The sequence below is a fragment of the Ornithodoros turicata genome, unplaced genomic scaffold, assembly GCF_037126465.1.
Source record: "Ornithodoros turicata isolate Travis unplaced genomic scaffold, ASM3712646v1 Chromosome15, whole genome shotgun sequence".
In the NCBI taxonomy this organism is placed as follows: domain Eukaryota; kingdom Metazoa; phylum Arthropoda; class Arachnida; order Ixodida; family Argasidae; genus Ornithodoros; species Ornithodoros turicata.
The window spans coordinates 3,119,131-3,258,808 of NW_026999318.1; the positions used below are offsets into that span (position 1 = coordinate 3,119,131).

Sequence of the window (139,678 nt, forward strand, 5' to 3'; positions counted from 1 at the left end):
TCTTAGGCACTTGATGCTTTGTATGTATTTGCCTTTTCTATGTGTTCCAGTCTCAGAACATCAACGGCCATGTTCAAAAGAACTGGAATATGCCTCTGCAATCTGGCACCCATCCCAACATCTCTTAATCGACAAAGTAGAATTTGTACAGAACCGCACGGTTTGTTGCTCATGATTATCATCCTTTTTCCAGCGTCTCAGCCATTAAAGCCAAACTCTTTCTTACTCCTTTGATTACCAGATGAAAGGTATCAGGCCTGGCATTCTTTCGTAAGTTATATTACAGTCACACTCCTCCCCTCCCCACTTACTGTCAATCCCCTCACAAGTTACTTCCAAGACTTGATGACTCGCACAAAAGTACTTGCTCCACCTACACAAACAAAAAAATTCCTCTACTCTCTGCAACAGCTGATGGTGTCAAACTGGAATGACCTTTCTGCCCACATAGCATCAGAACAAAATGTATCGTCATTTATTTCCAAGTGCTATGATCGTTTTCAGATCGAATGAATTTCTTTGTGGTGAGTGAACGAATTTTGTGTACATCATTTTGGTATTTGTCTTTTTTGGATAAAAAACCTCCCGCATTTATGTAAATCCCTTCACAAGGGTCTTTAAGTAAACAAATGAAATGAAGAACTTCGTGATACTTTCATAATTGGAGCATTTTTAATGCATATTTTAAAACAGTGGCTGCTAAAAATGTGTCAGACACCGTTACAAAGGCTGCCGTCTGTATCAGGTGAATCATGATTTTTCCCGGATGCCCAATAATGTAGAACGCTGCATCGCATATGCTATTTTGGAGCAGTCTCTGCAGACATATTATGAAGATATGATCTGAGTGCCACAATAAACTATATGAACCACATTTCATGTTACATCATCTTTGACTAAAACATGCCTATTTGAGTATTCGAGCAGCCCAAGATACAAAGCTTGGTTCCTCAAGGTCTACATCCTACTCAAACTGGGTGTGCACTTTGCACACAAAAGGAAGATTGAGAATGAAAAAATGGCTAGGAAGCAAGCGAACTCGGGTTTTACATCATGCATGGAAGATTGAGGTTTTAGATAGTCAACTTGTGTAGTGAGCACTTCTGGAGGACTGAGAGCAGGAACCGAGGTCACACACAGGGTAACCTGCATAACAGTCTGATTTACTTCCACATAATGATCATTAAAATACTTCAGGTGCCTAAACAATACTATTTGGGTGCTATCAGACAGTAAGAGTTTGAACAACACTTACGACATTGACTGAATGGGTGGACAAAAGGATGCATCAGAACAGGATTGGATTTGTGTCTGTGGTGGAATTGAGAGCCCAATGTAATTCTTACCAGGCAGAGCAGGCTGATGAGATGGTGCTTTGTGTCAGGGGTCAGCAGAGTGGTTTATCCAGAATCCCAAGCATGGAGTAGTGTTGAAAAAAGTGTGGGGGGAGGGGGATCATTATTATAGTTGCATCATTAGTCTACAGCTGAAATTGCAAGGGCACCCCCTGTAGCGGGTACTTCCACCTAGTATCTTGGGTATTTAAAGCATGTAGTAGTTACTATGGGAAAGGCTTTGCGTATCCTGTTCAACGCGCAGACTGGTATAACGATTCTCTTGTTTTTTTCAAGTTCGTGCAACATCCATCTCACGAATTGTTCGTATGTAGTGTACGTATCTATTTCCTGTATGAGACACGCAAGCTTTGAACAAAGCTAAAGCTAGTAGGTCGCCGAGTATTAATTCAGCTGCACTCTTTCTCAATAAGCGACGAGCAATAACGAAAAGTTCAGAAAAACTATTTTGTATTGAAACCAACCAGCATGGTTGTGCAGGAGACACGTACGCTTCTTACTTGTGAATATGAGCGCTAGGTTCGTGCTGCCCTCGAAGTTCGAAATATGTTACTTTAAGAGCAGCTCCTTGCAACATAAGCACTCGACTTCTTTCGGCATTATTATGCAATGAACCACTCCGGCCCCTTTACACGGCGCCGTCAAACATGAAATTTACACAAACTGTTCATGTGCTTCATCGTGATGGATGCTGAAAGCTCATCTAACAGTCTGTCGTTGGAACTTCCTCTTCATGCTGAAGTCGATTCGCGGCTCAACATTTCAAAAGCAAGGCTTCCGAACTCTGCTGCACGTAGCAGGTGCCTCTCAGCTGCTGAAAGGTAGCTGAAAAGCTGACTTGTCGACTCCGCTGTGCTTCCGCGTCCATATTGAAAAAGCACCCAGCAATACGGAAGTTGCGGAAACCGCCCGAACTTCCGGTGTGGACTTTCCACCAATAAACGTCGCGGGCGTTTGACGTCATACACATGGGAAAACCACTGCATAATAGCTAGAGTTTTGCGCTGATCGCACGAGTTGAGGGCAGAAATCGAAACCGCTTTTCGGCTTCTTCTTTGAAATAGTTGGCGGCTCCGCAGAGACGAAACGTTTCAGTTGCAACTTGGAGGCACCATGTAGGTTCGTTATCCATACAAACAAAGACATTGACCAGGTTCTGGTCAGAGACCCTTTAAAGCTCAGCTACGCCGATTTTCGAGTGTCACAAAATGGAATGGTACTCACACGATGTGTTCATAAGGGAACACTGATTATGTATGCAAAATAGTTATCCCAAACTCCTCGCGGTTTTTCGAAAAAGTGAATTTTTAGTTTCACTGACATCCCGTCTTGTGGCCCGCAAACCCTGTGTCGACGACACATTCGTGGTCTGCCCGCGCTCCGGCTTGGCATGACTTTTGGCTTGGTTTCTTCCGCCAAGCCGGCCAGTTTCTTCTGCCGAGCCGTCTGCTGCTGCGCAGATTCACATTCGGGAAGTGATGAACAGTTCGCTATTAGGGAGCCAGTATATTTCTGGACTTCACTAAACCCACGAGGAACGTGAGTTTTGTTTCCTTCGACTGCAAAGCATTTGCTAGGCCAGTACAGACTTCCTGGTGTGATTCGTGTTCTGTGCTGCGTGCCGAGAATGTGTGAGCGTTTTGCTCCCGTCTGCGAGAACACTTCAGCATGCAGTTCCAATGTTTCTAACCACAATTTTCCGAAAGGCGAAAGAGAAATCTATTGACTGCAACAATCGGTTACAACTCCGACTGGGTGCCACCTTCGAAAGGAGCGATTTGATCTGTTCATCTGGCTCATATACGAATGTTACGGAAGCAATGCGCAACTTGTTTCACAAGAAGCCGAAGATGTCTCGTCCGGGATCCTGTGCCAACCTTATCTGCAGCAGGAGATTGCAGGGGCAGGACTAGGCAGCAGATAAAGGTAAGACGCGTAATATGTTAGACAAGTCAGTCATGCGGTGCAAATTGCATCACGTAGAAGAGAAAAATACGCTATCTGTCGGTTACTGCTTCATCCTTTAGAGATTACGCCCCAGCGGGTGTATTCTCAGTACAGATTTGGAATTGCCTTATTTGTTAAATGATTTCGCAGGCATGCTGGCACCACTGAAAAGCTTGCACTCCACGTCTCAACTATCACCGTCTGGGTTTCAAGCTGAAGGCTGTCACCAGTGCCAACCAGACGCCCCTTCAAAGTTCATCTGTTTTTGTTGACGGAACAGTGACACCCGGTGCTGAGACATTTCATTTTCTGATTAATCAAGTGCATTCCATCACTTGTGCTCGACTTCTTGTGTTCGTATACCCTTGCTGTTGCTCGCTAGCTTAGAGCAACCATGCCTGAGGTGGCAGCGCTTTCAGAGTACATTTAAGCAGTATCATCGTATCATATGCACGGCAGCAAATCTTGTGTATTTTGAGTAAGGTATAAATTCAATGTTGGCTCAGCTGTTGTATTTTGGTCATAAGGTGTTTTTCCAGAGCGCTCGAGGGCAGTTCAAGCAGTTTCATGTGTGCAACAGCACATACTTTTTCTCAGTTTTGACTAAGGTAAATCGAAATCTTCCAGTTGATGTCTTTTGGTCATAAATTATGTTTTTCGAGACATTCAAACAGCATCATGTGTGCAACAGTGCATACTTTTTCTGAGGTGAAGTAAGGTAAATCTGTCCGCCGTGGTGTTCTGGCAGTGCAGCAGAACCTTGTGTAGCATTCAAGTGGTATCATGTATACAAAAACTTGTTTTATGCCTTTCTGTAGCTGCTGTACTAATATTGTGAGTACAGAGACATTCCTGCAGAACATATCGGAGCATCATGTGTGCTATTGTTTGTATCATCTGCAGCAGTATATTGATAATGTTAATTATTCAATGACTTCAGCTAACATTTACTTTCTTACTTCCAGGTAAACCTGTCACGCAGATGCCCTACCCCTTGGTATGCATAGTTCAAGATTGTACCGAAACAATCCACCTGGAGCATTATTCTTCAATTGGCAGTGGCATTACTATCACAACACACCACATACTGCATGTGTATGGTGCGTGTACAATGCATCAAACCTATTCTCAGGTACAGGCCAGCTGCTACGCAATTACAACATGAAACAACTGACACAGGGATAGTAAAGTCAAGTAAAGACCGTAAAGTGAAACCTTCCTATTTTGTACACCCGCGGTGCAGCCGAAGCGTGTCCGAGTTACAGAATATGACGGCAACAAAAAATGGAAGAGATCACAGCTGTGAGAAATGTCCCCCTTCTTCAATTTAAGGTCCTTAGTGGTACCTGGTGGTGGTGCCTGGTAGTGGTACCTCTACCCACTCTTCACTGATAATTATTACTGATTTTAGTATATTCAATTCCGTTCAGATTCTACTCAATGGCATTACCTCTGGAGCTTTTCGAGCAGCAAGGACTTGTCTCTGAAGCGTCAGCCCACTTCTGATAGCTTTGGTGCAGTGCTCGTTCAAAGGCTCTAGACAAACTGAAGACAAGTGCTCACATAAAGAATTACAATGTAGACTGACAGCACTTGTTTTTGGACTCTAAAAACTAAAGCAACAAAATGCTGTGACCAGTATAGGGAAAAAACGGGCAAAAGTCAAGGCCACTGGCTCATTTTGGGTCTTTTTGGTGCAAAGATGGGCCTATATTGAGGTAATTTGGCCAGGGTTTTGTCCGACTTTGCAGGGAAAACCCTATCCTACTTCCAAGATAGGGAGGTGTCCGACATAGAGAATTTTGTCCCCATGTAGTTTCAATGGGAGCCTGCCCGTGCAATGAAATCGTGGGGAGTTGTCCGAGGTAGGGAGGTGTCAGACTTTGGAGGTTTTACTGTACTATAGAGCATTCTACATCATGTAATCTAACAGTTGTTCACGTTTGGATATTTTAACCATGGAATTTACCCTGCATGCACCATACCATGTCCAAACACGAACAACTGCTAGAGAGCAGCATGTACTGTTTCCGTATAGCATTTATGGCTTGCGTCCTGTGATCGAGAACAGTGACGTCTTTTTTCTGCTACAACCAGTAAACTACAGTAAAGATTTAGAAATACTGTGTCATACCATAAAGCACTATGGGAAATGGCAGTTTGAAAAACTGGAGAAGACTGTCATTAGAATGGGGGACATGTTCTACGGTGAAATTTTTAACAGTGTGTGCTGTACCACGTAATGCACTGCAGGCCTACCACAGTATGGTAACGCTCTGAATACTAATTTGCTGAAAAAAGGAATGTGTGCGTTTCTTACTAACTTCCCCTTATGCAAGGTTGTAGAAAAATGTTTTCAGCTAATGGGGAGGGAGAGGACATTATTCTGGAGTCTCGTTGACCTACAGTGTGTCGTGTGTGAAGGTCATTTTGAAGAGTGTAGGTGGTAAAAGACTGTGTTCCCACATTCTTGGCAGTGTTGACTAAAAACCATAATGAACTAGAGAGTACATTTGTTGCTTCATATATTTGTGTCATGGCAAAGTATGTAGAGATACATCTGTCTCAACATGCAGGTGCCAAAACTGCTTTTTGTGCCTAAAATATGACAAATAGTTGTCTGTTCAACACCACTAATCATGTGCCGGCCTCCATGACCTGTCTGTGACATTCCAAAGTGATTAACATGTCCCATAGATGTGTGCAATGCTGAAGATGATTGTGTACCTTCTATGGATTCTTGTTTCAAGAAAAGTACTGTGTGATTTGCTAACAGCACCTAGCTGTACCTTCACAATTCTACATAAAAATATGTCAAGTTTCCGGAAGGAAACATCATGAAGGTCCATCGTGAAAAACCCTGAGACGAGGGATAGGAAGGGACATACACAATGTCTCAACATAGCGTGTTTATGTCCCTTCTTGTATCTCCTCTTCAGGTTTCGCCATCATGGACACTATCACCAGCTCGCTTGCTGTTGAACCGTTCTTTCAACGATAAGGGTCACTTTCATGGACTGGATGGCAGCCAACATGCTGTCAATAAAAAGAATAATGGAAGGAGCTAAATATGATCCTTAGGCTGTGCGTGGTCATTGCTTTCTGACAAATGGTGACTTAGAATTTCAGGACAGTGCCTGCAGTGGTAGTATTCTTGTGTTCTCACCCTTGACGCCCATTGTGTGTCATCGGTCACCTGTAATCTGCTAGTATGCACATAGCTAAAACAAAGTATATTTGTATTTCTTTGAATACAGTTGGTACAGCACATTGTTTTTTACATGTTCTATGGAAAATATAAATAAAAAATTCTCTACTCTGCAAGTCTCCTGTCAGCCCTACAAAGCAGCTTCGAACTTCACTAGAAGCCACGTGTGAAACCTGGACCAAACTAGTGGTGAGGGTCCATATAGGTCATAGATAGATACTATTATTATTATTATTAGATCATAGGTCAGGCTTAGGTCCTGGTTGGTAGCAACGTATTTGAATCTTATTAAAAATTGGTGCAGGAGGTGACCAACATAACTAAATACACCAACTGACTCTCACAAATTTTGTGGTGTTATACTTTTGAAACAACATTAATACGCCGCAGTGGTCTTTTCTCTTTTGTTCCTTTTAACGTAGAAATATTAGGTCTTCGGCATCACCAGCCTTAGTTGCTGAGCATGCAGTTATTTACGTTGAGCACTGCGGTTTCATATTTGTTTCTCTGGACAAGCAAGCCCGCTTCCCCATTTTGATAAGAGTCTTTCAGCTTTGACAGGGCATTTGTGGACAAGGAAAACATTTGGACTATTGTGTATTTTGCTATTAAGTGCACCGTACAAGGCAGAGGACACCATCAACCATTTCCACCAAGGTTATTAAATTTGTGATAAAGTACATATACCTTTTGTCAGTGACTAATTTGGTGGCAAAGTTACTTGAGTGGCAGTTGTGGAATTTTAAGCACATGTTTAAAAAAAAATAGGATATGGGAAGTGCTGACTGGTTGAACATGTGGAGTACCCAATATAATAATTGGGGGTTTACGTCGCGAGACACCTGAGTGTGGAATACACAGCACAGTGTAATGTTCCTTATCCTGGCAATGTTAGCATGGTTCAAGAAGTGGGAAATGTTGCACTACCCTTAATAACATCTGTTGGGCCCAGCAAACAGGATACACATACCCTGATCTGAAGACACTATGCCTAACTCAAAAGCAATATAAGATCGACCCGTACGTGTTTATTTGCGAAACTATTATGAATGAAATATGGCCTGTGTGGTATAGAACAATGCGCACACTCAAGTAAACATGCAAAAAATACGTATAAGGGCTCTCGACCTACATGCCGCGATGCGCTCTACGAGATAAACAACACACTACAAAACTACATCCAACACTATTTGTGCGGGGCAACTCTATTGAGCACTTTCATATAACCCACGAATGGTTCAACGAGTGCAGTTCGAGTGGTCACGATACATTCCTACGTCGTTCATTGCAGTCGCGCTATGATGCTGCACAATATATGTATCTCGTATAACAAGCCTGGCAATAGCACGATGTGCATGGGCAGAAATACGGCCTTCTTTCTTTGAAGACCAGTCCTCTGCAGGTATATGCTCAAACGATCACCAAGTCTCACATTGTTGCTCAATCGCTGCCATTCCTGCACTTGTAGTAAAAGCAGCGAACGGGTTGACGTGAATGGCACGCCGAAAATGATGTTGAGGTGAGTTCGCTGTTGTTGTTTCCATCGTTCAATAGTTCTCGGGATTACCTCGGACGAAACGCTCATCGTAGCCGGCGGCCATAACTGGATTTCCTCGCAAACGGGAGAAGACGCCAGGGAAGTCAGAGAAAGCCTCAGCTTTCATCCAATCAGACGCACGATTCTCTATCCACGTAGATGGAGCAGGTTTATCCCATCTACGTCACAAAAATGGCTGCGCCCATGGCTTGTTTTGGTTTCTTTGATGAATTAATCTTCGTAATAGGAAGACAAAATTGAGAAACGAAGGTGCGTTTCGGGGGCAGTTGGATGTGCTCGTTCTGAATATCACAACCGTTTCAACACATCGGGAAATCGGCGTAGCTGACCTTTAAGCGTTTTTGATTGGGTGCTGTATTTGCTCGCCGTAGCTTTCCTCGCCGTATGAATTATTTTGAGTGACAGACACCCAGCGCTGTCACCGGTCGGCTTTCCTATTTTGCCCGGGGAAGCGGTGAAACTTCAGACGCTTCCCCGTTTCGCTCGAGAGGAAGAACCACCTGAATGCACTCAGTGTAGCGAACCTCTGTCGGTTTTACACAAACTCATCTCATGTCCATCCAGCAAGGCTATGCAGTAGTGCGCGTAAAACACATTTACCTTATAAAACTACGAGCACATGTCTACATTCCACGGGAGTAATGGATGTGCGCAAAATTGTTTTGTTATTCGCTATGAACTTCGTCTTTCCCTGAAATGTGAGTTGCATCTGCGCAAATTTCTAGAGAACGAGAAATGGAAACACGTTCCGGAAAGGGTAACAGGGCGTTTAAAGCTCGCGATTTGCATCTGCACAACGTTCGTTCATATTAAGTGGAGGAAAAAATACTGTGTCCAATAGGCTCCGTGCGCGACCTATTGGGGGCGCTATAACTTTACCGGTGGCGCCCTCTGCGACGGCGACTGTGTTCGTTCGGGGGAGCGTCTAGCACCGTCTCGCAATGGATCGTGCGGGAAATCACATTATAAAACATGCGGGATTTGGCAGCATCGACGCGAGGGGCCATTTCAGACTGAAGACGGAAAAGAAAGGAGAATTGTTGTGCAGAAGCAACCATGTCCAGAAAGTCCGTGAGGAGGAGACGGCGACCTCGTGCTCGGTCATCGCAAAGTGCGTGTGACAAACAAGCATGCGGAAGAAGCCGTACGATGTGAAAATACAGGTGATCAAATAAATTTCTCATCTTCTAGAAACTCCTTCGTGTCAACTTTATCCTAGTCGATAATGTGCTGCTAGCTTCACGTCCAAGCGATGAGATTCAAGTGATTATTTGTTATCCGCTCCAATGAGCGTTCCCGCGATATTTTCTGAACTGGGGGCTTCTAGGAAGGACAAAGCGTGCAACCCCCCTCTCGTCCTGAAGACGGACGCTGCGCGGGTGTTCAGAGGTTCATATTATGATACTTGAAAATAATCATGCCAACCTAGCTATGACCCCTCCAAATTTGCGTTCCGTATTCTGTAGCGAGCAGGGAAAATGGTTGGCGCGTACGACAGAGATGACGGATCTTTCGACTGGACACCACCGTAAAAATGTTCACTACAAATACGCGAGTTCTTCGTTGGTACCCAGCTTGATTTGTCAGAGCTAGAAGATAACAAACGACCTGTTAAATTGTGTACATAAGACTGATCTACATACGTAGTGACATATCTACATACTTGCAACGGCGAACAGCACGAATCCACTCCTGCCTCTGGTGCAAGCTAAAGAAGCGTGTTCCTGGTGGACATCTGCTGTACGTATTCGAACAATCCACAAGGCAACAATTCTTGTTGTTTGTCATCGCGAAAGGCAACTACAAAGCAAGCGAACGGTAGACGCAATCTCTCGGCGTCTCCCCCGAGCGATAGCCGCTCTTTCCGCGAGGAGGCGCCACAAGCGCAATGTACAGAGCCTATAAGTGGTACATAAGACTACACTGACACTGTCATATAATTTATCTAATACTTGCTGCTGTTATGGTCTACGTATTTAAAGGGATTGTGACATTCTGATAGACCTGATTCATTACACATGCACACGATGTACTACATGTCACAGTATTGAGGAAAAAAGAATTGTAATGTCGTAGTCTGTGATTTATACAACCGTCGCACGATCTATTTTGTGTAATTTTCAACGAGTTACACTTGCACTTGGTGTCATTCGTGTGCTGTGACACGGGACCTTTCGTGACACTTGGCAGAAAGTGCACTAAGGATAGTGTCAGTTTTCCAAACTCCCTTCACTTCTCTTTGGCGAACCGAGTGCGTAGCTTCGACGGCATGCTTTGTGGCACAGGTAAAAATGTTGAGGAAAAAAGGGGACCCCACACCACAATATTTTTAAACAAGTACTTTTGACAGCGTATTTATTTGCTTTTAGTATACAGTTATCAGTCTGTGAACACATGTCTGAGGCACATGTTTCAGGCGAATTTGTTTTATTATCAGGAAGGTATTGTGGCGTGCATGTAAAAATTTTGAGGCACTTTAATCTTGCCTATCGTAATTGCCATCATACTGCTACTCGTGACACTTAAGCCATGTAGCAACGACTTAGTGAACGTGACATTCGCTTGGGAGTGCACTTCACGCCCATGTTTCACTAAATTAGCCTGTGTGACAGCTGTGTTAGAATTATTTCGGAATAAACGTCCGCATCTCGGGAGGTGCGAAAGCCTCAGTTATTCCCATTGGTTCCCGAAAGCATGTGACCTCTCCTGTGGCCGGCTCACTTGCTTGTGGGGATATCACAGCCCGATGAGTTTGGGTGTTCGACGTATAGCTTTTTTACGCGTGCGACTCCCTTTGCTGTAAAACTTCGAATCCAGCTTCACGTCGACATCTGCCTCTGGATTTATGCGGTGTAACTTGGTACAAAATGTCACAACACCACTCACGCACAGGCGTGAAGAACCTAAACCGAAATTTTACTTACTTAAATTCATTGTTAAAGTTTGCCCGCGTATGCCACGTGCACAAGTAATCCGAAAGCCGTTCGGGATACAGAGCTAGAGTACATATTTCCAAGAGTTCTTCTTAGAGATACATCTTCCATGTATATCGTGTGGAACACGCTTGCCGGAAAATACTTCTAAGGAACTATGCTGGGTTCGAAACTGCAGCCTTGCAGTGCTTTCTTGTTTACTAATTTGATGTATACTGTTGCCTGCAACGGTCCCTCTGATAAGATAACAGCATGTGAAGCAAATAAGCGATGACCTTTAATATATGTTTCCTTATGACGTGCACATCCTTTCTAATATATGTTCTGAATGATACTACACTGATGAGAATTGCAGTACACTGAAGATTGACTAAACTTTATTAAAGCGAAAGCGACGAAACACGAAGGACGTAGTATCATATGTCTCTTGGTAGAGCGTAGCTTGCTATGCTGCGGACGAACTCGGTTCGACCGATGGATCCCTGACGATAGTACGGTATTTTACCTTTGAGCTCAAAATTCTTTGTCGGTTCGCTGTGTCAGCGTCTCGGATACAGGTGCCACTTTCCGAACTACGTATTTTCAGGTATGTCTCCACCTGAAAGTCCAACAGAACACTCAAGAATCGAAAGACATCTGGATGTGGACTGTAGAAGCACCCATTGAACCGACTGTGGAACGACTCACAGGCGTTGGTGGTTTTCTGCATGTTGTCAGTCATCTCGACCCACATTTCCGGAGGAAAGCGAGAGCCGTCTTTGATGTACTCATCGACAAGATAGTCCATAAATAGCCGGAGCTTTTCTTCCCGCGGAGCTTCCGAGCACATATCAAACACAAAACAGTCTGCAACTTCTGATGGTGGAAGGTATGGCAAACCATACACCTCTTTAAGCCATAAACCCACTTCGGAATTCTCACGTTTGAAAGACGGTGACACACCCAGTTTCTGTATTTTGCGCGACCATGCCTGGCCTAGGTGAAATCGGCATCCTACAATGTTAGCGTTTGGCCAGGAAAGTCTTACGGCATTGTGTAATGGCTGTCTCAAAGTCGACAGCAACTGTTGTTGGTTCAAAAGTTTTGGTGGTGGTGGTGGTGATAGGCAAAAGTTTTGCCTGTCTCCGCTGCCGCCTGCTTGACCAACTGCATCACCTTCAAGTAGCATGTTTCTTCTTTCGATGGCAGCAAGCTGAACACGAGCGGGACGTAAATACCATTCCGGAGGTCATGGATTGTGAAGAGTTGTTTGAAGTACTTCGTGCACGATCTGAATGTTCCGTCCATGAAAATCTTGTCCAGGGTGCAAAGAAACGAAACATTTGATGCGCAAGGACAACCACTCCCATGCTGCTGTCGTTCGTCAGTACGAAGCTTTCTCCCTGTTTGTTGTTGTTAAAGATGCAGACGATGCCAACATTTTGTGTACGTCTTCTCTGGACTTTGGCAGACGAGGGAGAATACATCGCCACGCACGGTATGCCGCTTCTCGAAGTCGCTGCAAGGAGTAGCAGCGTAATTTCGTATCAGCGTGATCGAGAGTTGCTTAAAGTGCAGCTCCGCTGCTGTTCCGAAAGTATGAAGACGTTGTGATATTCAGAACCGTGGTCCCAACTTCATTCATAAACGCACATTGCTTTCCAAATTTCCATACTCCTTCGTGAGAAATTTGAGAAAAACTACCGGGCGGCGGTTCCACTTGTGACGTCATACTTGGAACTGCGCGGATTGGATAGCCACACCTAGCCGGCTCTGCCTGGCAACCAGTTTGTGTTTACACTCCGTCATGGCCGCTGTATCGTCCTGAAATAGCTGTCACGAGCTATCGGGGACCACCGCACCGTTTTATCATGTTTCTTATAAGGAATACTTCGTCTTCGAGCACGTTCTCGTTCTCAATAGCTTTGGTGGTGCTTTCTGCACGCGCAGCAAATCTGCGCATAGTGCGCTGCCAAAGCTATTGAGAATGCGTAAGTGTACGTCACACGTTAGGTGTTAGGTCTTGTTGGTAGCATGAAGCACAGTGCGGGCACAGAATGTCCGCTCACGACGGCCGTCGTTGCACAACGAGGCCATCCTGTAAAGCTTGTTAAAGAAGACCGGCAAAACTATCTTTGAGGCTATTAACGACAGCATTTATCACGGAACACACCCAAAACATTCACCTTCGCCCATAGATCCCCGCCATCGCATCGACGACTTGGCGTTAGCCAAGCCACGAGCGCGGCTAAGCCAGGACGAAGCCGGGATTCGTCAGGGTTTGCCGACTACTCGACCGCCGTGCCAGGGAAATTAAAAAAAAATGTTTTCTTAAAAACTACAAACAAATGGGTGAAAATTTTTCACAGGTATGCTCCCTGTGCGGAAACGAACGCACAGCCCAAGCATGGCTCCATTCTGTCGCAGTCGAAAATCGGCGGAGCTGAGCTTTAATGTGTTTCTGCCTTTCGTATCTCCGCGCAGATTAGTCGCGACGGTTTTTCTGTGCAGTTAGTCGCAGCTTTTTGTTTCACTACAGCTCGTACCACTTGTCTGTCTAACTTGTGGCGCGATGCCTCGTGGTTGTGAGAGAGACGCTGTAGGTGATCTTGCACCATGGTTTCTTGACCGGTAGTGGAAAAGCCAGCACCACAAGTTTTCACAGTGCATCGCCATCTTACAGATTCATCTTTCCTTGTGTAGCCACGGCGAAACTTAAATCCACTACCTAGAACAATTATATCCTTGGATTTGTCGCTACCGCACTTAACCAAATCCGTGGTGATAATAAGTGAAACTAGCGCGAATGCGTCCAAGTGCACGAGCAACAGGGCACGCGCATTTTGCGCTAATGCATTACGCCCGCTGCATTGTGTTAATAGACTGAATCGTATTAGCTCATTCCTAATTTGAGAACTCTCGCCCAAATAAAGCATCTTCCTTTTTGCGCAGATCCATGGTAGTATTTTGCGCAGATGCATGACTCGAGCGCGTGCTCATGCAGACTGCAATGACATTTTGCGCAGATACAATTCTCCCCATTCCACATCTCTCCGCAGCTAGAAGAATCCCCAGCGGTCAGCGCGCGGGCAGAAGCGACCTTCTCACGTGACATATGACGTTCGCCGAGAGGCGGAGCCCGTGTGACTCGAACAACAGCCGAAACGACCCAGCAACGGAGCCCCACGCTGAGTTTTCGTCACTTCCATGCTCTCCGTGCCCTTAGCAAAGACGTGAAATTTGTACGGTCAGCGGTCTTCGGAATCCGGGTTCGTGGAAGTGCGGGTCGGGCACTGGACTAATCCCTTTGGTAAAACACGGTGAAACGCATTCCCTTTGGAACGGGGTCAACCTTGCAACCAGTGTTCCGGTGACGAACCGCCCCCCTTGACAAGTGTTCCGGTGACAAAAGGACCTCGTACCAGAGGGCCGGTGACCAATTATCCTGTGACGAGTCTTGCGGTGACGAGTGGGATTGTGACGAGTGGACCGGTTCCCGCAAAGAACCACACTAAAGAAAGAGGGGAGAGGGTGCAGGCAAGCTGGTATAGACTCATGGCAGGGGACCGAGAGACACGGAACAAGAAGGACTCAAGGACTCACTTTTTTTTTTCAGACTGAACAAAATGTTTATTACAGAGATCCAACTATATACCCAAGAGGCGACATAGAGGAGGGAGAAGACAAAACGACGTTTTACTAATCACATTGCCACATGTGGCTATCTCAACAGACTCTCGCAGTAACCTCCGTCTTTTATCCCTTTCAACCGCAAGTACACTGGTCTCACGAAACAGCGGGACACACCCACTGCATTCTTTGAGATGAACGGCCAGCTCCGAGAACATATTCTTCTTTTGACATTACAAGAGTGTTCTCGGAGACGGTCGTTCAAGCAACGGCCACTCTGACTGACGTATGGAAATCCGCACAAAAGGGGAATGGCATAGACAACGTTTGCCTCACAATCCACAACAGGAATCCGGTGCGTCACTGGGCATTGAACAAAAGTATCAGAAAAAGGTGTTAATCTGTTTAATCGGAAAGCATTTGAAAAGACTACATTTATATCATAGTCCCTGGCTACAGCAAAAATATGTGCGAAATGCCGTGAAAGTACGGAATGACCGAAATCCTTGTGGGATTATCAACATTCTGTCGCAAATGACACTTTGAACTAGGTAGCAGAGCCTTTAAAGCACGAAAAGAAATGACATTGTGAAGATAGCCTGCTTTACGAAGTCTAACATACTGCAAATTTAAACTCTTTCAAACGAAATGCATGCAGCTCTTTCTCGTGGCTGCTTTGAGGAGAGATGATACAACACAAAATTTAACAAGTTTAGAACGAGAACTATAAGCGTGCAGCACCAGTTTTGGATTCTCCTTTCCATAAAACCAGCATAATACAGGATTCAGAAGAAGTGTTAGACTTCTTCACAACTTCACCCCTGGCTTCAAAACCGCTTCTTTAGGTTGTTCTGAGGAGAAAGTTAGCTCAGGTGCAACTTCAGCAACAGATTTTAAAATGAACTCAAGGCAACACGAACTCGATTGGGAAATGAAAATGACATCATCAACAAAACGTCGCACAATAACCTTGCCTTGGCATATACTGTTAACCACATCTTGTATTCCAACATCAAATACATTCAAATAAATTTCAGAAAGAACTGGAGCAACAGCGGAACCTATACAAATCCTAGTTTTTGAACACAAGGCAGATCATTGATCTTTATTACAGTAGACTGTAAGTACAGTTCAAGTACCCTCGTAAACTCAGTGCTAGCCAATCCAACTTCATTTTGAAAAGAAACAGGCGAACGTTGGATCATATCCCTAACCCTAGTTAGCAAAAGGGGATATTCAGGGAGTGTACAGGTGCCTCATATCCAAAGAAAACATATTTACAGGGGAAGCGTGCACAGCTCCCAGGCTTTCCATGAGTTTGAAAGAACTGATGTTCTGAGGCTGGAACAACATAGAAGGGACAAATACATACAAAGCCTCAATTTGCCTAAGAAATTAACGATGAAAGATGTCATCTTTCATCTTTCAATGAGTTCTTCTGAATTACGGAGTGATACGGAGCCAACGATATTCAAAGTACAGAGGCCACGTTGAAGAAAATTCGAGCATTTATCGTCAGTCCTTGTTGTTCCGTGTCTCTCGGTCCCCTACCGTGAGAGAGAACCCCACTCCACGGAGAACTAGTTTCAGACGCGGAAGCCAAAAGCCTTCACTGCTCTGGGGCTGTCGTGCCTTTCGACCAATCAGAGACGATTTATTGTCAAAGTTTCAATCTGAAGCGTTTATATCGCAAAAGTTGGTTTTTACGGCTCTATCTTTACCCCGTAGATTTTTTCGTGATTCATTTTGCGAATGATTATTCTCGAAGTTTATTGTGCGAAGTGTAAACCAGAGTGACCCTGTCACACTGGCAGTCCAGACCATCAAACTGCGGACGCATGAAAACAGAGAGACGCTCCCGTGGAAATTGAATAAAAGCACATTGAGAGAAGAAAAATGCAACAGGGAAGTTGGCGAAATGATCAGCGCACTAATGAGGCCTCCCATAGCCTCCTATAGGCAGGCGCCGATCAGTCCAACACCTGTCTATGGGAGGCTTTTAAGCAGCGACTAAAAGAGTATTTATTCTTTTTCTAAAAGTGCCAGTATGCCAGAGCATGCCAGAGGCAGACGGGAGGAGAAGAAGGCCCTCGCTGAGACGCTGAAGACATTAATAAAAGAGGAGGGAAGAAGTCCCGGCCTCTTTGGAGAAGATATAAAGGAGTGCGAGAGGGAACTTCTAAAGGTCATGGAAACTGATTTTCGTGCTTCGATGATAATAAGCAGGCAGACCATCGTTGATAAAGAAGAAGAGCCCGTCAAGCTATTCCTCAGTTTGGAAAGGAAGCGCTCGAAGGATAGGAGAGTAACACCACAGGCAGCACAGCGCGACGACCCAAAGTCGGTGCGCCGGCGGTGACCGACCCGACCGGGTCGGTTACCGACCATGGCCCGGCATGCGGTTTGCTACACGGGGATGTTAATGGTCCGTTGTCGGCAGCCTGTATCGTACCCCAATTTCCCAAGGTGCAGCCAATGCACACTTACGAGTACCTCCTTCCCCCACACGAGAGTTCATTTGCACGATTTTTAACAACAAAATCAACATGTCATTGTAGAAAACTCTTTATTGCATCATAGTCACCAGCTACATGGGTTCTTTATGACATCACTTCACCAGCAATGAAAAAAATGAGTGTTGCATTGAAAGTGTACAATCACCATCCGCATATGTACTATTTACTTCACAAATATTCACTTAACAGAGGTTATATGGAACGAAGATAGAAGTTTGAACTCGTTGCTAGTTAAGTTAGACTGTTGAGAGATGGAAGTCACTGAAAAAGGTTAGCCAGAACGTAATTGTCTCAAGTTATACAATGCAAGAATTCCAGGCCGGTTTCACGTCAGCTCAGAAAGGGAGGTCCCATGGACCTCCTGGGTTTTCCTTATGTTCCTTTTTATTATTATTATTGAGAAGCTCATCGTACATGATGATCAACATGGGCAAAATTAATCATTTCTACGGAATACTTTCCGCGCAAAAGAATCTAGAAATCCAGCCCTGAATTCGAGTGTTGCAGTTTTGCCGTGTTTGAACGTGTATACCTCCTGAGTTTTAAAAAATATCGTAGTGAAATTTTTTTATGCTTTAGTATACCTACACGCCAGCAGTGCGAGCGCAAATTTTGGCGCACAGGTGCAACACTGTGTTGTATAAAAAGCGGCGATCATGCTCTCTCGCTCAGTTTTGTTCCAACTTCGACGCTTCTTGCTCTGGCTGTAGATGTTTCCGACACGTTCGTACGCAGAGTAGGGCCGCGTTTCAACGCGCTAATCGCCAGTATACGCCTTTTGAAGGAGAATTGTTTGCGTTAGATGAAAGGCCTAACATCGGGCGATGTCCTGGCAAAATATAAATGAAATCAAGAGGGGCCTTTTTGAGAAATACACGTTTTTACGAAATTACGTTACGAAACGTACAAACGTTACGAAATACACATGTTTTTTCGAAATATGCCTAAACATTTGCCTATTTCCGCACATACCGCTACGAGGTGTATGCAGGATAGATATATCAGATGAAAGAGCAATAAAAGCTGAGTGAGCTGATACACAGTATGGCAATCAGGGACATCTATAGCCAGAGAAATCACGCGTCGAAATTGGGACAAAACTGCGCGAGAGGGCATATTAGCCATTTTTTGTAGCACACAGCGTTGCACCTGCGCGCCAGAATTTGCGCTGTGACAGCTGGCCTGTAGGCATAATAAAGCGTCAAAAAATTTCACTGCAATATATTTTAACACCCGGGAGATATACGCGTGGAAACACGGCAAAACTGAAACATTCGAATTCAGTGCCGGATTTCCTCGATTTTTTTTGCACGAAAGCTACTCGGTAGAAATTATTCATTTTACTGCTGTTGATCATAATATACGATGAGCTTATAAATATAACAAATACTGAAAACCCAGGAGGTCGATGGGGCCTCCCTGCCTGAACTGACGTGAAACCGGCCTGTAACTAAATTTCAAACGCAGTTACACGGAGTAAAACGTAATGAAAATTGACGTGAAGTTCCTAAGCTACCTTAGAAATGTAACAAGTTACCTTCAAGTTACTTTCTACTCAATATATATACTTTTTAGTTCTTGACCTGTCTGTATGATTAATTCAGACCTTGCTGTCACAATGGCCGATTCAAGACGTTTCAAAATAGCCTTGATATACAAAAACGATATCAATATTTGCTACGACGAAAGAAGCCTACATTTATAGGCTTCTTTAGGGAGGGATTTGATGATTTTGATCTTGTAATAAGGTACATGAAAGGAGCACAAAGCAAGTTCATGCTCTATGAGTTGTCCTCTACGCACATATCGTAGAACCGTGCCAAGTTTTAACCCTACTACACAATGCCCTCTAACATTATGAATACACTGCTTATCGTTAAGATGCGCTACACCTGAGCTTCCTAATGCACGGCTAAAATATAACTTGTAACGTTCACCGTGTAACAACAAGCGAGTTCGACGCGCCGTGCGCGTGTCATCTTTCATCTCAAGTCATGGGGGGAAGGACTCAGCCTGCGATGTTTGTAGACGAGAATCGAACAAAAGGAACTTGGAACTTTCTCCAAGTTACTCTGACAAACTTACCTCCCGCCCCCCCCCCCAAAAAAAAAACGCGAAATGAACAAACTCCTCAAGAAGTTACTGGAGCTCAAAAGCAAAGAGGTAAGCAAAAAGTTACTGAAAATAGGGTGGTTCCATAAGTTTCCGGCCCGACCAACTTTTAATAGTCATAGAGACGAAACAAGTGTATCATTTTTCGACATAGTCACCTTTAACTTCGATGCACTTTTGACACCTTTCAACCAGCATTCTTACACCCTTGAAAAAATAGTCCGAAGTTTTGTCAAGAAAATGCTGGAAAACTGCCTCCTGCACCCCACTATTGTTTTGAAATGTCCGTCCTCTGAGATCCCTCTTCAAGTTTGAGACCAGGAAGTAGTCACTCGATGTCAAGTCTGGACTGTAGGGTGGGTGGTGGATTTCTTCGAAGCCGCACTCCTTCAGTGCAGCCTTGGCAACAGAAGCCGTGTGGACAAGGGCATTGTCCTGGAGCAACCGGACACCTCACTCAACCTGCCGCGCCTCTTTTCCTTGACGGCGTCTCGCAGTCGGGGCAGGAGTGAAGCATAATAAGTCACATTCCCTGTTGTGTTCCTCTCTTTGAAGTCGATGAGGAGGATCCAGTGACAATCCCAAAATATTGTTGCCATGATCTTCTTTGTGGATTGTGTGACCTTGGCTATTCTTGGAGGAGCTTCTCCTGGTTTGCGCCATTCCATCGACTCCTTTTTCGAAAGGGGATCATAGTAGAGCACCATAGTCTCATCCCCTGTGACAATTGACTTCAATATTTCTTCTTCGTTCTCTTGACAGAGCTCTAAAAACTCTTTGGCACAGACGACGCGCTGTTGCTTTTGAACTGACGAGAGAAGTCGTGGCACCCATCTCGCACTGACCTTTTTCATGTGAAGGCCGACGCCGATGATGCGAAAAACGGTTGTTTTGGAAAGCCCCAGCCTTTCTGAGATTTCCTTCACCTTCAGACGCCTGTCGCTCAGCACTTCCTCCTCGACAAGAGACAAATTTTCTTGTGTCACCACTTCCACTGGACGACCATCGCGTGGATCATCTTCAATTGACTCTCGCCCCTGTCCAACTGCATAGCCCAGTCTTTTACCGTTGTGTATGACGAAGAGGCTTCCCTGTACACGTTGTCCAGTCGCGCTTTAATTTCTGTAGGCGAAAGTCCCTCTTTTATCAAGATTTTTTCACAGCGCGGTACTCGATCTTTTCCATTTTAAATGAAGAGTGCACCCTGGCTGTTTGAAATGCCGCTCTCCAAACGACAAAAGCATGGAGAGGGTTGAGGGTGGTGCTACGGCCCTCCAACAGATGGCGCCACGCGTCCTTAATCGCATTTTCAAAGTCGTGCGCATTTTCTACCTCGGGCCTGAAACTTATGGAACCACCCTCGTAGCTTGATACTGAAAGACTGGAGAATATTCTTTCTCGGTGCATCACCAGCCGCTTCATTCTCTGCGGCTAATTCCAGCGAATTTCGACCAAGCAAGGAACCTGACCATCTTCAATTTTTTTTTTAAATATATTCCTCAGGGGACGGGAAATGATGAAAAATGCGCCTATATTTAAGCCCCAACCTTCAGCCATTTTCGATTCAGCCATTTTCAGGTTTGAAGCCAGGTACTTATATCCGCGTTGTCTCCTTTAGATTATGTCGTCTGAACTGGATAAGGATTCCCCGTGCATGAGGAGTGGCGTACTACATTCAGTACACGGTACACGCATTGCAGAAGCGTGCGCGACTGGAAGACTTCTACTTCATGGTAGCTGCTACGCCTTTTGACATTTTTCTCTTGATAACCTTAAATTAGCAGTGAGAGGTAGCGTGGCCGAGTGGTCTAAGGCGCTGGTTTTAGGCACCAGTCCGAAAGGGCGTGGGTTCGAATCCCACCGCTGCCATGGGTTTTTGGGGGAGATGCAACACACACAGAGGTTGACAGGTTTGAAGCCAGCTACTTATATCTGCGTTGTCTCCTTTAGATTATGTCGGCTGAACTGGATAAGGATTCCCCGTGCATGAGGAGTGGCGTACTACATTCAGTACACGGTACACGCATTGCAGAAGTGTGCGCGACTGGAAGAATTCTACTTCATGGTAGCTGCTACGCCTTTTGACATTTTTCTCTTGATAACCTTAAAGTAGCAGTGAGAGGTAGCGTGGCCGAGTGGTCTAAGGCGCTGGTTTTAGGCACCAGTCCGAAAGGGCGTGGGTTCGAATCCCACCGCTGCCATGGGTGTTTGGGAGAGATGCAACACACACAGAGGTTGACAGGTTTGAAGCCAGCTACTTATATCTGCGTTGTCTCCTTTAGATTATGTCGGCTGAACTGGATAAGGATTCCCCGTGCATGAGGAGTGGCGTACTACATTCAGTACACGGTACACGCATTGCAGAAGTGTGCGCGACTGGAAGAATTCTACTTCATGGTAGCTGCTACGCCTTTTGACATTTTTCTCTTGATAACCTTAAAGTAGCAGTGTGAGGTAGCGTGGCCGAGTGGTCTAAGGCGCTGGTTTTAGGCACCAGTCCGAAAGGGCGTGGGTTCGAATCCCACCGCTGCCATGGGTGTTTGGGAGAGATGCAACACACACAGAGGTTGACAGGTTTGAAGCCAGCTACTTATATCTGCGTTGTCTCCTTTAGATTATGTCGGCTGAACTGGATAAGGATTCCCCGTGCATGAGGAGTGGCGTACTACATTCAGTACACGGTACACGCATTGCAGAAGTGTGCGCGACTGGAAGAATTCTACTTCATGGTAGCTGCTACGCCTTTTGACATTTTTCTCTTGATAACCTTAAAGTAGCAGTGAGAGGTAGCGTGGCCGAGTGGTCTAAGGCGCTGGTTTTAGGCACCAGTCCCAAAGGGCGTGGGTTCGAATCCCACCGCTGCCATGGGTTTTTTGGGGGGGATGCAACACACACAGAGGTTGACAGGTTTGAAGCCAGCTACTTATATCCGCGTTGTCTCCTTTAGATTATATCGGCTGAACTGGATAAGGATTCCCCGTGCATGGCGGTAGCGCTGGCGTACTACATTCAGTACACGGTACACGCATTGCAGAAGCGTGCGCGACTGGAAGACTTCTACTTCATGGTAGCTGCTACGCCTTTGACATTGTTCTCTTGAAAACCTTGAAGTAGCAGTGAGAAGTAGCGTGGCCGAGTGGTCTAAGCAGGGATCGGAACCGATATTTTTTTCGGTCCGGTTCGGGTTCGGGTTCAGGCATATTGGTTCGGTTCGGGTTTAGCTCCGCTGAACCGAAATTATCAGCTTGAACCGGTTCAGGTATATCGGTTCGGTTCGGTTCGGGTTCGGCTTAGGGAGAACACCCCCCCCCCCCCGCACATACACAGACACAAAAAAATCTGTCAGCGGTCGGGGCATTTACAGGGATTGGAACAGTTACTTTTTTCGGCCTCGGTTTAACCGGTCCACGGGCAGTAATTTTGCTATATGCAAGCAAGCTTACGCTCACCGTACACGATTGTAAGAGAAAGGTGTGAGATAACCGTTTCAGGTGAGCAAAAAAAAAAAAGTCGGTCAGTAGTACAATTAATTTACCTCTGAACCGATTCCCGAACCGGTAACCGTATCAATTTTTTTCGGTTCAGTTCCGGTTCGGCTCAGGACAAGCAAAAAAATTGTTCGGGTTCGGTTCGGTTCCGGTTCGTCAGAAAATAACGGTTTTTTCCGGTTTTCGGTTCGGGTTCAGTTCCGGTTCCGATCCCTGGGTCTAAGGCGCTGGTTTTAGGCACCAGTCCGAAAGGGCGTGGGTTCGAATCCCACCGCTGCCATGGGTTTTTCGGGGGGGATGCAACACACATAGAGGTTGACAGGTTTGAAGCCAGCTACTTATATCCGCGTTGTCTTCTTTAGATTATATCGGCTGAACTGGATAAGGATTCCCCGTGCATGAGGAGTGGCGTACTACATTCAGTACACGCATTGCAGACGTGCGCGACTGGAAGACTTCTACTTCATGGTAGCTGCTACGCCTTTGACATTTTTCTCTTGATAACCTTAAAGTAGCAGTGAGAGGTAGCGTGGCCTTGTGGTCTAAGGCGCTGATTTTAGGCACCAGTCCGAAAGGGCGTGGGTTCGAATCCCACCGCTGCCATGGGTTTTTCGGGGGGGATGCAACACACATAGAGGTTGACAGGTTTGAAGCCAGCTACTTATATCGGCGTTGTCTCCTTTAGATTATATCGGCTTAACTGGATAAGGATTCCCCGTGCATGGCGGTAGCGCTGGCGTACTACATTCAGTACACGGTACACGCATTGCAGAAGCGTGCGCGACTGGAAGACTTCTACTTCATGGTAGCTGCTACGCCTTTGACATTTTTCTCTTGATAACCTTAAAGTAGCAGTGAGAGGTAGCGTGGCCGAGTGGTCTAAGGCGCTGGTTTTAGGCACCAGTCCGAAAGGGCGTGGGTTCGAATCCCACCGCTGCCATGGGTTTTTTGGGGGGATGCAACACACACAGAGGTTGACAGGTTTGAAGCCAGCTACTTATATCGGCGTTGTCTCCTTTAGATTATATCGGCTTAACTGGATAAGGATTCCCCGTGCATGGCGGTAGCGCTGGCGTACTACATTCAGTACACGGTACACGCATTGCAGAAGCGTGCGCGACTGGAAGACCTCTACTTCATGGTAGCTATTACGCCTTTGACATTTTTCTCTTGATAACCTTAAAGTAGCAGTGAGAGGTAGCGTGGCCTTGTGGTCTAAGGCGCTGATTTTAGGCACCAGTCCGAAAGGGCGTGGGTTCGAATCCCACCGCTGCCATGGGTTTTTCGGGGGGGATGCAACACACATAGAGGTTGACAGGTTTGAAGCCAGCTACTTATATCGGCGTTGTCTCCTTTAGATTATATCGGCTTAACTGGATAAGGATTCCCGTGCATGGCGGTAGCGCTGGCGTACTACATTCAGTACACGGTACACGCATTGCAGAAGCGTGCGCGACTGGAAGACTTCTACTTCATGGTAGCTGCTACGCCTTTGACATTTTTCTCTTGATAACCTTAAAGTAGCAGTGAGAGGTAGCGTGGCCTTGTGGTCTAAGGCGCTGATTTTAGGCACCAGTCCGAAAGGGCGTGGGTTCGAATCCCACCGCTGCCATGGGTTTTTCGGGGGGGATGCAACACACATAGAGGTTGACAGGTTTGAAGCCAGCTACTTATATCCGCGTTGTCTTCTTTAGATTATATCGGCTGAACTGGATAAGGATTCCCCGTGCATGAGGAGTGGCGTACTACATTCAGTACACGCATTGCAGACGTGCGCGACTGGAAGACTTCTACTTCATGGTAGCTGCTACGCCTTTGACATTTTTCTCTTGATAACCTTAAAGTAGCAGTGAGAGGTAGCGTGGCCGAGTGGTCTAAGGCGCTGGTTTTAGGCACCAGTCCGAAAGGGCGTGGGTTCGAATCCCACCGCTGCCATGGGTTTTTTGGGGGGATGCAACACACACAGAGGTTGACAGGTTTGAAGCCAGCTACTTATATCGGCGTTGTCTCCTTTAGATTATATCGGCTTAACTGGATAAGGATTCCCCGTGCATGGCGGTAGCGCTGGCGTACTACATTCAGTACACGGTACACGCATTGCAGAAGCGTGCGCGACTGGAAGACCTCTACTTCATGGTAGCTATTACGCCTTTGACATTTTTCTCTTGATAACCTTAAAGTAGCAGTGAGAGGTAGCGTGGCCTTGTGGTCTAAGGCGCTGATTTTAGGCACCAGTCCGAAAGGGCGTGGGTTCGAATCCCACCGCTGCCATGGGTTTTTCGGGGGGGATGCAACACACATAGAGGTTGACAGGTTTGAAGCCAGCTACTTATATCCGCGTTGTCTTCTTTAGATTATATCGGCTGAACTGGATAAGGATTCCCCGTGCATGAGGAGTGGCGTACTACATTCAGTACACGCATTGCAGACGTGCGCGACTGGAAGACTTCTACTTCATGGTAGCTGCTACGCCTTTGACATTTTTCTCTTGATAACCTTAAAGTAGCAGTGAGAGGTAGCGTGGCCTTGTGGTCTAAGGCGCTGATTTTAGGCACCAGTCCGAAAGGGCGTGGGTTCGAATCCCACCGCTGCCATGGGTTTTTCGGGGGGGATGCAACACACATAGAGGTTGACAGGTTTGAAGCCAGCTACTTATATCCGCGTTGTCTTCTTTAGATTATATCGGCTGAACTGGATAAGGATTCCCCGTGCATGAGGAGTGGCGTACTACATTCAGTACACGCATTGCAGACGTGCGCGACTGGAAGACTTCTACTTCATGGTAGCTGCTACGCCTTTGACATTTTTCTCTTGATAACCTTAAAGTAGCAGTGAGAGGTAGCGTGGCCGAGTGGTCTAAGGCGCTGGTTTTAGGCACCAGTCCGAAAGGGCGTGGGTTCGAATCCCACCGCTGCCATGGGTTTTTTGGGGGGATGCAACACACACAGAGGTTGACAGGTTTGAAGCCAGCTACTTATATCGGCGTTGTCTCCTTTAGATTATATCGGCTTAACTGGATAAGGATTCCCCGTGCATGGCGGTAGCGCTGGCGTACTACATTCAGTACACGGTACACGCATTGCAGAAGCGTGCGCGACTGGAAGACTTCTACTTCATGGTAGCTGCTACGCCTTTGACATTTTTCTCTTGATAACCTTAAAGTAGCAGTGAGAGGTAGCGTGGCCTTGTGGTCTAAGGCGCTGATTTTAGGCACCAGTCCGAAAGGGCGTGGGTTCGAATCCCACCGCTGCCATGGGTTTTTGGGGGGTATGCAACACACACACAGGTTGACAGGTTTGAAGCCAGCTACTTATATCCGCGTTGTCTCCTTTAGATTATATCGGCTTAACTGGATAAGGATTCCCTGTGCATGGCGGTAGCGCTGGCGTACTACATTCAGTACACGGTACACGCATTGCAGAAGCGTGCGCGACTGGAAGACTTCTACTTCATGGTAGCTGCTACGCCTTTGACATTTTTCTCTTGATAACCTTAAAGTAGCAGTGAGAGGTAGCGTGGCCGAGTGGTCTAAGGCGCTGGTTTTAGGCACCAGTCCGAAAGGGCGTGGGTTCGAATCCCACCGCTGCCATGGGTTTTTTGGGGGGATGCAACACACACAGAGGTTGACAGGTTTGAAGCCAGCTACTTATATCCGCGTTGTCTCCTTTAGATTATATCGGCTGAACTGGATAAGGATTCCCCGTGCATGGCGGTAGCGCTGGCGTACTACATTCAGTACACGGTACACGCATTGCAGAAGCGTGCGCGACTGGAAGACTTCTACTTCATGGTAGCTGCTACGCCTTTGACATTTTTCTCTTGATAACCTTAAAGTAGCAGTGAGAGGTAGCGTGGCCGAGTGGTCTAAGGCGCTGGTTTTAGGCACCAGTCCGAAAGGGCGTGGGTTCGAATCCCACCGCTGCCATGGGTTTTTTGGGGGGATGCAACACACACAGAGGTTGACAGGTTTGAAGCCAGCTACTTATATCCGCGTTGTCTCCTTTAGATTATATCGGCTGAACTGGATAAGGATTCCCCGTGCATGGCGGTAGCGCTGGCGTACTACATTCAGTACACGGTACACGCATTGCAGAAGCGTGCGCGACTGGAAGACTTCTACTTCATGGTAGCTGCTACGCCTTTGACATTTTTCTCTTGATAACCTTAAAGTAGCAGTGAGAGGTAGCGTGGCCGAGTGGTCTAAGGCGCTGGTTTTAGGCACCAGTCCGAAAGGGCGTGGGTTCGAATCCCACCGCTGCCATTGGTTTTTTGGGGGGATGCAACACACACAGAGGTTGACAGGTTTGAAGCCAGCTACTTATATCCGCGTTGTCTCCTTTAGATTATATCGGCTGAACTGGATAAGGATTCCCCGTGCATGGCGGTAGCGCTGGCGTACTACATTCAGTACACGGTACACGCATTGCAGAAGCGTGCGCGACTGGAAGACTTCTACTTCATGGTAGCTGCTACGCCTTTGACATTTTTCTCTTGATAACCTTAAAGTAGCAGTGAGAGGTAGCGTGGCCGAGTGGTCTAAGGCGCTGGTTTTAGGCACCAGTCCGAAAGGGCGTGGGTTCGAATCCCACCGCTGCCATTGGTTTTTTGGGGGGATGCAACACACACAGAGGTTGACAGGTTTGAAGCCAGCTACTTATATCCGCGTTGTCTCCTTTAGATTATATCGGCTGAACTGGATAAGGATTCCCCGTGCATGGCGGTAGCGCTGGCGTACTACATTCAGTACACGGTACACGCATTGCAGAAGCGTGCGCGACTGGAAGACTTCTACTTCATGGTAGCTGCTACGCCTTTGACATTTTCTCTTGATAACCTTAAAGTAGCAGTGAGAGGTAGCGTGGCCGAGTGGTCTAAGGCGCTGGTTTTAGGCACCAGTCCGAAAGGGCGTGGGTTCGAATACCACCGCTGCCATGGGTTTTTGGGGGGGATGCAACACACACAGAGGTTGACAGGTTTGAAGCCAGCTACTTATATCCGCGTTGTCTCCTTTAGATTATATCGGCTTAACTGGATAAGGATTCCCTGTGCATGGCGGTAGCGCTGGCGTACTACATTCAGTACACGGTACACGCATTGCAGAAGCGTGCGCGACTGGAAGACTTCTACTTCATGGTAGCTGCTACGCCTTTGACATTTTTCTCTTGAGAACCTTAAAGTAGCAGTGAGAGGTAGCGTGGCCGAGTGGTCTAAGGCGCTGGTTTTAGGCACCAGTCCGAAAGGGCGTGGGTTCGAATACCACCGCTGCCATGGGTTTTTGGGGGGGATGCAACACACACAGAGGTTGACAGGTTTGAAGCCAGCTACTTATATCCGCGTTGTCTCCTTTAGATTATATCGGCTTAACTGGATAAGGATTCCCCGTGCATGGCGGTAGCGCTGGCGTACTACATTCAGTACACGCATTGCAGAAGCGTGCGCGACTGGAAGACTTCTACTTCATGGTAGCTGCTACGCCTTTGACATTTTTCTCTTGAGAACCTTAAAGTAGCAGTGAGAGGTAGCGTGGCCGAGTGGTCTAAGGCGCTGGTTTTAGGCACCAGTCCGAAAGGGCGTGGGTTCGAATACCACCGCTGCCATGGGTTTTTGGGGGGGATGCAACACACACAGAGGTTGACAGGTTTGAAGCCAGCTACTTATATCCGCGTTGTCTCCTTTAGATTATATCGGCTTAACTGGATAAGGATTCCCCGTGCATGGCGGTAGCGCTGGCGTACTACATTCAGTACAGCGTACTACATTCAGTACACGGTACACGCATTGCAGAACCGTGCGCGAGTGGAAGACTTCTACTTCATGGTAGCTGCTACGCCTTTGACATTTTTCTCTTGATAACCTTAAAGTAGCAGTGAGAGGTAGCGTGGCTGAGTGGTCTAAGGTGGATTCTGGTTCCGGGCACCGAGAGGTACGGACGCAGGATGAGCTCGCTCCGGGCGGTGACAACGGCTTCGAGCCGGGATGAACTTAGGCCTAGTGGTACCGAAAAAGACTACAGGATAATCATGCCCACCATAAACGCAGGTAATTTTTCTGCTACAACTCTTCTATTGCACGCAGACCCGTCTGCTAAGCCTTACAAGATATTGGATTTTGACGCACCGTTGAAGGAAGTGGTTCAACGGAAGACGATCCGTGCTATAGGAGCTTACAGATATAATCATGTGTGGGCTATCACGTTTGACAACGAGGCAGAGAAACAACGTCTTCTCAGAAAGAAAGAAATAACGGTAAAAGAGAAAAGGTGTATCGTCGTGGACCCACATTCGAAGGACGTATCAATAAAACTACATTGGATATCCACTCAGATACCGAACGAGGAAATCAACGTGGCTTTGTCGGACTACGGCGAGGTTATGGATATAGTTCGGGAGAAGTGGAAATGCGAGGAGTTTGCAGGAATAGAAACCATGACCAGAACTGTAAAGCTGCGCTTGAATGAAAACTACAGTGTTGACCGCATACCATACATGATCTATATACGAGGCGACCCTATTCTGCTAGCAGTGCCTGGAAAACCGCCACTCTGCCTGCGGTGCAAAGAAATCGGGCACATTCGCAGTCAGTGCAGGGCCACGTGGTGCAGAAAATGTAGGACTTTCGGACACGACGCAGATGACTGCGTGCAATCTTACGCAAGCAAGACAAAACCGAAGGTGAATGAAATCAATGTGGAACATTTGATGGACCATGAAGAAACAGGAAATAGCGAAGAGATTAATGCACAAGACAAGGAAGGGAAAAAGGACGTCACACAAGATAACACCCCAATCAGCACAGACACAGCGATAGTTCGCAAAGATGATGATAGCAGCCAGAAGGATGACAGCGATATGGATATAGTCGAAGTGGAGGGAAAAGTGGTGAAGCGTAAAAGACGCGACAAACAGAACACGATAGGAAAAGACTATTTAAAAGAACAGAGGCGAGACGCGAGATCAGAAAGCCGCTGGAAGAAGGCTGATGCTATGAGACCGCAATTTGCGCTGGAAGAGATCGGGGCATCCCAGCTTGACGATGTGCACTTTGCCGACACATAACAGAACGCTTGCTGTCCTTTTGAAAGCCTTCAATGATGAAAAAAAAGCTTAAAGTAGGAACTTTAAACACATACAGCTTAATCCGGCGAAACAGGAAACAATGGCTGATGGAAACAGTAGATGAGCATAGGCTCGATATTGTATGCATTCAAGAAACAAAGATTTCGACAGTGGACCAGGAGAACGAACTTGTCAATTTTTTCAAGCAGAAGTTCTGGTGCTACCACTCTGCAGGCTGCGGGCGCAGTGCTGGAACGGCGATTTTAATAAGGAAGCGGCGAAGCTTTACCGTAGTTGATCTTGTTTTAGACCAAGGAGGACGGTTCACGTGTGTCGACCTTCTCATACACAGAAACCTAATTAGACTTCTATGCATCTACGCTTCAAATAGTAGCGAGGACCGTAAAATGTTCTTCCGTGACCTGAGAAGTTTTGTGGACATTCCAGCAAAGGTTATTCTTTGTGGGGACTTCAATGTCGTGACGGGCAAAAAGGACTGCAGCTATACTTTCCGGAGCGATCCCAGTGTGGCAGAGTTGAAGGGAATGTTGAGAGACTTCAGCCTTGTTGACGTAGCGGAAGAACAGTCCGACAATACTCTTCGTTATACTCATTGGCAAGGTGCATCATACGCGAGACTGGATAGGATCTACATGTCGGCAGATTGGATAGCAATGGCTGAAAACTATCTCGTCACCCCAGTTGCCTTTTCTGATCACGGACTGGTAAGCGTGGAGGTGAATTTCAACAGACGAAGAACCCCCTCAAAAGTTACAGGGTCAAGCACTTGGAAACTCAATGAGAGCATTTTAGAAGACGAAGACTTCACGCAACAACTAGACCAACTTATAGAAGAATATGGGACCACCAATGAAGTTAATGCTGTTACGTGGGAAGTGTTTAAAGGAACCCTCAAGAAGAAGGCTATATCTTTCAGTGAAGTGAAAAAGCACAAAGAGCGGGCAGAAATCAGGTGCTTAATGCAGGATCTTCTCACACTTGTTTCAGAGGAGAGCATCAATCCTGGTGGTCACAAAGAAGATATACAGCTGGTGAAGAAAGATATACTTTGCATCATGGAAAGACGCTTCAAAGGAGCAGAGATTAGAAGCAGGCTGAATGCATTGTCGAGAGAGGAACAGCCTAGCAAGCTGTTCCTGTTGCGAGAAAAGGAAAGGGCATGCGAAAACCAGATAACGTCCGTGAAAGTGGGGGAGACAACCGTAGAAACCCAACAGGAAATCCAAGAATCGTTCCACAAGACGTACACCCAGCTCTTCACTTCCCAAACCCCAGCAGACTCGCCGGAAACGCTACGATACTTGGAAAACTTGCCTGCGGTCAAAGAGGACTTATCAGAGGCAATGAACTCACCAATATCGGTGGAAGAAATAGAAAAGGCAATCAAGAAACTGGGCCGGAACAAATCACCGGGGCCCGATGGTATTGGATCTCTCTTTTACAAGAAGTTCTCAACGCAGCTATCACCTATCCTGAAAAGAGTGTTCGACGATATTTCAGCCCGCAAGCTCTTGCCACCATCTATGCGACAAAGTTACACCGTGCTCATTCCGAAGAGGACTGTCAAGAAGGGTGAAGCGCCCACGGTGAATGACTTCCGTCCGATCAGTCTGGTATGTACAGATTACAAAATCTTGGCGAAAACCCTAACGAATCGACTGGAAGCCTGCTTAACCACGGTTGTAGGATTACACCAAGCATACGGAATGAAAAGGAGATCAATTGCAAGAAACTTGCACATCATGAGGACAGCATGTGAAGCAGCGGAAGCTCTGGCTGTGAAACTTGGCATCCTCCAAGTGGACCTGAAACAGGCTTTCGATCGCGTCAATCATCAATTCCTCTGGGAAGTTTTAAAGAAGCTAAGGGTGGGATAGTACCTAGGAAACTGGATAAGAGTGTGCTACACGGACATTTGCACCAGACTTGTCATAAATGGAAAGGTCAGCGCTCCGATAAACATTCATACTTCAGTACGTCAGGGTTGCCCACTCTCTCCCCTTCTATTTGCAGCGTACCTGGAGCCGCTGTGCCGGAATATTTTGGCTAACAATCGCATCACAGGATTGCAGATTGGAGCAGAGACCGTCAAGCTGTTGGCTTATGCTGATGACGTTGCGGTGGTGTGCACATCGAGAGAGGGAATAGATGAGACTATGGAATCCATCAAGGAGTTCGCAACGTTATCCGGTGCAGAGGTAAACCTCAAGAAGACCATTGGAGCATGGCTGGGGCCGTGGAATGAAACACCCTCCGTGTTCCTCGGTATTCAGTGGACTACAAGATTAGACAAATACTTGGGTATCCCATTCGACCTACGAACGCCAACGGATCAGCTTTGGAGAACAAAAGTTAGCAGCCTCAGGGGAGCGTTGATACCTTGGCATGGCCGTTATCTCTCCTTATTCAACAGAGCTTACATCTGCAATTCAAGTTTGTATCCGGTTGTACTGTACACAGCACAATGCAGTAGATATAACAACGGGATGATAAACAAGTTTCACAGAACCTGCGCCACCTTCGTCTGGAATTCCCCCATGGAGAAGATGCGAAGAACCAACCTCTTCTGGAGTTTGAAGAGAGGGGGACTTGGGCTAGTCAATCTGGAGATTAAGATGAAGGTCCAACGCTTCCTCTACTTTAGAGACAACTCCGACCCATTCTTAAGAAGTGGCTTACAAGCGCTCGGCGGAGATCACCTATCTAGGTGGACGGTGCTAGCGGGATGCTACCTAGGAAAGAAACATGTAAGAGCTTTCTACCGAGAGGTTGCTGCTGCAGTCAGATTCTTCGAGCAGCGATTTTCCTGGGAGTATCTCTGTACAGTGAAAAAGAAGAATCTCTACTGGGACACTATAGAGACTGTCCTACCAGACCCCCTGTACCGGCACCCCGGCCTTTCGCCACTGGCTGAGAACGTCCTTCGCAGGCTTCGAAGGTTCCCCGTTCCAACGGGCACCAAGGATATGTTCATCAGATTCCATTGCGAGGTACTGCCAGTCAAAGTGTGGCTTCGGAAAAAAGGGTTCTTCGTGCCGTGGTCTTTGAATTGCGACCTGTGCGGAGCAGAGGAGACTCTCTTCCATGTATTCGTAACGTGCAAAAGAGCCAGGGACTTCTGGGATGATTTTCGACTGCATACGAAGCTCGATGTAAACATCGACTGGATGTCCCTGAAGTACTTGGTGTTCGACGCCTATTCTGAGAACGACGCTGCAGCTACCCTAGTGGTAAGTGGACTCCATGGAATATGGCGCTTTCGTATGGCCATCGCAGACTGCAAAGTGAATCCAAAAACGCCATGGAACTGCTTCATGGGTACCCTTGCTTGGATAGAGGCTACTTTGGTCGCTCGCACAGATGCTGCAGACACTCTCACAGACGCTTTGAAGTTACTCTTCGAAACAATGAAGAAAGAGAAGACAACCCCAAGGAAAGCTGAGTGATGCGGATCCGCGCTCAGCGAACTAAAGGGTCACGAATAGCACAGCGGGGAAATACCGCCACCGGACAAACAACGCTGCACAAGTCTGAAGGCTTCGGCCAAAGTGGACGGCGGGGTGCCTCCACGCTCTTAGTGCTTTTATTACAAAACTGTAAAAATACTAATAAAAAAAAGCTCAGTTGGTAGAGCGGTGGACTGTAAAAAAAAAAAATAAATAAAAAAGCTGAGTGGTCTAAGGCGCTGGTTTTAGGCACCAGTCCGAAAGGGCGTGGGTTCGAATCCCACCGCTGCCATGGGTTTTTGGGGGGGATGCAACACACACAGAGGTTGACAGGTTTGAAGCCAGCTACTTATATCCGCGTTGTCTCCTTTAGATTATATCGGCTTAACTGGATAAGGATTCCCCGTGCATGGCGGTAGCGCTGGCGTACTACATTCAGTACACGGTACACGCATTGCAGAAGCGTGCGCGACTGGAAGACTTCTACTTCATGGTAGCTGCTACGCCTTTGACATTTTTCTCTTGATAACCTTAAAGTAGCAGTGACAGGTAGCGTGGCCGAGTGGTCTAAGGCGCTGGTTTTAGGCACCAGTCCGAAAGGGCGTGGGTTCGAATACCACCGCTGCCATGGGTTTTTGGGGGGGATGCAACACACACAGAGGTTGACAGGTTTGAAGCCAGCTACTTATATCCGCGTTGTCTCCTTTAGATTATATCGGATTAACTGGATAAGGATTCCCCGTGCATGGCGGTAGCGCTGGCGTACTACATTCAGTACACGGTACACGCATTGCAGAAGCGTGCGCGACTGGAAGACCTCTACTTCATGGTAGCTGCTACGCCTTTGACATTTTTCTCTTGATAACCTTAAAGTAGCAGTGAGAGGTAGCGTGGCCGAGTGGTCTAAGGCGCTGGTTTTAGGCACCAGTCCGAAAGGGCGTGGGTTCGAATCCCACCGCTGCTATGGGTTTTTGGGGGGGATGCAACACACACAGAGGTTGACAGGTTTGAAGCCAGCTACTTATATCCGCGTTTTCTCCTTTAGATTATATCGGCTGAACTGGATAAGGATTCCCCGTGCATGGCGGTAGCGCTGGCGTACTACATTCAGTACACGGTACACGCATTGCAGAAGCGTGCGCGACTGGAAGACCTCTACTTCATGGTAGCTGCTACACCTTTGACATTTTTCTCTTGATAACCTTAAAGTAGCAGTGAGAGGTAGCGTGGCCGAGTGGTCTAAGGCGCTGGTTTTAGGCACCAGTCCGAAAGGGCGTGGGTTCGAATCCCACCGCTGCTATGGGTTTTTGGGGGGGATGCAACACACACAGAGGTTGACAGGTTTGAAGCCAGCTACTTATATCCGCGTTGTCTCCTTTAGATTATATCGGATTAACTGGATAAGGATTCCCCGTGCATGGCGGTAGCGCTGGCGTACTACATTCAGTACACGGTACACGCATTGCAGAAGCGTGCGCGACTGGAAGACTTCTAGTTCATGGTAGCTGCTACGCCTTTGACATTTTTCTCTTGATAACCTTAAAGTAGCAGTGACAGGTAGCGTGGCCGAGTGGTCTAAGGCGCTGGTTTTAGGCACCAGTCCGAAAGGGCGTGGGTTCGAATCCCACCGCTGCTATGGGTTTTTGGGGGGTATGCAACACACACAGAGGTTGACAGGTTTGAAGCCAGCTACTTATATCCGCGTTTTCTCCTTTAGATTATATCGGCTGAACTGGATAAGGATTCCCCGTGCATGGCGGTAGCGCTGGCGTACTACATTCAGTACACGGTACACGCATTGCAGAAGCGTGCGCGACTGGAAGACCTCTACTTCATGGTAGCTGCTACACCTTTGACATTTTTCTCTTGATAACCTTAAAGTAGCAGTGAGAGGTAGCGTGGCCGAGTGGTCTAAGGCGCTGGTTTTAGGCACCAGTCCGAAAGGGCGTGGGTTCGAATCCCACCGCTGCTATGGGTTTTTGGGGGGTATGCAACACACACAGAGGTTGACAGGTTTGAAGCCAGCTACTTATATCCGCGTTTTCTCCTTTAGATTATATCGGCTGAACTGGATAAGGATTCCCCGTGCATGGCGGTAGCGCTGGCGTACTACATTCAGTACACGGTACACGCATTGCAGAAGCGTGCGCGACTGGAAGACCTCTACTTCATGGTAGCTGCTACACCTTTGACATTTTTCTCTTGATAACCTTAAAGTAGCAGTGAGAGGTAGCGTGGCCGAGTGGTCTAAGGCGCTGGTTTTAGGCACCAGTCCGAAAGGGCGTGGGTTCGAATCCCACCGCTGCTATGGGTTTTTGGGGGGGATGCAACACACACAGAGGTTGACAGGTTTGAAGCCAGCTACTTATATCCGCGTTGTCTCCTTTAGATTATATCGGATTAACTGGATAAGGATTCCCCGTGCATGGCGGTAGCGCTGGCGTACTACATTCAGTACACGGTACACGCATTGCAGAAGCGTGCGCGACTGGAAGACTTCTAGTTCATGGTAGCTGCTACGCCTTTGACATTTTTCTCTTGATAACCTTAAAGTAGCAGTGACAGGTAGCGTGGCCGAGTGGTCTAAGGCGCTGGTTTTAGGCACCAGTCCGAAAGGGCGTGGGTTCGAATACCACCGCTGCTATGGGTTTTTGGGGGGTATGCAACACACACAGAGGTTGACAGGTTTGAAGCCAGCTACTTATATCCGCGTTTTCTCCTTTAGATTATATCGGCTGAACTGGATAAGGATTCCCCGTGCATGGCGGTAGCGCTGGCGTACTACATTCAGTACACGGTACACGCATTGCAGAAGCGTGCGCGACTGGAAGACCTCTACTTCATGGTAGCTGCTACGCCTTTGACATTTTTCTCTTGATAACCTTAAAGTAGCAGTGAGAGGTAGCGTGGCCGAGTGGTCTAAGGCGCTGGTTTTAGGCACCAGTCCGAAAGGGCGTGGGTTCGAATCCCACCGCTGCTATGGGTTTTTGGGGGGGATGCAACACACACAGAGGTTGACAGGTTTGAAGCCAGCTACTTATATCCGCGTTGTCTCCTTTAGATTATATCGGATTAACTGGATAAGGATTCCCCGTGCATGGCGGTAGCGCTGGCGTACTACATTCAGTACACGGTACACGCATTGCAGAAGCGTGCGCGACTGGAAGACTTCTACTTCATGGTAGCTGCTACGCCTTTGACATTTTTCTCTTGATAACCTTAAAGTAGCAGTGACAGGTAGCGTGGCCGAGTGGTCTAAGGCGCTGGTTTTAGGCACCAGTCCGAAAGGGCGTGGGTTCGAATACCACCGCTGCTATGGGTTTTTGGGGGGGATGCAACACACACAGAGGTTGACAGGTTTGAAGCCAGCTACTTATATCCGCGTTGTCTCCTTTAGATTATATCGGATTAACTGGATAAGGATTCCCCGTGCATGGCGGTAGCGCTGGCGTACTACATTCAGTACACGGTACACGCATTGCAGAAGCGTGCGCGACTGGAAGACTTCTACTTCATGGTAGCTGCTACGCCTTTGACATTTTTCTCTTGATAACCTTAAAGTAGCAGTGACAGGTAGCGTGGCCGAGTGGTCTAAGGCGCTGGTTTTAGGCACCAGTCCGAAAGGGCGTGGGTTCGAATCCCACCGCTGCTATGGGTTTTTGGGGGGGATGCAACACACACAGAGGTTGACAGGTTTGAAGCCAGCTACTTATATCCCCGTTGTCTCCTTTAGATTATATCGGATTAACTGGATAAGGATTCCCCGTGCATGGCGGTAGCGCTGGCGTACTACATTCAGTACACGGTACACGCATTGCAGAAGCGTGCGCGACTGGAAGACTTCTACTTCATGGTAGCTGCTACGCCTTTGACATTTTTCTCTTGATAACCTTAAAGTAGCAGTGACAGGTAGCGTGGCCGAGTGGTCTAAGGCGCTGGTTTTAGGCACCAGTCCGAAAGGGCGTGGGTTCGAATCCCACCGCTGCTATGGGTTTTTGGGGGGGATGCAACACACACAGAGGTTGACAGGTTTGAAGCCAGCTACTTATATCCGCGTTGTCTCCTTTAGATTATATCGGATTAACTGGATAAGGATTCCCCGTGCATGGCGGTAGCGCTGGCGTACTACATTCAGTACACGGTACACGCATTGCAGAAGCGTGCGCGACTGGAAGACTTCTACTTCATGGTAGCTGCTACGCCTTTGACATTTTTCTCTTGATAACCTTAAAGTAGCAGTGAGAGGTAGCGTGGCCGAGTGGTCTAAGGCGCTGGTTTTAGGCACCAGTCCGAAAGGGCGTGGGTTCGAATCCCACCGCTGCTATGGGTTTTTGGGGGGGATGCAACACACACAGAGGTTGACAGGTTTGAAGCCAGCTACTTATATCCGCGTTGTCTCCTTTAGATTATATCGGATTAACTGGATAAGGATTCCCCGTGCATGGCGGTAGCGCTGGCGTACTACATTCAGTACACGGTACACGCATTGCAGAAGCGTGCGCGACTGGAAGACTTCTACTTCATGGTAGCTGCTACGCCTTTGACATTTTTCTCTTGATAACCTTAAAGTAGCAGTGACAGGTAGCGTGGCCGAGTGGTCTAAGGCGCTGGTTTTAGGCACCAGTCCGAAAGGGCGTGGGTTCGAATCCCACCGCTGCTATGGGTTTTTGGGGGGGATGCAACACACACAGAGGTTGACAGGTTTGAAGCCAGCTACTTATATCCGCGTTGTCTCCTTTAGATTATATCGGATTAACTGGATAAGGATTCCCCGTGCATGGCGGTAGCGCTGGCGTACTACATTCAGTACACGGTACACGCATTGCAGAAGCGTGCGCGACTGGAAGACTTCTACTTCATGGTAGCTGCTACGCCTTTGACATTTTTCTCTTGATAACCTTAAAGTAGCAGTGACAGGTAGCGTGGCCGAGTGGTCTAAGGCGCTGGTTTTAGGCACCAGTCCGAAAGGGCGTGGGTTCGAATCCCACCGCTGCTATGGGTTTTTGGGGGGGATGCAACACACACAGAGGTTGACAGGTTTGAAGCCAGCTACTTATATCCGCGTTTTCTCCTTTAGATTATATCGGCTGAACTGGATAAGGATTCCCCGTGCATGGCGGTAGCGCTGGCGTACTACATTCAGTACACGGTACACGCATTGCAGAAGCGTGCGCGACTGGAAGACCTCTACTTCATGGTAGCTGCTACGCCTTTGACATTTTTCTCTTGATAACCTTAAAGTAGCAGTGAGAGGTAGCGTGGCCGAGTGGTCTAAGGCGCTGGTTTTAGGCACCAGTCCGAAAGGGCGTGGGTTCGAATCCCACCGCTGCTATGGGTTTTTGGGGGGGATGCAACACACACAGAGGTTGACAGGTTTGAAGCCAGCTACTTATATCCGCGTTGTCTCCTTTAGATTATATCGGATTAACTGGATAAGGATTCCCCGTGCATGGCGGTAGCGCTGGCGTACTACATTCAGTACACGGTACACGCATTGCAGAAGCGTGCGCGACTGGAAGACTTCTACTTCATGGTAGCTGCTACGCCTTTGACATTTTTCTCTTGATAACCTTAAAGTAGCAGTGACAGGTAGCGTGGCCGAGTGGTCTAAGGCGCTGGTTTTAGGCACCAGTCCGAAAGGGCGTGGGTTCGAATCCCACCGCTGCTATGGGTTTTTGGGGGGGATGCAACACACACAGAGGTTGACAGGTTTGAAGCCAGCTACTTATATCCGCGTTTTCTCCTTTAGATTATATCGGCTGAACTGGATAAGGATTCCCCGTGCATGGCGGTAGCGCTGGCGTACTACATTCAGTACACGGTACACGCATTGCAGAAGCGTGCGCGACTGGAAGACCTCTACTTCATGGTAGCTGCTACGCCTTTGACATTTTTCTCTTGATAACCTTAAAGTAGCAGTGCCGAGTTCTACAAGACGCTTTCCGCTTTTCTCGTGCCTATTTTGCTGGATGTATACGCCGAGGCTGAAGAAAACGGGATTTTTTCCGGCAGTTTCCGGCGATCGCACACCGTGCTGGTTCCTAAAAAAGTTGCAGAAGGTTCGACGGCAAAGGTTACTGATTACAGGCTATTACCTGTGCATTCCCCTATGTTATGAATTACCCTATGCAATGTCGATTACAAAATATACGCCAAAGTTATGGCTGCTCGACTACAACTTGTGTTACCTCAGTTGATAGGTGATCACCAAACGTGCGGAATAAGGGGTAGGACTATACTGACGAATATCCATGTGGTGCGTACCATTCTGGATTGGTGTCGGTACGAGGGGGACCATGTGGCCATGTTGCAGCTGGACCTTTCTAAGGCTTTTGACCGCGTATGTCACACATATTTGTTTGCGTTGCTGGAATACGTCAACGTGGGAGCTCGCTTTGTCGGCCGCATCAAGCTTTGTTACGAGCAAGTTGCCACGAGCCTCATCATTAACAACACTCTTGCCGCACCGATAATGCTGCGATTCTCGGTTCGACAGGGCTGTCCCCTGTCACCACTGCTCTTTGACTTGTACCTGGAGCCGCTGTGTCGGCGAGTCATCCGTCTGAATGATATCCACGGGTTCGAACTGGCCGGTACTGTGATCAAGGTGGCCGCATATGCTGATGATCTTGCATTCCTTGTCAAGGACAAACCTAGCGTAGTGAATGTCATGGAACAAGTTGAATTGTTTGGCCAAGCGTCTGGAGCGCGTGTAAACAAAGAGAAGTCCTTAGGCGTTTGGTGCGGCCACTGGGCGACAACACCTGGAGCTTTTTGCGGAATTCCGTGGCAGGAACAAAACCCTCGTTATCTTGGTGTCCCGTTGCAAGAAACCAGGAACCCGAGTAGAATGTGGTCCCAGAGGCTCGACAACATAAGGAAACACGCTTTCATCTGGAGGAAGAAAGACCTTTCAATTTTTCAGCGAGCGACAGTATGCAACGTGTTTCTAGCTGCTAAACTGGTTTACCTTTTGCAAGTCTTGCAATGCCCGCGCAAAGTAGTGCACGCCTGTCACAGGATTTTTGCCACCACAATCTGGTGCTCTACATTTGAGAGGATGCGTCGCGACTATCTTTTTCGAAAACTTCGTGATGGAGGCCTCGGCCTACAGCACCTCTTTGTCAAACAACTGGTCATGAGACTCTGGTTCATTCGTGAGGAGCTGCATCCAGTTCTCGAGGGAGTAAAACGCATCCTTACTTATAATTACATCCCGGAGTTACACGTCACGTTCACAGAGGGAACGATGCGGTTAACAGGCTTTTTCAAGGAGGTCGTTGAGTGCATGCAGTTTTTGAAAGCCAGGTTTACCCTTGAATACCTCTTGTCTGTCAACAAGAATACGCTGGCGGCCCACTTGATCGATACATTGTTCCCTGTGCCTGTCTATCGAGATATTCCACCCACTTGGCCAGGCAGGGATGTTTTGGTTCGAGTCCAAAGGATGCCAATCAAACCAAACATGAAGACATTCTTTTACAAACTTCATACGTCAACACTACCTGTCAAGGCATGGCTCGCGCAGAAGGGCATATACGTGCCCTGGTCGGCAGACTGCAGGTTCTGCAAAGTTCCTGAAACGCATGATCACCTTTTCTTAGACTGCACAGAAGCCCAGTTCTTCTGGGACGATCTCCAGTATAAAGTTTTCAAAACTCGACTTCGGCTTAACCCACACACCATACGGTTTCTCCCATTACACCCGAGGGAAACAGTCAGGTACGATATTGTCATGCTTATAGCCCTGTACTGTCTGTGGAAACTTCGTATGGCTGACAGGAACGAAGAACCGTTAATGCCTCCTATGAAATACTTTAAGATAGAAATATCCCAACTTAAGCTGCGCCTTATGCGATGTTTAGAGCTGCCAGATTGGTTAGAAACATTGTCTGATGCCCTTACGTACTTGTAAAATCGTATGTACAAATTCAAAAGGTCTTCAGTTTCCTCTTTAGACGTTTTGTAATAGCCCACGGCGTTGCGACCGTGTGACGTACCTGTAGTTGTGTGCACTTGTGTGTTTTGTTAATAAAAGGTGGAAAAGAAAAGAAAGAGGCAGCGTGGCCGAGTGGGCTAAGGCGCTGGTTTTAGGCACCAGTCCGAAAGGGCGTGGGTTCGAATCCCACCGCTGCCATGGGTTTTTCGGGGGGATGCAACACACACAGAGGTTGACAGGTTTGAAGCCAGCTACTTATATGCGCGTTGTCTCCTTTAGATTATATCGGCTGAACTGGATAAGGATTCCCCGTGCATGGCGGTAGCGCTGGCGTACTACATTCAGTACACGGTACACGCATTGCAGAAGCGTGCGCGACTGGAAGACTTCTACTTCATGGTAGCTGCTACGCCTTTGACATTTTTCTCTTGATAACCTTAAAGTAGCAGTGAGAGGTAGCGTGGCCGAGTGGTCTAAGGCGCTGGTTTTAGGCACCAGTCCGAAAGGGCGTGGGTTCGAATCCCACCGCTGCCATGGGTTTTTGGGGGGGATGCAACACACACAGAGGTTGACAGGTTTGAAGCCAGCTACTTATATCCGCGTTGTCTCCTTTAGATTATATCGGCTTAACTGGATAAGGATTCCCCGTGCATGGCGGTAGCGCTGGCGTACTACATTCAGTACACGGTACACGCATTGCAGAAGCGTGCGCGACTGGAAGACTTCTACTTCATGGTAGCTGCTACGCCTTTGACATTTTTCTCTTGATAACCTTAAAGTAGCAGTGAGAGGTAGCGTGGCCGAGTGGTCTAAGGCGCTGGTTTTAGGCACCAGTCCGAAAGGGCGTGGGTTCGAATCCCACCGCTGCCATGGGTTTTTGGGGGGGATGCAACACACACAGAGGTTGACAGGTTTGAAGCCAGCTACTTATATCCGCGTTGTCTCCTTTAGATTATATCGGCTTAACTGGATAAGGATTCCCCGTGCATGGCGGTAGCGCTGGCGTACTACATTCAGTACACGGTACACGCATTGCAGAAGCGTGCGCGACTGGAAGACTTCTACTTCATGGTAGCTGCTACGCCTTTGACATTTTTCTCTTGATAACCTTAAAGTAGCAGTGAGAGGTAGCGTGGCCGAGTGGTCTAAGGCGCTGGTTTTAGGCACCAGTCCGAAAGGGCGTGGGTTCGAATCCCACCGCTGCCATGGGTTTTTGGGGGGGATGCAACACACACAGAGGTTGACAGGTTTGAAGCCAGCTACTTATATCCGCGTTGTCTCCTTTAGATTATATCGGCTTAACTGGATAAGGATTCCCCGTGCATGGCGGTAGCGCTGGCGTACTACATTCAGTACACGGTACACGCATTGCAGAAGCGTGCGCGACTGGAAGACTTCTACTTCATGGTAGCTGCTACGCCTTTGACATTTTTCTCTTGATAACCTTAAAGTAGCAGTGAGAGGTAGCGTGGCCGAGTGGTCTAAGGCACTGGTTTTAGGCACCAGTCCGAAAGGGCGTGGGTTCGAATCCCACCGCTGCCATGGGTTTTTGGGGGGGATGCAACACACACAGAGGTTGACAGGTTTGAAGCCAGCTACTTATATCCGCGTTGTCTCCTTTAGATTATATCGGCTTAACTGGATAAGGATTCCCCGTGCATGGCGGTAGCGCTGGCGTACTACATTCAGTACACGGTACACGCATTGCAGAAGCGTGCGCGACTGGAAGACTTCTACTTCATGGTAGCTGCTACGCCTTTGACATTTTTCTCTTGATAACCTTAAAGTAGCAGTGAGAGGTAGCGTGGCCGAGTGGTCTAAGGCACTGGTTTTAGGCACCAGTCCGAAAGGGCGTGGGTTCGAATCCCACCGCTGCCATGGGTTTTTGGGGGGGATGCAACACACACAGAGGTTGACAGGTTTGAAGCCAGCTACTTATATCCGCGTTGTCTCCTTTAGATTATATCGGCTTAACTGGATAAGGATTCCCCGTGCATGGCGGTAGCGCTGGCGTACTACATTCAGTACACGGTACACGCATTGCAGAAGCGTGCGCGACTGGAAGACTTCTACTTCATGGTAGCTGCTACGCCTTTGACATTTTTCTCTTGATAACCTTAAAGTAGCAGTGAGAGGTAGCGTGGCCGAGTGGTCTAAGGCGCTGGTTTTAGGCACCAGTCCGAAAGGGCGTGGGTTCGAATCCCACCGCTGCCATGGGTTTTTGGGGGGGATGCAACACACACAGAGGTTGACAGGTTTGAAGCCAGCTACTTATATCCGCGTTGTCTCCTTTAGATTATATCGGCTTAACTGGATAAGGATTCCCCGTGCATGGCGGTAGCGCTGGCGTACTACATTCAGTACACGGTACACGCATTGCAGAAGCGTGCGCGACTGGAAGACTTCTACTTCATGGTAGCTGCTACGCCTTTGACATTTTTCTCTTGATAACCTTAAAGTAGCAGTGAGAGGTAGCGTGGCCGAGTGGTCTAAGGCACTGGTTTTAGGCACCAGTCCGAAAGGGCGTGGGTTCGAATACCACCGCTGCCATGGGTTTTTGGGGGGGATGCAACACACACAGAGGTTGACAGGTTTGAAGCCAGCTACTTATATCCGCGTTGTCTCCTTTAGATTATATCGGCTTAACTGGATAAGGATTCCCCGTGCATGGCGGTAGCGCTGGCGTACTACATTCAGTACACGGTACACGCATTGCAGAAGCGTGCGCGACTGGAAGACTTCTACTTCATGGTAGCTGCTACGCCTTTGACATTTTTCTCTTGATAACCTTAAAGTAGCAGTGAGAGATAGCGTGGCCGAGTGGTCTAAGGCGCTGGTTTTAGGCACCAGTCCGAAAGGGCGTGGGTTCGAATCCCACCGCTGCCATGGGTTTTTGGGGGGGATGCAACACACACAGAGGTTGACAGGTTTGAAGCCAGCTACTTATATCCGCGTTGTCTCCTTTAGATTATATCGGCTTAACTGGATAAGGATTCCCCGTGCATGGCGGTAGCGCTGGCGTACTACATTCAGTACACGGTACACGCATTGCAGAAGCGTGCGCGACTGGAAGACTTCTACTTCATGGTAGCTGCTACGCCTTTGACATTTTTCTCTTGATAACCTTAAAGTAGCAGTGAGAGGTAGCGTGGCCGAGTGGTCTAAGGCACTGGTTTTAGGCACCAGTCCGAAAGGGCGTGGGTTCGAATACCACCGCTGCCATGGGTTTTTGGGGGGGATGCAACACACACAGAGGTTGACAGGTTTGAAGCCAGCTACTTATATCCGCGTTGTCTCCTTTAGATTATATCGGCTTAACTGGATAAGGATTCCCCGTGCATGGCGGTAGCGCTGGCGTACTACATTCAGTACACGGTACACGCATTGCAGAAGCGTGCGCGACTGGAAGACTTCTACTTCATGGTAGCTGCTACGCCTTTGACATTTTTCTCTTGATAACCTTAAAGTAGCAGTGAGAGGTAGCGTGGCTCTGGTTTTATAGGCAGTCTGTGCACCCCCTATTAGACGCCGTGAAGAGAGCAGTAGCCTACAACTATATGCCTGATATATATGTTGGCTTCCACGAGCAAGACTTGCAGTTGACAGGGTTTTATCAGGAGGTCGTGGACTGCGTCAACTTTCTAAAAGTCAGGTTTACCCCAGATTACCTCTTTTCGGTTTCAAAGAAAGTGTTGGCAGCCCATTTGATAGATACCTTGTTTCCCGTGCCAATTTACAGGCAAATTCCGTCTGAGTGGCCTGGAGCGGACGTTTTACACAGGGTCAAACGCATGCACATAAAGCCGAATATGAAAACATTCTTTTTCAAGCTTCATACATCAACGCTCTCTGTGAAAGCATGGTTGGAACAGAAAGGCATATATGTCCCATGGTCTGCCAACTGCAGGTTTTGCAAAGTCCCTGAAACCGTTGACCACATCTTTCTTGATTGTACGGAAGCACAGTTTTTCTGGGACGACATACAGATTAAAGTACTGAATAAACGCCTCTCTCTGAATCCACATACAATCAGATTCCTACCATTACATCCGAATGAAGATATACGCTACGATATTATCATGCTGATAGCTATGTATTGCTTGTGGAAGCTGCGTATGGCAGACAGAAATGAAGAGCCATTGGCGTCGCCCATGCAGTATTTTAAAGTAGAAATAACGCAGCTGAAGCTATGCTGCATGCAGCATTTGGAAGCACCACCGTGGTTAGAGCATCTGTGTGAATCGCTGTCCACTACGTAAATTATTACTCTCTGTGTGGGACGTGTTTAACCTGTGCGTTGTGTACCATGTATTTTTTTCTATCCTGTGTATGTATGTAAATTTTTACTCTCTGTATGTGACCCGTGTAACCTGTGTGTTGTGTACCATGTATTTTTTTGTATCCTGTGTATTTGGATGCTACGGTGTGCATCATTCATTCATCATACATCACTCATTAACACTGTACAGTCATAGCTTATTTTAATGTTTGTAAATAAACGTTATTACCTGGTGGAAAAAAAAAAAAAAAGAGGTAGCGTGGCCGAGTGGTCTAAGGCGCTGGTTTTAGGCACCAGTCCGAAAGGGCGTGGGTTCGAATCCCACCGCTGCCATGGGTTTTTGGGGGGGATGCAACACACACAGAGGTTGACAGGTTTGAAGCCAGCTACTTATATCCGCGTTGTCTCCTTTAGATTATATCGGCTGAACTGGATAAGGATTCCCCGTGCATGGCGGTAGCGCTGGCGTACTACATTCGGTACACGGTACACGCATTGCAGAAGCGTGCGCGACTGGAAGACTTCTACTTCATGGTAGCTGCTACGCCTTTGACATTTTTCTCTTGATAACCTTAAAGTAGCAGTGAGAGGTAGCGTGGCTGAGTGGTCTAAGGCGCTGGTTTTAGGCACCAGTCCGAAAGGGCGTGGGTTCGAATCCCACCGCTGCCATGGGTTTTTGGGGGGGATGCAACACACACAGAGGTTGACAGGTTTGAAGCCAGCTACTTATATCCGCGTTGTCTCCTTTAGATTATATCGGCTGAACTGGATAAGGATTCCCCGTGCATGAGGAGTGGCGTACTACATTCAGTACACGGTACACGCATTGCAGAAGCGTGCGCGACTGGAAGACTTCTACTTCATGGTAGCTGCTACGCCTTTGACTTTTTTTCTCTTGATAACCTTAAAGTAGCAGTGAGAGGTAGCGTGGCCGAGTGACTCTGCTTCCGGCTGTTGTGCAGTACGGACGTGGTTGGTATGAGCTCCAGTGGAGCAGCGAGTACGGCTATGCCTAGCCGGGTTACGATGAACCAGCAGGAAGGAAACGTGTCTGAATACAGGATGATTCTACCGACACTACCAAGAGGAAGCGTTTCTTATAATACCGTGTTTCTTCATGCGGATCCCAGAGGTAGGCCTTACCGCGTATCTGATTTTGAAGAAGCTGTGAAAGAGGTGGTTAGGAAAGAAGACGTGTCTGCCTTTGGGGCGTTTCAATTTAATCACGTGTGGGCGTTGTCGGTCCACACGGGTCTGCCAAAAAGCAAAATTCTGGATAAAGGAGCACTAAAAGTTAAAGGCAGGAAATGTGTTGTGCTAGATCCGAACAAGAGAGAAGTGGAAATTCTCATGCATTGGATGCCGACTCACGTACCGGAGGAAGATGTGAAGAGGGCATTACAAGCTTTTGGCACCATAAAACAAATTCAAAGGGAAAAATGGAAAGGAACTTTCTTCAATGGAGCGGATACAACGACAAGAAAAGTAACTCTGGCACTAAATGATGGTTCGACAGTTGACAAGCTACCGCACATGTTGCAGATAATGGGCTGTCAAGTGTTATTGGCGGTTGAGGGCAGGGCACCACTTTGTCTGCGGTGTCGCAGAATTGGGCACGTACGGAAACAGTGCACAACGCCTTGGTGTAAAGACTGTCGCTCGTTTGGTCATGAAGCATCACAGTGTATGGAAACTTACGCATCGGAAACTAGGAGAACCTTGGGCGCAACGGACGAGGACAACCACATGGAATATAATGACGAAGTCCCTAACGTAGCCAATGTCGCTGAGGGGGACGCGCACAGTGCATACGATTTGAAGGTAGCTGAGAACAAGGATAGCCCGAATGCAGCAGAAGATCGACAAGGGAAGGAATTTCAGCCAGTGCATGGGGAAAGGTCAGTAAATGAAACAGATCAAGAAACACAGAATAATTCATACGGAAAGCCGAACAGCGAACTGGACGCGTTGGCAATACGCGAAACAGATGCAGCTAAGATAGGTTCAGTTTTGTTGCAAGGAGTGCATCAGTCAGCTGCGCCGTCCGAAAAGAGGGAGGGAGACCACCAAGAGATGGGTTGTCTCACAGGAGGGAAGCATGATGAAAGCGGGGACACAGACGGCGAAAGCGACCTTTCGTACACTGAAGTGGAGGTGCCTGAGCAGAACAAACCACGAGGGGATGATTTGCAGAACAAATGGAGGGAGGCCCGTCGTCGACGGAAGAGGTACACGCCCGCGCCGAGGATACCACCCCCCGATAAAGGAAGGTCGTCGCAGAAGTCATCTACACCAAAGTAAGACATGCGTGTGACACATAAAGTTAAGCTTGCTGCGCTAAACGTGAACAGTATGGTGTCAAGTAAGCGAAAGCAGTGGCTGAAAGAACTTCTGTTTTCAACGGGAATAGATGTTCTATGCGTGGAAGAAACAAAACTTTCTAGTGTTGAAGAAGAAAGAGACTTTGTCAGGATGTTTCAAGATTGGTTTTGGATAAGACATGCGGCTGGACTGGCCCGTAGTGCAGGTGTCGCAATCATGGTACTGAAAAGATCCGGCCTAAAGGTAATAGATTGTGAGCTTGATCAGAGCGGGAGGATTGTGGTTGTTGACATGATTTGGCAAAATGAGCTGATTTGAGTGGTAGCGGTATACGCCCCCAACGACACTGCGGAAAGGAAACATTTCTTTGAGAGCCTTAGGGATTTCCTTGATGTGCCGTGTACGGTTATACTAGGTGGTGATTTCAATTGTGTTATGAAGAGAGAAGAGTGTACATATAGTCAATACAGAAAAGATAGTAGTGTTGATACATTGAAGCGGCTGGTACGAGATTTTGATTTTCAAGACGCTGTGATGAGTAACACAGATAATTCGATGGCGTTCACTCATTGGCAAGGCTCTTCCCATGCCAGACTCGATAGGATTTACGTATCTGCAGAGCGCGGGAAAGAGGCATGCGGTTATACGATAACACCGGTCTGGTTTTCCGATCACGGAATGGTATCTTTAGAGCTCAAAGTCAAAAGAACAGTTAAAAGTAAACGAAAGCGCTCGGTCACCTGGAAGTTGAATGAACAGATCGTACACGATAGTCTCTTTGTTGGAAAAGTGAAAATGCTAATTGAGCACCTGAAGGCGAAAGATATAACTGCCAGAGATTGGGAATTTTTCAAAGGCGAGGTGAAGTTGCTTGCGATTGAAAGGGGCCAAGTCATGGCATGGGAAAAACGTGAAAAAGGGAAGGCTTTGTTCGCTACATTACGAACACTGATAATGGAGGACGAGAGGATTCCGGGTTCTTTTGATCGAGAGATAAAATATATGAAAATAAAAATTATGCGTGACCTGGAAGAGAAACTAACTGGTGCAATCATACGAAGTCGAGTAGATACGGTAGAAAGAGAGGAGGTGCCAACAAAGATTTTTCTTGGTTTGGAACGAGATAGAGGGAACATGAATCGCATAAACTCGGTCAGAGTGAATGATAAGGTGATACGCGACGAAATTGGGATAGCAGAGAGCTTCGAAAAGTATGATAGAGAGCTATTTACTGAAGAGGGAGTGCCTAGGCAAATTGAAAACACGTTCCTAAAACATATTAAAACACTCACAGAAGAAGAACTAGCTCCAAGCGAAGGAACGATAAACGTTACAGAGATACAAAAGGCCATTAAAAAGCTGATGCACAATAAAGCTCCAGGGTGTGATGGCCTGGGAAGTGGTTTTTATAAGATGTTCATAGAGGACCTCAGTGTGATTCTAGTCTCAGTGTACAGAGATATCTGGGAAAGAGGGCTATTAACACCTACCATGAGGAAAAGCATGACAGTTCTTATTCCCAAGAAGTTGGACAAACAAGAGGACCCAGTGGTAACGGATTTCAGACCTATAAGCCTTTTGTGTACTGATTACAAAATTCTAGCGAAAATTCTAGCCAAAAGGCTAGACGCGGTGTTGTGGAAGGTAATAGGGTCACACCAATCGTATGGGATTAAAAAGAGAAGTATACAAAAGAACCTCCATGTAATGCGTACCGTCTGTGAAGCTGCACAGGCAGAGGGAGGTCGTGCTGCAATCCTACAGGTGGATTTCAAGCAAGCGTTTGACAGAATATCGCATTCCTTCCTACTAGCCGTCCTCAGTAAAGTAGGTGCTAATGAACTGGGAAGGTGGGTAACAGTATGTTACAAAGACGTAAATACCAGCCTAAGCATTAATGGAACCCTCGGTAACGATCTAAAAGTTGGTAGAGGTGTGAGGCAAGGGTGCCCGATGTCTGCCGTGCTGTTTGCCCTCTATCTGGAACCACTCTGTCAGAATATAATAAAAGATAAAGACATCGTGGGAGTGAAAGTGGGCGAGGAAAGTATTAAATTATTGGCGTATGCGGATGACCTAACATTTGTATGTATGGAAGGTGAAGACATTGTGAAGTGTATGCACAAGGCAGAGGAATTTTGCCAGCTGTCTGGTGCTCAGGTTAATCCCAGAAAATCCCCTGGAGCCTGGATTGGTGAATGGTTAGCAGCACCTGAGGTTGTACATGTGACCAGGTGGGGAACACAGGTTGAGAGCTACCTAGGGGTACCCTTTTGTGAACAAACGGAAGCAACAGCAAATCTAAAAGCAACGGTTAATAAATTAAATGCCAAAGCCTTGGAGTACAGAGGCCGAAGGACGAACCTGCTCAGTAAGGCTTATATCGCAAATACCGCTTTGTACCCCGCAGTCTGGTATAAGGCCCAAGCGGTGCCATGTTCAAAAGAGGTTATTGCGAAGTACCACAGGGTTATAGCTATTTTTCTGTGGAACTCGAAGTTTGAGAGGATGAGACGCTCAAATATTTTCCTTCCTCTCAAAGCAGGGGGCCTAGGCGTCATCAACCTAGAAATTAAGCTTCTGGTGCACCGCTTTATGTACTTTCGTTGTCAATCGGATCCCCTACTCCGAAGTGCAATGCAGATACACGGGGCTCAAGTGCTAGACCGATGGGTTGTTCCAACTGGCGTCCCCGAATCTAACACAGGAAGCTTCGCGTTCCTCAAAGAAGTTAAAAGTGCGCTGGTTTTTTTTTAGGAGCAATTCTCCTGGGATTATTTGAGTACTGTGTCAAGGAAAAGACTATACTGGGATACCGTAGCGAAAACCTTCCCCCTTCCACTCTACCGAAACCGTTTTCCGTTACAGACAGACAATAATGTTCTCGTGAGGGTGCGTCAGCTACCCATCCCGCCGGAGTGGAAAGATTTTTTCACAAAGCTACACACTGAGGTCCTCCCTGTACAGACCTGGAGTGCTAACAAGAATTTTATGGTCGTACATATGAACTGTTGTACTTGTGGTGAGCCAGAAACACTGGAACATGTTTTTGTTACTTGTAGAGCTGCAGTGTTGTTCTGGCATGACTTGAGGACCACGTTACAGATTGACTTGAATGTATCCTGGGAAAACCTTAAGTTCCTTGTAACAGACTCTAACAAGGGCGCCCAGTTAAAAGAAATTGTAATGGTTTTGGCGATGAAAGCTCTGTGGCGTGCCCGGACCGCTAAGACGGAAAACCAGCCAAACATCAGGCCGAACTGGTATTACGTAAAGATAGGTCTCCTGTGGGTCTCCAGCTTGATTGGAAAAGAAAGACTGCATGATGAGTCTGAATGGGTCCGACTTCGTGAGTTAGCCACGTGCACCACCGCTGCCACGTTTGGGCGCAGGATGCAGGCCCGGGCCAGTTTTTTTTCATCGCCAACACCAGAAGCTCACCTTTTAAAGTAAAGGAGCAGAAGCTATGCTCCACCTGTCAAACTTTCCTGCAATGTTTATTTTTTCATCCCGTCATGACTTCCATTGTATGCACATAACGAACGGTGAATTGTGCTTTTATTAAAGGTTAAAAAAAAAGCGGTAGCGTGGCCGAGTGGTCTAAGGCGCTGGTTTTAGGCACCAGTCCGAAAGGGCGTGGGTTCGAATCCCACCGCTGCCATGGGTTTTTGTAGGGGATGCAACACACCCAGAGGTTGACAGGTTTCAAGCTAGGTACTTATATCCGCGTTGTTTCCTTAGATTATGTCGTCTGAACTGGATAAGGATGCCCCGTGCATGAGGAGTGGCGTACTACATTCAGTACACGGTACACGCATTACAGAAGCGTGTTCGACTGGGAGACTTCTATTTCATGGTAGCTGCTACGCGTTTTGACATTTTGCTCTGGATAAGCTTCGAGTAGCTGTGAGAGGTAGCGTGGCCGAGTGGTCTAAGGCGCTGGTTTTAGGCACCAGTCCGAAAGGGCGTGGGTTCGAATCCCACCGCTGCCATGGGTTTTTGTAGGGGATGCAACACACCCAGAGGTTGACAGGTTTCAAGTCAGGTACTTATATCCGCGTTGTCTCCTTTAGATTATATCGGCTGAACTGGATAAGGATTCCCCGTGCATGAGGAGTGGCGTACTACATTCAGTACATGGTACACGCATTGCAGAAGCGTGCGCGACTGGAAGACTTCTACTTCATGGTAGCTGCTACGCGTTTTGACATTTTGCTCTGGATAACCTTCGAGTAGCTGTGAGAGGTAGCGTGGCCGAGTGGTCTAAGGCGCTGGTTTTAGGCACCAGTCCGAAAGGGCGTGGGTTCGAATCCCACCGCTGCCATGGGTTTTTGTAGGGGATGCAACACACACAGAGGTTGACAGGTTTCAAGCCAGGTACTTATATCCGCGTTGTCTCCTTTAGATTATGTCGTCTGAACTGGATAAGGATGCCCCGTGCATGAGGAGTGGCGTACTACACTCAATACACGCATTGCAGAAGCGTGCGCGACTGGAAGACTTCTATTTCATGGTAGCTGCTGCGCGTTTTGACATTTTGCTCTGGATAACCTTCGAGTAGCTGTGAGAGGTAGCGTGGCCAAGTGGTCTAAGGCGCTGGTTTTAGGCACCAGGCCGAAAGGGCGTGGGTTCGAATCCCACCGCTGCCATGGGTTTTTGTAGGGGATGCAACACACCCAGACGTTGACAGGTTTCAAGCCAGGTACTTATATCCGCGTTGTCTCCTTTAGATTATATCGGCTGAACTGGATAAGGATTCCCCGTGCATGAGGAGTGGCGTACTACATTCAGTACATGGTACACGCATTGCAGAAGCGTGCGCGACTGGAAGACTTCTATTTCATGGTAGCTGCTGCGCGTTTTGACATTTTGCTCTGGATAACCTTCGAGTAGCTGTGAGATGTAGCGTGGCCGAGTGGTCTAAGGCGCTGGTTTTAGGCACCAGTCCGAAAGGGCGTGGGTTCGAATCCCACCGCTGCCATGGGTTTTTGTAGGGGATGCAACACACCCAGAGGTTGACAGGTTTCAAGCCAGGTACTTATATCCGCGTTGTCTCCTTTAGATTATATCGGCTGAACTGGATAAGGATTCCCCGTGCATGAGGAGTGGCGTACTACATTCAGTACATGGTACACGCATTGCAGAAGCGTGCGCGACTGGAAGACTTCTATTTCATGGTAGCTGCTGCGCGTTTTGACATTTTGCTCTGGATAACCTTCGAGTAGCTGTGAGATGTAGCGTAGCCGAGTGGTCTAAGGCGCTGGTTTTAGGCACCAGTCCGAAAGGGCGTGGGTTCGAATCCCACCACTGCCATGGGTTTTTGTAGGGGATGCAACACACCCAGAGTTTGACAGGTTTCAAGCCAGGTACTTATATCCGCGTTGTCTCCTTTAGATTATGTCGTCTGAACTGGATAAGGATGCCCCGTGCATGAGGAGTGGCGTACTACACTCAATACACGCATTGCAGAAGCGTGCGCGACTGGAAGACTTCTATTTCATGGTAGCTGCTACGCGTTTTGACATTTTGCTCTGGATAAGCTTCGAGTAGCTGTGAGAGGTAGCGTGGCCAAGTGGTCTAAGGCGCTGGTTTTAGGCACCAGTCCGAAAGGGCGTGGGTTCGAATCCCACCGCTGCCATGGGTTTTTGTAGGGGATGCAACACACCCAGAGGTTGACAGGTTTCAAGCCAGGTACTTATATCCGCGTTGTCTCCTTTAGATTATATCGGCTGAACTGGATAAGGATTCCCCGTGCATGAGGAGTGGCGTACTACATTCAGTACATGGTACACGCATTGCAGAAGCGTGCGCGACTGGAAGACTTCTACTTCATGGTAGCTGCTACGCGTTTTGACATTTTGCTCTGGATAAGGTTCGAGTAGCTGTGAGAGGTAGCGTGGCCGAGTGGTCTAAGGCGCTGGTTTTAGGCACCAGTCCGAAAGGGCGTGGGTTCGAATCCCACCGCTGCCATGGGTTTTTGTAGGGGATGCAACACACCCAGGGGTTGACAGGTTTCAAGCCAGGTACTTATATCCGCGTTGTCTCCTTTAGATTATGTCGTCTGAACTGGATAAGGATGCCCCGTGCATGAGGAGTGGCGTACTACACTCAATACACGCATTGCAGAAGCGTGCGCGACTGGAAGACTTCTATTTCATGGTAGCTGCTACGCGTTTTGACATTTTGCTCTGGATAAGCTTCGAGTAGCTGTGAGAGGTAGCGTGGCCAAGTGGTCTAAGGCGCTGGTTTTAGGCACCAGTCCGAAAGGGCGTGGGTTCGAATCCCACCGCTGCCATGGGTTTTTGTAGGGGATGCAACACACCCAGAGGTTGACAGGTTTCAAGCCAGGTACTTATATCCGCGTTGTCTCCTTTAGATTATATCGGCTGAACTGGATAAGGATTCCCCGTGCATGAGGAGTGGCGTACTACATTCAGTACATGGTACACGCATTGCAGAAGCGTGCGCGACTGGAAGACTTCTACTTCATGGTAGCTGCTACGCGTTTTGACATTTTGCTCTGGATAAGGTTCGAGTAGCTGTGAGAGGTAGCGTGGCCGAGTGGTCTAAGGCGCTGGTTTTAGGCACCAGTCCGAAAGGGCGTGGGTTCGAATCCCACCGCTGCCATGGGTTTTTGTAGGGGATGCAACACACCCAGGGGTTGACAGGTTTCAAGCCAGGTACTTATATCCGCGTTGTCTCCTTTAGATTATGTCGTCTGAACTGGATAAGGATGCCCCGTGCATGAGGAGTGGCGTACTACACTCAATACACGCATTGCAGAAGCGTGCGCGACTGGAAGACTTCTATTTCATGGTAGCTGCTACGCGTTTTGACATTTTGCTCTGGATAAGCTTCGAGTAGCTGTGAGAGGTAGCGTGGCCAAGTGGTCTAAGGCGCTGGTTTTAGGCACCAGTCCGAAAGGGCGTGGGTTCGAATCCCACCGCTGCCATGGGTTTTTGTAGGGGATGCAACACACCCAGAGGTTGACAGGTTTCAAGCCAGGTACTTATATCCGCGTTGTCTCCTTTAGATTATATCGGCTGAACTGGATAAGGATTCCCCGTGCATGAGGAGTGGCGTACTACATTCAGTACATGGTACACGCATTGCAGAAGCGTGCGCGACTGGAAGACTTCTACTTCATGGTAGCTGCTACGCGTTTTGACATTTTGCTCTGGATAAGGTTCGAGTAGCTGTGAGAGGTAGCGTGGCCGAGTGGTCTAAGGCGCTGGTTTTAGGCACCAGTCCGAAAGGGCGTGGGTTCGAATCCCACCGCTGCCATGGGTTTTTGTAGGGGATGCAACACACCCAGGGGTTGACAGGTTTCAAGCCAGGTACTTATATCCGCGTTGTCTCCTTTAGATTATGTCGTCTGAACTGGATAAGGATGCCCCGTGCATGAGGAGTGGCGTACTACACTCAATACACGCATTGCAGAAGCGTGCGCGACTGGAAGACTTCTATTTCATGGTAGCTGCTACGCGTTTTGACATTTTGCTCTGGATAAGCTTCGAGTAGCTGTGAGAGGTAGCGTGGCCGAGTGATCTAAGGCGCTGGTTTTAGGCACCAGTCCGAAAGGGCATGAAAAAAAAATGGCAAGTGGCACGAAAGATGGGTAAAGTATGATAATATAAAAATGTGGATTCCAAGCATTAAAAATAAACCTAAAAAAATAATGAACTCCTACGAATGCCAACTCCTAACCAACCACGGCAGCTTCCCCGGGTATCTGGAAAAGTTTAAGTTAATCAAGGATGGGAAATGCAAGTGCAACCTAGACGTAGGAAACGTCAAACACTACTTATTAAATTGCCCTGAAACAACAAAAAAATATAGAGAAAAAATCCAAGATATCATGAAGAAACAAGTGACCACTGAATGTTTTCCAAGCATCCTAAATAACCAGAACACGATGTCAGTGTTGCAGGAAATGATGATTCATCTTGGAGAAATATATAGGTGACCTTTCGACGCTGCGGCCTCAATCGGCTCCGACCTTTGGGGGAGGCCGAGGGCTCCGATTGATTACAAGGCCAGGGACTACTGCCTGCTCTGCCTGCTGGATGCCAGAAATCTGGCAAAAAAGTTAAAGACAGCTAAAGACAGAAACACAAATTATGTCTAAACTACCCCACCCTTCCCCCCAGGGAAGGTAGATATTCCAGCAATACGTCGAGGCAGAACACAGACTCTCAAGATACTCCGTCTTTAGCGAGCAGCCAAATAGGACACCTGAACTACAAACTAGGGCAGATAATAAAAAGGTTGAAATTTGAACAGAGATCTGGGGAAGTCTGCAATGGAAAACGAAAAGAAGGAAAAATAATTAGAGAAATGCATTGAAAAAACACATAACCAGATGGAAACTGTGTGGAAGTTATACATAGAAGAAGTAAAAAAAAAGAATGAAGATTTTTCAGGGAAATCAAAAGGATGAACAGATGTATAAACGGAAAATATATACATATAGAATAAACCTGACTCCATCCAACACACGCACAAAAAAAAAAAGAGAAATAAGACACCTATTCCCTATCAATACACAGAGCGACTCAAAAACAATTACGAGTAATAACAAATAATTGAGTTCCTACAGAAACATTAAATACCAAGCAGGACAGCAGATGGAGGACGGAAGACTGAAGCAGCGGAAACAACACTGAAATGACTAAAGTAGCAAGAGAAGAACAGCAATGAAGAACAAAGACCACAAAGAAGAAGAATGATGTCAAACAGCTAAAATATATAGTTAGCCAGAATGTTACAATACCGGAAAATGTAACAAACAATTTCGTAGCTAAGAATATATAGTAGCAAAAATGTCATAATCCTTTACTTGTTCAAATTCATGTCCTTGAAAGTCCCAAAAGACAAAATAAATCCGCTGACAGCCTTGCACGTTCTCTTGCTGTGGTTTTGGTGATGGTATATATAACACTCACCCTCCCCCTTTTCTTTTACAATTTGAATTCCCTGTAATGGATGTGGCCAGGGACCAAGCAATTTTATAAGAGAAAGGGGGCGAGAGTCCAGCTCGTTAAGGGATCCGGAAAGTACTGCATGTCCGTGTGAATGCACGTGCAGTACATAAAGAGGTGCCCTACACTCTAACGGAATACAGATTTACGACCTACGGAAGGGTTCTTTACCGATCACGCCCACTTTTATGTAAATGATTTGAGAAGATTGTACTTAGGTTCAAGGGCACGTTGTAGCTGACGCAGTCTTTCACTTGCGAGATGCATTTCCCCTTCATTAGCGTCACGTCGCCGTCAATTTCTTCTTCTAATCTGTAGACGTGCTTAATTAGCGCCTCTTCTTTCCGTAAGTTTGAGTTCCTAAGAAAATCACTCAGGGATTTTATTTCCAGAAACCCGCAGTACAGACGCAACATGTATCCGAAACAGATCGGTTTGCGCGGGTAATGGTACACGACGGAGTTGCACGCTTTCGGCCAAATGTGGCGCTGAGTAGAGACCGTGAATAATTTTCTGACTTCAGTGGTTCTGGGGTGAGCAATTGTCCGCACTCCCGCCACGTGGCGGTTGTCAGCTTCAGGAATTTTCCGTGGAATCCCGGGAGTGATGTCATCGTCAATGAGTCATTGTCCGGTTTGTCGGGAAATTCCAGAGCAGGGCGTGGGTGGCCTGGAAAGGGAACCGAAAGGAAAAAAGGGAAGTGCCGTAAACATGTCTAGATCACAAGGTTTCTTATTGTGGATAGTATACTAAAACCCTTGTTGATAGTTGATTTTCATTTGTAAATGAGGTAGGACTTGCATTGTTCCCTCAGCATATGTTTATAAATTGATCGTGCACTTCCAGCCGAGGACAGCTGTTTCGCTCTGCCTGGAACTCGTCAAGAGCAGGAAAGTCAGGGCCCCTCAGCAACGACGTTCAAGGGAATGTCCCCGGGGGCAAATAAGTCGTTATTTGACGGCAGCGACACCTAGTTCTAAACTAATCGAGTTTGGTACATGAAATAGTTTAATGACTTCGCCGCAACAAACATGTATTGAATAAACTGCGTTGCAGTTGCTGCTCGGGAAAAAACACCCGCTTATGTAAGGAATTTAACATCGTTCAAAGCCGGCTCTTCCGGAAACACGTCCGGGCTTCTGGTCTCCGGCTCGTCCGTGTGGTGCGTTTGTGTCTCGTTGGCGAAGTTTTTGTGATTTTTCGTGCGTTGTGCTGTTTGCTGCTTATTGAAATCTTTGCGGAGCATGGCGTGAAAGGCCATGGGCCGTTACCACGCCGCGAAGTGGTGCACCAACAGCAACAAAACTCCCGGAATTTCACTTTTCCACTTCCCAACCGACGATGACGAGAGGTGCGTGTGTTTCTCACACTGTCAAGCGCGTTTGTCTGGGCTGTTTGTGCACTTTTGAAATTGGCTCCGATATGAATCCAAGATGCTTCGTGGGGGAACGTACGCCAACTTGTCTGAAGCTGGCGAACACCGGCCAAATAACCGTTGGCTATGCTGCGTACACTTCACCGAAGACAGTTCGCCGGAGCATCAGAAAAGCGCGGAAGCGCTCGCCCATCTGTGCGAGTAATGAACCATCGGCTCCGTTCTTTGGTTCCACAAGCTAGGTATGCTGGTCCCTAAACTCAAATATAGCCAGTCGCTGATTTTCGGAACACAATCATTTCTATTTCTTTCGGCAGAATTATTTGATTCGTCACAGGAGCTCCGTCGCTCTAAACCCTCTCTGTGTCAGTGAGTTCCCCCTCACAGCTATATAATGAAGTGAAACTATGTGGACTTAAACAGCAACATGCCATAACCGAGAGACGAAGAAAGCCAAAAGCCGAAACACAGGCTGGATGCCTCCTCGACTATAGCATAACGAAAATATAACAGCTCCGCCACACAAAGCTATGACAGAGAGAAAATTCATATTCATACACCTGTTTCTGCAGACCACATGCATGACATCCTATATAGAGCCAAAGATTGGATCATTGTTGCTCTAGGTTGTCCACTTCACAGTTGTTTATTCACTGTGTGTAGTGGGTACAGTGCAGTAGGTTATGTCACATTACATTTAATGTTGCGATCACATTGTTTTATCGGCATACCTAGTGACGAACACGTGACATCCGTGTCGACCCTATCTACCTCAGGAGTTGTTGCCAAAGTCTTGCCTCCGGGTAACATGTTTTGAATTATATGTCATGCTATGTGCTATATTCACCTGTTTTACTCATCAATCATCATTCAGATAACTCAATAGGCCATTGTGGGAAACCCACTTTGGATCAGGCCACGAACAGTTTGGTGAGCTTCAGATAGGTAGATAGATAGATGTAGGGGGAGGGGGGACGTGGAAATGTAGATATCACTGGCGCGACCAGCTGTTGGAGTTGGACGGACTAAAACTAACACGGACCAGCTGTCCTTTTTGTTGGTGAGCTTCGATTTACTGCATTTTGCAGTTCCTCAGTGTAGTACGAGGAGCTGAATGCTAATTTGTGGCAATCAAAAACACATCTTACAAATATGATTTCCTGATGATTTGAGGAGACATTACACTCAGGACAAATATGAAACATGCCGTCCAATCTCCTAGCATCAAGTCCTATGCAACCGGACAGTGCCACTGACCTGTCGTCTGCTTCTGTGGCTGCTGTCCAGGGTTGCTTTTTGTTCGTCTCTGTCCCACATAATTTGTGACATGCCACAATGTAGATATACTGTGCATATAGTTGTACACCACACAAATGTTGTGCATGACATTGCTTACGTGAGTCAGCGCAAGGGGCAGTAATTACTATGGCTGCCGTTTAGGTTCCTGGTGTCCGCTGTACTGCATTTAAGGGCATTTTTTCTTGTAGGTGGCGCACAACTGTCGGAGCCTCAAAAGCTGCCGCATCACCCTGTGTCGTCAGTTGTGAGCTCTGAACACGAAGAATAGAGTAGGGACATGCTGAGTGATGTGGATTCAGGCACTAATGAGTATTTCACCGATGAACACAGACTCATACACGACAATGCTCACTACTACATAGCTGGCTGTCTTGTTCACTTTTTCCCTGAAGGAATCATCATGTACACCTGTTCACAAACACCGGTTTCCGAAGACCACAGCCTTGTTTCGCACAACAAGTTTCTTGCCTTGTTTGTTGCTGATGATGTACCTGGGGAACTATTTACAGGCGTCACGTTACCTACAGCAAACTGTCTCAAGTGTGTTTGAAGACTGGAGGTTCTGTTTCCGCAATCTGTGAAGGAAATGCTACACGAAAAGGGTGCTCTCAGGTTGCTTTCTGCACGTTAGTGTGATCAGAGCTTCAGCACCCCATTTTGCTGTGACACATGCAAAGACCAGTTTGTGCTGATGTTCTCCCGTCTTCGTTTATTGTTGCATCTACAGCTTCAAAACCGAGAACTTGTAAAGGTGTCCACTTGCAAGCGAACAGCCGCTGCAAGAAAGGCTCATAAACTTTGGATATACCACATGCAGCAGTGACACCAAGTGTGTGCTCCTTCGATACTTGTTGTGCTGCTCTGTGCTTCTATCACAGTCAACATTATGACGTGCTGCTTCCGTCTTATGATAGGGAGGATGATAACCAAATGTAGGGGAATAATAATGTAGGGGAAATAAATATGTAGGGGAATAATGAAAAGGTTCAAATTGGTACGAGATCCTTTGATATGTGACATCACGATACCACAAAATAAATTTGGAAGTGTTACGCATTACTTATGAAGCAACCAATATTTGCATATACACATTGTTTTTCGTTTACAAATTTGTAAAGTCGATGCTCGGCACACTTTATACTTTCCAGTGATACAGAGAATTGTTGCTGCTTGCCACTTCTACATTTTCGATTAATTTCATTGTTCTATTCCCTAGTAAACTCTTCTACGATGATAGTTTTTCATTCGCAATTTACATATGCGATATTATTTGCTATGTGTTCTTGTACATGAGAAAATATGCAAATCCTTTCGTGCAAGCAATTGTGATTGTGCTTTTGTTGTTGTATCTGATATGTGCGTTGGTAATGAAAAATGTTTGTGAATCTACAAATGCGTCTCGTATTTCTTACATTTCAGCGAGCAGGGAAGAGAAAATTATGAAATCGCGGCGCGTGCCATGGCACGAACTGGGAGAGGAGAAGGGAAAGGACGAAATGGATTGGATCGGAGATTGTGTTAGATACTCAACCTCGGGGCGAGTCGTATCTTGCGCCACCTAGCCTGTGATATCGCATGTTTTTCAGCGTCTTCGGTTGCGAGCAGGGTGCGAACCGACTGGTACATTTTCTTTCGACTTTTACAATCCTCCTTGACACGGAGCACGGTGCCATTGTGCCTGTGGGAGCTGTGGACGCCTGGGAAAGTGACACGATCTTGGGTCGACGTTAAGAGTGTGTCCCGGCGAGACATCAATCTTCCACGGCGACGGCGACACCTGTGGGTGCCGCAGTGGAAGCCAGCACGTACATATACAAGGAAAAATAGCCGAAGCTCTGTGGCTGCAGGTTGAGCACATGCTTATAATTTGATCGTGCTCTCCCAGCCGAGGACAGATGTTTTGCTGTACTTGGTGCCCGGCGCAGGGAAGTGACACGACCTTGGGTATGCGCTAACAGTGTGTCTCGGCGAGACGTAAATGTTCCACGGTTGTCACACACACACACACACACACACATATATATATATATATATACGCAGGGAAAATCAGAGGAAGACATACAGGAAAATACAAAAGTGAGTTTATTAACACATGTAGGGATAGTGGTCGAGGTTTCGGCAGTCAGTGCTGCCTTCGACGGGAAAACTGCCGCCCCGTCGAAGAGAGCGCTGGCTGCTGAAACGACGACCCCTATCCGTATTTGTGTTAATAAATTCCCATTTGTGTTTTCCTGTAAGCTCTTTGTCCTTTTCTGATTTTTCCTGCTTATTTCATTCTCGTGGTGAGCCGCCCTCCCATGCCTTTGAATATATATATATATATATAGGTTGAGGTAAAAGGATTATCAAACGGCCACGAAGTTTTACAGAAGTTCAAAAAAAGACGCGGAAACAGATTTTAGGGAAGTTACAAACACTAGGTTATTACATAGGGAGACATTAAAAAGTAAAATGGGCAAGGGGTCGACGTTTCGACAGTGGTACTGTCTCCGTCAGGACAAAAAAAAAAAAAAAAAGACAGTACCACTGTCGAAACGTCGACCCCTTGCCCATTTTACTTTTTAACGTCTCCCTGTGTAATAACCTAGTGTTTGTAACTTCCCTAAAATCTGTTTCCGCGTCTTATTTTGATCTTATATATATATATATATATATATTGAATAAAGATCAGAAGTGGAGACGGTGCTTCTACAGGACAAGGAATAAAAGGGGAACTTTATTAAAAACTAAGAGGGGGTATTCGACGTTTCGACAGCAGCGCTGTCTTCAAAGGAAAGATCCTGTTGAAGACAGCGCTGCTGTCGAAACGTCGAATACCCCCTCTTAGTTTTTAATAAAGTTCCCCTTTTATTCCTTGTCCTGTTGAAGCACCGTCTCCACTTCTGATCTTTACTGAATACCTTTATTTTTCGTGGTCAACCGCATTCGTTTATTTCAACTTATATACATATATGTATATAGTTTGTTGCAGCATTGGTCGGGAGCCGAACTCAATTCTCCACATATTATTTAATATCTAATGGAAGCTAGTTCAGTTATCAAGTTATAAAAAACATTGTGCGGTGAATTAGCACCGACGAATATTTCAACGGCCACAAAAAGACGCTCACCGCACTGAAATGAACAATTTGCGTACAATCTTCAGTGCGTCCTCGCTCGACCGCACTCAGCTGACGCTTGAATACGCACTGCAGGAGCCGTAACCGTCTTGATATTGTTTTTTTCTTCTCTCGCGCAGGGGGCGCATGAAAGAAAGCGCGTGAAAGCTGAACTGCTTTGTGTGCGAGATACGGCTTTTTTCGTTTTATTTGCTTCTTTTGTTTTAAATACCGCACCTTCCAACTTCAATGCAATAAAATACTACTCCTGTGGAGACCAGACAGCCGTGCGCTCGCTGCTGTCGATGACTGTTCCCTGTCTCGGCTGTTTCCTTTATTTGTTTTCCGAAAAGAAAAAAATAATAATGCAGTCGTACCGATCCCGCAGTGGCGTGAATCTTCGTCGGAGCGACACCCCTGGAGAAACGGGAGCAGACAAACTTACAGACAGGTGACTGCGTATTCCAATAAAAAATGATTTCACTATTCATTTCACCGTGTTCGCTGGAAAAGGGCGCTCCGGTCAAGGAATGCGTCGCTCTGGTGTTTTTTTGTCGGGACTTGTACGTACTAGCGTCACTAAATAGGGAGCAGAGTAGCGACATTGGGCGACGCCGCGAGCAAGCCCGCCATCTTAAGGCCGGCGAGGCTGCGTCGCCTAGTAATGGGACGCCCATCTCCCCTTTCTTCGCCGGACAACAGCGCAGTCGAGCCAGCTCGCCACCGAGGAAACCGGTTTTGGATGGAGGGGACTCAACATGGACGGCGCGTTCTTGGAAGGAGAAACCACGTGACACGATCGGCACAATCGCGGACAACGAACGGCAACTCCGGCCCGGAAAAGGAATGCGATACCCTGTACCCCTATTTAGTGACTCCAGTATGCACTCCCGAAGTTAATGTGGACAACGTGGTCGTTTCGCTTCAGGACAGTGCAAGAAAAATGGCGTTAGGTGCGCCCAGGTTTTAAATTTGTCACGGTTTCACGTATTTGTTTCTTTCTTGGCGTTGTGGTTTGGTGCAGGGTCAAAAATCAAAATTGATGTATTCATTAAATTGGAAATTAGCCACGTTATTTTAGTAATCAATAAAATTTGATCACCTCATCTAATCGTATTAGCGTGTTTCATTCATTTTCCTGGTGAACCTCAATTTCACTAATTTGAATCGAGTGAATTTTGATTCGTGCCGGTGCTGGTGATGCCGGGGAGAGTCATCGCGAAGTAGTACGTGGAAGCCTCAAGAAGACGGGACCACGGGGTACCGCGACTGGTATGGGACGTTGAAGTCCATGGGTACCGGCTCCGAAGAAGCGAGTGCGGCCAAGGTGAATTTAACTTCGGGTATCTCTGTCAGTTTTTCACAGAGGAGGACTACTTTCGGTCGGTTGTACGGAAAGGAGTTTTCTGTTATAATTACGTTACCTGTTTCGAACGTTAATATGCCATCCCATGACTAGTCGGAACGTGAAATGGTGACGCTGTGACTAGTTTTTTTTTTTTTTTTACTAGCTGAACGGATCAGAAGTGAGCGAGGAAGACTCTCGCCATGCGCAAAACGTGTTTCAAAAATTTCAACTGAAAAGCCTGGGCGAGTACTCGGACTTGTACCTTCTGATAGACACACTACTTCTGGCAGACGTGTTTCAAAACTTCCGAATATGGACGTTACAGGCACGCAAAATTGAACCCCCTTCATTTCGTGTCATTCCAGTAGTATAGAGCCGTTACGCACAATAGCCACTTTTTTCTAATCCAGTTGTAGAAATTTCTAATCCACCACCCATTTCTAATCCAGGTCAAGCCAGGTCTAATCCAGGCTCCACCCCTTCATGGTGATCCATCCAATTTCTATGTGATTGGCTACCCTTCATTGCCACATCTGCTCACTCGCTCATAAACACCGAATTAGCTATTCTATTCAATTCTAAGTCGGCTCATAGGCTTCCAAATCGCTCTTTTTTCTAATCCAGTTCTAGGAATTTCTAATCCACCACCCATTTCTAATTCAGGTCAAGCCACTTCTAAACCCTCTAGTTGGTTGGTCACAGCTCCACCCCTTCACGGTGATCCATTCAATTTCTGCATGATTGGCTACCATTCATTGCCCACAACATCTGCTCACTCGCTCGTAGACACCAAAATGATCTATTCTATTCAATTCTAAGTCGGCTCGTAGGTTTCCAAATCGCTCACCTGTCTATTGGTCGGGGGGTGGTCACTTTCATTCATTTCTAAAACCCAGTGATTGACTCAGGATCCTATTGGCTGCCTCCCATACATGTTCGATAGACTCATTGGTCATTCCTACTCACAGGTTACTCGGTCACACGCTTTCAACTGCATATTGCTTCATAATTCCAGCTGCATAATAGACAACCACTCATTGATCAATCCCATTCATTTCTAGGCCAGCTCACAGTTCCCCCAAATTGCTTATTGATCCGGGAGGCCTTCTTTTTTAGCCTGAGCGACTCTCGGCAGTGGTTGGGACACAAAAACATGGTAAATAGTTTTCAATGTTTATTGAGTACATCATGGCAGTCTCGGAGATATTGTAGTTCTCCCTGGGGACACATCCATGCACGCCGTACACCTCCGCTCGCATTGCGTTTTTCGCATAAGAACCATGTGGATCACCCAGGCACTCGTCCTTCTCTGTCCATGACCCGGAGGCAAACCGCAGGAGAGAACAGTATGTGACAGAAGCATTAATTCTCTTCCTGCACATCTTCTGAAGAGATGAAAGAACATTATGAGCTTCACTATTTATATCACCCACTTAAACTTACTATATTCGTAGCTTCCATAAGGATAGGAGTCGACCTCATTGCACAGGTATCTCTTGTCGTCGTATGCCATCAGACTTCTTTTGACATTTCTGATGGTGTACATACACTGCTTCTTTCCAACGATTGATACTTGTTCGTTCGTTACGCTCGTGTGATTGAACAAGGTATTGTAGTATGTCTCATGGAGGAGGTGCTTGCGTACAATATTCTTTTTGACCCCTTTAGCTCTTGCAATTTGCTTTCCTCCAGCTACTTTGACGGAATACATTTTAGCTTTCAAACATACTACTTCCTCAATAGGTACACTACCAGTTTCACTTTTGAATGCCCCAAGTCTTCCACGATTCTTTTCACTGTACAGTGGATGATCCCGATCGAAGGAAGACAGATCTAAGTGGTCGTCGGCGATCGCTCGTAACTGATCTTCGTAGTCCTTGCAGAATAGGCCGAGGATCAAAGGATCCGTGTCAAAGTAGCAGGTAATCACCGGACAAGTGAGCTTGCTCAGCAGAGTTTCGTAGTAGAATGAGTACATGGTTAATTTACTGAGTTCTAAAATTGTAAACCCAATCTGGAGCGGGAAATCGCATCGCACTTTTCTTTTGCGCATTTCGTACATGACACAATCTGGGGACAAAATTTCCATCCGCACGCATTCTGCCCGACTCCCGAGGCGACTCGCCGTCTCCTCATCGAAGGCTACTCGAATATCACGCATGTTAAATTTATTTAAAAGTGTTCTCCCAAAGACTGCATTATTTGAGAGTTTGTAGAAGTTTTTTTCGAAAGTCGTACACGAGGCAACGCGTCTGGCAACATTGTCCTCTATGTAGGGACGCAGGAATGGTGCTTGACGAAATTTTAGAATTCGGTGAATTTTTGTCACCCTCATGCCCAATCTACAATAGAGTGCGAGCAACGCATAATGAACGACGTACTCGACCTTGTCCTTGCATGTGAGCAACAGCTTTTTGCTGTTAGCAGGCTGATACATTAATTCTTCGAGAAGCCCTCGCTGGAATGGCGAGAGCCATTCCTTCGGGATGACTGCCTTCTCGGGAGCCAGGGGGAAGTACCTCGTTAGAGCGTGGATAGACTTTGGATACTCCAAGTCACATACATACACATACCCCACCTCCGAATTCGTGGGGTGACGCATAAAATCCACGGAGCTAAAATCCTCGACCCATTCGAAATCACCGACAGGGAGGTGCTTTATCATACTAAATCCGTAAAGATTGTTGCAATCTATGTATGATATGTACACCTCCTCTTTATCAGGATCATTGCCGCTACACAGAGGGTTATTGGCACGCAAATGACGCCTGCTCGCCTGACAGAGCCCGCCTCTAACACCCGATTCGATGGTTCTGTACATTTCCTCATCGGTAATCAATTCCAATTTTGCATTCGTATAATTTAACGCGCATTGCCACGAATAGGATGCCAGAGAAACGCAATGAAGCAATTTCAATCCGCGTGCGCTGTAGCACGGGCGTCGGAAGTGCTGCATTACGTCTGCATGTAAGAGGGCATCCGTTTTCAGGTACAATGTGTTATAATCCCGTAAACTCGAGCACCCAAAATGTTCAAATACATGCACAGCGTACTGGTAGTCCTCATCGCTTACATCTTCCCCAGTTAGATCATTTCGAAATGCGGATTTTTCTGGGAGACTCAACTCGTCGTACACTGCAAAAGAACTAAGGTAACTGTAAGGGAACACACCTTTACGAAGCAAAATTTTGTAGTCGTCTCCAAATACCTGCTTCAAGCATTGGAACGCCTCTGCACCCCCCATGGATTTCACAGTTTCCACAAGCTCCCCAAGTGATGAATTTAGGTACTGCATGGTATCTCTGAAGAGGAAGGTACCAATTTCGAACGAACGAATTTTTTCCATGGAACTGGCCACAATGAAGGGAGGTCGCTTCCACCCGAGAACGTGAAATTCCCGCAACAGTCCAGCCAAATCATAAGACAAATTGTGGACCATGATCGGCAATTTTTCTCTGGTAGTGCACGCGACGTTACAGGGGTTGCACAGTGTCGCGATATAATTTGTCTCACCCGCAGTACAATGCTTCGAATGATCATGATGCCGGACACGAGGTAGGTCTTTCGCGAATTCCCGTTTACAGTATGCACAGTGGGTGGCAGCTCTGTGCTTGGTTTGTTGTTCATCGCTCAGCACCATTGCAGCGGGGCAGGCGTTCAAGGCAATCATTTCATCACGCATTTCCATGAGCGCCTTCACACACTGCTTTGCCGCATCTTCCCCGTGGTGTGTTCTAATACGCATCACCTTTGAGTCGTGGGTACACACGAGCACAGCACAGAAGCTAGAGGTAATGTGACGTTGCATGCCAACACCACTGGGTGCGAGTACGCTCTCAGTGTCCAACGCAACGACGTAGTTGTACTGCTGCATGTACTGTATTTTAGTAAACTCTACAAAATTTTTTCCCGGCTCGCAAAATTCCAACAGAATTTCGTTCACGTCCGTGCAAAGGCGTCGATGTTTCGCCACGCTCTCTTCCTTCACGAAAGAGCGTGTACAGCGTTCGCATACGAAATGGTTACTTCTTGTTGTCAACAAGCGTTCGAGGGACTTAATTCCAAAAAAATGCTCATCTACTTCCAACAAGTGAATTTTCTTTTCCCATTCTAGTTTTGGGGGTCGCGACACATGTACTCCCTGATCGACGTACGCGTACATGTAGACGGAAATCTTGTTTTGGTTTTCGAATTCGTCAAGATCAGAGAAGGATACAGGGAAGTGACTAGGCCACCAGTACTCTGTTGCATAATTTTCATATTTTTTCCATCGGTTCCTTTCCTGCGGGTGCAAGAGGGCAAGTGTATTGTATTTAAAGCACTCGCCCTCCTTACGCTCTGGTAAAGGGACATTCGTTAACACGTTTCTGCGTTTAGCCAGATTCGTGGGAAGTACCCCATTGCACCCGAATTTTTTAGTTTTCACAGCGGAAATACACATTTGAACTTTTTGGACGTCAGTGGATACAAACCCACTACCCTCGCGCTGGTAATTTTCAATGCGCCCGGTGGACTCCTGAATCACATCCATCAAAGTATTTGCGATAGCTCTGTCGCTGAGGACTTCGCGAGCAAGCGCCATAAAATGAGCTATGTGTGCGGTTACATCCCCTCGATTTTCTTTCATCATTAGAACGTCAGAACAAATGCAAAACCTAAAGGGTATCCTTTGTGCTCGCAAAATAGCAATTATATTGTGGAGGTGGTTCATTAAATATTGTCGCAAGTCCTCTACTCCCTGATCGTGAACAGATGCCAATAGCACAAACGCTTTGACGATACCTCGAAATGCGCTATCAGTTTGAAAGAAAGGCAGGAAGGAAATGTCCACATAGGGATGTGATCGCTCGACGTGAGCATGCAATGTGGCAGGTGAAATGTCTGGAGAAGATGGTGAATTCTCTTCCATTGGCTCATCATCCATGATATCATGAGGATCAAAAAAGCAGAACACGCATCTAGGGACTGAAAAAAAAAGAAGAAACACTAAGAAAACGTGCACCACAGAGCGTGGATGAAAAATACTTACTTTTGAAGCGAGCTCCGCACACTCCCGAAGTGATGCGAAGACTGCTGCCTCTTTACACATCCTCCCCACTTATATAGCGGCGACCTCGCTGCATGCCCCAACATGCACGGGTGCGAGGAGTTGTCATAGCCTAAAAATAAACTTGCTCTGCATGTTCAAGGTCGCAGCTTGCCCTTGGCTTCACGTAATGCTCCGTCCGCCTACACCATTGCCGCACCTGAGCGCAAAGTTCGCGCTCTCATCACACGTCATTCCGACATGTAAGTCGCTTCCATGAGCATGCACACAACCATCCCTTTTTGTTCACAGTGGCTATGGAATTTCAATAATATTACTTAAATTAAACAAATTACAGTGAAATGCAGATTCATCTCAGACAGGAATTTCTACCCTCAGCGTTAAACCCTCAGATACCAGCATTTCTGCTCGAATAGCGAAATAGCTATGACTTCAAAAATGAAAGCTAACAAACTACCATCAACTGACAAAACACCCATTTCTCCTATCAGATAATTATTGCATAATGCTACATACAGTCGCATTGCCCCTGCATAAAGAAACCACAGGACAAGGGTACACAAATTCACTTAAGCGATGAGGGAAAAGGCTTAAGACCTCAGGTCACCACACATCGCTACGCGGCTAGCACAAGATAACAACAAGATACTAGCGGCGGGTAAAATCGTATCACTGCTAAACAAGTCCCAACACGCCATGATGACGTCACAAACCAAGAAAAAAGCACACACGCGCGCGCACACAGCAGCTCAGGAATGCACAAGGAGAGGTGCTTTATTGGAATTTCTACTCCTGGCTCAGACACCAACATTTCTGCTCAAATACCCATAACTGCAAGATTAAGTACTGCTTACTTCATCGAGCACCCAACAAAATCAAACAAGCAAAAACAAACAAACCCACTTTCCGTGATAGAACACTATTCAGCTTTACCAAGTGATTTTCTTCTGCTTTAGCAGTGAAAGAAAAAAAGAGCCATGAAACATTAACGCGTACTTTTGCTTGAATAGCTATAACTGCAAAAAAAAAAAGAAAGCGAGGCACATGCTAATCAACGGGGAAAAAGGCACTCATTTCTGCTATCAGATTATTATTGCATAATGCTACATACACAGTCGCGTTGTCCCTGTGAAAAGAGAGCACAGGACAAGGGTTCACAAATCGAATTGGGAAAATCACTTCTACTCGCGCAGCATAATACGATACACGCTGTTTTTTTACGGGTGAAAATTACAATAAGAAGCCACCTGCTATGCAAGTGCAACAACCCTTATTTTTAAACCAACACTTCATGCAATACCACATAAATTTATCACTCGAGTCACACGAAAAGGCATACACAATGTACTTACTGGTTAAGTGGGGTCACAGTTGCACACACACACACACACACACACAACACAGACACAACGAGCGACAGTGAAAAATAAGAAATTACACGCACTTCTGCTCGAATAGCAAAGTGTCAAGCATGACAAAACAGATTTTCTACCACCAGAAAATTATTAAACAGAATAACACAATATTCGCAAAAATTAAGCTTGTGTGGCAAACACACAACCTGAGGAACACACCTATTCACATCTGCTTTCTGAATTTGTTATACAGGCTTGAGCGATTCGATAAGAATAAAGCACGCTGCTTGGAGAAAGCATATATCATGTGTAACGCAGTCTACTCTATTGAAAATGCGATAAATCTTATTTTTCAAACAAAAAAATCACAGTCGGCATAATATACGGCAATATCGGCAATATCACTGAAGTCAAACACAATGAACTTACTTGTCAAGTGGGGACCCAGCTGCACAAACGCGCACGCACACTCACACATTTTTAGTGCCTCACAACGAGCAAAAACCCAAGGTCTATTCACAGCCACATAAATTCATATTATTCCTCACGTCAATAATTATCCAGCCATCGTCAAAACGGGGAACACGCATATGCCAATGCGAAACAATAGGCCTTCGCGCCGGATGTAATACGATATCGCCAGTCGACCGTCCCAAAGCAAAAAAGAAACACTGCATCTCAGGAATGCATGTTGCCTATACATCCAAGAACAGCGTGCAGCAATTATAACACAGAATGAGATTAATTTCTTTGTACTTTTGTTTGCTTGCATATAAATATTTCACAAGAAATATTACAGAGTGTAAAAGGAGAACAGCATTCGCTACACCCTGTAGCTCCTATCATTTTTAAACAAACCAGTTTTCATAACCACACTACCATTCACTAAATAGGGGAGTCACTAATGATTCAAATAAGATAAAATATCATTCCATCATCATTGATTCCAAACTTCACGCAAGAATAAGCAACTTTTTTGCGAGAGCAAGAAAATTTTTGCGAATATTGTGTTATTCTGTTTAATAATTTTCTGGTGGTAGAAAATCTGTTTTGTCATGCTTGACACTTTGCTATTCGAGCAGAAGTGCGTATAATTTGTTATTTTTCACTGTCGCTCGTTGTGTCTGTGTTGTGTTGTGTGTGTGTGTGTGTGTGTGTGTGTGTGTGCAACTGTGACCCCACTTAACCAGTAAGTACATTGTGTATGCCTTTTCGTGAGGCTCGAGTGATAAATTTATGTGGTATTGCATGAAGTGTTGGTTTAAAAATAAGGGTTGTTGCACTTGCATAGCAGGTGGCTTCTTATTGTAATTTTCACCCGTAAAAAAACAGCGTGTATCGTATTATGCTGCGCGAGTAGAAGTGATTTTCCCAATTCGATTTGTGAACCCTTGTCCTGTGCTCTCTTTTCACAGGGACAACGCGACTGTGTATGTAGCATTATGCAATAATAATCTGATAGCAGAAATGAGTGCCTTTTTCCCCGTTGATTAGCATGTGCCTCGCTTTTTTTTTTTTTTTTTTGCAGTTATAGCTATTCAGGCAAAAGTACGTGTAATTTTTCATTGCTCTTTTCTTCTTTGACTGCTAAAGCAGAAGAAAATCACTTGGTAAAGCTGAATAGTGTTCTATCACGGAAAGTGGGGTTTGTTTGTTTTCGTTTGTTTTGTTTGTTAGATTTTGTTGGGTGCTCGATATATTGATGAAGTAAGCAGTGCTTAATCTTGCAGTTATGGGTATTTGAGCAGAAATGTTGGTGTCTGAGCCTGGAGTAGAGATTCCAATAAAGCACCTCTCCTTGTGCATTCCTGAGCTGCTGTGTGCGCGCGCGTGTGCTTTTTTCCTGGTTTGTGACGTCATCATGGCATGTTGGGGCTTGTTTAGCAGTGTTACAATTTTACCCGCCGCTAGTATCTTGTTGTTATCTTTTGTTAACTGCGTAGCGATATGTGGTGACTCTGCGATTATTCCTGAGGTCTTAAACCTTTTCCCTCATCGTTTAAGTGAATTTGTGTACCCTTGTCCTGTGGTTTCTTTAGGCAGGGACAATGCGACTGTATGTAGCATTATGCAATAATTATCTGATAGCAGAAATGGGTGTCTTTGTCACAGTTTATTAGCGTGTGCGTCGTTATTTTATTTTTTTTATTTTTTTTCTCTTATAGCTATGCGAGCAAAAGTGCGTGTAATTTTTCGCTGCTCTTTTCTTATTTTCTGTACTTTTATGTAGAAGAAAGCCTCCTGCGTAAAAGCTGAATAGTGTTCTGTCAGTGGAAGTGGGGTTGTTTGTTTGATTTTGTTGGGTGTTCGATATCTTGATAAAGTAAGCAGAGCTTAATCTTGCAGTTATGGGTATTTGAGCAGAAATGTTGGTGTCTGACCCAGGAGTAGAGATTCCAATAAAGCACCTCTCCTTGTGCATTCCTGAGCTGCTGTGTGTGCTTTTTTCCTGGTTTGTGACGTCATCGTGGCATGTTGGGGCTTGTTTGGCAGTGTTACAATCTTACCCGCCGCTAGTATCTTGTTGTTATCTTGTGTTAGCTGCGTAGCGATGTGTGGTGACTCTGCGCTTGTTCCTGAGGTTTTAAGCCTTTTTCCTCATTGCTTAAGTGAATCTGTGTACCCTTGTCCTGCGCTTTCTTCACTTAGGGGCAATGCAATTGAGTATTTAGCATTATGCAATAATTATCTGATAGCAGTTGATGGTAGTTTGTTAGCATGTGTTTAATTTTTGAGGTCATAGCTATTTTGCTATTTGAGCAGAAATGCTGGTATCTGAAGGTTTAACGCTGAGGGTAGAAATTCCTGTCTGAGATGAATCTGCATTTCACTGCAATTTGTTTCTTTTAAGTAATATTATTGAAATTCCACAGCCACTGTGAACAAAAAGGGATGGTTGTGTGCCTGCTCATGAAAGCAACTTGCATATCGGAATGACATGTGATGAGAGCGAACTTTGCGCTCAGGTACGGCAATGGTGTAGGCGGACGGAGCATTACGTGAAGCCAAGGGCAAGCTGCGACCTTGAACATGCAGAGCAGGTTATTTTTAGGCTATGACGACTCGCCGCACCCGTGCATGTTGGGGCATGCAGCGAGGTCGCCGCTATATAAATGGGGAGGATGTGTAAAGAGGCAGCAGTCTTCGCGTCACTTCGGGAGTGTGCGGAGCTCGCTTCAAGAGTGAGTATTTTTCATCCACACTTTGTGGTGCACGTTTTCTTAGTGTTTCTTCTTTTTTTCAGTGCCTAGATGCGTGTTCTGCTTTTTTGATCCTCATGATATCGGGGATGATGAGCCATTGGAAGAGAATTCACCATCTTCTCCAGACATTTCACCTGCCACATTGCATGCTCACGTCGAGCGATCACATCCCTATGTGGACATTTCCTTCCTGCCTTTCTTTCAAACTGATAGCGCATTTCGAGGTATCGGCAAAGCGTTTGTGCTATTGGCATCTGTTCACGATCAGGGAGTAGAGGACTTGCGACAATATTTAATGAACCACCTCCACAATATAATTGCTATTTTGCGAGCGCAAAGAATACCCTTTAGGTTTTGCATTTGTTCTGACGTTCTAATGATGAAAGAAAATCGAGGGGATGTAACCGCGCACATAGCTCATTTTATGGCGCTTGCTCGCGAAGTCCTCAGCGACAGAGCTATCGCAAATACTTTGATGGATGTGATTCAGGAGTCCACCGGGCGCATTGAAAATTACCAGCGCGAGGGTAGTGGGTTTGTATCCACTGACGTCCAAAAAGTGTATTTCTGCTGTAAAAACTAAAAAATTCGGGTGCAATGGGGTACTTCCCACGAATCTGGCTAAACGCAGGAACGTGTTAACGAATATCCATTTACCAGCACGCAAGGAGGGCGAATGTTTTAAATACAATACGCTCGCTCTCCTGCACCCACAGGAAAGGAATTCGTGGAAAAAATGTGAAAATTATGCAGTAGATTACTGGTGGCCAAGCCACTTCCCCGTTTCATTTTCTGATCTGGACGAATTCGAAGACAAAAACAAGATATCCGTTTACGTGTACGAGTACGTCGATCAGGGAGTGCACGTGTCGCGACCCCCAAAACTCGAGTGTGAAAAGAAAATTCACTTATTGGCTATAGATGAACATTTTTTTGGAATGAAGTCCCTCGAACGATTACTGATGAGAGACAATAGGTGTTTCGTATGCGAACGTTGCACGCGCTCTTTTAACGAGGAAAAGAGCATGGCGAAACATCGTCGCCTGTGCGCGAACGTGAACGAAATCTTATTGGAATTTTGCGAACCTGGCAAAAATTTTGTAGAATTTAATAAAATACAGTACAAGCAGCAGTACAACTACGTCGTCGCGTTGGACACGGAGAGCGTACTCGCGCCCAGTGGTGTTGGCATGCAGCGTCACGTCACCTCTAGCTTCTGTGCCGTGCTCGTGCGCACCCACGACTCGAAGGTGATGCGCGTCAGGACGCACCACGGTGAAGATTCCGCGAGGCAGTGCGTGAAGGCTTTGATGGAAATGCGAGACGAGATGGTTGCCCTGAATGCCTGCCCCGCCACAATGGTGCTGAATGATGAGCAACGGGCCAAGCACAGACGGGCCTGCCACCCATTGCGCGTACTGTAAACGGGAGTTCACGCGAGATCTACCCCGTGTCCGTCATCACGACCATTCCAAGCGATGTACTACCGGGGACACAAATGACATTGCGACGCTGTGCAGCCCCTGTAATGTGGCGTGCACGACGAGAGAAAAATTACCGATCATGGTGCACAATCTGGCCTACGATTTGGCCGGACTGCTGCGGGAATTTCACCTTCTCGGGTGGAAGCGAGCTCCCTTCATCGTTGCCAGTTCCATGGAAAAAATTCGATCGTTCGAAATTGGCACCTTCCTATTCAGAGATACCATGCAGTACCTAAATTCGTCGCTGGGAGAGCTTGTGGAAACCGTCAAATCCATGGGGGGCGCAGAGGCGTTCCAGTGCCTGAAGCAGGTATTTGGAAACGACTACGAAATTCTGCTTCGTAAAGGTGTATTCCCATACAGCCACGTTAATTCTTTTGCGGTGTACGATGAATTGGCTCTGCCGGCAAAATCTGCCTTCCGAAATGATCTCACTGGGGAGGATATAAGCGAGGAAGACTACCAGTATGCGCTGCAAGTATTTGAACGTTTTAGATGCTCGAATCTGAGGGATTATAATGCACTGTACCTGAAAACGGATGCCCTATAACATGCTGATGTAATGCAGCACTTTCGACGACTGTGCTATGACGCGCGTGGATTAGAATTGCTTCATTGTGTTTCTCTGGCATCCTATTCGTGGCAATGTGCTCTAAATTACACGCAGGCAAAATTGGAGTTAATCATCGACGAGGACATGTACAGAACCATCGAGTCGGGTGTTAGGGGCGGGCTCTGTCAGGCGAGCAGGCGTCATTTGCGGGCTAACAACCCTCTGTGTAGTGGCTATGATCCCGAAAAAGAGGAGGTGTACATATCATACATAGATTGCAACAATCTTTATGGATTCAGTATGGTAAAGCACCTCCCCGTCGGCGATTTCGAGTGGGTCGAGGATTTTAGCTCTGTGGATTTTATGCGTCACCCCACGGATTCGGAGGTGGGGTACGTGTATGTGTGCGACTTGGAGTATCCAAAATCTATCCACGCTCTAACGCGGTACTTCCCCCTGGCTCCCGAGAAGGCTGTGGTCCCAGAGGAATGGCTCTCGCCATTCCAGCGAGGTCTTCTCGAAGAATTAATGTATCAGCCAGCTAACAGCAAAAAGCTGTTGCTGACGTGCAAGGACAAGGTCGAGTATGTCGTTCATTACGCACTGCTCGCACTCTACTGTAGATTGGGCATGAGGGTGACAAAAATTCACCGAATCCTAAAATTTCGTCAGGCACCATTCCTGCGTCCCTACATTGAGGACAATGTTGCCAGGCGCGTTGCCTCAGGCACGACGTTTGAAAAAAATTTCTATAAAATCTCAAATAATGCGGTCTTCGGAAGAACGCTTTTAAATAAATTTAACATGAGGGATATTCGAGTGGCCTTTGATGAGGAGACGGCGAGTCGCCTCGGGAGTCGGGCAGAATGCGTGCGAATGGAAATTTTGTCCCCCGATTGTGTCATGTACGAAATGCGCAAAAGAAAAGTGCAATGTGATTTCCCCTTGCAGATTAGCTTCACGATTTTAGAACTGAGTAAATTAACGATGTACTCGTTCTACTACGAAACTCTGCTGAGCAAGCTCACTTGTCCGGTGATTACCTGCTACTTTGACACGGATTCTCTGATCCTCGGCCTATTCTGCAAGGATTACGAAGATCAGTTACGTGTGATCGCCGACGACCATTTAGACTTGTCTTGCTTCGATCGGGGTCCCCCACTGTACAGCTAGAGGAATCGTGGTAGGCTTGGTGCATTCAAAAGTGAAACCGGTAGCAAACCCATAGAGGAAGTAATATGCTTGAAAGCCAAAATGTACTCCATCAAACTAGCTGGGGGAAAACAAATTGCAAGAGCTAAAGGGGTAAAAAAGAACATTGTGCGCAAACACCTCCTCCATGATACGTACCATGATACCCTGTTCAAGCACACTAGCGTATCGCACGAACAGGTGTCAATAGTGGGAAAGAAACAGTGCATGTACACCATCAGAAATGTGAAAAGAAGTCTGATGGCGTACGACGACAAATGATACCTCTACAATGACATCGACTCCTACCCATACGGAAGCTGCGAATATGGTAAGCTTGAGTGTATGACGGAGATAGCGTGATTTAACTGGGCATTCTTTCTCTCCTCAGATAATGCAGAGGATGAGAAGGAGTAGCGTCAGTTGGACCAGTGGAAGGATATGGTAGCTCGTTCTCTTCTCGCTCGTCTCATGCACGCTGGCACTGGACACCTGCAACTGAAGACGCATGAAGCTCGAGAAGGATAAGCACACCTACCCGCTTGAATGCCCTTGTGATATCTTCACTATCACAGATTGGTATGTGGTACCTATGCGGTCCAACATTAAGCTGGACAAGAACACTACTGGATCGCTACGCACGTGCCTTCAACCACTGGACGTAAGCGTCCAGTGCGCGTGGAATGTGTCAACTCACGGAGGATGAAACTTTTCTTAGCCGCTGTCCCAGAGACACCTACATGATTCGTCACTTCCGAGGAACCATGCCCAGCATCAAAGGAATCAATCTCTCCAAGACAGCCATGATGTACTCAATAAACGTTGCAATGTATTCCTTTTGTTTGTCTAAGATAGAGCTGTAGCGGGGTCACTGGGTTGGTCGATCAGCTGTCCTAGAAGGAGCCAATCAGCGCGAAGTGGATGGATCAATCACCAATCAGTAGGTTTGGAGGGGCCAATCTGCGTGAAGTGGGCGGAGCCAAAAGGGGGCCTGTCAATCAAAGTGGGGTCATTTTGAACCAATCAGCGTGAAGGGGTGGAGCCAAACAAGGGGCCTGTAAATCGAAGTGGGGTCATCTCAAACCAATCAGCATGAATGGGCGAGCCAAAAAGGGGCCTGTCAATCAAAGTGGGGCCACTAACCAGAGGGATTAGAACTGGCTTGTGTTGGATTAGAAATTCCTAGAACTGGATTAGAAAAAGGATGTTCTTATAGCGGTCCCCCCTATACTACTTCATTCCCAGGGCTATAAGCATGTCTTGCGCTCTAAAAATGAGTCAGGTTAGCCTGGGGCTAATCCACGATTCCGGTGCCTATATGTTAATTGAAGGGTGTCTACGTGGTAGTATGACCCAGTGTGCGGCGCGAATGGCCACTGCAAATGACTGCAAATGTTCTGGGGACGGAGTGGTACGATCCCCCAAATCCAAAGCCCGTAGTTCATTACAGGGACATAAACGTACTCTATGGCGCATTGATCCTCCTGTTCGATAACTTTGAGTGTCTGTGTCACCAGAGGAGGTTGCAGATTGCGATGGAACCCTTGTTGCGGACAATGCAGACGTTTATTTATTCTTTTTTGTTGTTGTTGCTGTCGTCGTCGTTATTTTTTTTAGGTCGACCTGGCTGCGGCCGTGAGCTCAACGAACAACATAGCGATTTAGCGATGTCACCCGAAAAAAGTTAGGGTTCCGCATGAGCTGCTCTCAGAATATAAAACCTGATGAAAATATTACCCTCCCAGAGCGTGATACCCAGCCGATTTTACTGCTGACATTGCTTGACAAGAAGAAGTATTTTCTTCACTATCGCAGTGTAAAGCTGTACCAGCAGTTGGGTCTCCGACTCGAGAAAATTCATAGGGTGCTCAGGTTCAAACAGAAACCATCCCTGGGATCCAACGTTAACTTTCATCACGAACTACGCAAGCAGCCAATCAATACCTTCGAACGCAAATGATACAATATTTTCATTGACTTAGTATATGGAAAGACATGTATGCATGTACAAAAGTTCGTAGGCTGTCGCTTGGCGGTTTCCGAGGAATAAGTGTTGAGATTCTTCCGCAAACCAAAACAATTCAGGGCTCTAAACTGTAACGTCGTCTTGTTTCAGTTCTCTGAATCGATAGCTCGTATGCGACAGCCTCTGTACCGGGGGTTCACCGTCCTCGAGCTCTCTAAAGTCATGATGTATGACTTTTATGATAATAACTTGCTTCGAGTCGCCCCGCAGTACAACCGTGCTGAGGGAGTAAAACAATGTGAAGTCCAGAGGCTGCATTATTCAATGCACGTAGACGCTCTTGAGCTTGGTGAAGTGTGCAAAATTTGTCAGAACATCATTGTACGCAAGGAAAATGTCAACAAAAGTATGCGTAACGAAAGTAGCTTTAAATCCTCTGGACAAAAAGCGTTTCATGTGTGACGATGGTATTCACTCGTTACGCTTTGGTGATGCATCTCAATCTCGAACACAGTAAAATATAGGTTTATTCACAGCCAGGACCTTTCAACCGGAGAAAGTCTGCCATAGAGGGGAAGGGCGAGACGGAGGGATCGCTAACGCAATTCCCTCTACCCCTAATCTCTACCAATTCCAAGAGGAGTCTTTTGGCCCAGTTTCTATCGTTCCTTAGCAGCCTGGCAATTGTCACATTTGCCAGGCTGACCTTCAGTCGACGTCTGTGCTCTGCCGCCCTCCCCCTATGTATACTATATTTTCTCCTCCGATTTGCACGAATTGCGTGGGCCGCCCTGTGGAGGTAGACGGAGGCTCGAGCTCCCCTCTTCCCCCCCCCTGCCAGACCCCCGTGGCTACGCCACTGTTCGTAACGGGATGGTGGCATTGCGACTAAGACGAGAAAGCTTTGAGCGGTTGGTTGGACCGCCTTGGGACCCGTAACTTCCGCGAACGGAGCCTGGCACACATATAAGACTTTTTACCGGACATTGTCTGAATGATCCCTTCCAACGCTAACTCAAACACAAACTCTGTCGAGCATCCTTGGGTAGTTGTTACCATTGGAACGTTGGCTTCATCTCATTATGGAAAATGGAATTGCCTTGTCAAGCCTCTGTGCCTTTTTGCTCTCCCTTCCACCCACAAAAAGGAAATGAACAATTGATTGATTGAATTGGGAATGCAAAGTAAGCTGCCACAGCGGCACTAAACTAACCTAAAACTAAACCAACCAGTTTATGGTGTCTTAGGTTAGTTTAGTGTTATGTTACCAGGTGTAGAGTTTTGAAAGCATTTGCAAGATAACAAGTTTCGCTGAGCGAGACGAAACTTGTCGGGAAGCAACACCAAGCACTGTCTTAGGTTGGATTAGTGATAGGTTAGGTTAGGCTAGCGCGGCTGTGGAGGCTGCCTCCCCAAATCCGTTTCGATGAGAAGCGAGATCAGCTGCCAAAGACTAACCTAACCTATCCTATGACTACACCAACCTAAGACAGTGCTTCGTATAGCTTGGCGACGAGTTTCTTCTCGATTAGCAAAACTTGTTACCTTGCAAATGCAAGGAGCCAGCGAGAATGTGAGGGAGGAGAAACTCTTGGGGAAGCTTAGCCATTTAGAAGACACTTGAGCCATCTGGAGCCGTTCGACAGAATTTGTGTTTGGGTTAGCATTGGCAGGGATCACTCAGATAATGTCCAATAAAAAGTGAGGTCTTATATGTTTATGTCACTTCTCGGCTCCGTCTGCGAAAGTTACGGGCCTCAAAACGGTCCAACCAACCGATGAAAGCTTTCTAGTCGCAATACCACAGTCCAGTTAAGAACTACATGATGAACTGCTTTGATAAAGCGAAACTCCATATCTTCGACGGCGGACGGCTGATCGGGAGAACGACGAGGGAGAGCCCTCTCTTCGCATCCATACAGACTGTCACACACGCATCGGACTGCCTGCACCGCGTGACCGGCGCGCAATCAATGAGCCGCGCGCTCGCGTAAGAACAGTCACAACGACTGCTCTTCCGGGTCCCGGAAGACTAGTCACTAGCCACACCCGCTGCTGCAGTTTGTCCGTTTCGGTATCGAAAGCTTAAGTCCAGTGATGCCTCCTTTACATCACCTGCACTGTGATCGCTTCCTACTGCGATTTTTCTTCGTCGACGACTTGTGCTTCACAAACGGAGTGACACTGGTGTTGTCCATAGGCAAACTGGCGGAAATGGTGACGAAAACTACAAAAAAAAAAAGAAACACGTGCAAGCAGCCTCGCAATTGTGCTTGGAGCGGGCTGACAGCGGTTGATCTCATCGAAAACGCGGAGCAGCGAGGCCTGGAGCCTCGAATATGAGTTGGGAGGCGTATTATACGTGTATGTCTATGTTTTCGCTTTTTTACTTTTCGGTTTTTAATTGTTTAAACAGTTGCACATATCATTGCGTGTGCATGACACATTGGCAGTGCAAAAGTTTTGGTACATGCGAACTGCCGTATCGCGCAGTCCCACGTCTTGAGTAAACTCCTCCTGGCTGCTTTCATCTCCTCCCATTATCGTCCGCGTCGTCTGCATGCGTCTGTTTCTATTTCTGCGCTTCAACACATTCCATCCGAACGAGCGCGGGAAGGAAGGGGGGAGTCACTGCACAGTGCAGTCATTCTCGGAGAAACGCCGAAATGGGGTAAAGCGCCCCTTCGACTCGTCGCAACTCCCCCTTTCTCTAAGAGTGCACACACACACACACCGAGAGTCTGCATCTGCCCCAGTTCCAAGGCCGCACACCCGTACACGTCACTCCGGGTTATATCACGCTATATGGCCTTCGAGAAAATCGGGCGGATGTCAATAACTCGCTACAACGACTCGTTGCGAGCTTCGTTGGCGTGCTGCCCTCCTGAAGCCACAAGTACATAGTACGCCGATATGCCTTGCAAAAGCTCCGCTGTGAAGTTGTGAACTATAGACCGCCTGCTTGACGTGGCTTCTACAGACTCTCTCAGCTGCAGAGCCGACACGTCACATGCCCCTTCAAGCACGGTGCCCCTGGTACGGTTGCGATATCCCAGGTGGTCCGTATGTTCTGCTCACCAAGTCTTGACGCAACTATGCGGCACTAAAGATTGACTGCGGTGAAGGATGACGACATTCATGCTTCTAATTCTTCCCCTCCTTGTTAGCAGCGCTGCAAACGATTGCAACGTCACTCTACCGTGGCTGGTAGATCGCAGCAGACATCCTCAGCTCACTGACGATCAATTATCGAGATTTCTGCAGTGTTCAAAGAGTTTCTGCGGGTGCAGTGACGCACCGCCGTCTTGTTCCTTCCCCTGTTCTTGCGCGGATAATTGCGTGGTGTACGGCGATTGTTGTTGGGAAAAGGCCTCGACGCCGCTGGTTTCCAAGCCCCGCTCGTCCTGCACTAGTGTGAATGTTGAGAATAGCTCCAACGAGAGTTTTTACTTTGTTACTGGTTGCCGGAAAACTTGGCCAGAAGACGAAGTGCGGGATGGCTGCGAAAATCAGGCAAGGTACAAAGACGCTTTCTACGAGACGCCTGTAACGAGTGCAAAAGGTGTGACGTACTACAACGGATTTTGTGCTCTCTGCAATTACGATATGGAGAATGTTACCTTTTGGAATGTTTCATGCGTCTCGTACGACAATGAGACATGCAGCGAAGGCGAACGTCCGGTACAAGTCGTTTTACCCGGCATCATACTGGATAATTACAGCACCCACCGTCATCATTGCAAGGGAGATGCACGTTACATCGAGTCGTGCGACCATGCCGTAAATGCCGATGTGGTTAGAAGATGTCAAACGTACTTCGCTCCAGTGCAAAGTTATTTCGGTGAAATTTACAAGAATGCATACTGTGCCGTGTGCAATGGAAAAGATCTCTCTACTGTGCTATGTTCACTGGGATATGTACAATACGACATGGAGCCCCGCGTGCGAGTGAACATTTTAGGGCCAAACTTAGTACAGCTATTCCGACCGGTTTCAAGCCGTGACGACTGTCGAGCTTGGCAAGGGAACAAGTGCTTCATTCCCAAGATTGACTACCGCTATAACGATTCCTCGGGTGCTGACAACAGCAGTTATACTAATGACACCACCGGTACCAGCACAAAACTGGCATCTACAAAAGGAAACGTACAGATATACTTCACCGTATTATGTTTGAGCATTTCGCTTCTGTGTCTGACCATGAAAGCATTAGTGTACGCTATCTTCAAGGAATCCCACGGGTTCTCATCAAAGTGCACGCTATGCCTGTCTTGTACTCTATTCTGCAGCCATCTCCTCTTTTTACTTGCCAACTCTTTCCCTTTGCCAAGGCTACCCTGCAAAATATCGGCGATGTTCTTGCACTTTGGCTTCTTATCTGCTTTCTCGTGGACAACGGTGTTGTCTTTCGACATCTGGAAGGGCGTTGCAGCCATCAAGCTTTCCCGTGGCCGAAGTCGAGCCTTCTCGCTCTATTGTCTTCTAGCCTGGGGTCTGCCGCTGTGTCTTGTGCTGATGTGTGCCGGAGTAGACTACGCGGTACCCTCGTTCTTACTCGCCCCGCGGTATGGACAATCAACTTGTTGGATATCGAGCATCAGAGCCCACGCTGTGGTCTTCTTAACGCCGATAGCAATATTGCTTGCATTCAACGCAGTCTTCTACGCGCACATCGTTATCCACATTCACAGAACAAAGAAGCAAGCTGCTGGATTCGATTTTCGTGTGGGAGGGCACGTGTCTCACATGAGAGTGTACGTGAAGCTGGCGTTTATTATGGGAGCGACGTGGATTATAGGACTCGCTTGCGTGTACATAAAGTCGGCTGTCACGGACGTAATATTCATCATACTCGTTGGTCTCCAGGGTGTTTACTTGTTCTTTGGGTTCAAGGACTACCGTTGGTTCATTGGCCCCTCGTGGAGCCTGAGGAGCTTACAGCAAACGACAAATAGTTCCCCAAACGCCACGGCATTGGAACTGTCACCCGTCCCAGGAAAGAGTGGACAACGCACATCCGAGTAGTCATACAGGTATAGATTCGGGTTTGCTCCTTGAAACTATCTGGCTCGAATTTTTATTATTTATGCTAGCGAACCGAAAGTAGTTCTCAACATGATATGGTGCGAAGTATATACGTAATGGAAGAAGCAAGGTGCGAAAGCGCAATGCTTCTAAAATGGTTAAAAATGATTTTTCCCGTGTGGTTGACCTTCGAGCGTATATAGTCGTGGTGCAATATTTGTAAGTGTCTAGCTGGCTTCATGGTGTATTTTGGGCTGTGTGATTTCTGTACTGTTTTTCGCATCAATGCTCGCAAACCAACAATAACAAAAAAGGAAATCAATAAACAAATAAGAAACACTGGAAACACGCAGACCCACGTATTTTCTGCCAACATTCGTCACAGTGATCGGCAACAATCATAGCTCTTGACATCGGACTTAGAAACATTATTTCAACACTATGCGCATAGTTTAAATGGCTTCAGGGACCGTGGTCACTGACAGACGCGACCGAGATCGAGCGACATCGGTGCTCGCACAGCGCGCTGTTACTTTTTTTCGACATACTCGTACGCTTTGGCAAAGGAATTAGTTTCAACTATACCAGACGTCTCTCTCATTATGACATTCAACAACAACAACATATATATTGTGATGATGAAGTGGGGAGGTTTTCCACTCTGTGGTGGAACGCTACTCCATAGCTAGGGGGTCTCGTCGTTTTTTTTAACATTGCACTGCACAATTTACACTACACAAATATCCTGCAAAACGATGAAAGATGCCGCAATATTGAGCTGTGTTAAGAGCGTTGAACAAAACTGGTCTTTATTCAAAGCCAAAGTGCTGGAACTGATCGACAAATACATTCCCCTGGTATACATACATTGTAATTCAAAGCTTCCGTGGTACAGCAGACATATTCAACGACTATGTAAGAAGAAGAAGCGACTTTTCAGAGCGGCTAAATCGTCCCAATGTGCAATCAAATGGAGTAAATACCATGAAGCTGCCTCCCAGTACAAAGATGCCATCAAGGAAGCTAAGACCCATTTTTTGCCGTTTCACTTCCAGACATACTTAAAAATAATCAGAAACAGTCCTGAAATACAGTGAATAGCCATCAGAAGTGTAAGTCCTACATAGCACTAAGCGACTCATCTGAGGAGAATATTCCTTCTCATGAATGTGCCGAGGTGTTTAATAATGTGTTTTCGGAGGTATTTTCTCACACTGCAACAGCCAACATACCCGACATTCCTGCTTCGAATTACGTTCTTATGGATCCCATTTCCATTGACCCCTTCGGGGTTAAAAAAGTCATCGAGTCGTTAAAACTATCATCAAGTTCCGGTGCAGACGATATCAATTCAAAGTTTCTAAAAAATACTTCTTGTTACTCTTCATTAATTTTGTCTACGATCTTTTATCTATCTTGATCGACAAACATTCTCCAGCTAACTATCGTCCAATATCTCACACCAGCATCTCATGCAAGGTTCTTGAGCACGTCATATATTCCCACTTGGCGCTGTTCCTTGAATCTAATTCTTTTTTTTTTTTTCATCACAGTCAGCACGGACTTGGGAAATCATTCTCCTGCGAAACTCAACTGGTATCTTTCGTACATGACTTGAGAACAAAATGCAAACAACTCAGGGAAAAGAGTTGCTGACGCCAGGAATCGAACCTGGGTCTTCTGATTCTTCCCTGAGTTGTTTGCATTTCGTTAATTTCTGGGCGTTTGAGGCTTACTTGTCTGTGTCGTCCCTAATTGTTGGTCTGCCTCGGCCAAATCTCGTTGTTTACGTTGTTTATGACTTGAGCCTTGCTCTTGACAAGACGTTCGATTGCATATTTCTTGACTTCTCCAAGGCATTTGATAAGATATCTCATCGTCTCCTCCTCCATAAACTCAGTTCACTTAATATTGATACTAATGTACTATCATGGCTGCATTGTTTCCTTTCTGATCGTAGTCAGTACGTAACTGTTAATGACATTGATTCTGGTCTTGCCCCGGTTTTATCAGGTGCGCCTCAGGGCTCCGTGCTAGGCCCTCTCCTTTTCTTAATCTACATTAACGACTTGTCGCAATGTATTTCTTCATCGTCTATATGCTTATTCACTGATGACTGGGTTGTATACAAAGAAATCTTATAGGGATCTGATGCCCAGCTTCTTCAGTCTGATCTTAATGACGTACTAACATGGTGCCACACCTGGGGCATGGAGCTCAATATTAACAAATGTAAACACATGAGAATAACACGAACCTGTGGATACTGCCAGCCATACACTCTTGATAATACGACGCTAGAATTGGTTCTTTCCTATAAATACCTAGGAGTTTTTATCTCATCAGACTTGTCTTGGAAAACTCATATTGAGCATATTACCGCCAAAGCTAACTGTGCTTTGGGATATATTAGACGCACCTTTCATAAGGCACCTCAGCATCTTAAATTAGCCCTGTACACGTCCATTGTTCGCACGAAGCGTGAGTATGCAGTTTCGGTCTGGGACCCGAGTTTCGCAGTTCTTGTTCCGGCCATTGAAACCATGCAGAACAGGGCTGCCCGTTTCATCTTCGGCAACTACCAACGCACAGCCAGCGTAACCTCTATGAAACATAACTTGCAACTTACTAACCTAGCTTTGCGACGAAAAATGTTCCGCCTGTGCCTGTTCCACAAAATATATTATCATAACGATAGTTTGCGATCTCGCTTTATATTTCCACCTACATACATATCACATCGCGCTGACCATCGTCAAAAGGTACACATTCCATCTTGTTCAACCAAATCCCATGTTGACTCTTTTTTCCACCGCACCGCCATCGACTGGAACCACCTCCCCGGTTCACTGACATCAATTTCGTCCATCGCTCAGTTCAAAAGTGTCATTAGTGGCTATGTAATATTGTAATCAACATTGTTATTCTTATACTTTGTATTCAGCTTTTTTTTACCCTGTGTAAACCGTTTATTTTAAACCCCACTCCCCTCTGTAACGCTAACGCCCTGAGGGTATTTAAATAAATAAATATTAGTAATATGCTGGATAACTTTTAATGAAAGAACATCAATCGACTGACTCCACCTTTCTAGGTTCTACGACCCTCATTGGGTAATAATAATAATCTATGAAATATCCAAGTGGTTTTAGATCTGCAACATAAGAGCGTAGCCAGTTAGCACAGATTGTTCCATAAGAAGTTATCCAGCAGACTTATCTATTTTAAAAAATGGAAAACAGTCATACCGCACCGTCCCGCGTTTTCTCGATGTGGATCTACAGGTTTTCTCGCTCAATTTAATCCAATGGTCACTCAATTTAATCCTGAGGTCAGTCATTTTAATCCCATGGTCACTGAATTTAATCCTATGGTATATCAATTTAATCCTATGGTCAACGAAATTAATCCACTGGTCAGCCAATTTAATCCGGTCCATATCATTGCATCTGCCGCCATTGGAATCAGTATAACCCAGTAATATATGACTACTGTTCCACGATAAGGAGATAAATTGCAAGTACTTCGTTATTTATTACATTGGTATTGTGTCATGACGTATGACTATGCGGGACTTTATGGGCTTTTCATGACTATAACCTACATTAGAGACTATAAGTGGACTATTTCGGGGTAACCTCATTGCAGAGAGTATAATGCCATGATATATGACTAGGTGGGATTTTATAAGCTTTTCATGACTAAAACCTGCATGGTATACTATGACTGAACTATTCGAACTACTCTTGTTGGAAATTAAATAATGCCATAACTTATGACTAAGCTGCATATAGACTATGACTGAACTATTTCTGACTCCTCTTGTCGGAAATGGTATAATGGACTGAATTATGACTATGCAAGACTTCATGAGCTTTTCATGACTATATAACCTAGATTATAGACTATTATCATACCTGGACTATTTCGGACTACCCTTGTCCTAAATTTTATAGTAAGATGAATTATGACTTTGTGGGACTTTATGAGCATTTTATGGCTATAACCTACATTATAGATCATAAGTGGACTATTTCGGACCACCTTGTCAGAAATGGTATAGTGACATGAGTTATGACTATGCGGGACTTTATGAGTTTTTCATGACTATAACCTGCATTATAGACTATAACTGGACTATTTTGGACTACCCTTGTCAGATATGTTATAATGAGATGAATTATGACTATGTGGGACTTTACGATCCTTTAATGACTATAACATACATTATAGACTATGACTGGACTATTTCGGACTACCCTTGTCCTAAATATTATAGTAAGATGAATTATGACTTTCTGGGACGTTATGAGCATTTTATGACTATAACCTACATTATAAACCATAAGTGGACTATTTTTCGGACCACCCTTGTCGGAAATGGTATGACATGCGGGCCTTTATGAGTTTCTCATGATTATAACCTGCATTATATACTATAACTGGACTATTTTGGACTACCCTTGTCAGATACGTTATAATGAGATGAATTATGACTATGCGGGACTTTACGAGCCTTTCATGACTATAACCTACATATAGACTATGACTGGACTATTTCGGACTACCCTTGTCCTAAATGGTATAGTAAGATGAATAATGACTTTCTGGGACTTTATGAGCATTTTATGACTATAACCTACATTATAGACCATAAGTGGACTATTTTTCGGACCACCCTTGTCGGAAATGGTATAATGACATGAATTATGACTATGCAGGATTATGATCTTTTCATGATTATAACGTGCATTATAGACTATGACTGGACTATTTCGGACTACCCTTGTTGGAAATGTTATAATGAGATGAATTATGACTATGTGGGACTTTATGAGCTTTACATGACTATAACCTACATTATAGACTATGACCGGACTATTTCGGACTATCCTTGTCCTAAATGTTATAGTAAGATGAATTACGACTTTGTATAACTTTATGAGCATTTTATAACTATAACCTACATTATAGACCATAAGTGGACTATTTCGGACCACCCTTGTCGGAAATGGTATAATGACATGAGTTATGACTATGCGGGACTTTATGAGCATTTTATGACTATAACCTACATTATAGACTGTACGTGGACTATTTTGGACTACCCTTGTCGGAAATGGTATCATGATATTATGACTATGAGTGATTTTATGGGCTTGTCATGAGTATAAGCTGCATTATAGACTATAACTGGAATATTTCAGAGTAACGTCGTTAGCAGCTAATTCTTCAACTGGCGGACCGAACCAGAGACGACGTCAAATGCGCATGGCGGAACTATGCGATGTGGCTGCAGTCGGAGGGGCCCCCGAACGCTACGATACTACGTAGACGAAACTAACTTCAATATCTGGTGCAGTCGTGGCTACGGGAGATCAAAAAGGGCACGCGGGCAGTTAAGAAGACCACAAGTTCCAAAGGCTCCAATTTTAACATAGTCGCTTGCATGTCCTGCAATGGCGTGCAGCTGTGGAGAGTGATGGAGAGGGTAACGCACGTTACCTATAATGAATTTTTGGAGGAACTTTCACGCTCTATATCGGAGTCCGAACCAGGTCAGCCTGCCGCTATCATCATGGACAACGCCCCAGCTCACAAGCGTGCGCAAATAGCTGAGCTATGTGGAGGACATACAGTAAAGTATCTTCCTCCATACAGTCCTTTCTTTAACCCAATAGAGGAGATGTTCGCAAAGTTCAAGCTTCATGTTCGTGCCTTTCTAACCGAAAGGGAACAAGACATTTTGGCAGCCCCGTCTGGAGTAACCATACGCGACCATCGCCGTACCATTTTGTTGCAAGCCACTCAGCAATGCACGGAGCGCATCCATCGCGTGGACTGTGCATATTTTGATCGTAATCACTTCCGTTACATAACTCAAGCTCTTGAACGTTTAGACATGTAGAAAATGCTTGCAACCTTGTGTACGAAGCCTTTCTGTTTTCTTTTCAGTGTTTTACGTTAGTGCACCAGATAAACATGAGCCTAACGCTTACTTCGTTTCATGTAAATAAAAACTTGTTTGTGAGATTAAGATAACAAATGTTTCGCGCCGCAGCTCATAGTCACTCCAAATATATTGGGTTGGTAGGTTATGCCATGTGGGCGCGGGTCATCGTTTAGCGTTGAATTGGGACACGAAGCTTCGTGTGGATTGGATTGGAAATTAAAAGAAAGAATGGAAAAAGTAGGAAGAAGAAAAAGACGAAGCTATGTATAATCACAACCTAAAGGTCTACTTCCGATACCCACACAGGAACAGCATGTAAGTACATGCACGCACGCCAGCTCATTATACTGCTTGCACAGAGGCTTCTTCGATATATACTGTCTGACTTGAAAGTCTGCAACATGGCCTATCATCATGAAATTGCTGCTGGTTACGTCAGTGGTCATAACTTATCTTACTGTATCGGTTATGACGATGGCAGTGCTGTCCTCCGCTTGATGGAGCATATACATCGAACCGTCAATACCCCAACACTAACATGCTATATCATTGCACCATTTCCAGTTAGGGTAGTTCAAACTAGTTTTGTAGTCGTCCATAACAGGCTATGGTCATGAAAAGATCATCAGATTCCAAATAGTGATGTCGTGACATTATACCATTTCCAAAAAGGGCAGTGCGCAACCGTCCAGTGTCAGCACATGTAACAGATTATAGTATAGTTATGAAAAGCTCAAAATGCTCGAATAGCAATAGGTCAAGACAATATTCAATTTCCAACAAGAGTAGTTTGATATAGTTCAGTCATAGTGTATATGTAAGTTATAGTCATAAATACATAATAAAATCCCGCGTAGTCATAGGTCACGACATTATTAAATTTCCAACAAGGTAGTCTGAAATAGTTCAGTCATATTATACAACGCAGATTTTAGTCACGAAAAGCCCACATGGCCACAGATCATGGTACTCTGCAATGAGGTTACCCCGAAATAGTCCACTTATAGTCTATAATATAGGCTATAGTCATAAAAAGCTCATAAAGTCCCGCATAGTCATAACTCATGTCATTATACCATTTCCGACAAGGGTAGTCCGAAATGGTCCAGTTATAGTCTATAATGTAGGTTATAGTCATGAAAAGCTCAAAAAGTCCCGCATAGTCATACGTCATGACGCAATACTAATGACGAAGTACTCGCAACTTATCTCCTTATCGTGCAGCAGTAGTCATATATTACTGGGTTATACTGATTCCAATGGCGGTAGATGCAATGATATGTACCGGATTAAATTGGCCGACCAGTGGATTAATTTCGTTGACCATAGGATTAATTTCAGTGACCATGGGATTAAAATGAGTGACCACAGGATTAAATTGAGTGACCATTGGATTAAATTGAGCGAGAAAACCTGTAGACTGTCCTAGGATGTACTAGACCATGTTGTTCCTACTCACGTCTCGTATATTTACATCGTGCGTAATTGATCACCTTGGACTGGGCGTTCCTTTTGGTTGCGTCCGTAGAATCCTGGTAAGAACGTCATTTTACTCTCCCAAAACGCATCGATTGTTGTTGAATAATAGTAATATGCTGGACAACTTTTAATGCAAGTACCTCAGTCTGTTGACTCCACCCTTCGCTTACACCAATCACATCTTTGCTGCGTCGGACGTTGTACGCGTCTTATCATACCTCACGCAAAGCGATAGATTACAATCCACTAAAACGCTCACGTTACGCATCAGCACAGACATGTGTCTCCTGCTGTGAAGACGATAATCACATTCGTGTCACCACATCAGATTAGTGTCCGTAGTGAACGCTGATATGCTGGGTAACTACAAGGGTCAGCACACCGTCATCATGTCCGTCAGCCAGTTGTGGGGATCCTTCGACCTTTAGATTTAAAACCCACACTCTTCAAAATGAACTTCACCGCATAGCACCCTCCTAGCCAACCATCATTTGCAATGATACCGTTATCTGACCTGATTTGTTGAAAACGGAAGGCGTACGCCTTCTTTGTGGCAATTATTAACAGCATAAGTGTCACAAAAAAAGTCGTACGCCTCCCGTTTTCAACAAATCAGGTCGGATAACGATATCATTCCAAATGATGGTTTGCTAAGAGTGTGCTATGCGCTGAAGTTCATTTGTAAGAGTGCAGGAGTCTTCGCATTGAAGGAAGGGTGGTATGTGCTCGTTACGCTCACGTTGAGAACACATAACGAAGGGTCTTAGGTTATATGCAAGTATGTGGCGTTGACTAAGCGGTGGTTGTGCTGTGTTCGCTGACTGAAGTTGGCATGGAGGAAAGACGAAAAGGAGGCGCCCCAGCGGCTCTTCTATAGAAAAGAGAAGTTTGGAGGAAGTGACGTGAGGATAGGACATGAGCTGTAGCTTCTTTGGAGGCAGCGGGGGTCACGTTACCTGAATAGCCCCATGAGGTCGCTTTGCACACGACACTGTGGGAGTCACTTCGACGCGCTAGACCATAGCTCTCCGAGTATTCCGAAACTATGCGTCGGGGACTCCCATAGAGGATCGAAACCGGAAAACGAGCGGTGATGTCACTGGAGTGGCCCCCAATCTCGGCTTCACTTCTTAGAGCAATACGGCTCCTCCTCTCTTTCCTTCCTCCATGGAAGTCGGTCTCACGTTAGTGGTCAGTGTCTTTATGTGCATGAAGATGAGAATAACGATGGTAAATGGTAATATGGATGAAAAGACGATGAAATAAATCAGGATCAAGAGATGATGCCTTTTCCTTGAGTCTAAGATACGTCTTTTCCTCTTTGAGTTGTCACGACATCCAATATGTTGTACGAATGAGACTTGCTCCATGACAGCAGATGTCAAAATGACGTTCCCCATGTTCATGAACTCTCTTGAAGGAAACAATCGTTTTCGTGTATATGTACCTATTGATCAAACCACAAACTGTCCCCGGCAGCCAATCAGATACTACAGCCCAAGTTCAGCCATAGCAATATTGCAGAACTTGCAATGTTTCCAAACGAGAAGAGTACCTTTTGGTAATTTAGGACATGAGAAAAAAAAAGAAAAAAAAACTCGAAATGAATAATGTAATCAGCACAGAGTAACCGCAGCATAACCTTGGCTACCGTTGTGTTAACGCTTTTCCGCCATTAGTGAGCAGTGGCAGTGCAAGAAGCATCGTGAACACAGGAGTTTTCATAGTCGCCCCTCTAGCAACGTGGGCGGAGCGCGACGCTCCACCTTGAGGGTGACGTTGAGGATGGGGTGTATGCAATCTGGGCGACTACCTTTGCCAAGAACAGGTCTCCCCTAGTCAAAGATAGGAAAACAATACTATCATGGAGAGTGGTTGGTCCGTTTGCAGAAGACACCTTTCCCTTGCCCAATAGTAAGATGGACGTGCTTCATTGCTTCGGGTTCGATATAGCAAAGGGTTTACGAACGAGTGTTGGCGAACGAAAGCGGTATCCCAAGCAGCACAATGTACTGAAACTCGAGTGCAATAGGTGTGGACGGTATGTGTCCTATCAATGTTGAAAGATGAAAGTCACTGAAAAGGTTTGCCAGCTATAGGACTCGAACCCACATCTTCTGGATTAATTACCGGTCCAGGGCTCTACCGATTGAGCTAAGCTAACACTGATGTGGGTTCGAGTCCTGCAGCTGGCTAGCCTTTTCAGTGACTTTCATCTTTCATCGTTAATTTCTTAAGCAATTTGAGGCTGTGTATGTATTTTTACTTTCTACGTTGTTTCAGCCCCAGAACATCCAGTTCTCTCATTATCAATGTTCTTTGGTTTCGCCAGTCTGTTCAAGGCCTTCCACCTACCCGTCCACCTCTATTGCACTCAACCTTCAGTACATTGTGCTGCTTGGGATGTTTCACCGACGCCGCCTGCGCTTGTAACAGGGTTGGGGACTTCACAAGATTCTGAGTTTTTCGTTGTTGATCCTTACGCCGCCTGGTTAGATATATGAAATTTGAAGAAAAAGCTGCTGCTGTGAAACGATATCCTCGCGAAAAGTATCAGAAGCTGCCTTACAGAAGCTCTTACTGTTATGCAACAGACCTTCCAGACATCTGTATTACTCGTACGAACATCTGGTGACGTGAACATCTTGAAATCGGATATTCCTCGATGTATTTGCAACGCAACTTTTGCTCGCGCACTATCTTACTGCGTTACGAAAACAGCTGTACCTCCAATAAGACGATCTACGTGCCGTCTGTGCTTCCCTGTAACAGTTTGAGGGGGACGTGAATCGCGATTCACAGTGTTGGGTGGCGAATATATAAACTCGGTTTGGCAACACTGTGCAGCTCTCTCTCTCTCAGGCGTTCCAAGTGGCGCGGCGGTTGACATTTTCGTTATGTGTGTAATCCAGTTACATCCTATAAAATAAAGTTTGTTACCGAACGTAACAAAACTGGCGACGAGGATGGGATGAAGAAGGACTGGAAACGCATGGTTTTTGTCGGAGCATCTGCGTAGGACAGCTGGAAACATGACCAGCGCGACACAATCCTTAGTCGCGGCACCACCCGCGCTTCGACGCTTCGCAAGAGGTTTGGGTGAACTACGTAGAACGTCTCGAAGCGTATTTCGTTGCAAATAGCGTGAGTGACGCGACAAAAAAGAGATTCATTCTCATTTCCGCTCTCAAGCCTGAAATTTATGCCCGTCTGAGAAGCCTGGTAGCACCAAAGAAGCAGTCGGAAGAGACCTATGACGCCATAGTTAAGACCCTTACGCAGCATTTGAACTCGGAGCCTTCGGAAATCTATGAAACGTTCAGGTTCCAGAGCCGGATTCAGAATGTCGGTGAGGGAGTTGCTGACTATTTGGCCGAACTGTGGAAAATCGCAGACCATTGCGGTTTCGGAACGGCGTTGGAAAGAAACCTACGTGACAGGTTCGTCATTGGCCTGCGGGAAAAGGGAGTGCAGCGTAGTTTGCTCGCAAAGCCAAAAAGTTTGACGTTGAAAAAGGCTCTCGAGACAGCGCTGGCGGCAGAGCTGGCAATGAGGAACGCAGATCTACTGCCGAGCCCGAGCAACGCGCAGGCCTCGACAGCGGTAGCAAACGTAAACGCACTAAAGCCAAAGGTGCGACGCAAGAAGTCAAAACCGAGTCAAGGCTCCGGAAGAGAGACACCGTGTGTACGTTGTAGGGCGACAAACCACTCAGCTCCGGATTGTCCACACAAGAAATCCGCGTGTTACAAGTGTAACAAACAGGGACATTTGGCAAGCCAGTGTCGTAGTGATTGGTCAACACCGAAAGCAAAAACGCAGAAATATGTGCTTCTTGATCAGCAGATGGACGATCTCTACCTATACACGGTACACAGCTCTCAGCCAGCAATGGATGCAACCTATGCAACCCTTGATTGGGGTGGAGTGGAGATCTCCACGCAAGTGGATACAGGTTCACCAGTTTGCATCATTCCTCAAGAGATGTATCAGCAATGGTCAACAATGTGGCCACCGCTGCAGAAGACAAATCGTCGGTTGCACTGCTACACAGGGGAACTGCCATTATTGGGTGTTTAGAATTGGCAGTAAAGTACCAAGGCAGAGAGGTAGCAGGCCACCTGTATATTGCGAAGTGCACGGGACCCTCACTTTGTGGTAGGGACATCATTCGACAGTTAGGACTCAAAGAAACTATAGCGAGCATAGAGGTGCAAAGAGATCCTCACATCTACCAAATGGTGGTTGACCTCAAGAGGGAGTTCAAAGACCTTTTTCAGCCCGGAATTGGACTGATGAATGGTCCCCCGGCACACATCAACTTGAAGAAGGATGCGATCCCAAGTTTCTTCAAAGCTCGTTCGCTACCATATGCATTCCGTGAAAGAGTAGCAGAAGAACTGGACAGATTATGCAGGGAGGAGATTCTCTCGCAAATTGCACATAGCGATTGGGCCACTCCGGTGGTACCGGTCCTAAAGGGAGATGGCAGTTTAAGATTGTGTGGGGATTTTAACATCACATTGAGCGCTGTATGTGAAGTAGACCAATATCCTCTGCCCAAGGTAGAATACATGCTTGCATCCCTCAAGGATGGCTACTGGTTCACTAAATTAGACCTAGAGGAGGCCTACTGCCATGTGCCACTGGATGAAGAGTCCAAAAAGTTGACCGTGTTAAATACACATAAAGGACTTTTCGCCTACAATCGTTTGCCTTACGGAGTGGCATCGGCACCTGCCATTTTTCAGAGGAAGATGGAGACCATACTGAAAAACATTCCTGAAGTGAGAAACGCTGCGTGAGTGTTGCAGCAAAACATTTACAATTTTCTGCATGGCATATTACCTGTACTTTTGCAACATGTTTTTCTACGGGTTTTTTCAATAAAACTGAATTGTTGTTATTATTATTATTATTGTTGTTGTCTTTATTTCCTCATGCGAAAATACATGAATAGTGGAGGCCTGGCAAAAATCAGCAAAGCTGCTACACAGTTCACACAGAATTCCCAGTTCACTCACAATGGAGTATGGACAGCAGCACTTTTTACTGGCTATCAGGCGGGTATAATGTCCTGAAGTGCACAAAATAGGATTGTAGATACTAAAGTAGGAATGTGGGGAACTTGGAGTTGACTATTCATTTGGAAGCAGTAACAGAGGACACGGACGACAAGTGAAAAAGCAGCAGTCCTATTCACTCATCGTTTATGTCTTGTGTTGCAGCTTTGGGATGGACAGGATTACTGACAGTTGGTGAGTCTAAGTCATCTTCAGGTGAAGTAGCATTGATGTCTATTAGTACCAATTCGTGACACGTATTTTTTAGACGCAAAAAAAATATGTTTAGTGCAATCTACAGAATGCAAAAAAGAATGCCGCCGAAGCCCATGGGGCACCCAGAACTGATGTAAATTCGTCCATATTTTATGTGCTCACGGTATATTTACGTTTGTTCATTTTGCATCTAGGTGGGAAGAAAAAGACACTGCGACAGCGAAGACTTCTCCGAGTCAGACGTTTTGGACTCTGAATGGTGTCAGCTGCTAAAGTAAAGAAGGCTAATGAACAGGCCACATACTGGCAGCAGCTTTGTGAAAAGAAAGAGGAGGAAATGTCACATCTTCCTTCCTGGCTTCTGTACATATTCCAGGCTAGCAGCACAGGCTGGCTCTCCTGCAGAGCCACAACAGCAGTTCAGAATAGATGTGATGACGAAGACGTGCCTCTGCTGCCATGCGCTACGGCGCTGGCACCGCAGTTCTACCGGCACCGTCCTAGCGTGAGGCCACGACCATCTGCCCGCTGGGACATTCCATCATCGCCGGTCAGGACTCATGTAGAGGGACACCACCTCCTCTACATTTGGTGACCCGAACTATGAACACCATGTTCGGCGTAATTCGGCCAAGCACCATCCCAAATTACTGCAAGCCCACCTCCGAAGGTACGGTGCAACGTTCTACCGAGGAACCGCTAGGCGACGACGTCAATTCACCGCGGCTCCACTCATCGCAACGCCCGACCGCGCCACACCATGGTCCTACCCACCTTACCCATCTACCCAGATCACGTCGCCATGGTCTCGCACTCTGCGTCACGTCGCCACACGCTTCACGATGGCACTCCTCGGGCTACCACCAGCGGCACCTTCCCGAGCATCACGCTCCTGTACCGGTCGCGGTACGCCGCTGTCGACCGCGCCACCCGCATCTGCTACGCCAGCGGTCAAGGAACCCTGCCCGCCTCGCCTTCCCACCTGGCTTTTGTGCAACATAGTGGCAGTCCAGTCCATCCAATTGCGGTCAAGGGGCACCAGGACCAACGTTCCACCGGGGTCACGCACGGAGGCCACAGTGAGTTTACTCCCGGTCTCCACGTGCTTCACGATGGTCCTCCCCGACACTCTCCATGGTGACAACACTACGAGCTCAACGCTCACGAACCGGTCGCGGTTCTGTCGCCCCACTCTCTTATCACTTCGACCTACATGCATGTTCTCCGTTTTGGCCCGCCCCTGGAACCCTCCCGGCCAGCTCTTGTCCGCACCGTTCAGCCCGCCACTTCTGCCCACTCATCACAAGACGCAAGACCAGCCGTCCCTGTACTGCGTGTCGCCCGTCTTCCTCCTCTTCCTGTATCGACGCGGAATCTCAACCGCCAGCTCTACACCGCTCCGCGTCTGAGGGGGGGAGTGATGTGGCGGCCCGTGTGTGATGACGAAGACGTGCCTCTGCTGCCACGCGCTACGGCGCTGGCACCGCAGTTCTACCGGCACCGTCCTAGCGTGAGGCCACGACCATCTGCCCGCTGGGACATTCCATCATCGCCGGTCAGGACTCATGCTGATGCTGAAACCTGGCTCGGCTTCAATAAACTACTTGCAGGTGGGTTCCGAAGGAACCTCAGAATCGATTCCTAGCTGGGAATCGATTCCTGGTTCCATAACCGCCTTGCAAGTGGATCCATTTGAAAACGGAAACGTGTTTCCAGCTGGAAAGCAACTCCTAGCTGGAAATACATTCCAAGCCAGCAATCAATTCCTAGTTCCATAACAGACTTGCAAGCGGGTCCAATTAGGGAATTTTTTCACCTGGGTAAGGGCGGCTCCCGGTTACCTGTTTGGAAAGCTTGCGCGTCTGTGATAGTGTGCGTATTGCCGCGATAGTTTTTGTTAATTTTGTGAAGCACCAGACTGCACAGTGCTGATTGAATTTACCAGTGACTCATTCCAGCGGTTGCACGTGAAATGAAGCCGACTACACGAAACGTAATGCCTCTTCTTTTTTCCACCGATTCATTCTGAAGTCGAGACGTAGGCTTATCGCCTCTATGTGCAGTGCAATGTGAATCGGGTGCACAACAATGCCGAAACGAAAGTACTTGGTTCATAAAGCGTACGCACCAGCTCGTGACACAGTTGCGTTGCTTTGTGGTAATGAGACGGACAGGACGAGTATTTCACCACCAATAATTCAAGGGAACACTGGCGTTGTAGGCGCGCAAACGCTTCCTGAAAGTGCACCATTACCTGAAAGTTCATCTTGTATGACAACGGATGAAAAAAACTCCCAGCTCCGATAATGAAAGTTGTAGTAGCAGCAGCAGTAGCTCTTTTCGCTCTTGCGACATGGGAGCTACAGTGGCAGACAGCGTTGCTCAGCGAAGGCCCGCGTCCAGTGTCGAGTCTGACAATGGTTCAAACGCCGCAGATGATTCGGAATTAGTTGGAGATTTCCCCGCTCTTCTACGAGCCTGGGCAGTTAAGGAAAATATATCACAAATGTCATTGACGCGACTTATTCGCGTTTTGAGGACTCTTGATAACCACAAAAACTTATCCAGCGACGCTCGAGCGCTATTGAGAACTCCCTCAAACAGATTGAAAAACATGGTTGCTATGCCTCCTGGGAATTACTGCCACTTGGGTTCGTCTACTTGGCTCACGCATGTTCTTGAAAACCTAAGCGAAACACCTGGAAGCGTAGCACTGTCGTTTAACTTCGATGGCCTCCCCATATAGAAAAGCTCGAGATGGAGCTTAGGCCATTACAGTGCCAAGTGAGGGGTATTAGTAAAACATCTCTATTCAGAGTTCAAGTCAGATTTGAGTCATTTATTTGCGATGCTCCAGCGCGGTCATTTGTGTTCTACATCAAAAGTCACACGGGGCACTCAGCTTGCCCAAAGTGCACTGATGAGGGAGAACATGACATGGGACGAATGCACTACTCAACAAATCCTGCCAGTATCCGTACAGATCAGGCCTTTGGTGCTCAGAATGACCCAGAGCATCACCGGGGCACATCAGTTTTGACTGAGCTACCGATTGATATGGTGCGCGGAGCCCCATTAGATTACATGCACTTTGCCTGTCTAGGTGTAATGAAAAAAATGCTGATGCTCTGGATGTGTGGACCCTTGTGAGTCCCATTAGGCCCCTTGGACAGACGTCAGCTGACAGACAGGAGTGTTGCACTGCAGCACAGTATCCCACGAGAATTTGCACGATCCCCACGTGAATAAAATAAGTATTTAAAGAGATTGAAACATTTTTTTTTCTGAAGAACAAGCTTTCGGACGGAGTCCGTAGAAGAAGTTGAACGGTGGAAAGCAACTGAGTTTAGGTTGTTTCTCCTTTACACAGGGCCCATCATCCTCGAAAATGTTCTTCCTCAGCCTCTCTTTCTAAATTTTTTAACGCACCACTGTGCTATATCCATCCTGGCAGACAGTGAATTGTCTAAAGCAGAACATGGGTATGCATTGTCTTTGTTGGTCCACTTTGTTGAGACATTTGCTGCACTGTACGGCGATCATTTGGTGTCGTACAATGCGCATGGACTGCTACATCTATAGCTGCCGATGTCAAATACCATGGGCCATTGGATGCCTTTAGTGCTTTCCTGTTTGAGAATAACATGAAAGCACGAAAGCGACAATTGAAAAAACCTGGAGCAACACTCGCTCAGCTTTACAATCGTTATCAGGAACGCATGTATGTGAGCCTGGCGAGTGACTTAGATGTGGCGAGAGGCCCTTTAACCACAACAGACCCCATAGTAGGAGGTCCCCTTCATAGCTTGTGTATGACTGCACCACAGTACAGCACACTTCGCGTCTCAGGCTTCACGCTTGCCACAAAGGGCCCTGATCGGTTCTGCATTATTGACGGGCACGTCATTGAGATAATGAACATAGCTACAATGCGGTCCTCCGGGAGACTTTGTATAGTTGGGCATGCGCTTAGTTCAGAGAGAGAGATTTGTTTCAAAAACCGTTGCCATCATCAATGATTGGGGTATCTGTGATGGTTCAAGTCAGACTTGAGAGTGTGGCCACTCACACATGCGTGTAAAGTTGTTGGCTTGCCCTACGGGAAGAAATGGGTTGTAATGCCACTCAGGCATTTGCACTAGAGGTATGCCCATCATCCAAGCAACATATTAAGCCCAAAAGTACTGGGTCCTAGAAGTCAATACAATGGAGATACAAATAGTCACTTTGAACTTGTTAAATCAGCATCATGGAGGTTTTTATATTAAAACCGGACTGCCTGTACAGAATTGTATTGGATGCTTTAAGTGTGAAAGCTGTAAGTTTCTCTTCTGTCTATCAGGAACAGCTGTGCTTTCACTCTGCGTATTTAATCTATCATATAAAATACAGTACATGTATATTCGAATGATTTGCATTTGAGGTTCCGCTTTGTTCATTTTTGTTCTGGGTACCGAGAGCTCGATTAAATATCTGCACCATGTCTATATTGTTGGGCCAATGTTAGGAATTACAGATACCATACTCAATCGTCCACTTCGTGGATCGGAACGAAGTTGGGGTGGTGCCCTGCAGCTGGGTAGCCGGGAACAAATGTGCTTGGCCGAAGCTAGCTATGAGTAAAATCCACAAGATGATAAAGAAAGGCTCCTTGCCTGGGCTCAATTGTGACACATTTGATGTCATCTGCACGGGAATATTTTGTAAGTATTTTGTAAAACCTCTGTTCCTTGCCCGTTAACGTTTTGCATTTCATTTAGCCTGCTACAATGATGCACGAGGGCAGCTAAGTGTATGCGAATACACCTCAGACATCAATCCAGCCAAGGAGTTGCATCCGAAAAGGATGAGACGACCATGAATTGTAGATACTGATGAACTATATGTAGTTACACATTTCTTAAATAGGTTTGCTACATGACGTCATAATCGGTACGGGCACGCCACAGGCGTTTGTCAGTGAGTCAGATTCGGGAATATTCCAGAAGGTCAAGTCCCGGTGGTGATGTCATTCGCCGTAGGTCACTGTCCGCTTTGGGGAAAATTCCGGGCAGGGTGAGCGCTGCTTCAAACTTTGCTGAAAAAAAAAAGAAAGAAAGAAATACAGAAGGGAAACGAAAAGGAAGAAAGTGTAGCTCATCTAGGCGGCCAAATTTCTTACCGTTGAAAGTGCTCCCAGATCTTCGTTAATGGTTGATTGGAATTTGTAAATGAGATAAGATTCGCGTTGTTCCCTGCACCGATCTTAGTTAAAATTTGACTGGAGAATAAAAAGTGACACGTTATTTAGTGAATGACCTGGTTGTTTGAAATGGCGAGAGACTGGGAGGTTTGGCTTTTTGGTAACGTCAGATCGGTGGTTGTTGAACCCGATCCGAAATGATGTTTTAGTCTGACCTACGTATTGTGCTTGGCACATGCCGCACTGAATGACATAAATGACGTTAGATGAATTACAGTCGAAGTCACCATTAATTTTGACGGAAAAATTTGAATTAGTACTTTTAAGTACTTGGGTGCTTTGCATTAATTTGCATATTTGACACCTTCGACCATCGCACGGGTGACAGCCGACGCAGGTGACCATGACACGGGTGACGGCTGTCACCCATGCGATGGTCGAATCGATGGTCGAATGGTGCGATGGTCTTGTTCTTGTCACCAAACCCCAGTCCCGTCGAAGGCGGCGCTGACTGCCGAAACGTCGACCCCTATCCCTATATGTGTTAATAAACACCCCTTTGTGTTTTCCTGTAAGCTCTTTGTCGTCTTGTGATTTTTCCTGCTTATTTGTATATAGACTACAAGTAATGAAGAGACTTGGGAGGCCGTATAAGGGTTGAAAACACTTGCTACTTTTATTACATTAATAATTAAGGGGGCGCTAGGAATAGATTTACAGTTAAGGGTCGACGTTTCGGCAGTCAGCGCTGCCTTCAACAGAACTAAACTTGGAAATAGGTGACAAGGGCTTATATACAAGGGAAAGGGGGAAAATGAGAGATGAACAGTGCACGTGGAGCGGAGTTGGTGATGTTGCAGGGGCATTGTTGCTAATGGTCCATTGAGCACTTGCAGGAGCGTTGGCTGTCTTCCAGGAGAGTTCTCCTTGGTCGTCTGATAAACCTGAAATGATAACAGAGAGACGGCAGAAAGAACGAAAGAGGGTCGGGGGACTTGGTCTAGGAGCTAAGGTTGCGAACTGTAGACAATACGCCGGGGTCTTCGTTTATCGTGGACTGGAATTTGTGGATTAGGAATGATTCACGCTGTTGCCTGCTACGGTCTGAGGGGAAACCAGGTTGTAAGATGTACACGTGGATGTCCTTGAATGAGTGGCCGGTTTGATTGAAATGACGCGACACAGGGAGATTTGGTTTCTTTGTAATATCGGACCTGTGATTATTAAAACGAGTTCGGAATGATGTTGTAGTTTGGCCGATATATTACTACAACATCATTCCGAATTCGTTTTAATAATCACAGGTCCGATATTACAAAGAAACCAAATCTCCCTGTGTCGCGTCATTTCAATCAAACCGGCCACTCATTCAAGGACATCCACGTGTACATCTTACAATCTGGTTTCCCCTCAGACCATAGCAGGCAACAGCGTGAATCATTCCTAATCCACAAATTCCAGTCCACGATAAACGAAGACCCCGGCGTATTGTCTACAGTTCGCAACCTTAGCTCCTAGACCAAGTCCCCCGACCCTCTTTCGTTCTTTCTGCCGTCTCTCTGTTATCATTTCAGGTTTATCAGACGACCAAGGAGAACTCTCCTGGAAGACAGCCAACGCTACTGCAAGTGCTCAATGGACCATTAGCAACCATGCCCCTGCAACATCACCAACTCCGCTCCACGTGCACTGTTCCCCTCTCATTTTCCCCCTTTCCCTTGTATATAAGCCCTTGTCACCTATTTCCAAGTTTAGTTCTGTTGAAGGCAGCGCTGACTGCCGAAACGTCGACCCCTAACTGTAAATATATTCCTAGCGCCCCCTTAATTAGTAATGTAATAAAAGTAGCAAGTGTTTTCAACCCTTATACGGCCTCCCAAGTCTCTTCATTACTTGTAGTCTATTTGTTTTCGCGTCCATCTGTACTCAGTTATACATTCATATATATATATATATATATATATATAGGAGGCGCAACAAGGACGAAACAGCTGTCCAGTACTGGCATGGCGACGTTTGAGTTACAAACATATGCTATACGTGCAGCCAAAGAGCTCCGGCTATTTGTTTCATTTTATACTTCACTGGCTTTGCACTGGGTTTTCAGTGAGTGAGTTATATCACCCTGACGGGAGGAATCACGTGTTACGTGACCTTCTGACGCCATCCACTCAAACGTTGCCTGCCTGCGTACTGTTGATGAGGCGCAACAAGGACGAAACAGCTGTTCAGTACTGGCATGGCGACGTTTGAGTTACAAACATATGCTATACGTGCAGCCAAAGAGCTCCGGCTATTTGTTTCATTTTATACTTCACTGGCTTTGCACTGGGCTTTCAGTGAGTGAGTTATCTCACCCTGACGGGAGGAATCACGTGTTACGTGACCTTCTGACGCCATCCACTCCAACGTTGCCTGCGTGCGTACTGTTGATGAGGCCCAACAAGGCCGAAACAGCTGTCCAGTACTGGCATGGCGACGTTTGAGTTACAAACATATGCTATACGTGCAGCCAAAGAGCTCCGGCTATTTGTTTCATTATATATATATATAAAGAAGGGGGAAAAGCCATTAAAAAAATAAGTAAATGATGCTAGACGTGTTTGAAATTCAAACTTACAGATTAAAATGGCTTCTATGGCTGCACGTAGAGAAACAGATACTCATTGAACGATGCGACAGCACCAGAGGACACGTGTTTCACCGTGTTTGCGGCTCGTCGGCCCTGGGTAGCTGCGCATCGTTCGGGATTGGCAAACCAGGGGTCACTCAGCGAGCGATATACACCTGGGAGGGTGACTGAGCACTCCTCAATGCCACAGTGCAAGCCAGTGAATTATAAAGAAGGGGGAAAAGCCATTAAAAAAATAAGTAAATGATGCTAGACGTGTTTGAAATTCAAACTTACAGATTAAAATGGCTTCTATGGCTGCACGTAGAGAAACAGATACTCATTGAACGATGCGACAGCACCAGAGGACACGTGTTTCGCCGTGTTTGCGGCTCGTCGGCCCTGGGTAGCTGCGCATCGTTCGGGATTGGCAAACCAGGGGTCACTCAGCGAGCGATATACACCTGGGAGGGTGACTGAGCACTCCTCAATGCCACAGTGCAAGCCAGTGAATTATAAAGAAGGGGGAAAAGCCATTAAAAAAATAAGTAAATGATGCTAGACGTGTTTGAAATTCAAACTTACAGATTAAAATGGCTTCTATGGCTGCACGTAGAGAAACAGATACTCATTGAACGATGCGACAGCACCATAGGACACGTGTTTCGCCGTGTTTGCGGCTCGTCGGCCCTGGGTAGCTGCGCATCGTTCGGGATTGGCAAACCAGGGGTCACTCAGCGAGCGATATACACCTGGGAGGGTGACTGAGCACTCCTCAATGCCACAGTGCAAGCCAGTGAATTATAAAGAAGGGGGAAAAGCCATTAAAAAAATAAGTAAATGATGCTAGACGTGTTTGAAATTCAAACTTACAGATTAAAATGGCTTCTATGGCTGCACGTAGAGAAACAGATACTCATTGAACGATGCGACAGCACCAGAGGACACGTGTTTCGCCGTGTTTGCGGCTCGTCGGCCCTGGGTAGCTGCGCATCGTTCGGGATTGGCAAACCAGGGGTCACTCAGCGAGCGATATACACCTGGGAGGGTGACTGAGCACTCCTCAATGCCACAGTGCAAGCCAGTGAATTATAAAGAAGGGGGAAAAGCCATTAAAAAAATAAGTAAATGATGCTAGACGTGTTTGAAATTCAAACTTACAGATTAAAATGGCTTCTATGGCTGCACGTAGAGAAACAGATACTCATTGAACGATGCGACAGCACCAGAGGACACGTGTTTCGCCGTGTTTGCGGCTCGTCGGCCCTGGGTAGCTGCGCATCGTTCGGGATTGGCAAACCAGGGGTCACTCAGCGAGCGATATACACCTGGGAGGGTGACTGAGCACTCCTCAATGCCACAGTGCAAGCCAGTGAATTATAAAGAAGGGGGAAAAGCCATTAAAAAAATAAGTAAATGATGCTAGACGTGTTTGAAATTCAAACTTACAGATTAAAATGGCTTCTATGGCTGCACGTAGAGAAACAGATACTCATTGAACGATGCGACAGCACCAGAGGACACGTGTTTCGCCGTGTTTGCGGCTCGTCGGCCCTGGGTAGCTGCGCATCGTTCGGGATTGGCAAACCAGGGGTCACTCAGCGAGCGATATACACCTGGGAGGGTGACTGAGCACTCCGAAAAAAACACGGCGAAACACGTGTCCTCTGGTGCTGTCGCATCGTTCAATGAGTATCTATATATATATATATACATACATACTGAGTACTGTGAAACAGTACTCACAGCAAATTACAACAGAGTGAACACTTTACGTAACATGCTGCAGTTGCCTAATGCAAAGTTGACATTCCATACTAGATGCATTTTTGCCCAATATAATAACCGGAGAAGATACAAATGATTCAGGGGTGGAAGTCCCGTCTGTACCAATTGCGTAATGCGGCACTACGTCCTAGTTCCTGTGCCAGCTTACGCGCAAATGAAAAATGTGCAACACGATGTCCTTAGCCAAGGGCAGTGATGATTCTAATGGTATTTGGTTGCACTGTTTTCACTACTTGTCTGGCCACTCTTCAGTGGCTGACTATGTAGTAGCGAGAACAGTGCCAATGAGTGCTATTGCCATAACATTGCTACCAAGTCAGGTAAGTCAACCTGAGTCGAGTGGTTTTGGATGTAACTGTTGCAGCTGTCTCTGATACACGTCACGGCTAGCTCATACGTTCTGCCTAGCCTCGCTCACAGATGCCCGCACATTGTCACGGTGCGGCGCGAGATTTAACTGCTTGTACACGGGGTGTCCCAAAAAACGTGTGGTTGAATTATAATTAAAAAAAACTGTACCACCTAGAATCATGCGGTCAGCTGCATTTGTTCTCATTAGGTTTTTGCAACCTGTAAATTTTTGCAAACTCAACTCAGAAATTTGTCGAGTAAAGGTCACTTTTTTTTACCCCGCTATTATGAAAGCGTGCCAAATTCACGAAAATTCACGAAAATTGAAGGTGATATTCGCGAGCTAACCCTTTGGGAAAAATAGCCGAACACCATGCTTTTCGGAGCACCGGACCATAACGCACGATGACTTTTTGAGCGTAATCGCTCACAGTCGTCAGAGTGATAGTAGAAAAAGTAACAGTTCCTGAAATTGGGAGAGGGAAAGCGAAAGTCGGACATGATAAGCCATGCCTGTGTTATCTCTCTGCGATGCCAGGGTGGGCTGGGTTTCCAAACCACCTTTCGTCAGACTTGACAACGATTTCGCTGAAAAATTCGCCGCACGCTATCCTGTGCAACCTCCGTAAAGCATGATGTTCGGCTATTTTTTCAGATGGAATAGCTCCTGAATATCCCTGTCAATTATCATTAATTTGAGAAAATTAGACAGTCTCTTCACATTGGTGGCGTAAAAAGGTGACCTTTACTTGGCAAATTTCTGACTTCAGTTCGCAAAAATTCGCTTAAACTTACGTTGCACGATGTTCACATCAGGGGGTGGCAAAAACATAGTAAGAACAAAATGCCATTGAGCGCATGACTCTAGGTGGTGTAGTCTTTTAATTATAATTCAACGACATGTTTTCTGGGACACCCTGTAGAATCTCCGTGATACAGTAGACTCTCATTAATTCAGACACTTGGGAACCAGTTTGAATTACGATGGTTTGCATTAACGAGAGTGTACTGTACATGCAAGGCTTCTGATTTCAAAAACCGCTTGTACACAGGGCTCGAAAGTGGACATCCGATCAGTCTGGATGGACATGGATGGCATGTCGTCTCCTAGCCAGCTACGGAAACTGATGTTTTCGCTGGGTCGGGGACATACAAGCAGGTTCAGCTGAAGTGTTTCTTTTCAGTTCCATCCGATTCATATAAACGAATTTGAACAGGGTGTCTACCAACCTGGGAAACCTGGAAAATAGGGAATTATCAGGGAATTTTGATGCGCCTGGAAAAGTCAGGGGATTGTCAGGGAATTTGCTAAAAAGGTAGCTGAAGTCCGGGAAAATCGCAGACGAGTGCCATCATGATGCGCAGTGAATCGCGAGTGCTGATGAGTGGTTGAGCGCCCACACAACAGCAACATTGCCACGAGTAGCAGTTCGCCAATATGACAAGCCGAGAGGCAGAAAAGTAGGGCAGTCTTACTAATTTCTCAATAAATGATCCATTTTATGAGGGATCCATACCACAACGTAGCAGGAGGCACCAAGTTCCCTTTTGTTTTGATCAGGGAATTCGCTTGAAATCGTCAGTGAAAACCTGGGAAAGTCAGGGAATTTGAAGGCTACAGTTTAGTAGACAACCTGTTGAAGTTCTGGGTTTAGTCAGTGTTTCTCGGTGCCAATCTCATTTGGCAGCACACATTTTTTCCTGTGTTCCAACCCTTTTTGTTTGTTTCTGTTGTAGCAGTAATTTTTGCATGAAATGTCTCACATACAAAGCTACAATCACGACAAGGGCACTTTGCAGATAGCCGTGTTCTAATAGCTCCTGCGTCTGACAGCGCTTTATGAGTAAGAGGAAACCTTTTTAGAACAATAGCGTGAAACTGCACGAGGGCGGCACTAACAGAAGGCCTGCAATTTTTTTTATTCCTGAAATGTGTTGCTGAAGTGTGTTCCCAGCAGGTGCTAAACTGCTCCAAAATTGAATTTTTTCTGCTCCTATGTGACACCACTTCCACCCCTGATCACACTGTAGATCATGGCATGAGTACCGACTTCCCTAGGGCTTTTAAATTGTGAGTCAGTATGTCAGGTTCACTATAAAAAAAATGTGTTCTAACTTGTTCCGTTCTGAAGTGTCGTCGTAATTCAACCAGTGGGTAGAGGTAGCCAATGAGCAGCTTTATTCCCAAATTAATTTCGTGCAGAATAGCAAATAAGGCAAAAAAATATGACAAACAATAAAAGCCGCGTGAGACATTGCTTTCGTCTTCTCCTGTTTCCGTTTGGAGCGCAGTTGCTCTTGCTGTCCATTAATTTCCTACATGATGATTGTTTTGTTCTTGTAGAAGTTTCGCCACCACATTCAGAGACATGTGAACTCGACTCCATCGATGGTATGAAAAGTTCACAAGTAGCTTGTGCTGCCTGTAACGCTTATGTACTTCCTTTTTCTATTTTCATGTATTTAACTTGAAGCTACACAAGTGACGTCTGTGTCACAACTTGAAGAAGAAATTGGTGAGGAATAATTTTGGAGCATTCTTTCACAGTGGTGGTATTAAAACATTCACATGACACAGGACTGGGTGAAGCTCACACTCCGCAGCCGCCAAAATCCGAAGAAAGTGTGATGCCACAAATGCGGTAAATACGGCCACAATGACTGGGCAAATTGCAGCCACTAATTTCTAAGATACCCGACAGAATTCCAGCGTCAGTTACTGAAGAATCTGCTGATTTTGCGCCTGGGTCAACAGCAGCTGAGTGACACTTTGTCAAGACTGCCATCCAATCCAGCTGCTCCCGATGCTTCACTCGTGCCAGTAGAACCATTTGAGACAGCAGAGGAACTGGAGACTTTTGAGAGGAAACTCACGAAGGACACTCAAAAGCAGTTTGTCAGTGAAATGTTTAGTTTGTGCTTCTTATAGGTATACGAAAGTGCAATTTATGGGTCAATATATCTGGTCTACATTACTCGAAGAAAGGTAAGAAACTCCTTCCATTACCGAAGCAAGCATAAACAGAAGCGATCCAGTCTGTATACGGATCAACTACATGTATAATGATTCCCAGGAACAGGGAATCATTATAGTTTATCTGCATCCAGATTGGATCTCGGAAATCGAACAGGCATATTTTGGATGCTGTCATTCGTTTGCAGTACCAGATTTTCCGTTTCGTTTCCAGTAATGGAACACCTGTCATGAAGCTATATCTGAACAATCTGAACAACTCGGAGGGTCACAGCACTCATGTTGTTGCCGTTAGCATTACTGCTAGTAGTCCCTGCCCAAAAATCTGTACCCTCTTTTCAACCACATTTCTTTGAGGATGAAGGCGCATGGCAGCAACATGGTACAAAATGCTGTGCAGGTAGCTTTAGAGCATTTCCGGTACTTCTTTGAGCACCCATGTGTATGAACAGATTGCATACATCAAGCAATAATTGAACCTCTGTATGCAATAAGGAGATAAGTCGTAAAATCCCAAATTGAGAAAAGGGGCCTAATCTGATGGCCGATCCCATTGACACGCATACCTTTCCCATTTCTTAACCTCGGGTAGCGGGTCAATAAATTGCAATACCGTCCTAAATTTTTTTTGGCAGATACATACTGGTATGTAGATGTCATTGCAGCAAAAATATTAAACGGAATAAGTTAACTTATTCCCTTCTTGCATACAGAGGTTCAGTTGTAACAAGCCTACCATATTTTATAGTTTTTTCACATCGCAAATAAGGGCTTATAAGTAAATACATTTTCTGCAGGTACAAGAGCTCGCTGTTCTTGGCAGGAATACACTTAAAACGTTTATCAAAACGAATCCTTACCCATATCATGACGGACAAGTTAGCAACAGTTTACAGCTGGGAGGGCCACAAGGGGAAGTTCAAGTTCGTTGAACTGAGGCTTACTGACTCCATCCTTGGTAAGTATGCACAAGCACAATTACAATGTCTAATTTAAGTGCCATGTAATGTGTTCTAAGTAGCCCGTTTCTGTTGCCTGGGAATTTTACTTTAGCCACAGAGCTATACAAAGCTTTGTAATAATTGTCATTACCATAATTCAGTGCCAATTGTTCAGTTTGGTTCCTGTTTGATGTGCCCTGTAATGGATGATCTTTGTATCCAGTACCGTTTCCAATACTGCTACAGTTCTCCGTTTCACTAATATAGTATGCCATTTGTTGTTGTTCCCATTACTGTTACTGATCGTTTGCCAATTCTATGTCAAATATAACACATAGCTCAGCTGTCATCAGTATAACAATAGTAGTTGTAACCTCCAAATTATTTTTATTCTTAAACAAATTAGGTACATGGAACAGGTGTCCGTGAAACATGCGTTTTCTTGACTTTTTTTTTGTGAGTCTATTAAGTATCATAGTCAGGAAAGCCTCCCTTGTATTTCTGCCACTCCTCACCTGTTTGCCAATCCCCGGCCCCCGATGTTGTGGGAAGATGAAATGCCAAATCCTGAGGTGCGTAACATGAATGTCCCGTTGACCTTCTAATGTTGTGCCCAAGCGACGCCATTTCCACTTTGTTTATCAGCTTCTTAAGCATTTTGCTAGTGCTGAAGGTGTTGAGCAGTAGGTTAATGGGATTTCAAATAAAAATTTTTACAAACTTCACAAAACTCGACAGCTATTTTAGCATCAGGTGGTCCTCATCTTAACAGCTGATACGTAATCGCATGGAGCAGGCTTTCAATTACATTATGCCAGCAAATTGGCGAACAGCTATTTCGAATGAGTGGGAATTTTTTTGTTTTGTTCTTTCGGCTTTCTGGCCTGCTGCAGACGGCATTTCAGCAGGCGTTCTTGAGTGAAGCAGTGAACGTTTTTTTTTTTTTTTTTACAGCTGTCATTTTGCACGTACGGCTTGTACTTGCTCCTGTGTTGATTTACAACCTTTTAGTCGTCGGAGTAGCTGTCTGGTATACCAGTAGACAAATCCTGCAATATTTTAACTTTACTGTTATTAATAATAATAATTGTCAATTAAAATTGTTTCCAAAAGTCATACATCTGTAGGCGAGCTAGCCTAAACCAGGAGGTTTGTGTCACTGAGCCTGGCGTCAGCAGCTGCAATTATGGCAAGGCAGATACAGTAGTCCGTATTCACCAACTTACTTAAACTATTGGTTTAGTGACGTCGGGTTTAAATCAATCACGTGAGACTTTCGTTCGCCAATCCTGGATCACCACCCCATGCTCTACCACCTGCTGCTGTGAAGCCTATGGCGGCGCACATAGCGAGCTTCCTGCACAGCGCATGCGTATTTCACCAGAGTCTGCCAGAAGCGATGGTGGCCGGTAGGCCTAATCCCCGGTTCACGAGGAATTTTTCATCAAATCTTGGGTAAGTTTCGATTAATATAGTTACTAGAAGCGCACAGGAGACAGAATTGATCACAATGGGACGAATATTTGCCTCAAATGTTCCATTTCGATCATCCACCCAAGCTACTTAAACTGGTGGTTTAAGCCCCATGCATTTGAATGGGACGTATTTTAAACTAGGGGAGGGGCTAGTTTAACATCGGTCTAAGTATACGTTGCAACTACTGTGGACGTGTGTGTTGAAAAAACTATCGTAGATTGGTTGCGGTAGGTGATGTTGCACTAATTCGAAGTTAACTGGTAAAAATTAAGCAGAATCGTTTCAAATGCACGGTTCGTAAACAAAAACAGCGTAACGCTTGACCGGGGGTACGAAATGCGGCTGTTGTTTTTAGAAGGCGCTATTGCGAACTTTTGCATGACAAACGTAAAAAGCACCGTCAAAGTGTGGTCAAAGAGAGTGACATCGACATGTGCCACTGGACAAAATCCATATACCAATCCAAGGGACCGAGAGAGCGTGCGGATGGCCGAACGTCAATGTGCATCTTCAAAAACAAACCATAAGTAGTGCTGGCGCTTATTATGAGCGTCATCTCCTGTGATACACACTGTCGCGCTCCTGTCATTTTACAGTAAGAGCAATAACGTGCTAGATGTTTGTTGCAAGCCCCGATGGAGAAATTGGGGGCGTTATTCACTGGCATGCTTATCAACCATCCCAGTATCTATCACCTCTTCGCAGCGTGTCTAATCTCCAGAGACATCTAACAGTGCAATAGGACTGATCATAAAGTGCATTAGCGTCTTGCGGCTGTTGTGTGGGTACTATCAAGGCATGGAGATATTGCATGTTGTTGCACTACACTGAAAACGAAATTTGAGCAGATTTTACGTTCCCCGATTATGAAAATACCGGAGCAAAAGCTAAGGAGGTCCCCATTTCCCCTGGATTCACATGCAAGCATAGATGAAACTGAAATGTGTGTTTTACTTATTTCAGCATGCCACAGCAGAACAGACCAATAAAAATATGTTATTCAGGTATCGTGTTGCCACTGCTACATTAGAAAACATTCAAAGGGACAGCTGCTTACTTCCATATTGATATCATTTGGTAACAGTAGATGTGCTTTTGTAGGGCTGCTTCTGCAAAACACATTACACAGCAATGTGCTAAAGGAGGCTGCAAACCTTTTTTGGAATCATCATTACTATTGCAGGTACATAACCATGACCAATCACTGACAGCTTTTCTGCATTGTATAAGCACATATATTCTGGAGATCCTCTCTTGAAAATTTCTGCTATGGACTCATTCATCACAACAACTTTGTATTCGTGAGCTTTTTGTTTATATTCAGACAATAAAGGCTATTACGTAGTTCCACAAGGATGACTTTTTTCATGGAAACGTGCACTCTGGATATCCTGCTCAATTAGTTGTCAAGGTCACATGAGAACATAAGTGAGCAATGGCGCACAAGGAAAAAAAAATCCTTGCTACATTCCACATGCTGACTCCACCAATATATCTGAGGTGTCGTACTGCAGTACGTTTGAATTGCACAGGAATAAAGGGCAATGTGTACAGAAACTTTGAAGCTCTCTTGCTCCCATTGAACTGCACTTAAAGTTGAAAATTAGATCAACTGCAATTACTGCATACAGCACCTTCCAGATGAATATAACAAAACATAGGCTACAGACTCATCAATAGATAGTATTGACAATTATAATAGGAGTCAGCTGGTTCATGCAACATCAAAATGGAAATGTCGTTCCCCCATACTGCAGCATGAGCGCATGGATAAATTGTACATAGCCACATGACAGTTGTCAACTACTCAAAAGAAAGTTAGCTTGCGTTGACATGGGTACAGATTTGTCCAGCCACTGCAGCCGTTTATATCCACACTGACCACACGAGCACATGGAAGAACATGCACCCATGTTAACAGTAGCTATCGTTCTTTTACGTTACTGACAGCTGCTGTATGGCCGCATAGTTTATTTCTGTGCTCATGTGTTCAGTGTGGATATAGACAACAGTAGTAAAGCAGGGTAAACAAGCACCCATGTTACACTAGCTCTCCTCCTTTTACGTTGTTGATAGCTGTCATATGGCCACAGAGTTTATCCATGTGCTCATCTGTTCAGTGTGAATACAGCGCTAAACAAAAAATGGTGTCCCTTTTGTGTCTCCTGAAGCTCAAGGCTTTTCTTTCAAGTAAAAATGTACGCATGCTTTTCTGCATCATTTTGTGAGCAGGACTGTTAAAAATTACTCTACGCACTGCAGCTTTACACTGGTGTGATCTGTGCACTCTTTTTGTGTAGCCTCATATCCTGTACAGGTAAATCTTAAACGTGAACATGCTTGACACAGGTGTGCCTGGTTGGGTAGAAACTGAACAGGATCAACGTGGCTCCAACCAAAGTTAGCCCTGTTAGTTCGTCACCCCTGAAGAAGGAGCCGGTTCAGCTCCGAAACGTCGGGATCCCCTCTTTCAAGCTAACTTTGGTTGAAGCCACGTTGATCCTGTTGAGGTAAATCTTAAGAATCGAAAAACACATCCCTATGGAATCATGCCACATGATTTATCATATACACCTGCATCCACATTGCAATCATGCTTCTATTCATCACAAATGCCACAATACCTCTAATTGTAATAGGAAAATTTATTGACGGTAGCAACACACAACATACAACACACCCGAAACACTACCCTCTAATTTGGCTGTGTTGTGCATGTCTTGAACGTGTTCTGAATAGCTGAACCAAACCAAATCCTGCTAATATGCATATGCGTGGTACATCACTTTACCTTCAATTATGTTACAACTTGTTCTCCTTGCACCAGCTCAGGGCAGCTGCATGCTAAGTGTCCATGGTTTTTGCTGTATGACATGTCCTGTACATCGGTACTCTCATTTCACACCAGCTCTCCTCTTCCTTGACTCGCACTCCACCCATAAATGTACAGCAGTGAGTGGAGAATAAACAGAATATGGGCATACTACGGTCACAAAGTGCTGGTGTAACTAAGAATGTGTTATCAGCATCATGACAAATGATTCTAACACCTATGGATCTGTCATCCGAAACAGTGCCTGAATGCTGTTGCAATACAAGATACCACGTACATACATTTACTGTTGGAAAGCCTTCACATGATCACCAGGAGAATATGTGGCGTCTCGTGCACACTGCTTTCACTGCATGACTGGCACCAAATGCCTGTGACGTATGATTGTATATGTGTCAAACCTGATTATTTATTTTGTTTCAGGTAAGCCGTTCTTCAATGCCATATGTGAAGAAAATAATTGCTATACAAATTTATTGCTATTCAAATATGTGACTGGCATTAGCTTAGGCACACCATGCCATGCCCCACAAAAAACATGTCTGTGTAAGAGCTAGCTTCACCATAGGTTCAGAAATCTTGTGGTTGTGTGTGTGGAATTTTTCATTTCTTTTTAATGGGAAATTGACACTACTACTGTTTCTTTTTAGAACCCCCCCCCCTCCCCCCACATTTTCTATGGCCCTCTTAGGGGTGCTAAAGTTCAGTGAAGTGGACCGAAGTAGTTACATGCTCTTCTTGGGTGTGCCAACGTAATGCATATGGCCAGAATCTGTGAAACTGTTGCTTTGGGTGCTGGTATCTTGCAAACCATCTCCCATATGACATGTATTAATTACCAGGAGTTGCCTGAAGACTCTGCATGTCCACCACTCATTACTGAAGTTAGGTGGTTAGTCATGCAGAGGCATCTACATTATTTTACCACGAATTCAGCATTGTGTCCCATAAATCTGCTCCCAGGCTTTGACCTTGGTGATACAGTACACCATGCTCACTACATTAAACTGTGCAATTGCATAGATTTGTGCGGACATAACTGGATCAATATGTCGGCTTCTGCAAAGTGACAACTGCCAATGTGGCTAAAAAATAACTGAAATTGCAGAAGAAAGATATACAATCATGTAAATTTTAATAAAAATAATACAGCACATTTTAGCTAAGATGCACATGATTTCAAGTTGCATCCTTTTCTTTGTATAAGCTTATTTGCATTGCGTCCAATTTTCCACTGCAGACTTCCCCTTACGGTATGATACAGATCAATATAGAAAGCGAGCAGACAATAATCAGTGCTGCTGTTTGCTGTAGCACTGAGATTTTATGCTAGAATGAGCATCTCTAGGTGTGCCTTGCTGTAGTATTCCACTGTATTGTTTCTCAAGAAATAGCACAATCTCTCAGTACAAAGGTGCGCAGTCAAACTGCATAACCACACAGTGCAGAAATGCAGCCTGTGCAATAATTTTTCATAGCTTTATCATCTGTGTAAACGAAAATTAGTCGAAGCAGGCCACACATACGGATGATACAAACATGTAAGCCTCAAACGCCCAGTTGCTGAGTTGCTTGAATCATCGTCTGTATTTCAGGATGTCTGCAATCCAGTAAAGCATGGAAAACTGGGATTCCCTAAATAAGTTTACACAATTGTACAATGGCGATTATCTTTCTCGTGGCATCACAAAGGCCTCTTATGTCATTTCACAGTCAAAGTTGAGTGATCTGTGTAAGAGTGAAGTGATAACTGTAACTGCATCGCTATGCAAATTCTTTTATAAATTTAAAAAAAAAGCCTGAATAAGGAGTGATTTCAAAGATCGTAGTGAATGATGCAGTCGTCGTCCTTCTGTCCACGTCTCTTTGCTGCGGAATGAATTCGTACCAACCACCCCGCCTTCATACGCTTGTTTAGTGCATGATGTGCTGTTGGCAGCCGTATTATAGCATGGCATGAGCTGTGGGGAGTTCTTAGGCATTGGTGGTGGTGATGTTTTGGCATGTAATGGTGCGATGATAATGCCAGTGAAATTGCTTACAATGCCAGTATGGAGTCGAGAGAGAAGTTTGTAAAGAATGAACATGGAAAAATAGATAAGTCCCCAACCAGGTGCGTAAAAGTGTTTCCTGAATAATATAGGGCTTTGAACAAATAAGCTCAACACAATTATTGAACAAAATGGCAGCACAGGCTTGTTTGTGGCTGATGTTGCAGCTGTTGTTGTGTGTGTCTTCTTTGGTCCTTTCCTGTTTGCTCCATCCTTGAAACACCACTATTGAAACCGGTATAAGATATCCTTCTTTACGAGGTATTTGGTTCATTTTAACATCTGTATTTTGTGTACACAGTCTCAATAAACTACAAATTCTGAATGGCTCGGATGCAGTGTAATGGCATTAAAGTGTGGCCGTTTATTTTTGCAATTATTACATCTGTGATGTCAAGTGCATCATAGCTGATGACAAGTAAGGACAAATATATACATTAGGTATGTTCCCATTGTGTGAAATTTCATCAGAGCAAGAGACAGTCGCAACATAATGATGTATCTTTGTTGTCTGAACAGAACAATCAATTTAGTGCTTAATGATTTGTACAATAATCTTATATGCTGAAATGCAGAAATAAAGGAGATCAGAGGTAAGCACAGCACAGCACCGCACTAACAGGGGGTCACGACACTGGCAACTTCCACGCTCACAAGCAGGGACGCCCTGGGTAACTGACGAAAACAGCGCTAAACAAACAAAGAAAAACACACACACACATGACCAGGACGTAAACAAGGCAGCACCATGAGTACGTTTTCCGTAGGAGTCACACTCCAAAGAAACACAGCCAGCAAAGAGATGGTCTAACGCGTTGCAGATTTGTGGCACGTTGAAAGTACCACGTCGAGTTATGCGTATGGGAGTCACCTGCAGGATAAGGTCACCCTTGCATCAGTGTTCTTTCTGTTTACGTAGCCTACAGTGATCAAGCACTTGTACACACGTTGCGAACATGATATCAGGCTCGAAAGCGTATAAAAGACTCTGCTGGAATTCCCCATCAATCGAGAGGCTATCTTGATCGTTGCAGTTCACCACACAGGCCGCACAACAGACGATAAAAAAGCGATGGTCGATGCGGATGACGTTATTATACGCATTCACAATCGACGACCGAACACCGACGAAAGCACAACGATCACCTGCGCGAGGATACCTGCTGCTGCCTTTCAAATAACATGGCAAACGCTCTCTTTTTAGCGACCATATCAAGAGCTTGTCATTCACAAATACAGCGGTAGGCATAACGCATTCGCATAACCGACGATTACCGACACCCCGATCCGCAACCACCTGCAGCAGCGCCAGCGCCGCCTGAACTTTTCTTCCGTTAACATCATAATCAAAAAACAAACGGGAGCCTTCCTCTTCACAATCCTGTCGTCTGCTACGTTCTCCCTCCCCTCAACCATCTCGTGCCAATGTCAATAGTGCGCATGCGTTGTGGTCACCCTTTGGTCAACCGCTCTTCATAGCCGGAGAGATCACGTGATCGATTTAAACCCGACGTCACTAAACCAATGGTTCAAGTCGGCTGGTGAATACGGACTAGTATGTACAGTGCTGGACAAAAGTTTACGGAACGCGCGAGCGGTGTATTTTCTCTGGGCAGAGACACCCTAGCGGCGAGCGGAAGCGGGCGAGTCCACGCGTTCGGAGGGATGAAAGAGTACGCTTGTGGCGACCCACCGTGATAGTAGTGGTAACTTTGCTTTTGAGTGTAACGAACACCAAAATGGCTTCGTTTTCGGTCTGCTGCACCGAGCGCGAATGGAAGTCCCTCCGCTATCGGAGAGATAACAGGGCGCTAAGATGAACTGAGGTGACAACGGGCTGCAGTGCCTAGCTTTTTTTCTTTTTTTACGCCTCAGCGTAATGCAGCTGACATGGCATGCGCAGAGCCATCGAAAATGTCTGGGGCAGCCTGAAGAATAGGATGAGCAAGAGACGGACGCCTACAAGGAGCAAGGACGCACTCTGGGAATTTATAGAAGCAGAGTGGTCCTTGCTACGTGAAGACGTGGACCTTGTCCGTCGGCTATACGCTTCCCTTCCTGTGCGTATGGCCCCAGTTATTGCTGCGAAAGGGGGCCGACAAAGTATTGGGACAGTATCGTCTCCCCCTGCCTCTTTTTTTTTGTGTGTGTGTTCAAGGGTATACGCTCTTTTCTTCTGTTTTTGTCAAAGAAAAAAAGAAAAAAGCTAGGCACTGCGAGCCCGTTGTCACCTCAATTCATCTTAGCGCCCTGTTATCTCTCCGATAGCGGGGAGACTTCCTTCCCGCGATAGCCACTCGCGCTCGGTGCAGTAGACCGAAAACGAAACCATTTTGGCTTTCGTTACACTCAAAAGCAAAGTTACCACTACTACCACGGTGAGTCGCCACAAGCGCACTCTTCCATCCCTTTGAACGGGTGGACTCGCCCGCTTCCGCTCGCCGCTAGGGTGTCTCTGCCCAGAGAAAATACGCCGCTCGCGCGTTCCGTAAACTTTTGTCCAGCACTGTACATGGTCACCAGTCAAAGTAGAAGTACCGTGCACAGTCGAGAACAAAGTGAACTGTATTGAGAGAGGTGCTAAAAAATTCCTGATCCACTGTGGTATTTGTGCTTTAGATAACTTTTGAGTTGTCGTTATAATTACATGTCAACAGTGTGGGCAGTTAAATAATTATGGCACATAGCAGTGACAGCAGAAAGTTTCATATCTGGTGAAGGTATGAACTATATTGAAATGGCATTACTAACATGTATTATGCTCAGAAAGAAGTGGAGTTTTAAAGCAGCTGTAAAGTCTTGGTGCTGAAGTGTATTTAAATATATTCTGAGAGTTAGGGAGAGCTAATGAAAGAAAAAAATCTGAGCATTGGGCACAAGTTGGATTTGATTCGGATAAGTTGGATAAGATCATATTGAAGAATCATATAAAAGATCCTGGCGTGTACACTCCAAAAACCCTATCTTGGAACAAGAATTGTATTTGATTAGTTTCAGTAGTTGCTCAGGCTGCTTCAGAATGAAGCTTCTTGAAATTGGGGCTGCTTGGACTTTTATTATCATTTAATGAGTAACCAGAAATATTGCGCAACTTGTCTGTCACTCAGTCTTTAAAAAAATTGAGCCAGATATTGAGCAGTCAGAAGACACACATGCAAAACTGCTGTGAAAAAAAAAAGAGAAAGAGAAACAAGGAAATACCACAAAATACTGAGGGATTCCAGAATCTTTCTGTTGCAGCATTCCACTGTGGAATGCCATTGTGTTCCTAAACTGACATCAGTGGTGGAAAGTTCAAAATGTGGCCGCTCATTTCCAGCCGTAGTCCTCCAATTTTCTGGTATCATGTAGCTGAATATTTCCTCCATCTGATAGTTATTCATACCTGTGTCAACAGGCATCACCGCGTTCTGAAAATTCTGCTAATGCGCAATGTGCATAGCAGCTTTTTGAAGATTAGCATGCTACAGCTCTCTAATCACCATGAATTGTTCACCCCTGAGATAGCAGAAACGGCACTGTTTGTGTGCATCATTTGAGGGTGAAGATGTGGTTTCCTTTACACGGCCAATACCGTTTTGTCATTCACCTTCGAATAGCATAACAGTCACAGCTGCAGTGGAATAATCAGTAGGTCAGCAGCAAAAAGAGGCACACGTTTCTGGCCTGAAGCCATATAGCCCACAAAAATTTCAAGAAGACTGATCTCGACCTGAGACCTTCAGAACAAATCTTCCCTGCCGGAATCACCACCTCTCGTGTATACGTGTGTTTGTGTGTAGGTGTTTTTTTTAAATATATATATCAATGATGGCAGAGTACCTTAGCATTGAATGACCCTGATCTCAAAGGTTCACATGGGTAACTGACCATCTCTCATCTTTCAGGCTGCTGTGCGCTCCCAAGCAAGATTCACCGCTACTACGAACATCGACATCGAAAAAGAGATCAAAGAGGGCTCCGGCGTGCAAGCGAATGAGAGACAAAGACAAATAAGTAACACAGGTGTGCATCCTTATCCATTTCCGTTTTATTCTGCCACGTTTTTCACGTTTCCACGTTTGTTGGTGACGAGATCAACATAGATGGCGTTAAACCAACAACAAGAAAAATAATTGCCGTCATTAAGCAGAAGGTGCTTGATTGTGTAAGAGCATGACCGATTAGCCCCATTGTACATGTTCACAAACATTAGAAATACCAGCATCTGGCAAGAGGACTGTGATCAACATGTGGGCTTTGCCCTGCATGAATCCTGACTGGATTCCCAAGACACACAAAAAATTATTATATTCAAATGGCATCGTTTTTCCACGGGTTGGTTTTACATGCGCCCTGGACCACACTGGTCACCGTCAAAGCACATGTCAAGGTGGAAACTTTTTTTTTTCTTTTCTGTTTTTATCGGAACACCATTTGGACTAAGGGTTACCTGGATGTGGTTTTGCAGGTGGGTTAGTTGCAACATTAGGTACTAGAGCACTGCGCGGGCCCGGGCTTACCCGAGCCCGGCCGGGTCGGGTTAAGCTTTCTTGTCGCGGGCCTGAGCTGAGCTTGGGTATGTATGACCATTATGGGTCCGGGCTCGGTCCAGACTCGTACATTTGCCAGGCCTACGTCGGACTCGAGCCTGTATTACCCCTCTCTTAGTTAGCTAGGGTCAAATTTTACAGCCTCATACAGTGGGACGGGTAGCCAACAAATTTATCGGGCTCGGACCACGTTTGTGCCGAGAAACTTGTAATCCTTCTGGCTTGGGCCGGGCCCGGCCGGGTAAATCAAAGGAAGTCCGAGCCTGGGCCTAAAAATGTGGCCCCATGCAGTGCTCTAGTAGGGACCTGTCTGAAGTGTTCCAGGACTGCTTCGAATGTTGAATAATTAAGATACGCTAGTCAAACGGTTTTTAATAAACACATTTCTAGAAAAACTGAGGCAGCAGAATCGGAGACAAATGTCACCTCCAGGTCAACTCGCTTCTCAAAAATTCTTAAGCACACTCATGCACTGAGTGACACAAAAACACAGAAATGACATGGAACATGAGAGAACTGATGTTCTGAGGCTGGAACAACATAGAAGGGACAAATACATACAAAGCCTCAATTTGCCTAAGAAATTAACGATGAAAGATGGAAGCCACTGAAAAGGTTAGCCAGCTGTAGGAGTCGAACCCACATCTTCTGGATTGCCAGCAATCCAGAAGATGTGGGTTCGACTCCTACTGCTGCTAACCTTTTCAGTGACTTTCATCTTTCATGACATGGAAACTACGGCAAAACAGTGTGCATTGAACGCAGCTTGAGCTCACAGAACTACTGGGAAATGAAAACTGAAGCACGCTGTTGTAAATAGGGTTGTATAGGAGTTCAAGGTAGAGGGACCACCCTGTCTAAGATAGAGGGCGCTAGGATGTGTGTTGGGTATAAAAAGAACTGCCGGAGTGAATAAAGGGCTTTTCGTCGGCGGAGCCTGGCCTCTGAATCATTACGAGACACTACATTCTGGCGACGAGGATGCTGGAAGGAATGCGCTATGAAGCTACTTAGGGTTCGTTGTTGGGGTCTTCTGTTTCTACTGTGCTGCGCTGTCAAATTGCGCAGCGGGGAGCCGCCGAGTGCAATGACGACGTTAGGCCTACCACAGTTGTCACCGTTTCTGGAAACGCCAGGCGAGCCGGTGGTACCTTGGAAGCAGTGGCTAGAAGATTTTGAAAACTACTTGACGGTGATTGGAACCAGCGAAGAAAGGGCAAGCCGGCGAAAGGCTATACTCCTGCATTGCTTGGGCGCAGAAGGGCGGCAAATTTTTCGTGTACTGTCAACAACGGCAACGAATGTCAAGGCCACTGATAAGAGCGAAGATGAGTACAAGGAAGCGGTGAAGCTTCTGGACGGACAATTTGGAACACCTGTCAACGTGTTGGTTGAGAGAAGACGGTTCAGCAGGCGTAAAGAGCTGCCGACCGAGACAGGTCGGGACTATGTTACGGCTTTGAGACAACTGGCGGCGACATGCGGCTTCGAGGGACGATTAGAGGAGGCGCTCCGGGACCAAATAGTTGGGGGCGTTCGTGGAGACGACGTACGGCAACGCCTGCTTATGGAAGGGTCCAAATTAACTTTGGACAGAGCAGTAGAAATCATGGATGTCATCGAGCAGACAATGGAAGCAACGCAGGTGTACAAGTCGGACGCCAGGGACAGGGAGGTTCTACCTATGCAAGTGCAGTCAGTTGCACAGCGAGGACAATCGACGTCGGAACGGAAAGGACGGACGCCGCAAGCGACTGAAGCACTTCGGCGACGGCAAGAAATGTCAAGAAAATGCTACCGTTGTGGTTCCGGTAAGCATCTTGCAAACTCTAGAGACTGCAGAGCAAGAAACCAAACGTGTAACAAATGCGGCAAAATAGGACATTTTCAAAAAGTTTGTAAACATTTGAGTAACAGCGTTCGTAACAGGCAAGTGTACGCGATTGGAAAAAGGGACGATGATGAGTTAAGTGTGCTCACGTTAACAGATAAGAAGGGGAAGACGATATCACTTGATATCAGTGTGGAAGGCATCAAGCTGCAATTTGTTATTGACACGGGTTCACCTGTATCTATTTTGCCATATGAGGTGTATATAGACAATTTTTCCAAACGTTGCGAGTTAGCCAGATCAACTGTTACATTATTGGATTTTTCGCAAGGGAAGATACCTGTGCTAGGTTACTTTGTAGCACGTGTTGAGTATCGGGGGATGCCTACAAATATTACATTCTATGTTGTACTGCAAGGAATGGCCCTTTTGGGGTTAGATGCCATTCAGAACTTGGGATTGCATATTGATGGCGCAAAGCTGAGTTGTTTGAAGACCGTGGTGGAAACTCGGGTTTTACCCCAGGAAATTAAGGACTTTTCAGATCTTTTTTCAAATGAACTTGGGTTAGCGGAAGGTGCTGTGCATCGGGTGGCAATTCGTTCATCTGTAAAACCCGTAGCTTGTAAATTGCGTCGACTACCGCTGACTTTGAAGGACCAGGTGTCAGCAGAATTGTCACGTCTAGAGACATTAGGGATTATTGAGCGAGTAAATGCATCAGAGTGGGTTTCGCCGATAGTAGTGGTGAAGAAACGAAATGGAGGCATTCGCTTATGTGTGGATTTGAGAGAGCCAAATAAGGCAATTGTAGTTGATGGGTTCCCCATACCGCACACAGAAGAACTGTTAAACGCTTTGGCGGGGTCATCGTGGTTTTCGAAACTGGATTTATCGTCCGCGTACTACCAGTTGGAGCTTGCAGAGGAGAGTAGGCACCTCACCACTTTTATTACACATGAAGGTCTTTTTCGTTTTCGACGAGAGTGCTTTGGGTTAGCGTCTGCGCCAGCGGCATTTCAGCGGCTGATGGCCGAAATTTTGCGAGGGTGCAAAGGTGTCCTTTTTTATATTGATGACATTATTGTGTATGGGAAAACGAAGAAAGAACACACAGAAAATGTGAGGGCAGTCTTACAGCGTATTGCTTCATGTGGTTTGAAATTGAATGAAAAATGTGTATTCAGTGTGCAAGAACTGTCGTTCTTGGGACACCACGTTAGTGAAAGGGACTTGCACCGTTGAAATCTAAAGTGGATGCAGTCGTAAATGCACCATTACCAACGGACGTTGTAAAGTTGCGTTCCTTCTTGGGACTGGTAGGATACTACGCCAAATTCATTCCGCGGTATGCAGAAACAGTGGAGCCCCTGCGACGGTTGCTTCGGAAGGGCCAGGAGTATGTCTGGGATAAGAACGCAGACAACGCTTTTAAGGAAGTGAAGACATTGTTGGCTTCGTGCAGGATCCTAACAATGTTTGATTCATCACTACCAGTTGTCGTCACGACGGACGCGTCTGCTTATGGCATTGGGGCGGTGTTGCAACAACCGGTCGACAATGAGATAAGGACTGTCGCGTTTGCATCTAGGGCATTGACAGAGCAAGAAAGAAAATACACCACGGGAGAACGTGAAGCGTTGGCATGCCTGTGGGCAGTGGAATATTGGCATCTCTATCTGTGGGGGAGACATTTTGTTTTAAAGACTGACCACCAGGCTTTAGAGACCTTATTGTCAACACGTGGGTCCGGCCGACGACCCTTGAGGATTGAGAGATGGTGTGCGAGGCTACTGCAATACAACTTCACTGTGCAATATGAACGAGGACAAGATAATGTTGTGGCCGACGCCCTTTCAAGACTACCCATGGAAGGTAGCCCGGTTGAACAGACGGAAGAGATTGTGGCAGCTGTGTCCGCTTGTATTCAGTTGGATGACTTCACAGCAGCCGTGCAAGGTGATGATGGGTTGCAGGAGGTGATCAAATATGTAACTTCAAAATGGCCAGAGAAGAAAGCACTCAGTAAAGAACTGTTAAAATTTTTCTACGTTCAAGATGAATTGTCAGTCGTAGATGACGTTCTGTTACGCGCGGATCGTGTAGTTCCTCCCAGGAACTTCTGTTCGAGATTGATTGAAGCGGCCCACGAGTCTCATCAGGGGATGGTGCGAACAAAACAAAGGCTGCGTGAACAATACTGGTGGCCCGGAATGGACACTGAGGTGGAGCACGCCATAAGAGGTTGTGTTGTGTGTAAGAGTGCAGACAAGTCAGCAAAAATATTACCTACACCACTGCAGCCAGTTGAACTGCCGGAGGCAGCGTGGAAAAAATTGGGCATGGACATCGTCGGTCCATTTGAGTTAGCACCAAGAGACTCAAGATTCGCTATTACCGTAGTGGACTATTTTAGTAAATGGCCGGAGGTTCAGTTTCTACCGACGGTGACATCGCAGACAGTCACATCTTTTCTACTTGAACTTTTCGCCCGAGAGGGATATCCGGATTGCATTGTCACTGATAGTGGCAAACAATTTACATCTGCATTTTTTGAACAGTTTCTACAAGAAAGGGGCATAAAGGGGTCTTCGTTGTATTACCCGCAGGCCAATGGCCAAATTGAGAGATTCAATCGAGTGCTGAAGCAGCTTGTGCAAGTTTCACTTTTGGAAAGGAGACCCGTGAAGTGGGCAATTCGGGATTATCTGGGAATATACAGGGTGACTCCTCACGCCACAACAGGAGTATCTCCAGCTTTCCTGCTACATGGACGTCGTCCACGAACAAGATTGGACATCGTGGGATTGCCCCAGAAGAAATTCTTCGAGGATCCGGCTTCGGAATTGAAGAGCCTGAGGGATCGTGTACAGCGGCGCCAGTACCAGATGAAGTCTTACACAGATACGAAGAGAAGAGCTAGGGACTCAAAAGTGGAAGTAGGTAACTACGTAAAGGTGAAGATGGCTGCAGCAGCTAAGGGGTTTCCAAAGTACTCAGCACCGAAGAAGGTCATAAAACAATGGAGTAGGAATACTTTCGAGTTGGAAGATGGAAGAAGATGGAACGCTTCTAAGTTAACGAAGGTTGGTCAAGAGAAAGACAGACAAGCGGAGCGGAAGATGTGGGAAGTTGCCGAAAGGCAAATGATGGCGCGATGAAGTGACGTCCCAAGGGCCTTGCCAACAGTGAGCATGGAGGAGACAGTTGCAGTCCAACCCCCACAGGAGCAGGTAGGGGTACCTGTTGGTGTCAGAGAAGTGCCCCTAACATGTCAAGACAGATATCCATTGGGTAACGAGCCATCAGTGAGTACGGGTCTTGGTGCATCGTCGGAGACAAGGACTATAACTGTTGGGAGTGCTGAAGGGGGAGTGAACGAGAGTAGAAGTGGCGTAGCACAAACGCGAGGAAGAAGAGTTGTAAGGCTGCCCCAACGATTGACCGATTACGAAATGTAAAATATGTCGTGTTTTTCTTAGAATGGACTGTTACATTATTTTCAATGTGAATGTTTTGTACGGGGGCCCTCGAACTTTATTGGTAGTGTTGAATGTTGATAAATGAATACTGCAGTGTTACTATTGATTGTATATAGGTATGTATTGAACTTGTTGCTGTCCTTGACTAAAATTTGCTAACTTTCTAACTTTGCTAACGTTCCCATTTTTTTTTTTTTTTTGTGGGGGGAGAAAGTGTTGTAAATAGGGTTGTATAGTAGTTCAAGGTTTAAAAGATAGAGGGACCACCCTGTCTAAGATAGAGGGCGCTAGGATGTGTGTTGGGTATAAAAAGAACTGCCGGAGTGAATAAAGGGCTTTTCGTCGGCGGAGCCTGGCCTCTGAATCACTACGAGACACTACACACGCATAAAGCAACCGTCAGTTTTATTATGTTATTAACTTGTCGCATTTCGTCGTCTTTAAGCACAAAGCAGTTCCCTGACCCTTATACAGTAGCTCCTGCTACAAATATGTTAAAAACCACACATGAGTGGGTATAGGTACCTAGGTACTTGGTGCTACGTACCAAAGTGTAGGTCCTGATTGTAGTACTTGGAAGAATTTGCCTTCTAGAACAGGCTCCTAAAGCATTTAGTGATTGATCAATCAGTCTTGCTGAAGAAAATGGATCATTTTCTTCTGCAATTCTGTCACCTTGTGACTATGGAAGCACTCTGGCTGAACTCCAGGTGCCAGCTGTGCTGTCTGGCATTTTTCCTGGGTTTTCTTCTGACACTTTCAGACACTAATGTTACCAGAGCTCTCTGAGATGTTGCTCAGGATGCCCCTGCCCGTGGGCAACATCTTCAGTTGGCTTCTTAGAAATGTGATCACCATCAATCTTGCAAATATTATTAAAGTGATTGATTTTGTGGGTCTCTGTTTTATGGATGTACATGCATGTTGCACACTGTTCTAACCATGTTCAGAAACGCCGTTAATTTTGTTTATTTTTGTTAATTTCAGAGGGGCCCTGCAGTGCCCGCGTGTTCCACTTTATGCGAAGACCTCGCAAGAGTAGAAGCACAGCCCAGGAAGGCTTTTATACGTATATAACAGACTGTGATACACCACTGTGACATATGTACATATATATTGTTTAATAAAATGATCTCGAAGTGAAACCCTTGCAGGCATATGCTAACTATGCTTTCCAGAAACAGAAAAAAACATCACTATGGCATCATTTTGTGTGGGATCTCCAGCATTTGTGACATCCAGACTGTGTCCAGATACCCGTAAAAATACCTTGCAGGGACATATCTGGGATGACAAAGGAGGGTTAAAATGCATATCTCTCGGATGTCCTGTGTATGTAAGTCGGACCCCCACGAATCTCCAGTCGACATCCGGATATCCAGAAATGGATATCACATGGATATCGTCAGGATGTAAATGGTTTACTGGGCACCCTAGATTGGACTGATGTAAGCCCGGAGGCAATTGCGCGTACATTAGCGATTTCATGTTCAATAGCAGTTACTTTGCTGGTGGGCGATATTAGGGCCTGTTCGGTCGCCGACTGCGAAGCTTTCACTGTTCTAAGTTTATGGGGTAAACTTTCCTGTCGCTGTTGTAAAGTCGATAGTATTGTCAGTACTTCCTCGTTAGGCCTTGTTATTGGTGGGCCGGGATTTTGTTCGACATCACCGGAACATAACAGCAGGAGTTCAGTACAACAGAAATATTTTGGTACAATCGCAAGTAAACTAGACAGCGACTTCAGCACTATAAGCAGTGTAAACAAAGGTAATGCTTCTCCGAGCCGGGGCACGGCATGGCAACAAGGAGAATGTGGTTGGAACGGAAACAGGAGGCACCTTTCATGTAACTAACCTGTATCAAAGAAGATCGTGAGATCATGGTGCTCTCAGCAAGGCCGTGCCCCAACTGTCGATGGAATGGCAAGTCCTTATAACAACACCGACTCTTGAACTGATACTAGTGTTGGTCGACGAAAGGCGCTGTTACGGTTGTAACGTACGCTGTACGGTTGTATATAATGCAGAATTTCAGAAACACATATTCAAAGTTGTTCACATTTGTGCGCGGTTTTTATGTTGAAGAACACGACGGAACGCTACCTCAACCACCCCGGCCAGCTCGTTGAGTTCGAAACAGACAGTAATGCCGATGGCACTGTCGCTGTCTTATGTGACGATGAAAGCGTAAAATTTCGCTTTCAAACTCGAGTGAAAGCCGCAAAAGCGTGTCAGTTTCGACACTCGAGGGAATTATTTTCGCTAAGAATTATCATTCCTTTGGAAAAGAAGTTGCGCTGACGGACTCATGATAATTGTAAGTTGCGGTTTTCATGGTAACAACGCGTAGAGCTCGTACTCTGGCGCCTGTAGGTCTGGTGTCTGTGAACCACACCAGACCGCTCTAACGGTCACATTAAAACACTACGTATGTCTAGTGCGCACACCAAGCATTCTAGAAGGCGCCAGAATCATTCTGGTGCCTTCGTAGTGGTGGACTTCATAGTGGTTCGTAGTGCCTTGGTTGTGTCGTAGTAGGCCACTCTGATGTGACATCACGAGAACTCGACAGCACCAGAATCACCCTGGTGTTACGCCAGACATTTTTGATGTGCACATTCCAAGCACCAAAGAGTCTAGTGTTAACGCCAGGAACATCAGGAAACACCAGAATAATTCCTGCGATTTCTTGAATTGGGGACTGACCCGCTTACGCAGGGATATCTTCTTTGTAATTAACATAACTTCTTCCGTGAAACATCTGTCCTGTCGAAGGTACCTTTTACTTTGGATCATACCCCCGCACCCCTCCTAGGCGTACCTCCTCTCGCCACCCCGTTGATGGGGTCCACCACCCCCCACCCACCCCCAAAGTCTGTGTGTGGGGGGGGGGGGGCGCCCACCGCCCAATTTCTTCGAAGGCCAGGTAAAGTGATGTAATCTGGACGTTACGTGTGCGGCTGAGAGGGCTGGGAGATGTCTGCTTTCTGCTGCACGACGACATTCGCGGCATGGGTCACTGTTGGCCTCACGTCAATGCTGGCAGCTGGATCAACGTTACGTTACGTGCAACAGGGGAGAAATGGCGGTAGGGGGTCGATATCCTCGCCAAGCCAAATAGAAGAAGCATGCGTCATCCTGGACTACTCTTCCTGTTAGCAGTTTGTACTCGCGCAGCGAAAGATCAGCTGTGCTTCATTTGGTATATGCTGGTATGTGCTATGGTATGTGCTTCATTTGGTGTATAGCTGGAAAGGCGTTTTGTCGTTGCGGAATAAATTGTCGAAATAAAGTGTTGAACTGAGCGTGGATAGTTTTGATCGTTGGTTGGTTGGGGTCCTGTCAGTTCTCTCTCTTTGTTTCGGTGGCACTCTGAACTATGAATACTTACCAATTAACCATTATTGTCACAAAAGATATAACGTCCATGAACTCTATGAAATGTGCTGTCCTGTCCAATGTCTATTCTAAAGCACCTTTAAATATTTAATATGTGTATACAACATTACTCTCCAACGATGACAGTGTGTGTGTGTGTGTGTGTGTGTGTGTGTGTGTGTGTAATTGAGGGTTTTATGGCGCAAGGGCTACTGGGGCCATAGAGCGCCAAATCAAATGACCCGGTGACAGGTAACCGTTCTTTGCACACTGTCCTATGTAGACGTACTTTTTCGTCTTGTATATATCGTTGTTTCTTCTCCATGTGAATGGAATTTTTAAGCAATATTCCCTAAACCGACTTGACCGACGTCATTAGACATGAGCCCTCCGGGTGCTGGGCGAGGAATCGAAGATTATATGTATGCAAGTGACGTGGAGTAGCCCGCTCCTCCGTTGTAGGAACAACGACGCATTCCCGTACCTTACCTTAAAGTAATGTGCGGCCTTGTCGTAAAGGACAATGACGCGCCATATATACGAAATTAAGACGACACATGGCACGAACGGACACGCACGAAAGCATTCATTCAGTTCTGTGCGACCTTGCTGTTGTATTTAAGAAACCGCGCAGGTACGTTACAGTACGAATAAATAACGCCCAAACGGCAACGCTACTTCCAACAGCCCTTAATTATTTCTTTCTCGTTCCGCGCACCAGTACATTTCCACCGACTAAAACATATACGTCTCGCTTCCATCCCTGTCGCGGAGTTTTTTGTCGATGCGCCTTCATTTACATAGCGCTATAACACACGTCGCTGTTCACTTAACATGCAAGGTATAGCTCCCGACCTGACTCTATCCCATATACGTAACAATTCCGGCCTATTACTTTCATAATTCCAGCTAGGTGCCTGAGGAAGCAAGCAGGATGCTGCTGACGCGGTGCCTGGCACTGGTGATTGCGTCCGTGGCTGCCGTCCGAGGAAAGGACACCCGCCCTAGCAAGCTGCCCTGGAGGATGCGGTCACAAGACTGCCCTGAGATACCTATTGCTTCTCATCATCTCCTGCACTGCCCGCGTGAACTCAACAGTTGTTCCGGCACACTTTTCACCTGTGACCCACCAGAACTTGTCAATACGACCCTTCAGACATACATGAGACCTGCTCTTGCGCAACAAACTGTGTCTACAACAGAGACTGCTGCTGGGAAGTTCCGTACACGGATGATCCTCTTCCACCGGGTGCATCGTGCAATAAGATGTGCAATATGCAAGTGCGCCGACAGCTGGGCGCAGCCCACTGCATAAAAGGACGTGACGTATGCCAATGGATTATGCGCGTTGTGTAACAAAGATCTGACTACGGACGCAGTGTTCTGGAAAGCCACTGATAGTTCCAGAAAAGTTCCAACGCTAGATCAGCTGCCAGAGCGGGCGACCCACAAGCCACACATTCACCTAAGACCGTGCTCCTTCTATGCCCTGTACGATACTAGTCCGAACGATACCCATGCACATGTGGCACGGAAGTGTGAGATGTACTTCGCCCCGATCATATCTCAGGGAGACATGAACTCTGTTGTGTACCGCAATGTGTACTGTGCTTTATACGACGGTATGGAAATGACTAACTTGACTTGTGCTGAAACGAAGCACGTGACCAGTTTTTCCGCTGTATTCGATAAGGTGCACAGTACGGACACGGACCTCGCATCCATACTCCGACCAGTCGTTAAAGGGACAATGAATGATATTTGACAAGCCCACGATCATTTTTAATTTGTTCCTCTGTACTAAAGCATTCACTCTGTGAAATATGAAGTTAAAAATTGTTCAAATAGCGAAGATATTCTATATTAATCACGGGCGTGAACGGCATCTGCTACGGCCCGCCTCGGAGGCGAAGTGGCCGTGACATCATACACAGAACATGTTGCCGATTCGTGGACGAGCTTCTGCGAGCAAACTGCAAAATTTGCCAACAAGCTCGCATACTTGGCCATGAATTATATTTTAATTTGACCTGGGGACAAGATTGTATCTAACCGTTGACACAGAATCCTACGAGAAATGTAATATAGCCGTTGACTGTCAGCCTGGTTACCGGAGCACGTTTTCCTCTTTGAACTTCTTCGTCAGAACATACCTCCGTCGGTGACATTTTACGACCTGCTGAGTACCGACCGAGTACCGAACTGCGTTTACATGTGAACGAAAATGCGAACGTCGACTGAAGTCCCCAGTCGTCGGGAGCGTCGAGCGTCCACGGTTTGCATGGCAACTAGATAAGTAGCGTTAGCGCTCCCGAAATTCAGTCGACCTTACTCGCCAGCAGCGCCGCATCGTCGTTAAAATGTTATCTCGGACATAAATATATTTTATTTTCGCAGTATATTTATTTACGAAGTATCTTATAACGCATTTTACAGGCTTTTCGCGGAGTCTCCTCTGCCATTTTTCGTTCCACAGTCTGAAACATAGCTTGGTTCCGCTGCCGCTTCGAATCCAGCTGCGATGCGATGTCTAATTCTCGAATAATGGACAACATTAATTTAGTGCTTTCGTCGGTCCATACGCATCGTGGTGTGTTCGAAGGGGTAGCGGGAACATCGCTTGCTTCCGTCGCCATGCTTGCTTTCCTCCGAGAATCCGGAATTTCCCGGGCAATATGGGAAGGGCTCACTGATGACGTAACGTACACTGATCGCCTGGTCGACTGAACCGGTTTACATGGCAAAGGGAAGTCGACCATTGTCGGCTGAACTACCCCCTCCTAGCGACCTACCTTTTCAGTCGACGTAGGCCGGTTTACATGAAGAAGGGAGGTCGACCTATCTGGCTAGGTCTAGATCAAGGTCTAGGTCTAGGCCTCTTCCTCCATTGCAGACAATTTGCCTTTCGCTATATTTCAATTTATTTCGACAGCAGATATACGACGTCGTTGTTGTCCAAACCGAAACCATTCACCCACATGGTCCCGCGGGGTGTGTCCTCCTCGTCGTTCAGTTTGCTATTGCCTCGTCGTTCACAGTCTATGGGATAACGCGCGATCGTACGCGTTCAAGAAATACCCATCTATTCATTTATCATATTTATATGCATCTCACGAAGAAATCCATTGAATAGGATGACCGAACGATATTAGATGAAATGAACGAGAAGAACAGTGGCCAGTGAATAAAATGATGCGCAGACAAACAAGCTGCTGTGCCATTACAGTCTGAAAACAGAACTTTACCGCATAGAACGCTCTGCGCCAACCATGGCCACGAACGATACACTCTAAAACCAGAGCTTCACCGCACAACACGCTGTGTGCGAACAATTGCCACGAATGATGGGGTTATCGCTTCGGATTCGAGGAGAGAAAGGGACGTACGCCTTTTTGCAGCAATTTCGATATATGATAATTGCCACAAAAAGGCGTACGCCTCCATCTCCCCTCGAATCAAAGCGATAATCGTACCATTCGCGGCAATGACTTGCGCACAGCGTGCAATGCGGGGAAGTTCTGTTTTTAGAGTGTAAGGTTTTCACTTGTGATCCGAAGACAGAGGAGGGCGTACACCTTTTTGTGTCAATTATCATATATCCAAAATGACACAAAAAGTCGTACGTTCCCCTTCTGTCCGCGAATCAGAAGCAACAGCCCTATCGTTCGCGGCAATGGTTGGCGCAGTGCGTGTTATGCGGTGAAGCTCTCCTTTAAAGTGTAGAGTGTATGACGACGAAAGTAAGGTATACTGACTGAAGACCAGCAAAAAAAAAAAAAAAAAGAACAACGTTTATTCAGCAGTGATGGCCAGTAGTTAACTACATGTAATTAAACTACTAGTTAAGCTACCTGATTGTAGTTAAAAAGTAGTTATCAAGTACCTGAAGAAATGTAGTGGTAGCTACTAGTTAAACTACTATTTCGAGTAGTTAACTACAGTAGTTAGGTTACTGCAGGCGCCTACTATATACTTCCGATTTTGTCGCAAGCCTTACGACAGGATTGTGCTTCCGACTTTTACCTTGAGCTACTTGTTTCATGAGGACGGAGGTGCATTGTGCCGTGCATGTGTACTAAGTCTTCACTTTTAATGTTTGTCTAGTGAAGCCTGATTTGCATGAATTTGCATTGAAACCGCATAGGATGGCTACATGATCGATCATCGTGGCTAAGCAGAAATATTTTACGGTCCACAGGGGCGCAATCGGCACCCACCACAATAGTTGTGCATGGCGCATTGATCTTTGACGAAGGAGCCTGTGTGTAAATCTCGTACATGGTCCGTCGTATGTTATATGTACCTTTATAGCGGAAGCTTTTACTCCATAGAAACTATTTCCGCAGCAAGCTCTTTTGTCAGCGCATAATATAGAGACAGGCAGCGGATTTTACGACAGTACGTGAACTAAGCGACGTAGGCACAAGAGTCTATTTTAAGTATCATTATCATTGTTTGTGATTCATATTTAGGTGTTCAAGAACACTACAAGGGATTGGTGTTAATGCACAACGTTAAGTAGTTATAGATGTAGTCGAAATACATTGCAGTAGTCAAAGAAGTAGTTTTAACTACTCCCCTGAAAAGTAGTTGAACTACTAGTTAAACTACTCCATTACGAAGTAGATAGTAGTTGAAGTTAAACTACTGTAGAAGTGCGAGGGGTGTTAAGTCAAACTGGGACTTTCTGTCTCCTGAGTGCACAAATGGCTCGCGCTGCTTCTTTTTTGTCATTTTCACACGCGACAGGCCTGCGCGTTCACCACGTGATGGTCCAAAGTTTGTGCAAAACAGAAGACACTTGCTGGACAAGACGGCCGACAACGAGGTGAGCGCGCACATCGAACAGCGAACTGTCATGAAGTTTCTCGTGAATGAAGGCGTAAAGTCATCTGAAATTCACAGAAGACTTCAGGCTCAGTATGGCCACGATACACTTAGCCTCAGCAAAGCGTTTGAGTGGTGCGAACGGTTCCGAGACGGCCATACATCAGTGCAGGACGATCACGGCCGGGACGGCTCAGAGCCCAGTGTCAGAGTTCCTGAGAACATCCAACTTGTGGAACGCCTGATCCTCATGGACTGATGGATAACATGTCTCAAACTGTCTCGAAAGACGGACCTTTCTGTGGGAACGTAGAACACTATCATTCATGAACACCGCCGGTTTCGGAAAGTTAGTGGCCGTTGGGTCCCCGCAGCTCTCCGTGTTTGACCGGCAGAGAAGATTGGAAATCTCCCAAGAACTAAGGTACTGTTTCAACACTGAAGGACAGCCGTTCCTTGATCCGATCATCGCGTGCGATGAAACGTGGGTGCCACATTTCACTGCGCACTTTTCACACAGTGGAATCATCCGGGCTCGGCAGCTCCCAAGAAGTTCCGAAGCATCCCGTCTGCGGGTAAGGTCATGGCCAAGGTTTTCTGGGACAAGGCTGGCGTTGTTCATGTTTGTTTTCTGCCCAGTGGTACCACCTTCAATAGTGCATATTACTGCCAGGTTTTCAGGGATGTGCATAACGCGCTGAAGCAAAACCGGCCGGGCCTCATCGCCAAAGGAGTCCTCCTCCTACATGACAATGCACGCTCGCATACCGCGCATCTCACGGCACGCACCTTACAGGAACTTGGCTGGGAGTTGCTGCCGCATCCCCATGACAGTCCAAGCCTCGCCATCGGCGATTTCCATCTCTTCGGGCCACTGAAGGCGTTCTTTGGGGGCCGCCACATCAGCTCTGCGACGACGAGGTCAAGAATGCGGTCCGATCATGGTTGCTACGCGCCGATAAGGACTTCTACGCTGCTGGCATCCAAGCCCTCGAGAAACGCTAGGACAAGTGCATTAGTGCCAGCTGGAGATTACGTAGAAAAATAAAACTAATTCCTCGCTTCTAAGTTCATTTTACTTTTGCGAAAAATGAAAAGTCCCGGTTTGACTTGAACACCCCTCGTAGTTAGTGGCCATCACTGTTATTTAGATATCGTGATAAAGATTAGATGTAAAGATGTAACATTAGCGAGGGCTTCCATAAAACAGCATGGCGGTTGTTGTAGGTCCCAACAGAAAGGGCATAAGGTTACCACTAGTCCGATGAATATACTGTGTTTGGGAATTCAGAAACCATCGACCTTCACGGACACGTAGTAAGGCACGCAAGCCCTAGACGATATTTAGGCTGCACTGCAGGAAATGCCTGTGGTATTCCCAAACACGTCATCTTCCTCTCGATAGGGGGAACCACAATGCAGTTATTTGGAGAGCTATAATAATTGTCAGTGGGCCAGATATTAATAGATGTCCTTCGCAGGTATGTCATATCTGTGTAACTTTCCTTCTCCCCAATCTAATTACAGGCTGTCGGTGCGCTCTCCCCGGCTTGATTTGGTAGCCAACAAAACGTATTACGCAATGACGCGCAATGGGAAGTGAGGTGAATTTCTGTTTTTCATGTTGACGTTTCATTTTCCGCCGTATTGTCTCGCCGTTTTCATTATGTATGTGCCTATTCAAAACTGCGAACACAGAAATCTCAAAAGACTGTCAAACATCTCGTTACCTTCAACTTGTGGGAGCCTGCGTTCACCACGACTGGAGCCCGGAACTCGCCCGCATCATCCGCGCATGGGAAGAACCACAAAGGAGGCTTACTCACAACTGACCTGGTTTATTCCTTGCCATGCTGCAGACCACCCCGCCAAAAGAGCTGTACACATACAACCGTCAAAGTTTCATTCAGAATAATAAAGTCCTTTTTAAGGAATTTGTCGAAACGTGCCGTAATAGCAGACGACGAAACCTGCGTTCCACTCTCATGCAACGTCACGCATGACGTCTTCCTGCTGGTACGTCGCCGTTGCCATGGAAATTAGAATCTGCACAAGGACCTTGGGTTGGTACGGGGCCATTACATCCAACGAGCTGTTACATCCATCGTGTCGTTACATCCATCGATGGACGTAATGGTACGATGGATGTAACAGCTCGTTGGATGTAATAGCGCGGTATGGATGTAACGACGCGTTGGACGTAACAGCATGATGGATGTAATGACACGATGGACGTAACGGCCAAAAAATCTGGGTCGCCATGGGGGCGATGGGAGGTAAGAAGGTCGACGGGAGGAGAAGCCCGGATTAGGAATGACAGGAGTGAACAGGTAACCTGCCTGTATTCAAGACGACTACAACCCGCAGGCGGTTGCTGTGTGTGTGTTTCCTTTCTGTCTTTTCTTTCGTTTTTTTTTATGGAAGGAATAGCGAGTCGGCCTATGCCTGACTAACCTTTTCCCGCTTTTTTTTCCAATAAACATACGCTGGCATGGAACGCGCGGACGTCTGCATCCAAATTCGATGCGAAAACTTTATCAAATTGTGGCTTTCATTTTCACCTCATTCTTTCCCGGACGAACTTGAAACGTGAACCAGTACAAACTAACCGCAGACAGTCTTAATAAAGAAAAAGAAAAGAAACACGCACACACAATAAAGCTTTTACAAGCATAAGATGGCCCGTCACGACGGGAAGCTACTCAAGCGCTAACTTGACCTGCCAGCCTCACGTCCACAACGTGTGGCAGACATTGAAAATAAAATACATAAAATGAATTAAGCATGAACGTGTCTTTAATGATCTTATCTGTGTGCTGCTCTCGCTATATAGCTGCGCAACGCTACTATTACCAAAGGTATAGCAGTGACTTAACAGCAAAAGATCACAGTTTCTTGAGCAGCGCGGCCATAATTGATAATAGCAAAGTGCATACTATATTTTAGTAGGTACATCAGTTCCAAACAGCGCTTCATTCGCGGACTGTAACATTATGTACATGGCAAAACGCCAACACCTATCACGCGTTTCAGATACGTTGCGACGTCTTTATATTGAACGGGGGCACACAAAAAATAGTGGCGAAATAGTTCCATCTCTTCGGCATGCCCTGCGTTCCTCTCCCGGATTCGTGACGTTTGTGGCTTGGGCAGGATCGCACAGCAGAAGCCACAGCTAGTACTTTGCGGCTTGCTGCACCTTCTGGAAAAATACAGGAAGTTCCGCGAGACTCGGGTGCTGGTTCGGGAGTTGGTCATGGAGTCAATTGTGCCAACCCTCAACCACATTCGCGGTGCGTGCTCCGGAGTTGCCAAAGTGGTCCTATACGTCACGGACGGGAACGTATGTCAGCCAAAATTATGGAAGTAGGATATGAAGTGCCGCAGCAGAGCGCTCAGAAGAGGTGATACTTGCTGAGGTGGATTGGAAATAAAATCTTCGCTGAACGGGAGACGGAAATGTTCGGGAAGGAAGGGCAGGTGCTTTACCGTCCTGATCCACTTTCGTACTTCTTCATTGACCTGCAGACGGTTCTCAAGCAAAGCTAGTCCCGCTTTTCATTTATCGCCGTCGCATAATGAAAGGCGCAGGCACTTATTTTTATGGGCTGATTCACACGTATAGCACTGAACACTGTCACTGCTGCATTCATAGCTGCAACTTCGAAGTGAAACATCCAGTAACCTGAGCTTTGTAGTGTTCCCAAGTGGCTGAAACGGTGGAGGAGTGTGTCACGAATTACACCATGGGTTTATTCATGGGCGGCTGTGTCACGTCGCCTGGTGAGAGCAAACACCACAGGGTTACACTCTCCTCGTATCGAGACATGAAGGGTGTACAACGGGATTCATGAATTCTGGTGAGTTATGCTTAAAGTTTCCGCCCCAAAACACTTGCTCGGCCGACAACAGCGCTTCCAAGTCGCTATCTCCGCACAAGACGATCATTTCGCTGTCCGGTGTGGAGTCTCTGTGTCAAAGGAATTCTTCTCCGTTGAATCGTCCAGGCAGCAACAATAACCCGTTTCTGGGTCAACCTGTAGTTTTTCCCGGATTCAGGTGACCAGGTGTGTGCACCTTTCCAACCCTATCTAGTATTCACACCACGTGATTCACACCCAGGACGCTATCTCATAGGTGAAGGAGATCATTGGCAATAAAGCCCAGAACCGCGACATTCGCACGGGGACCACTCAGTTTCAAAGCAACTAAGTTTCAAAAACAACTAAGGAATTAACGACCTCAAGACTTCCTGGACACTGACGTAGGTGCGACAAAAAAGTACAGAACAGCGATGTTGGAATGAACCGCGTTTGAGATGGTCGATGGAAGGCGCTGCGTAACAAGCACAGAACAGCGACCAAAAAACATTGACCGAGTATTCTGTGTCCGTGGATGTGATGACTCGTTGGATGTACTGGCTCGTTGGAACTAATGACCCGTGGATGTAGTGGCCAAAAATGGATGTAACGTCTCGTTGGATGTAACGGCACAATGGATGTAACAGCATGTTGGACGTAACGGCTCGTTTTTGGATGTACCGGCGCATTGGATGTAATGGCACGTTGGATGTAGTGCCACGGATTCCCTTGGGTTGAGTCATCCCTTTCGATCTCGAAATGGGGACACTAAGACATATATCACCGCGAGCGGAGAATGTAGTTCGTGCATTGGCTGTTGGGCCTCCGAATTGAATGTGGCGCATAATCGGATATGTCGAAGCTAAGTCACGTGTTTTCTTTCGGCGAGTATTTAATGCGTTTTTTAAATAAACGCAGACTCCTTCTCCCTGTACGTTGTCAGCGACGCTTCATTTCGAAACATGACCAGTGTCTAACGGGGAGTGTAAGGGAAGCGCTCGTAATATATTTTTCGTCGGAGCCGTTATGCGACCGCGCGCGCGGAAAGCCTGCGATTTCGGATTTGTGATCGTGGGTGGGGTTGTCCTGTGACTTCTAACTTGTCTCTGAGCATTAACATAGTTGCTCTAAACCA

General features: G+C 46.2%; 2 protein-coding genes, 2 long non-coding RNA genes and 53 other non-coding genes across 58 annotated transcripts; all 57 read left to right on the forward strand.

Annotated features, from left to right (window-relative positions):
• Positions 1-21,027: 21,027 nt before the first annotated feature.
• Trnal-uag (transfer RNA leucine (anticodon UAG)) lies at positions 21,028-21,107 on the forward strand. Its single transcript has one exon. It is a non-coding gene; the product is annotated as a tRNA-Leu (tRNA).
• A 252-nt stretch (positions 21,108-21,359) lies between these two features.
• Trnal-uag (transfer RNA leucine (anticodon UAG)) lies at positions 21,360-21,439 on the forward strand. The gene has a single exon. It is a non-coding gene; the product is annotated as a tRNA-Leu (tRNA).
• A 252-nt stretch (positions 21,440-21,691) lies between these two features.
• Trnal-uag (transfer RNA leucine (anticodon UAG)) lies at positions 21,692-21,771 on the forward strand. The gene has a single exon. It is a non-coding gene; the product is annotated as a tRNA-Leu (tRNA).
• A 252-nt stretch (positions 21,772-22,023) lies between these two features.
• Trnal-uag (transfer RNA leucine (anticodon UAG)) lies at positions 22,024-22,103 on the forward strand. Its single transcript has one exon. It is a non-coding gene; the product is annotated as a tRNA-Leu (tRNA).
• A 1,483-nt stretch (positions 22,104-23,586) lies between these two features.
• On the forward strand, positions 23,587-23,666 carry Trnal-uag (transfer RNA leucine (anticodon UAG)). Its single transcript has one exon. It is a non-coding gene; the product is annotated as a tRNA-Leu (tRNA).
• Positions 23,667-24,581: 915 nt separating this feature from the next.
• Trnal-uag (transfer RNA leucine (anticodon UAG)) lies at positions 24,582-24,661 on the forward strand. Its single transcript has one exon. It is a non-coding gene; the product is annotated as a tRNA-Leu (tRNA).
• A 902-nt stretch (positions 24,662-25,563) lies between these two features.
• On the forward strand, positions 25,564-25,643 carry Trnal-uag (transfer RNA leucine (anticodon UAG)). Its single transcript has one exon. It is a non-coding gene; the product is annotated as a tRNA-Leu (tRNA).
• A 592-nt stretch (positions 25,644-26,235) lies between these two features.
• On the forward strand, positions 26,236-26,315 carry Trnal-uag (transfer RNA leucine (anticodon UAG)). The gene has a single exon. It is a non-coding gene; the product is annotated as a tRNA-Leu (tRNA).
• A 256-nt stretch (positions 26,316-26,571) lies between these two features.
• Positions 26,572-26,651, forward strand: Trnal-uag (transfer RNA leucine (anticodon UAG)). Its single transcript has one exon. It is a non-coding gene; the product is annotated as a tRNA-Leu (tRNA).
• A 256-nt stretch (positions 26,652-26,907) lies between these two features.
• Trnal-uag (transfer RNA leucine (anticodon UAG)) lies at positions 26,908-26,987 on the forward strand. The gene has a single exon. It is a non-coding gene; the product is annotated as a tRNA-Leu (tRNA).
• A 256-nt stretch (positions 26,988-27,243) lies between these two features.
• Positions 27,244-27,323, forward strand: Trnal-uag (transfer RNA leucine (anticodon UAG)). Its single transcript has one exon. It is a non-coding gene; the product is annotated as a tRNA-Leu (tRNA).
• A 255-nt stretch (positions 27,324-27,578) lies between these two features.
• On the forward strand, positions 27,579-27,658 carry Trnal-uag (transfer RNA leucine (anticodon UAG)). Its single transcript has one exon. It is a non-coding gene; the product is annotated as a tRNA-Leu (tRNA).
• A 256-nt stretch (positions 27,659-27,914) lies between these two features.
• Positions 27,915-27,994, forward strand: Trnal-uag (transfer RNA leucine (anticodon UAG)). The gene has a single exon. It is a non-coding gene; the product is annotated as a tRNA-Leu (tRNA).
• A 249-nt stretch (positions 27,995-28,243) lies between these two features.
• On the forward strand, positions 28,244-28,323 carry Trnal-uag (transfer RNA leucine (anticodon UAG)). The gene has a single exon. It is a non-coding gene; the product is annotated as a tRNA-Leu (tRNA).
• Positions 28,324-32,348: 4,025 nt separating this feature from the next.
• Positions 32,349-33,248, forward strand: LOC135372482 (uncharacterized). The gene has a single exon (XM_064606090.1). The coding sequence runs from the start codon at positions 32,349-32,351 to the stop codon at positions 33,246-33,248; it is 900 nt and encodes a 299-aa protein (XP_064462160.1).
• A 548-nt stretch (positions 33,249-33,796) lies between these two features.
• Positions 33,797-33,876, forward strand: Trnal-uag (transfer RNA leucine (anticodon UAG)). The gene has a single exon. It is a non-coding gene; the product is annotated as a tRNA-Leu (tRNA).
• A 256-nt stretch (positions 33,877-34,132) lies between these two features.
• Trnal-uag (transfer RNA leucine (anticodon UAG)) lies at positions 34,133-34,212 on the forward strand. Its single transcript has one exon. It is a non-coding gene; the product is annotated as a tRNA-Leu (tRNA).
• Positions 34,213-34,468: 256 nt separating this feature from the next.
• On the forward strand, positions 34,469-34,548 carry Trnal-uag (transfer RNA leucine (anticodon UAG)). Its single transcript has one exon. It is a non-coding gene; the product is annotated as a tRNA-Leu (tRNA).
• A 256-nt stretch (positions 34,549-34,804) lies between these two features.
• On the forward strand, positions 34,805-34,884 carry Trnal-uag (transfer RNA leucine (anticodon UAG)). Its single transcript has one exon. It is a non-coding gene; the product is annotated as a tRNA-Leu (tRNA).
• A 256-nt stretch (positions 34,885-35,140) lies between these two features.
• Positions 35,141-35,220, forward strand: Trnal-uag (transfer RNA leucine (anticodon UAG)). The gene has a single exon. It is a non-coding gene; the product is annotated as a tRNA-Leu (tRNA).
• A 256-nt stretch (positions 35,221-35,476) lies between these two features.
• On the forward strand, positions 35,477-35,556 carry Trnal-uag (transfer RNA leucine (anticodon UAG)). Its single transcript has one exon. It is a non-coding gene; the product is annotated as a tRNA-Leu (tRNA).
• A 256-nt stretch (positions 35,557-35,812) lies between these two features.
• Positions 35,813-35,892, forward strand: Trnal-uag (transfer RNA leucine (anticodon UAG)). The gene has a single exon. It is a non-coding gene; the product is annotated as a tRNA-Leu (tRNA).
• Positions 35,893-36,148: 256 nt separating this feature from the next.
• On the forward strand, positions 36,149-36,228 carry Trnal-uag (transfer RNA leucine (anticodon UAG)). The gene has a single exon. It is a non-coding gene; the product is annotated as a tRNA-Leu (tRNA).
• Positions 36,229-36,484: 256 nt separating this feature from the next.
• On the forward strand, positions 36,485-36,564 carry Trnal-uag (transfer RNA leucine (anticodon UAG)). Its single transcript has one exon. It is a non-coding gene; the product is annotated as a tRNA-Leu (tRNA).
• A 256-nt stretch (positions 36,565-36,820) lies between these two features.
• Trnal-uag (transfer RNA leucine (anticodon UAG)) lies at positions 36,821-36,900 on the forward strand. Its single transcript has one exon. It is a non-coding gene; the product is annotated as a tRNA-Leu (tRNA).
• Positions 36,901-37,156: 256 nt separating this feature from the next.
• On the forward strand, positions 37,157-37,236 carry Trnal-uag (transfer RNA leucine (anticodon UAG)). The gene has a single exon. It is a non-coding gene; the product is annotated as a tRNA-Leu (tRNA).
• Positions 37,237-37,492: 256 nt separating this feature from the next.
• Positions 37,493-37,572, forward strand: Trnal-uag (transfer RNA leucine (anticodon UAG)). Its single transcript has one exon. It is a non-coding gene; the product is annotated as a tRNA-Leu (tRNA).
• A 256-nt stretch (positions 37,573-37,828) lies between these two features.
• Positions 37,829-37,908, forward strand: Trnal-uag (transfer RNA leucine (anticodon UAG)). The gene has a single exon. It is a non-coding gene; the product is annotated as a tRNA-Leu (tRNA).
• Positions 37,909-38,164: 256 nt separating this feature from the next.
• Positions 38,165-38,244, forward strand: Trnal-uag (transfer RNA leucine (anticodon UAG)). The gene has a single exon. It is a non-coding gene; the product is annotated as a tRNA-Leu (tRNA).
• Positions 38,245-38,500: 256 nt separating this feature from the next.
• Positions 38,501-38,580, forward strand: Trnal-uag (transfer RNA leucine (anticodon UAG)). Its single transcript has one exon. It is a non-coding gene; the product is annotated as a tRNA-Leu (tRNA).
• A 256-nt stretch (positions 38,581-38,836) lies between these two features.
• Trnal-uag (transfer RNA leucine (anticodon UAG)) lies at positions 38,837-38,916 on the forward strand. The gene has a single exon. It is a non-coding gene; the product is annotated as a tRNA-Leu (tRNA).
• Positions 38,917-41,305: 2,389 nt separating this feature from the next.
• On the forward strand, positions 41,306-41,385 carry Trnal-uag (transfer RNA leucine (anticodon UAG)). Its single transcript has one exon. It is a non-coding gene; the product is annotated as a tRNA-Leu (tRNA).
• Positions 41,386-41,641: 256 nt separating this feature from the next.
• Trnal-uag (transfer RNA leucine (anticodon UAG)) lies at positions 41,642-41,721 on the forward strand. The gene has a single exon. It is a non-coding gene; the product is annotated as a tRNA-Leu (tRNA).
• Positions 41,722-41,977: 256 nt separating this feature from the next.
• Trnal-uag (transfer RNA leucine (anticodon UAG)) lies at positions 41,978-42,057 on the forward strand. The gene has a single exon. It is a non-coding gene; the product is annotated as a tRNA-Leu (tRNA).
• Positions 42,058-42,313: 256 nt separating this feature from the next.
• Positions 42,314-42,393, forward strand: Trnal-uag (transfer RNA leucine (anticodon UAG)). Its single transcript has one exon. It is a non-coding gene; the product is annotated as a tRNA-Leu (tRNA).
• Positions 42,394-42,649: 256 nt separating this feature from the next.
• On the forward strand, positions 42,650-42,729 carry Trnal-uag (transfer RNA leucine (anticodon UAG)). The gene has a single exon. It is a non-coding gene; the product is annotated as a tRNA-Leu (tRNA).
• Positions 42,730-42,985: 256 nt separating this feature from the next.
• Trnal-uag (transfer RNA leucine (anticodon UAG)) lies at positions 42,986-43,065 on the forward strand. Its single transcript has one exon. It is a non-coding gene; the product is annotated as a tRNA-Leu (tRNA).
• A 256-nt stretch (positions 43,066-43,321) lies between these two features.
• Positions 43,322-43,401, forward strand: Trnal-uag (transfer RNA leucine (anticodon UAG)). The gene has a single exon. It is a non-coding gene; the product is annotated as a tRNA-Leu (tRNA).
• A 256-nt stretch (positions 43,402-43,657) lies between these two features.
• Trnal-uag (transfer RNA leucine (anticodon UAG)) lies at positions 43,658-43,737 on the forward strand. The gene has a single exon. It is a non-coding gene; the product is annotated as a tRNA-Leu (tRNA).
• Positions 43,738-43,993: 256 nt separating this feature from the next.
• Trnal-uag (transfer RNA leucine (anticodon UAG)) lies at positions 43,994-44,073 on the forward strand. Its single transcript has one exon. It is a non-coding gene; the product is annotated as a tRNA-Leu (tRNA).
• Positions 44,074-44,329: 256 nt separating this feature from the next.
• On the forward strand, positions 44,330-44,409 carry Trnal-uag (transfer RNA leucine (anticodon UAG)). Its single transcript has one exon. It is a non-coding gene; the product is annotated as a tRNA-Leu (tRNA).
• Positions 44,410-45,719: 1,310 nt separating this feature from the next.
• Trnal-uag (transfer RNA leucine (anticodon UAG)) lies at positions 45,720-45,799 on the forward strand. The gene has a single exon. It is a non-coding gene; the product is annotated as a tRNA-Leu (tRNA).
• A 256-nt stretch (positions 45,800-46,055) lies between these two features.
• Trnal-uag (transfer RNA leucine (anticodon UAG)) lies at positions 46,056-46,135 on the forward strand. The gene has a single exon. It is a non-coding gene; the product is annotated as a tRNA-Leu (tRNA).
• A 5,234-nt stretch (positions 46,136-51,369) lies between these two features.
• Trnal-uag (transfer RNA leucine (anticodon UAG)) lies at positions 51,370-51,449 on the forward strand. The gene has a single exon. It is a non-coding gene; the product is annotated as a tRNA-Leu (tRNA).
• A 251-nt stretch (positions 51,450-51,700) lies between these two features.
• Positions 51,701-51,780, forward strand: Trnal-uag (transfer RNA leucine (anticodon UAG)). Its single transcript has one exon. It is a non-coding gene; the product is annotated as a tRNA-Leu (tRNA).
• A 252-nt stretch (positions 51,781-52,032) lies between these two features.
• Trnal-uag (transfer RNA leucine (anticodon UAG)) lies at positions 52,033-52,112 on the forward strand. Its single transcript has one exon. It is a non-coding gene; the product is annotated as a tRNA-Leu (tRNA).
• A 245-nt stretch (positions 52,113-52,357) lies between these two features.
• Trnal-uag (transfer RNA leucine (anticodon UAG)) lies at positions 52,358-52,437 on the forward strand. Its single transcript has one exon. It is a non-coding gene; the product is annotated as a tRNA-Leu (tRNA).
• Positions 52,438-52,689: 252 nt separating this feature from the next.
• Positions 52,690-52,769, forward strand: Trnal-uag (transfer RNA leucine (anticodon UAG)). The gene has a single exon. It is a non-coding gene; the product is annotated as a tRNA-Leu (tRNA).
• A 577-nt stretch (positions 52,770-53,346) lies between these two features.
• On the forward strand, positions 53,347-53,426 carry Trnal-uag (transfer RNA leucine (anticodon UAG)). The gene has a single exon. It is a non-coding gene; the product is annotated as a tRNA-Leu (tRNA).
• A 252-nt stretch (positions 53,427-53,678) lies between these two features.
• Positions 53,679-53,758, forward strand: Trnal-uag (transfer RNA leucine (anticodon UAG)). Its single transcript has one exon. It is a non-coding gene; the product is annotated as a tRNA-Leu (tRNA).
• A 245-nt stretch (positions 53,759-54,003) lies between these two features.
• On the forward strand, positions 54,004-54,083 carry Trnal-uag (transfer RNA leucine (anticodon UAG)). The gene has a single exon. It is a non-coding gene; the product is annotated as a tRNA-Leu (tRNA).
• Positions 54,084-54,335: 252 nt separating this feature from the next.
• On the forward strand, positions 54,336-54,415 carry Trnal-uag (transfer RNA leucine (anticodon UAG)). Its single transcript has one exon. It is a non-coding gene; the product is annotated as a tRNA-Leu (tRNA).
• A 245-nt stretch (positions 54,416-54,660) lies between these two features.
• Trnal-uag (transfer RNA leucine (anticodon UAG)) lies at positions 54,661-54,740 on the forward strand. The gene has a single exon. It is a non-coding gene; the product is annotated as a tRNA-Leu (tRNA).
• Positions 54,741-54,992: 252 nt separating this feature from the next.
• Trnal-uag (transfer RNA leucine (anticodon UAG)) lies at positions 54,993-55,072 on the forward strand. Its single transcript has one exon. It is a non-coding gene; the product is annotated as a tRNA-Leu (tRNA).
• A 26,448-nt stretch (positions 55,073-81,520) lies between these two features.
• On the forward strand, positions 81,521-96,825 carry LOC135372437 (uncharacterized). The gene is made up of 2 exons (XM_064606048.1): positions 81,521-83,721; positions 96,619-96,825. The coding sequence occupies exon 1, from the start codon at positions 81,815-81,817 to the stop codon at positions 83,711-83,713; it is 1,899 nt and encodes a 632-aa protein (XP_064462118.1). The 5' UTR covers positions 81,521-81,814; the 3' UTR covers positions 83,714-83,721; positions 96,619-96,825.
• Positions 96,826-107,387: 10,562 nt separating this feature from the next.
• On the forward strand, positions 107,388-127,592 carry LOC135372504 (uncharacterized). 2 transcript variants are annotated; one of them, XR_010416011.1, is made up of 8 exons: positions 107,388-107,515; positions 108,701-108,748; positions 108,831-108,872; positions 108,935-108,998; positions 109,059-109,342; positions 110,128-110,288; positions 120,519-120,636; positions 127,464-127,592. It is a non-coding gene; the product is annotated as an uncharacterized LOC135372504 (long non-coding RNA). The 2 variants fall into 2 exon arrangements; XR_010416010.1 differs by having other exon boundaries at positions 109,059-110,288.
• On the forward strand, positions 111,474-113,549 carry LOC135372505 (uncharacterized). The gene is made up of 3 exons (XR_010416012.1): positions 111,474-111,726; positions 112,711-112,751; positions 112,849-113,549. It is a non-coding gene; the product is annotated as an uncharacterized LOC135372505 (long non-coding RNA).
• Positions 127,593-139,678: the final 12,086 nt, after the last annotated feature.

Excerpts from the sequence above, each read along its gene's own strand:
- LOC135372482 (XM_064606090.1), top strand. The coding sequence starts at position 32,349 with ATGCGAAGAACCAACCTCTTCTGGAGTTTGAAGAGAGGGGGACTTGGG.
- LOC135372437 (XM_064606048.1), top strand. The coding sequence starts at position 81,815 with ATGACGACATTCATGCTTCTAATTCTTCCCCTCCTTGTTAGCAGCGCT.